Source organism: Columba livia, chromosome 8 (genome assembly GCF_036013475.1).
Source record: "Columba livia isolate bColLiv1 breed racing homer chromosome 8, bColLiv1.pat.W.v2, whole genome shotgun sequence".
Classification (NCBI taxonomy): Eukaryota; Metazoa; Chordata; class Aves; order Columbiformes; family Columbidae; genus Columba; species Columba livia.
In genome coordinates this window covers 3008871-3147636 of record NC_088609.1, presented here as the reverse complement: position 1 = coordinate 3147636, position 138766 = coordinate 3008871, and the positions used below count along the sequence as shown (strand labels likewise).

At 48.3% G+C, this 138766-nt stretch overlaps 8 protein-coding genes across 9 annotated transcripts in view; 3 read left to right on the top strand and 5 right to left on the bottom strand.

Annotated features, from left to right (window-relative positions):
* Positions 1-24078: 24078 nt before the first annotated feature.
* RAD54L (RAD54 like) lies at positions 24079-43632 on the top strand. The gene is made up of 18 exons (XM_065071467.1): positions 24079-24202; positions 24291-24368; positions 25361-25480; positions 26226-26286; positions 27999-28134; positions 28891-28960; positions 31331-31619; positions 32085-32209; positions 34029-34179; positions 36029-36155; positions 38241-38315; positions 38747-38877; positions 38972-39082; positions 39217-39340; positions 39656-39734; positions 39842-40021; positions 41436-41599; positions 42754-43632. The coding sequence occupies exons 1-18, from the start codon at positions 24200-24202 to the stop codon at positions 42953-42955; spliced, it is 2226 nt and encodes a 741-aa protein (XP_064927539.1). The 5' UTR covers positions 24079-24199; the 3' UTR covers positions 42956-43632.
* A 2-nt stretch (positions 43633-43634) lies between these two features.
* Positions 43635-53266, bottom strand: LRRC41 (leucine rich repeat containing 41). Of its 2 annotated transcripts, XM_065071466.1 has the most exons (10): positions 52955-53266; positions 52788-52874; positions 52171-52241; positions 49716-50865; positions 49050-49295; positions 47706-47870; positions 47272-47370; positions 46666-46788; positions 45705-45780; positions 43635-44562 (listed from the first exon to the last, which is right to left on the bottom strand). In XM_065071466.1, the coding sequence occupies exons 1-10, from the start codon at positions 53040-53042 to the stop codon at positions 44328-44330; spliced, it is 2340 nt and encodes a 779-aa protein (XP_064927538.1). In that variant the 5' UTR covers positions 53043-53266; the 3' UTR covers positions 43635-44327. The 2 variants fall into 2 exon arrangements, with proteins under 2 accessions (XP_064927538.1, XP_064927537.1); XM_065071465.1 differs by lacking the exon at positions 52788-52874 and having other exon boundaries at positions 52955-53150.
* Positions 53267-53340: 74 nt separating this feature from the next.
* LOC102083535 (cytochrome b-c1 complex subunit 6, mitochondrial) lies at positions 53341-55498 on the top strand. The gene is made up of 4 exons (XM_065071471.1): positions 53341-53497; positions 53600-53626; positions 53881-54042; positions 55235-55498. Exons 1-4 carry the CDS (start codon positions 53456-53458, stop codon positions 55265-55267), a joined length of 264 nt encoding a protein of 87 aa, XP_064927543.1. The 5' UTR covers positions 53341-53455; the 3' UTR covers positions 55268-55498.
* A 1063-nt stretch (positions 55499-56561) lies between these two features.
* On the top strand, positions 56562-60399 carry NSUN4 (NOP2/Sun RNA methyltransferase 4). Its single transcript, XM_065071470.1, has 6 exons — positions 56562-56690; positions 57368-57771; positions 57933-58087; positions 58247-58401; positions 59063-59187; positions 59961-60399. The coding sequence occupies exons 1-6, from the start codon at positions 56589-56591 to the stop codon at positions 60232-60234; spliced, it is 1215 nt and encodes a 404-aa protein (XP_064927542.1). The 5' UTR covers positions 56562-56588; the 3' UTR covers positions 60235-60399.
* A 528-nt stretch (positions 60400-60927) lies between these two features.
* On the bottom strand, positions 60928-71581 carry LOC102098879 (vitamin D3 hydroxylase-associated protein). Its single transcript, XM_065071468.1, has 15 exons — positions 71150-71581; positions 69693-69806; positions 69235-69378; positions 68182-68315; positions 67591-67797; positions 67311-67351; positions 66960-67084; positions 66194-66319; positions 65055-65149; positions 64781-64880; positions 63669-63712; positions 63212-63251; positions 62632-62740; positions 62137-62282; positions 60928-61540 (listed from the first exon to the last, which is right to left on the bottom strand). Exons 1-15 carry the CDS (start codon positions 71357-71359, stop codon positions 61415-61417), a joined length of 1761 nt encoding a protein of 586 aa, XP_064927540.1. The 5' UTR covers positions 71360-71581; the 3' UTR covers positions 60928-61414.
* Positions 71582-76305: 4724 nt separating this feature from the next.
* On the bottom strand, positions 76306-87891 carry LOC102098698 (vitamin D3 hydroxylase-associated protein). The gene is made up of 15 exons (XM_005501003.4): positions 87481-87891; positions 86409-86522; positions 85939-86082; positions 85484-85617; positions 84952-85158; positions 84375-84415; positions 83822-83946; positions 82928-83053; positions 82087-82184; positions 81367-81466; positions 80753-80796; positions 80088-80127; positions 77901-78009; positions 76892-77037; positions 76306-76601 (listed from the first exon to the last, which is right to left on the bottom strand). Exons 1-15 carry the CDS (start codon positions 87688-87690, stop codon positions 76473-76475), a joined length of 1767 nt encoding a protein of 588 aa, XP_005501060.2. The 5' UTR covers positions 87691-87891; the 3' UTR covers positions 76306-76472.
* A 2353-nt stretch (positions 87892-90244) lies between these two features.
* Positions 90245-100264, bottom strand: LOC135575250 (fatty-acid amide hydrolase 1-like). The gene is made up of 15 exons (XM_065071469.1): positions 100005-100264; positions 98662-98775; positions 97797-97940; positions 97349-97482; positions 96086-96292; positions 95624-95664; positions 94929-95053; positions 94570-94695; positions 93315-93412; positions 92838-92937; positions 92504-92544; positions 91812-91851; positions 91134-91242; positions 90674-90819; positions 90245-90583 (listed from the first exon to the last, which is right to left on the bottom strand). Exons 1-15 carry the CDS (start codon positions 100170-100172, stop codon positions 90455-90457), a joined length of 1722 nt encoding a protein of 573 aa, XP_064927541.1. The 5' UTR covers positions 100173-100264; the 3' UTR covers positions 90245-90454.
* Positions 100265-130645: 30381 nt separating this feature from the next.
* DMBX1 (diencephalon/mesencephalon homeobox 1) overlaps positions 130646-138766 on the bottom strand; it is a 21413-nt gene continuing 13292 nt past the window's right edge. The window contains 4 exon segments of the mRNA XM_065071464.1: positions 130646-131991; positions 132464-132818; positions 134012-134190; positions 138074-138239. Coding sequence (XP_064927536.1) covers positions 131591-131991; positions 132464-132818; positions 134012-134190; positions 138074-138239 — 1101 coding nt within the window. The 3' untranslated portion in view covers positions 130646-131590.

Here is a 138766-nt window from a genome sequence, read left to right as displayed (position 1 = left end):
GCTATAAAGAGGTGTTAATGTAACTCCAGACATTCACCGCAGAGTTTGGCCTTATGGACCCAGAGTGGGGAAAAAGAAAATAAATCCAAGATTGCGAATATCGCTTTCTCCTTTGGTTGGAAGAGAGCAACTCCTCTCAAGGCAACCAGAGCCTTTCTCCTGCCAAAAGACTCACAGCAGTGTGTGGGTCTTGCAGGTTGTCTTCTGATCCTTCTGGTCCTGACGTCTAAGCAAATGTTTGGAGAGTGAAAATTAAGGCGAGGCCAAGAGCACCAAACCATAGAGGTGAGGTGTGTGGAAAGGGACTGTTGTGCTGACTCCCAAACCCTGACATCTCATGAGCCTGCCAAGATTTCTGATAGCCTGACAACAGATCGCGCCCAGGAATATTGCTAATGAGACACCTTTGAGAAGTGTGGAAGGATGGGAGCTGCTGCGTCTTCCCTGGGGGCTTCTGGAGGTTACAGAAGCTGTGGGGAGATGGTCCTGAAACACAAAGTGACTTCTGCTGAAGTTAGGCCTGTGAGCTTGGAACTGCATCTCAACCCTGCTCTGTGGCCATGGGGAGTTGCACATGTTTGCAAAGCACTCTTGTGACCTCTCCTGTTGCTGCATGAAGATATTAGGAAAGGGCAAAAGAACACAGCAGGGAATGTCTCTGAGCCTGTATAAACCCATGCACATGAATCTACATGATTGTGTTTCAAAGTCCTTCATCTCCAAAGGCATGGCAGAACTGGGAGAGGCAGCAAGGATGGCCACTGGTGTGCAATGTGTGTGTACAAAGAGCAAGGGGGACAGGACTGTGTTTGGCTTTGAAGAGTGTTTGGTGCATGCTGTGGTTGCACCTTGGCTGACCCCGTGTCCGCTGTTCTCAACAGATGGGCAGAGTCCGTAGTGTTAGAACCGCAGATGGGCAGAAGATTCTCATCGCAGAGCTGGCAAGGGCAGAAATGGCCACCAGGCAACCAAAACTGGCAGGTGAGATGTTATCATGGATCCTATTTGAGAGAACAAAAATTCCAGCTGGGGAGGAGAAGAAGTCCAAGCATGGCAGTCTTGCGAACATGTGCTTCTCTGTGAGCTTTGACACATGCCATGTTCAACCTGAGACCTTTTCTCTTTTCAGTGAGGAAATAAATCTCTCTGACACCTTCCTAATCTGAAATCAAATGTGTCTTGATTGAGCATAACAAGGAGAAAATGGAAAGTGCATGGCACAGGACTGATGATAGGAAATCTCTCTCTTGTGCTGTCTCAGGGACTTATTTCCTCAAGTTTGCCAGGTACTGAGCTCCTCTGGAGAGGTGGTAGGTGGTCTCTGCACCAGTCAGACAGGAAGACCTTAATCCCAGGCACACAGGTGCCACGGTGTCTCTGAGTTTGTCCCACTCAGGAGATGATGTCTGCTTCCCTAATCTGCAGCCAGAGCGTTTCAGGCAATGGAGGCCAATTACCGTACACGTTGAGCAATTTGGAAGTGATTTCACGCTTCTTGGGCGTACCAAAGCCATGCCCGGAGAACCCGTGAGTGCGGATACTAAACATCAAACAGGACTTGAAGTTTCCGGCATTTAATTTCCCACTTAGCCAAGGCAATTAAAAGCATTGCCATGTAACACAGCTGATTTTCCCCTGCATTTTTATTTGCCTGTGTCCTCAAAAAGAGCGGCTCAGAAGCAATAACATCCATCCCACAGCAGTGTCCTACTGCAGCATGGACAAGCCCGGCTGCTTGCTCGGTCAAGGGTGTCTGAATGTCTTCTCCATGACCACACAGCCCTGAAAGCCTGAGTTCTAAGACGATGCCCTAACTCACCTGCAGAACCACTGTGCTAGCACATCTCCATATGAGATGCCTTTTCTGATGTTGGTGTAGGCAGCAAGGGACAGAGGATGAAAATGAACTTTGAGGAGAGGGCCACTGATTCAGGTGGGAGAATCCTGAGAAATGGAGCCAGGCTCTTCTTGGAGATGCCAAGAGAAAGGATGGATGCAAGTTGTGACCAGTGGAATTCCAATTGGGCATTAGAAAAGAAATTCACTGTCAGGATGGTCACTGGCCCAAGGGCCCAAGAAGTGGAGGGATCTCATTCCTTAGAGACATCCAAGATTTGGCTGGGTGAAGCCCTGGACAACCTCATCTACATTTGCTCTGCTTTAAGGGGTGTTGGACCAGAAACATCCAGAAAGGTTCCTTTCAACCTAAATTATTCTGTGACCCAATGAACAAGACATGTCTGGGCATGACACCAGCAAGACCGAGGGACACAGTCCTGGTATTAATGGTCAAGGATGTCCACAACTGGAGGACATCTGGGAATATTTGCCTCAGCGTCCTGCTGGTGGATACATCCCACTAGACAGAGGGTCGGAGTCCTCCCGTGCCTCTCTGGAGCTCGTGTGGAGTACCAGATTTCAGAGGACAGAGCTGTCACTGAATCTGCTTGGTGGAGGCCATGGGATGCTCATTGCCTCCCTAGCTGGTACAGAGACGTGATGGGTGCTGGCTGGTCACCTTCCAGCTTTGCTGCCTGGGCTTGGGCAACGCCGCCTGTTGTCTTGTCTGGAGAGGGAGTGGGTTCAACCGCAGCACCAAGCAGGGTGATAGCGTTACAGGGACAAATGCCTGAAGATGCTGGTACTCCTGTTTCAGGCCAGACAAAGCAGGAGTGTCTCAAGGCACCATCTTCTCTCTAAAAAATGGAGTACAGCACAGATAACTAAAACATGTGACAGGTATCTGAATGGGATGGTAAAACTATTCCTGAAAGCAGGATGCAAATAACCCAGCTCTAAACCAGTGTGTGAAGTTTGCTCCCAGTGATGGTCATACCTCCAGTTGGCCATTCCCCAGTCCCTGAGCATTCCTTGGGCCATGTCCAGGTATTTACTGTCAGTGCTGGCTCTTGGGTGACTTGGAAGTGTGTTACCTTCCATTCAATTATCTCTGAGAGCTGTGAAGTACAGCAGCAGAGGTGGCTGTATCATTCCATTTGTTCTCTGGCAGCCAACAGGTTTTTAACCAAGTAATTAAGGGTTGGTTTCCCTTGTACCTGAGAATCAACCAGTGAGGCAGAAATAAGGTAATAGCAACGCAGCAGGTCCTCTGCTATTATTTCTGGCTATGAATTAATCACAGACACTACAGCTCTGTGAATAAGTGCATTGATCATTTGCTACAATAAGGATTTCAGCCAGTTATGCTCTTTTCCTCTCTATAAATACTTTGGAGACTGCAGACTTAATGAGTCCAGGCTCTTCCCAGAGCACTAATAGCACCCATTAAAAAAAATATCCCCCAAAACTCAGCCCTTTATTTAGTGCTTGCTGAAAATCCTGTCACTGTTAATGCCCAAGTCCAGGGTCTGCCGAGGGAGACTGAACTCTCCAATCCACAGGAGGATCCACAGTGTTCCATGAGAAAGCCTGGAAAAGGTAAAAAGCAGGTGAAAGCAAACCACGGCGGCGTGATGAAGGGTGTTTGGATGCTGTCGTGTTGTGGCTGCTGGCGCTTTCCTCCTTGAGAGCTGTCGCATGGGTCTCATGAAACCTGCTGCTTGGGGTGAAGCCTCAGGGAGTCATGGGCTGCACTGAGAATTCCCATCTTGTCTTCTACTTTGTTTTTTACAGCTCCACAGTGATGGGAGAAGAAGACTGAAACTGGGAAATTAGGTCAGATAGCCTCAAAAGGATCAGAGGAAAAAGAAATATTGAAGCAAACTGGATTATTAGCTTTTGAAGGCACAAAATACGCAGGCTAGTGTATTTTAAACCCTTGACATTCACTCTCTGGGGTAAAGAAAAGGAGGAAACTCAAGATAGGTTGTTCCTTTGCCCAGAGCAGGACAAGCCTGTATCTTGGAGGCTTTAACGCCATGTATTGTTTAATTAATCATCCTGTTGCTGGTACAGGGATGGTCAACACAGCGTGAACGCCGTGGGGACAGGATGACAAGTTATTTTGCCTCTTGTAGGAAGGATGATCTACTCAAAGGTAGAAACGGACTCAGAAAATCAAAGCTAAGTTCTGTATGGACTCTCTAGCTCTTACTGAAATAAATTCCAATTTTTAAGGCTTTGGGTTTTATTAAAAACTTGGTGAGATGGGATTAACAGTTTTTGGTCTGTGTATACACACCATAAACTCCTCAACACTGAGACTTCATCCGGCTGGGAATTGGTGGTCTAATTTTCAGATGGAAACTCAGCATACGCTGTTTTGAAACAAACAGTAAAGAAAATGGCCATATATCTCTATATGACTCGAATAGGCAGGACTATTCACTGCAGTTTCCCCCCCAAACAAACAGAGGAAACAGCTGTCACAACTGACATACCTTTCAAGAGCTGAACAATCTTTCTGAGCATGGGCTGGATTGGAAAGTTCAACATTGACTTTCATTGCACTCCCAAACTGCCTAATTCTCAGCATGGGTTGAGTAGCAAGTTTCCTTTAGATAATCTGATAGGTTTTATTTTAACCTTCATTTGAACTTCTATTTTATAAATTAAATTGATTAAATTTAAAATCATTCTAAAAAACTGCTGCTGTATGAAACAGGTTTTTTTTTAGAGCCATATTAAAAAAGAAGCAATGTGGACTGAATCAAAGTGCTTTTTCTTGTTTTTGTTCATTTCAGACAAAATAACTGCCTTCAGCAGGCCTTGGCAAACATTTGGCAGGGTGACCCACTTTTCGCCCACTTTTCCCACCTGCAGATGGACCCTCATTACTACAGCTCATGGAGTTAAGGAGAATGAAGGTGAGTCTGGTCCTGGTGGGATTTACTGCCTCACATTACTGGTATGAAGTTATCTCCTAGACTTAACCAGAACTTCAACTTGATGCTGAATAAGCTGCCTTATTTGCCAGACAACACAACCCAGCAAATTCCTTCACATCCAAGTGGTAAATATTTAAATACTGGTTTCACTATCAAATAGCCCCTGCACCAAAAAGGGATTCCTTGGTTTCTTTAGTAGATGTTTTCTTTTATTGAACACAGCTGTAAGAGAAAAAGGAGAGAACATGGCAATAGTAAAGAGGTAGCTGCCCAAACATCCCTGGATGATCCAGACTTAGAAACTCTCTATTATCATCAAACAGGAGGGATTCAGATAGGAAGCGCAGGCCCCCAAGATGCGGTTTCGACTTAGAAACTGTGAACACAGAGCCGAGCTCTTCCTGGTGACCGAACCAAGTTTTGCCCAAAGCCTGTATTCCAACACTTTTCTGTCCCCAGAAGAGCAACGAACTTGGATTTTCTTGCTAATAAGAGACAAAGAAGCATCAGATCACTTTATATCCATGTACCACAGGCTCCTAAATGCCACCTTGAACCAACCCAACTGCTCTCTGGCTTAAGCCTGCTATCCAGCTCCCAGTTGAAGGCACCCAGAGATATCGAATGCCGTTCTCCTTGAGATTGCTCTTCCCATTTATCTCCCTCACTGCTAAAGATATGCTCCCCATGTCTTATTTGCATTTGTCTGGATTCATCTCTCAGTCACTGGCTCTTGTGCCGGCTTTCTCTGATAGATTAAAAAGACGGTGTTTTCTTCCGCTGACAGTACTTACGCACTGTAATCAAATCACCTCTTGACCTCCTTTCTGATAAGCCAAATGGACTCTTTCAAAGTCTCATTGAAATTTTTTCTCTTGCTCTCAGATTATTTGCAAGCTCTCTCCTGCAGCACTCGGTCTGGATCCAGCCCTCCCGGCCTCCTCCTGCCTTGGGGAGGGGAGAAAATGGGTGTTTTAAAGAAATGGGAAAAGCTGTCTTGTAGATGAGACTTTGGCTTAGGGTCTGGCTTCATCGCAAGGGCATCTACCTGGTCCACAGTCTACCTGGTACCCATGGCATGGTCACCCTTCATCTCCACATGCCCAAGCTCACCCTTCATCAAATCAATGATGCTTTTCCCTCCTAGTTAGGTTCACAAATGGTCTCAGCACACAGCAGCCCTGACTGCCAGGTGGGAATGTTTCTCTTCAGAAAATGCACAAAGACCCGTGTACACCCACCAAACAGAAGTGACCTGCTGAAGTGTCTCTTGTGGACTTGGGATGGAGCACTTCTCCAACACACCTGGTGCTTGCTGCTCCTCTTTGGCTGTCCCCTTCAAGAGCACAACTTCTTCCTCGCTTCTTCTCTACCCTTCACTACTCCACCCCCTTTATGGATGTGCAGCACTTTTTGGGACAGAACAGCACCATCCTCATCTTGCATATATCCCCTGCGAGGTGTCTCCCCTCCCTCAGAGCCCTTCCTTTGCCACAGGATGGCCAAGCATCTTCTCTGCAGTATTACAAGAACTGTCAGGATGTGGACGATCCTCCTTTCCACAGCCAGAGGTTATCGGCCTCTAATTTCTAGCTCTGTTGTTATTAGAGACCATCCACTGCTCCCACAGCATCTGTATGTTTTTGGCAATGAAGTGAGGAGCCCCAGATTTGAAGCCGTCCCTCTGTGTGTCAGACTTGGAATGACTCCACCATCTTTTCTGATGGCTCAAAGGCATTCAAAAGGTATTTAATTAAACCCACATCAGAGAGCTATTAGCAAGTTTTCTCCAATTAGCAAGGTGGAGGGTACTACATGTCATGGGGGAAATGAGCAGACATGAAATGGTTTTGTTGCCTGTGCCTTCCTCAATGCTGGATTAATTGGCACTTTTCTTCCAGTTTAATGCAGAGCTCTGGGCACAGACAGGTCACAGCATCGCGGTGCAATCCCATCCCATTTTCTAGTTTCCTCTCCCTCTCTTTCTCTCTTTAAATATGATTGAAAATTTCCTTAGATACCTGAATCATGTTGGGCTCTGTCTGCCAGGGCAAAGAAAGAAGGAAAATTAGTGGCACTCAAATTGCTCATAGCTGTATGGTTCATTAAGGATTTCCACTCCTTTTCCTTACATGTTCTGTGCACATGGGAAACAATGGAAGAGTTGCAGGTTTCAGACTTGTCTGCTTCTACAACTAAGGCTAGAAATGTGTATTTTCAATAAGCTCAGTTCTTGTGGTGTGTTTTATCATGGGTCATTGGCACACTGCTGGTTTAACTCTCCTCTAGAAACCTGGACTGTGATTATACACAAAGACAGGCTTGAAAGGTACAGGAGCCTTTCCAGACCTACGTGGCTTGCTGTGTAGCCAGCATGACATGGAGCAAATTTAAGGAGCGAACAAGCTGGAGTGTGATCGGGACAGCATTACGTGACATCGCGTGATGTGACATCACACCCCACAGCCTTGCATCCCACTCAGGACCCAGCTCGTGATGCCGGTGCCAGGATGACTGGTGATCAGCACAGGCGCAGAGCATGGTACGGACCCATCGCTCAGGGGCTGGAGAGATTTATTTGGTTAAATAACCCAAATCCTGCTCCTTGGGTCGTGCTACATGAGTAATGACAAAGAACTGCCAAAGAGGATGCATCCTTTGGAAGGAGAGGGAACCGATTCTCACTCCAGAGGATATAGAAACAAATTTAACAGCTCTTTCCTTTGACTCATAAAATCAAATTCAGACCCAGTCTGCATTTTCATCCTTGGAAATCCTTACAGAGGTGTCCTAAGGGTGTTGACAATCAGCTCCATTTTTCCTCCCACACTTAAATACAGTTACAATTGCACCAGCACAGCAAATCCTCTTCTATCAAAGCAGGGCACCGGGTTTTGTTTATTATTTGCAAATTGCAAACCAGCACGTACAAAAGAGCCCTACCTCAGTGTGTGAGCCCGTGATGGGGACATGGGGACGTGCTGCTATGACAACAACATGAGGCTGAATCATCCAGACAGACAAGACCCACATAATTGCGTGATCACCTGTTCCCGCTTGTTCAAAGGAAATTTTATTAGTGCTGCTGAAAGTACATTAGAGAAAAAAGCATAAAGCATCCACACATCAGTCAGGGCTCAGCTAATCAATGCAAGCAACTGCCCAAGCCCAGTGCCGTACTGTTCGGCCATTCAGCGTTTCACAGGCTTCAGGACAGCACTTAGAGAAACTTGTCTACCTGTGAAATATTAAGAGAAGCTCGATTTCTACTGAAATGAAACATTTCTGGCTTTGGGGTCTTGCTGAGAACAGCAGAGTTTTGACTGTAGCATGTTTGTGGTCTGTGGAGGGACAATCTGGATCCAGGAGGGTGGTTTGAGAATGAACGTGACTGATGGAAAACATGCCTTTTATTTTATTGTTGTGTTTTTGGTTTTGTTTTTTTTAAATAATCCAATAATTAATAACAGCAGGTGGGAGAGGAGAACTGGTCTGTTGTGTTACAGACAAACTGGAATACACAGGCTCAGAACTCAGCCACACATATATATCCATAAGTGTTTCTGCTGTGTAGGTGTATGAGCATCCACTTCCAGCTGCTGAGAGAGCAGTTCCACTTGTTTCCTTGCTCCCTCCTTTCTCCTAACATGAGGGTGCCAAATCATGACTCTAATCATAGAAGTGCTTTGAATGTCCTTTTTCAGCCTTATAACCCCTGGGCAGAACAAAAATGGCTTAATGCCAATTCCAGAATATCCCCAAATGTGAGTGTCCTGCACTCCTGTTTATGCTCTGTCCTTTCTGAATCTACTGGTGGTTTTGCTTCCTGAAGTCTTTCATACCTTAATGTCATTCACCCAGAAGACTCCAGCAGGTAGAAAGGGCTACTTAAGTGGAAAGAAGTCCTTTGTATTTATTAATTGCACTCAAGCAATTTCAATAGGGTATTTACAGCACTTGAAGGTTTTCTACCAGAGCATCAATGGCATTTTTATGCAACTTGGGGAGTTTTCCGCCAATGCACCTTTCTGATACTGCCCAAATAAATATCAGTTGAGTTCACCCAGAAGCTGACGGGTGGCATTGTTGGCAGCAGCAATAAGAGCTGAGGTGTTTTCCTCTGTAGGTATTGCATATGCGTGCGTGCCTCACTGAGGATATTTCCATCTGCCCCGTGGTGAACGGAAGATGTGGCTGTTCCACAATAGCCATGCTGAGTCCACTCAATCAACCACTAATAAAACCAGACCCGGAGTGATCTGAAAACAAGAGGTTCAGATGCACAGACATGAAACGCTGCTGAACGAGCCTGCGCTACAAGCCGGGGCTATTCCCTTCAGTAACACAGCAAATCATGGAAAGCAGCATCTCTCCCCACGTTCCTCTGGCAGTGGCACCAGGGTTCAGCCAGGTGCCAGCAGGGATTGTTTGAAAGCCAGCTTCAAAACGCAGTGAGGAAGAAACAAACATTCCAAGAGGGAATGATAGTGAAGCGTGACAACAGATTTGCTGACAAAAGCAAGACCTCCCTGTTGCTGGAGGAGCAGACAGTGAGGTTCATTGCAAACTGGCTGAATGGCCATGCCCAAAGGGTGGTGATTAGCAGCATGAAGTCTAGTTGGAGGCCAGTAGTTAGCAGCTGTACCCCAGGACTCAATATTCAGCCCAATCTTGCTCAACATCTTTATGAATGACCTGGATGTTGGGGCACAGCATACTCTCAGCAAGTTTGCTGGTGATACAAAGCTGGGAGGAGTGGCTGATACACCAGAGGGTCATGCGGCCATCCAAAGGGACCTTGACATGCTGGAGAAATGGCCCAACAGGAACCTTGTGAAGAACCTTGAACCTTCAACAAGACATGCAAAGTTGTGCACCTGAGAAGGAACTACCCCAGGCACCACCAGTAAATCGTGGTAACAGAGCACTGGAACAGGTTGCCCAGAGTGGTTGTAGAGTCTCTGTCCTTGCAGATATTAAAAAACTGACTGGACATGGTCCTGGGCAACCAGCTCTAGGTGGCCCTGCTTGAACCACCTGGACAAGATGACCTCCAGAGGTCCCCACCAACCTCAACCATTCTGTGATTCTGTGGATGTTTTAAAGGGCAGGTTAAGTGAATATCTTTTCAGGCACTTTCAGGAGGATGGACCAACCTTGTGAAGGTTCCTCCAGCCCTGTCTAGATCCTGGCTGGAGCTGAGAGGACTAACTTCACACCAGGTCTGCACCAGCTGGCAGTGTCTCAAACTGCCGCTGGACCAGACCTGGCAGCTCTGTTTGCTGAATGACTCTGGGATGTTAACAGGAATCTTCAAGATCAGATGGCGCTGTAAGATTTCTGCTTAAGAATGGGAGAAATCTTGATTACTCTGTTAATAATTAAACCAAAAGAGATATGGAAAAACCAACAACAAACAAACAAAAAACCCAATAATCTGCCCTCTTTCTGATTTTGGATTCCCATGCAACTTCATTTCCAGTCAGGAGATGATAATCTTGCCACACAGGTGCGGAAGAGCTGGGGGACCCTTGGGCATGGCTGTCACCTCTTTGCATGTCCTTAGCACTACAAGTTCCAGTTAGAGAGACAATTTCTAAAGCAGGAATCTGAAAAAACAACAACAAAAAAGCAATCCTATGACCTTTCACTGCTCAGAAATCTGGGGGTGCCTTTGGTGGTGTCCGCTTGCCGCAGGTGAGGAACCCTTTTTCATTAGCCTTTAAGCTCAGTTTCCTTCCACGGCTTGGCAGATGGATTTAGTGATTTGGAAAGGGCTGACTGAGCTGTAGATGACGGATCTGCCTCAGGTCTCTTCTTTGAGCCCTTCCCCTGGCAAACCAAGCTGGTGAGGGTGCAGGTGATGGACACAGGACAATGTGTGGGGTGGTTGTTGTTCTGCTACATCATGTTATCAGGTCACCTCCTGCCCTCCACCACCCTGACTTCAGAGAGCTGGGCTCCTTTCTACCAGCCTCAGTGAACAGAGACACACAAATACAGCAGAGAACAAAAACAACCTAACCTGGCAGAAGGCAGACACACTGTCACACCTCCGAGGGGAAAATTGATACAGCCTCTTGCTTCTGTTTCAAAATCAATTTTGAGCCGGTTCCATGAAAGAAATGGCATAAAGGGCATTAGGTCTGGCAACAGAGCCTGCTGTTCCTGGGATGACGGATGGGAGATGAGTACAATTACCTGGACGCCTAGAGCTGGTACACAGCCTTTTCTGTTCAGCAGGCTCTGGCTGTCCTACTCCATCAGCAGAAAGATCAAAACAAACTCTGCAGAGCCTCTTATGGGGCTGGGCTTGTCTCTGCTCTCTGTTTGGAGAACACAACAAGGAGCAGCAGTGGCAGCTGCTCAGAAAGGACCATCTGCTATGTTGTATTGAAGACAATCTGCTGCACCATCCCCTCGCAGAAAATGCAAGAGCAATTCCTACACGCACTCTCTTGCAGGTACCACTTTATTTCCTTTGGATGCTCACCTGGAGTTGGTGTGGACAGTGGGGCCATCGCGAGTTTGTGGGGAAAGAGATGCTGAGGTCTTGGCATCACCCACGCTCCCTGCGTTCAGTGGGCCATCCTCGGGATCACAGAATGGAGACACTTGCTTGGGGGTTGTGTGATGCTCACAGAATTGGCCATACAGCAGGGAGAACCAGGTGCCCTGGAAGAGTCCGACGTGATAGCAACAAGACTGGTGAAGGGACTTGAACACAAGCCCTATGGGGAGAGGCTGAGGGAGCTGGGCTTGTTTAGTCTGGAGAAGAGGAGGCTTAGAGGTGAGCTCAGCACTCTCTAGAACTACCTGAAGGGAAGTTCTAGCCAGGTGGGGATTGAGCTCTTCCCCCAGGCAGTCAGCAATAGGACAAGGGGGCATGGGCTTCAACTCTGCCAGGGGAAATTGAGGCTGGAGATTAGAAAGCAATTATTTGCAGAGAGAGTGGTCAGGCATTGGAATGGCTGCCCAGGGAGGTGCTGGACTCACCGGCCCTGGAGGTTTTTAAACTGAGACTGGACATGGCATTCAGTGCCATGATCTAGTCAATGGACTGAAGTTGGTCCAAGGGTTGGACTGGATGATCTCTGAGGTCTTTTCCAACCCAGTCGATTCTGTGATTCTGTAGTAAAACAGCTGAACACCTTCAGTCCCTGGGTTTCGCTTCTGTGGAAGAAGGAGACACGAAGGGGCACAGGAGGCAAGGGGTGATGACCGCAGCTTTCCCCCCCCGATTAGCAAGGGCCTTCCACTGGCTCCTTAGCTCTGCTTTTGTTTGGAGGTCAACTGCAAAAGGAAATTCCAGAAAGCAGTGGCTCAGAAGTTGTTACCAACCGCTGGCCGTGGTTTCTCTCAGGCCGACAAAACAGCAGGGATCTGTAGCCAGCTTTAGGAGAGATGGGGACCACGGCATCTCCTATTATTTGATAAAACTAATGAAGTCTAGTCTTTTTTTTTTTTCTTTTTCACTTGAAAATTGAAATGCTTTGGGAAAACTGTATCCTCTGTCTCGTGGCTGCAGGCAGCTCTCCTGAATAAGCTATTGTCAGGCCTCAGAGCTGTGAGTCAGAGCATCTTTAATCTCTGGGCGGGAGCATTCTCCATGGCTTTCATGCTTTGGAATAAATCTTCAGAGACGTTCCCAAATTAAGCACGATTCCTTTCTAATCTCCTTGCACTTCTTCCACCCCCCATTTTATCAGCCAGGCTTAACCACATTCAGCATGGCCTACTTCGAAGCAAAGTGATTAATGCAATTGCTTCAGGTTCTAGGATGGATCAGTGCTTACGGCAGGGGAAAGGGCTCCTACTGTTGCCAGCAGCCCCAGCTCCACAGCGGCTTGGGAGGCTTAGAGAGATCTGTCCATGAGCAGAGCTGACAGCAGAGGGTGGCAGCGGGGATCACACACACACACAGGCATCTTTCAAACTCCAGCAGGAGCCTGCTCAGTGTCCCAGAGATTCTCCAAGCCCTTGAGAAGAGTCACACACTGCACAATGTGGATGGTGCCTTCTGGGCTTGGAGGAGAAGGAGCAAGGAGCTGTTGGTCTGCAGAAGGGACACGCTGTGCTGCTCAGCAGCATCTCTTCCCCTCCGCAGCAGTTGGGTACCACAACCTCCTCCTGCTCCTGCAGCCAGAGGCAGCTGAGTGAGGGATCACAGCTCGTGCTGCTCAGCTGCAGCTGGCACACATCTGGCGTAGGACAGAGGTTCGGGGTTTGCACCACTGTCAGATGGGATTCAGGCCTAGTGCAGGATGTGCAAAGCCTGAGCTGGGGAGCAGCTGTCTGGATGCCACGCTGCTGCAGGACAGGGGTAGAGAGGGATGTTGAAATGGGGGCTGTGAAATGCTGTGGGAAAGAAAAACTAGCTCTGGATCCATGTGTGTATTTATGTTGCTTGCTGGAGAGAAAGCCGCTTCTCTTGGCTTTTGTGAATCAATTTTTCTCATAAAAGATGCCATCTCTCACTGCCAGCCTTGACTGGATTCAGCTCAGACAAGTCACCTTCTGTTTGTCTGATAGAGGGGCTTCTCACACCCGGTGTCCTTAGGGAGCCCCCAAGAGCTCACAGCCTCAACAGACAAAAGCTGCACAACGATTAGCTGCGCTTTACAGGCAAGAACCTAAAATGCTGAACTAAGAAGTCAGTACGTTTTGGGTGGGTAACACCAAAATGGGACATTGCCTACGGAAAGGTGAAGCTCATGGAGCTTCATGGAGCTCATGAAGAACAGTGGATGGTGATGGTGGAGGGTGCAGGAGGGGCACAACTAAACCAAAAAAAGAGCCTTGCCAGGCATGGGCCTCCTGAAGCTGCCTCACCTGCAGAGTCTCTGCCTTCACCTCCTCAAGTGGGTGGCTGGAGCTCTACCAGCTCCTTCCTTTGCAGTCTGGCCCATGTGTCTACAGTCTTGTATTTTTTTCCTTGATTGTCAAGAGTGGAGGAGCCTCGTGCTTTAGCGACTGTATAATGGCTGCCTTGATGTCATTTATTGAAGCTTTGGAATAGCTATGCTTTCTAATTACTTCTTCCCGCCTGCCTGAAGAGCACTTTTTGCTTTCAGATTAACTTCTTGCTGTCTCTTTGAAGTTGTGTCTCTGTATTCCAGCCACCCTGGGTTTCGTGAGATCAAGGCAAGCCTGGTTAAGGTAAAAGGCAAGTAGTGTTTTTCCCTTTTCTGCACATGAACGTGCCAGGCTTGCTGATTAGACTGTGTGTGGCACAATCAGCTGACGTGGGGTCCTTGTGCCTTTGAAAGAGCCTCTCCAAGCAGAACAAGTTATTAGGCTGCCTTTGGAGGGGAAAAGCCTTTTTCCCCATGTTCGGAGGGGCACTGGTGGTGTCCAGCACGTGCCTCTACATGCACTGCACATCTATTTTGGACACGTGCAGTGACCTCTTTGCTCTGGCAAGCAGATTTTCGGTCAGTGTGATAGGTGCTGCCTATGGGTGTGCAGTTTGACCATTCAAGTTGAAAGTGCTGATTTACTTCAGACAGTCAAATGTCCTGGAGAGAAATGGCAAAGTCCGGATCTAGACTGAAGTTCTCCACTATATAGTGGGATAGTGGTTTGGCCGAGTTTAAACTAGCAACAGTCACATTGTTCTTACTGAATACAGATTCAGCAGAGTTTTTTAAAATGCTAATTCACTGGAGGAAAGCCCCAAGGTTTTCCTGAATACAGATAGGAAATTTAAGCAGGAATGATAATGAAAACATAGAATTTGCGGCATCCTTATTGTCCAGAGCAATGGGGCAGGAGTTGTCCCTGGGCTTTGTGCAGCACCAAGCACACCGGGCAAGCTGACAAATCATCATCCTCCCATCTAAGGTTTGTCTCCTGCCCATCTATCTCAGGTAGTGCATTAAGCTGCCAATGGTCTCCTCGGTGATGGTGACTTCTTTATGGAAAACTAGAAACTAGGTCAGCAGGGAGGTCACCTCCACCCGAAGCTGAAGGGTATATTGCTTGCTCTTAAAAACTGCAAAGGTGGAACGCCATCCCTGTTCAGCCAGGATTATTTTTCCTCTTGGCAAGATTTTCCTTAATTTCTAATCCATATCCTCTTGGACTGCAACTGAGTCCTACAGCTTCCTTTCCTACCTGTTGTGATCACGGAAAGACTCCCTTCTCCACAAGAAATTCTAGTGAATTAGCACATTGCCCTCATCTTTCCCTTTTGTGAGACTAAAACCACCTCAGCCTTTTCAGTCTCCTCCTGCACTTCTTATTGTCAGGGGCTCTGATAATGCTGGTCACTCTTCTCGCCTCCTGCCACATTGCAGCTGGGTACCCAAAACTGGGCACGGTATTGCAGCTGTGTAGAGAAGAAGGATGCTTTGATGCCTTGATGCATTTGATGACTTATGGTGATGCACCCCAGGGCACAGCAGAGCTCTTCAGCACATGGGGTGGCTCCAGCAGCTCAGCACTAAAGAAGCCCTGAGCACAACCTCCTCCCGTGCCGGAAATCAACTCCTAATCGCCGCTTGTACACGAGCATTGCTCAGAGCAAACTGCAAAACCCCACCGTGAAGCAGGACAACATACCTGGGAGACAAATGGGCTGGACCAGCGCAGCCCATTTCCCACAGAGTTATTCCTGGGGGCTGAGCTCTGCTGGGGCTCCACAGTGCCCAGTAAATGGGATGTTTCGTGCTCCGGTGTGACTGTCGGCAAGAAGCATTTTGCTCTAGCAGAGTTCCTCTCTCCCCAGCTGCCTGTTTATTCCAGACTCGTCAGAACTACATCTGGTCCCTTTGAGAAAAATTTGGTGCAAGCAGACGAAGGATTTAAAAGTTATTAAGAAAAAAAAAAAAAGAGAGAGAACAGCGGCATAATTCTGCTTCCTTCAGAAATAAAGCTTAAAAAAGATGAAAGGCATTTGCCTCAACTCTCTGCAGGCTCTACCAGCTGGGGACACTTTGGGAAAGCAATTCCAGGAGCCCGGAGCTCTCAGCATCAGTAAAAGCTGCCGCTGGGATAGCCAAGTTGTCTCACTGCAGTCCGCTCTCCTCTGCTTCCTGACAGCTTCAGGTTTTATTGAGTGGGTTTCAGAGCTGAAAGTCCCCCAGTAGCTCGATCCACTTCCCGTGCAGGGTGGCAAATTGATTGCTCACAAATGGCGAGCAAATTCCTTGACTGGCAGTCCAGTTGTGTCATTGAGGTTCTTCCTTTGTGTTTTATTGCTGCAGAGACTCACAAATGAGCGCCGTGCCCCCCGAAATGCAATTGGGAGCAGAATGAAAGGGGGAGGAAACAAACAAGGGTGACAAACCAGGTTCCCCAGCTTTGGAGTCCAGCTTGGAGGCTGTGTTGGAGGTGAGTGTCTGCAGCACGGCTGGTTTGGACGAGGTTGGTTTGAAGAGCGCCCAGACTCGATCACTTATCTCCCTACCGAAGGCTTTAGATGGAGCCTGAAGGTTTCAAAAAGCTCTGGTCCACATCTCTTCCTCTTCTAGGCTCTTTTCCCCGTGGCTGTAGACACCACTGCAAATGCCAACCCTCCTGGATTTTTTCCATGACAATCCCAATGCAGTGAGAGGCTTTAGGACATTTTTTCATCAGGGCACTGAACCTGGATGCTAAAAACTTGGGTGCAGATTCTCTCTGACTGGCATGAAGGTGCTGGAGTGCCCAGCTCAGAGATCTTCAAAGCTCAACCAGACAAAGCCCAGAGCAAATTGCTTTGATCTTTGAAGCTGGCCCTGCTTGGAGCATGGAGTCGGACCCGAGACCTCCAGACATCCCTCCTCACCTAAGTGAGTCTGTGATTGCTGGCACGGTTTGGAGCCCAACTCATCCTTCTGGTCCTCAGGTCTCCATCTCTGGAGGAAGGGTCATCTTCCTAATTCTGCATCAGCCAGCCAGTCAAAATCAGAAAGCAGAAAGTGAAAAGTAAAATACCCAATCCCTTTTTTTCAAGGCTGGGAAGATTGTTGTGCTTGTCAGATGTTTCATTTTTTATGACATTTTCAGTGATTTTGTTGTTTTTTCTTGAAAATGTAGCTTTTGAGCTTGACTGAAAAGCCTGCTTTCAGACAGGAGAAATTCTAATAGCCATCCTCATAATGCCGTTTTTTAAAAAGAAGAAGCTATTAAAAGCCCTCGTTACAAATGCTGAGAATCCCTTGCAGTCTGCCTGTTTGGAACCCTGCAAAATGAGAACAACAGATATCTCTGTATTTTTCACAAGATAGTTTTCCTCCTTTATTTCCTAAGTCCTTCCATTCAGGCCGTAAGCTTTTCAGGGTAAAAATTGCCTCTTTAACAATGTCATTTTCCGGCTCCCACTTCACCCAGTTTTTCAATTTGGATGGGAGCTCTAAGTCAGATAATCACTGAAGACCACAACGTCTCTGGCTCGAAGCAACGCTGCCCATTTTGGGTCAAAACTCCAAATGAAGACTTTCAGTTTACTAAAGAGCTTGTTTTGTAAACTATTATAAAAAGTAATCGTTTTTTTCAGGCAAATGTTGTAAATTCTCTGCTTTTCATGAATTGTAGCTATCAGAAATCATTATCTCAGTGCCTAAGAAATTCGTCATGTCTGCCCCTTCCCTTAACACTTACAAACATGTATCACGTTGATGAATTTAGATGGTCATTTAAAGGCAAATTGCTTGTCCTACTTTTTGCTTCTTATTGATTGTCATGTAATTAACTGATTCATTTTGTTAATATAATCCAGAGTGTCTGCAACCCACTTAATCAGCTGAGCCTGATCGGAAGACTAGGGTTTAATTAGACTGTGCTAATTGCCCCAATGAAATGATGCTTCCTCTGTCCTGAGCCGTTGCTTATAGGAGCCAGATTTGTTTTTTCTATTGAGATTTAATCAGGGGCAGAGAAAATAAAGGAAGGGCTTCTCTAAGCAAAGGCAAAGTGGTTGGGAAGAGCGGTCACACGCGGGTAGGGGTGACACATCCCTTATCAGCTGAGCAATGTGATGGGCTGCCTGCCCCATCAGGCCAGGGGTGTTTAAGGTTGAATGGTCCATGCTGTGACCTCCCAAGTTGCCCATTGGAGCCATACAGGTCCTGGGGTCACTTAGTGCTGTGGTGGGAAGGTCTAGGAAAGATTGTGTGCTGCCATAAAAGTAATTTGAAAACCCTGTTGGCTGTATGGGATGCTCAATCAGCCCTTTCCACCCTACTTTAAATAGAGGAGCTGAAGTGTGTGGGGACCACGCACATGTCAGAGGTGTATTGTAAGAGATGGACCTCCACCACCCATCAAGCTGCTTTCCTCAAACCCAGGTCTCAGTGTAGAAAGCACCTCTGCTGCCAGCCAGCCTTGCTCCTGCCCTCATGGGTCATATGAATCACAGAAATCACATGCGGGGGCCAAACTCTTCTCCCAAAGGCATCAGCACTTGGTCCTCGTGGAGCTTGGACAGCAGGGAGGTGATTCCTCCTGCCCTGGAGAAAAACCCATTCGCAGGTAAATCTTTCTTGATCATGCAAGCTGATAAGTAAATATTTTTAAATGTGGTGGAGGGTGCTCTGTGGATTAACTGCTTCGAAGGTGTGTGTATATATTTTATACATTCATACATATTCTGTCTTTTAACTTCCATACCGAATGATTATGGTGAGTGTCTCTGTGTACATCACAAAAGTGATGTGGTGGAGGTAGATGTTTGGGAAGATGGTTGCAATCCTATTTATTTCAGACCTGGTCCTCCAACTGGTCTTGCATAAAGGTGTACTAGGTGTACTTACACCCAAGAGCAGCATCCCTGAATGCAGTCCCTAATAATTCTGGTGGTGGTGCTGGGTGGTTGGTGAGGACTCAAGGGGATGGGGGCTGTCTCTGCTCCGTAAGGCCGAGATCTGCCCTTGGCTTTGTTCTGCGGCTCTCTGAGTGCTCTGTAAATGTCTGAGCTTGGCAAGGAAAATTGCAACTGATTGTAAATTTCTCGCAAAAATGGACCTTCAGCAGGGCCAAACCAATTTGCAAAATCAAGCTGAACTTGGGAAGTAATTTCAGCCTCCTCTCCTCCCCTTATGAAACTGCGGATGTGTTTTTGGAAGTGCCGACACAGCTTGACTCTGACATTTCCTAAACCCAGGCTTTTAAATGTTTGCAGGTTGTATTGCTGGCTTGCCTGTGCTTATAAAGGTGAGGGAGACAAGACTAGCTAATTAGCTTGCAAACAAAACAGAACATTTTGCTTTGCATCAAAAGAAATATTTTGGGTTGCTGAGTCAGACTCATGCATGTTTAAAAACATTTTGGGGAAAAAAAAAGAGAAATTATAAGCAAATGTGGTGCAGGGCAGAAGTACCCCATGGGGACAGCCTTCCTCTTGAATGAAGGGCTGGCTATAGAAAGCGGCCCCATGGAGTGGGGAACAGCTGGAGCACTCAAGCTGATGATGGTTTTTCGGAGCGGGGGGGCAATGCCAAACCCAGGCTGGTGGGTGAGCCTCTGCTCTTCAGTGCCATGAGCCTGAAGAGGAATCAGCTGCTTAATGTCACATTAGTGCCAGAGACTGTGACTAGTGCTGGATGCAACAAGCCTGATGGTGAAAGCTTTGTCTTTGGAGGAGGTTGTTGCATCACCTGGAGGTCACCCCTCCTGTTTCCCTGCTCACCCCACGCCCTCCTCCTGTCTCTGGACCCTCTGGACCTGGCTCTGGTCCCTTCTCCACCTCATGGCTCACAAGCCGCGGCGTGTGGCTCAGCACGGTGCGGAGGTCTCTGCCCTCGTGGGGAGGGCATCTCAATTTCCAGCACAGGGGCAAGGAGGGATTTGGAGAGGGATGCACCAAACCCATGAGGAGGGATGCAGGTGTGCAGCTTTGCTGGGGCTTGGAGCTCACTGGAGTACCAGCTGTGGAGATTTATTTCCCTGCTCCTTTTGCCTTTGCTGCTTTAAGGAAATAGGATTTTGTGTGTTTTTTTTTTTTTTTTGTAAATAAACAAGATTAACAAAGATTGATCTTTTCTCTTCTAACAGTAATAAGGATGAGGTACCACTGGGGCCAAAGGGACAGCAGTCATAAAGGAATCAAAACAACCTGTGAAATATAGTCTAATGTGTGATAGTGAAGGGCTCTGAGACCAGAGCGGGCAGTGGCCACCCCGCTGTGCCAGCCCCTGCGGGACACCAGAGCTGTGTCCTCAGGTGGGCTCGGGTGCTCCATGGCTGCAATGGGGGGTTCTGCAGGGGTGGCTGGATGGGCTGTGGGTCAGCACCACAGCCCTTTGCCACTGGACACAGCTGAAAGGGCTCGAGCCTCAGCCTGGGCTCATGAGTCAAGTTTTCTTTTGGGTGATATTCACACAAACGTGCCAAAAGCAGCGGCACAGCCGGGATCCTGGCTGCTGAACCTCTGCCTCCATCCAGTGCCCAGCCCGGCTGCATGTTGAATGGCACCTGACCTCCAGAAAGGAAGATTTTTCTTCCCAAAGTTAATATTTTTAAAGCACTTAATGTTTCCTCTCTCAATGAGCGGCTTTGATGGAAGGGCAGTTGAGCTGTCTCTGGCGGTGATGAGACCTCAACTCCAGCTGACAGCAACTTGGTCTGATCATACTCAGTTTCCCTCTCGTGGTTTGCAAAGGAATTAACTGGAAGGATATTCAACTAATTGCTTCCCCAGCTGAATATGGCCAAGCTATGCAGGTCTGCAGGGGTCTCCATCCTGCAGTCCTGGTCCCTTCAGAACTTCACCTGAGAAGATCCAGGTGGCGCTGCCGAATTTTGTTAAAGCTGTAGCTCTGCCCTTGGCACAATTACAGATTTTCACCTCCACTTTTCATTACAGAATGGGTGAAGCTGTTAGGCAAAGTCTGAGGTGTCCTTCCATCAGGAGACATTTTCTCATGTTCTCTCTCTCTCGTTCTGTCTTCTGCCCGCCACAAAAGATCACAAGCTCTCTTGGGCAGGACCTGTCCTTTTTCCTGCCTGCAAAGAGCTGGATACGAGGCCCCAGTTCCTGCAATGCAGTTCTTAAAAGCTTGTGTGGGGAGCTGGGGAGGGTCTGTGCTCCCCAGCAAAAGAAGGGACCCTCAATAAAAACAAAAGGGGGTGTGAAAGAAGATGTGGTGTTGACACCAAGGGAATGCCATGAGTTCATACCGTGGTGGTGACTGGAAGGCAGGCTCTGTTTGATGATTTTCTTTTTACTGTTTTGGGGTTTTTTTTTTTGTTGTTTTTTTTGGCCTCATCCTGTAGAGTCCCTGAGGAAGATGTTTTGCGTCCTCAGCTTGCTGGTGCTGGAGGGACTCAGCACCCTGAAGAGCCAGCAAGGGAAATCACAGCATTATTCCTCATGGTGATTATCCTGTGATCTCTCAGGGCTGCATAAATGGGAGCTGATTACAGCTAGAAAAGGAGTAAAATGTGTAATTTAGAAAGGGGGAAGAGAGAAGGACTTAACCTGTGCCTGAAGGTGCCAGTTTGGAGAGAAAAGTGGAACAGAGAGCACCAAGCAGTGTCTGCGCAGGGACCCACAGCACCCAACAGGGACATTGCTGACCTCGTCCCCAGCTGCTCCTCCCACCTCGGGCAACCCCTTTGGTCTTCTCAGCTGGAGAAAGAATGAAATATTACTTTCTGCTGGATCTCTTCGCCAGTTTCTTTGGGACGAAAAGGGATCTTCATGCATGCCCACCATGCCCCAGGATTGCAACGTGGTTGGCTTATGCTCAGGCATTAGCATCACCCTGAATTTCTCTTTGGGACTTGTCACCAATGGCTTGAAGAGAAAAGCTGTCGCAGAATGGAGTTCTCAGTGGCTCTGTGTTGGGTGCGAGATGACTGAGACCCATCTTGTTGCTGTAGCATTTTGCCTCCCCTTCCTGTTATTATTAAACCCAGCCTGGCCTGGGCCAGAAAATGTGTCTGTTCCCATTGCAGGCAAAATGCCCGCAGCAGAATTGCTCTCAAAGCCATGGTGAGGGAGACCATTAATGTGAATATTATTCTTGCCAGGAAAAATAGCCAATTACCTTCCTATAGAACCACTCTCTGCCCAGTGAGCCAGTAATTGCAAGATCTAACATTCGTCACTGAACTCTGAAAGCACTTTGGGAATAAAATACTGACAAATGGATTTGGACTGTAAAAACAGGGGAAAAAGTAAAGTTCAGGTACTAGATATTCAGGAGGTATAAATGGCTGGAGGAAATCCATGCCCACTTACACCTCACATCCTAAAGATGTAAGAATTTGGCTTTGTCTTATATCCACTCTGGTTTATGGTCCAGGTTTTAAAGATGCGTAACTGTATTAACATAGATGTTTAATAAACCAAGCAGAGAAATAGTATGTAACCTGAGGTGGGGATACTGCCAAGGGGGCTGTTTGTGTTTCTTGATGTTTAAGAAGGTCAGCTGTGCAACTGCAAGTGACCGAAGTGTTTTTGTATTTAATTTATCTCCCAAGTTTACCAGTGAAACAACCAGCAAAGCGGAAATCCATTCTTGCCCTTCTTTGCTTCCTTGGAGGAGGAAGGAAAGGCAAAGTCCTTTTAAGAGCTGCAGTGTGGTACATGTCGACCTGTTTGCTCCGCTGGACTGCACTGAGGGCCACGTTTCACTCCCTGCCTGCCCCCATGTGCTCCATGGACACATCTGGAGATTTGAGAAGTTCCCCAAGATCTATTAAGGCTGCCAGCTGCTGAGGCCCCTGGGAACCCACAGGCTCCATGGGACGTGCTCCAAGTCCCACCAGAGGCACATCTCATACCACGGGCTGTTTGGGAATCTCATCCTCAGGGCGCCCTCCCTGCCTGCCGCTGGGTGAATTACTGCACAGGTCAGAGGACTTGACGTATTTCAAGGAGTTGTTTAGGGTTTCCTCTGTGTAGCCAGAATGAGAATTTATCTGGGTCCCTCCAAAATGCTGTGGTTTTGCAATTTGTAAAAAGACTGTCCTTTAAATGGCTTGGTGAGCACCAGTCCCCATTTATCATGTCAGTTGTGATCTGTGGAACAGGAACAGCCTTGTTCTTTTCCGAGGACTAGCCTGCCCTTCTCTTTCAAGAAAAACAAATCTATGCTCAAATTGCTGCTGCTCTGAGTTTGCTTTTCACCCTGAACCCCCTCAAATGCCATTTAGGATGTACCAAAGGGAATGGCCTTTTGTTCTGTGTGTGCACAAACTGATGCTGGTCCATAATCAAGGCTTTAGGGTCAGCCATACTCTGAACAGGTAAGTATAGAAAATAACATAAAATTGTGCAAAGTGTCAGTGTATTTTGAAACATGATTGTGAGGGGAATTCACCTCCCTCTCCACAACTCTCTTTACTCCATGTGAGTGGTGACCCGGCTGCTTTTGTCACAACACACAGTAACTTCATTCCTGCTGCCAAGAGTCACTGCAGCCACAGGGCTCTGCCTCCAAACGTGGTGCTTAGCTTGGAATCATAGAACCATTTAGGTTGGAAAAGACCCTTAAGAACATTGAGTCCAACCATTAACCTAGCACTGCCAACTCCACCACTAAACCATGTCCCTAAGTGCCACATCTACATGTGTTTTAAGCACCTCCAGGGATGGTGGCTCAACCACTTCCCTGGGCAGCCTGTTCTAATGCCCAACAACCTTTTCAGAGAAGACGTTTTTCCTAATATTCAACTTAAACCTCCCCTGGTGCAACTTGAAGCTATTTCCTCTTGTCCTATCACTTGCTGCTTGGGAGAAGAGACCAACCCCCTCCATGCTCCAACCTCCTTTCAGGCAGTTGCAGACAGTGATAAGGTCTCCCCTCAGGCTCCTTTTCTCCAGGATAAACAGCCTCAGTTCTCTCAGCTGCTCCTCATCAGACTTGTGCTCCAGATCCCTCACCAGCTTCATTGTCCTTCTCTGAACTCTCTCCAGCACCTCAAGGTCTTTCCTGTGGTGAGGGACCCAAAACTGAACATGGGATTCGAGGTGCAGCCTCACCAGTGCCCAGTACAGGGGAACAATCACCGCCCTGGTCCTGCTGGCCACACTGTTCCTGATACAAGCCAGGATGCTGGTGGTCTTTTCGACCACCTGGGCACACGCTGGCTCATGTTCAGCCACTGTCACCAACACCCCCAGATCCTTTTCCCCCAGGCACTTTCCAGATACTCTCCCCCAGCCTGTAGCGCTGCCTGGGGTTGTTGTCATCCAAGTGCAGCACCCAGCACTTCGCCTTGTTAAACCTCATACAATTGGCCTCAGCCCATCGATCCAGCCTGTCCTCTGTCCATCAGTTAGTCCGTCTGCCGTGCCACCGCCCCCCCGCCAGCCGCGCCCCGAGCGGGTCGATACGGCTCGGCGCTCGCTTGGCCGCGCCTGTTGCCTTGGAGAAGGGGCGGGGCAGCGAGGGTGAGGGGCGGAGCCTACCCCACGCCTTTCCCGCCACCGGCGCGGCGCGCGCGGGCCGTTAACCGCTCCCGCTCTTCCCCGGGTGGCGATGGTGGGTACGGGGCTGTGGGGACTGTGGGGCTGTGGGCATCACCGGCCCTGCCGCCCCCTCAGCGTGCGTGTGCTGTGCCTTCTTCCAGAGGAGGAGCCTGGCCCCCAGCCAGCTGGCCAAAAGGAAGGCGGGCGATGAGGAGGAGGAGGAGCGGCATCCCCCGACGGTGAGCGAGGGGTCCCGGGACGTGGTGGGCCGGGTGGGGATCGCCCGTGTGCCCCTCGGCGCCGAGGGCTGGGGCGGGCTGGGCCTGGGGGGACACCCGTTGCCTCCGCAGCCGTGGGGCGGGGGGCGCGGAGCTGCCGCGGCCCCGGCCAGCGCCCGGTCGGAGGGTGTTACCGCCGCCGCCTTCCGGGGATCGGGGATCAGGGCCTAGATTTACACTGTTTTCATCATTTTTGGAGGGGAAATTTGTGTCTGGACACGTAGTTGGTAAAACAACATGGTTGTGTGTAGATGATGCTTCGTGGTTATGGAGAAAACTGTCCGTTGGAGAGCTTGTGGGGGGCTGGTAACCAGGACTAGGTAGGGGTTTAAAACAAAACAGAATGATATGATCTTAGGCTCTGTCCTACAGGTCAAAGAGTCTCACCTAGTGCTTTACCTGTCAAATTCCTTTTTCTGAGCCAGCAGGTGGTTACAGCCTGAAGAGGGAGGAGTTAAATCAGGAAACAGATCAATGACTTATTTATCTTCATGCCTTCCTAAGTACCTGAAATGTAGTTTTCAGTGTCAGGCATTTCACCTGCTTAACAGCAGATGCTGTAGGAGCCTCTGGGGACTTTGATGTAGTTTGTTCCATGCTACTGATCCTTCCTTTTTTTTTCCCCTTCTGCTTTTTTTGGGGTGGGGAGGCAGCCACAAGCAGACTAGCCTGCTTCATTGCAGGTTGGAAGGTGGTAGCTGTTTTTTTAATTAGGAGAGTATTATTATTAGCCCTCATGCAGATTAAACATTAGGGCCTGGGGACCTCGGTGTTGTTGCTGGCTCTGCCCTTTGGCAGTGGCGGTGAGTGATGGTTGTGTGTGTTCAGAGATGCTCAGCTGGCCGGGTGGGTTGTCTGCGTGGTTTGGTGCTCACCGAGTGTGACAGCGATGCAGCTGCCCTCTGGGCTCACCAGGTGCCCCTGAGCTGTTTTGCCCGGATTGTGTTTTTCAGACTCGGAAGAGGCAGAAGCCCGTCAGCGAGACAGAGAGCGGAGAATGCTACAGGTCTCCTTTCCGGAAACCCTTGGCTCAGTTGACCAACAGGCCTCACTGCCTGGATAGCAGTCAGCATGTAAGTGGGTGTTTCCACTAGCGCACCAGAGCAGGTGGGTTGTATGTGGAGCTCATTCATCAAGGGAGTCCCAGCAGGGCAAAATGTCCCTAAATTTCCATGGACCTGTTTAGCCAGAGGTGTGAAAGTGCCACACACACAGTCTTTAGGAGAGGTCTTTTGCTAGCTCCAACCATTTAATGTTGCACAGGTGGTTGGGGTGCTTTCTATAGTGGAAATCCTGAGTAAGAGAGCTCTGTTCTTCATGAAGGACAGTGCCAAGGGACATGGGAAGCTTTTCACACAGATGGATCAAGTGTTGTCTGCCTGTTTCTCTCTGGGCTTCCACTGCAGGAGACCAGGCGCTGGACTGGCTGGTCCCGCCTGGGTGCTGATAACCCAGCTCATTTACAGGGAACTGATTGCCCGACTATTACCAAGGCGGGGGAAGCAATAGCATTTAAAAAAGTGAATAATGCCCGTGGACTTAAGAAGACGGGAGTTATGAAATATCAATTTCACACATTAGAAAGCACAAAGGAAAATAGTTTTGAAAAGCAGAGTTGGTGGGGGGAATTGTGGTGGTTTGTTACTTTCTTCCCTTTGGCTATTTTTGAAAATAGTTGGGGTTGAAGCTTAAGTAGATTGAATAGAGGGACTCTGAGTGTTTGACACAATTGAATTATCAAAATATGTCCTGGACTTGCCTTCTTGAGGAGTCTCTGATCTCAGTCTTCTTAAGTGTGTTTTCTCTCTGAATTCCTAGGAGGCTTTTATCCGCAGCATTTTGTCCAAACCCTTCAAAGTCCCCATTCCAAATTATAAAGGTAAGATGAGGAGGTTTAAGGATTGTCTGTGTTGAGTGACTCAAGTAAAACAGATGATGCTCAGGCCTGTCAAATATATCTGTGAGGATTATTGTTATTTTTTGCACTGATGCATGTGTTCTGTAAATCCTGACTTAATTCCCAAAGAAAAATACTGGCACATTAGCGAAGCCTTCATATTTCTTTCTAGTGTTTAGTTTGGATAATCCTACACTTCAGAATTGGATTTTGTATTCTTACTGCTATGTATTTGATGTAGTGCCAGGAGATTGTACACCGTGTCGCAAATACACGTGATGAAGGTTTACCATCTAAATAATACCCGTGATACTAACAAGCAGAAGGCTGTAGGTGAAACAGACAGTATGTGCCAGTTTTCTTTCTACTTGGTTTGGTGTGTTGAGTCTCAAGGTGATCTTCAAAGCAAGACAGTTTTGAAGTTCAAAGCCTCAGCTGGTTTGAATCACTGAAACACAAGATCTCCAAACCAAATATGCTTGTGCTTGTCCCCTTTTTCCCCTTCAGCTGAAAAATTAAAATGCAGATCAACCATTTTCACTCAAACTTTAGTTATAGGAATATGTCTGTAGGCAGACACTGGCTGTGAAATGTCAGGCCTTAAAAGAGCTTGACAAAATCAGCTTGTGGAAAAGCAGATTTGTCAGGAGGCTGAAACAGAACTGTAATGGGGAAGCTGCTTTTTGTGGCTGTTATATTCCTCCCTTAATTGGGAGATGAGGCTGTTTCAAGTGCTCTTTTCTTGGTGTGCATGCACTGTTGCCTCAGCTTAAGATACACTCTTGTTTTGCAAGGATCCTTAGCAAGCAGCAGGCAAACTGACCTTGCTTGAATGTTTCTCAAGCAAAATCAAACCTGGGAACACAGTTGCCTGAGTGCTGATGGGAAAAAGGATTTCTGTGCATGTTCTTTTTATGTTCATCTCCATTCCAAAACTGTGACAAAAATATAATACTGGGAAAAGAAACTCATCCTTGGTTTCTGCCTTTCACAGAAAATGGCTCCAAGGCCAAACATCTGTTGCTCAGCAGAGAGAAAATAATAGAGTAGATAATGGCAATATGGTGCTGACAGTGATACTGTAAAACTTCGTAACTTCTAAAGATCAATTCCCCACCTTAAATAAAAGATCCAGCTCTGGTTAAGTCTGTGTTAGCTGATTCAAACTGAGAATTTCACCCAGCATATGCTATGTATATGGGAATGTATTTATTGAGCTGCTGAGACATATATTCTAGAATCCTGCTTGTCTTTCAAAATGCTAGAACAGCCACCTTTGGGTGCTGGGAGTAGCTCCAATGGCCAAGAGCTGGCTGGGGCAGACATTGTGCCCGTTTATGGCTGGATACCTGCTGAAGCCATCGGTTACCTCGCAAGACACATTGTACTGTTGTGTGCCAACATTTCTGGTATCTGCCATGCACAGTCATGCCTGTTTTGGTGCAGCCAATGCAGTGGGCATTGCCATTGCTCCATCTGTGCCCCTGCTCCTTCATTCTATATTCTCCTGGTGCAGAGCTACCTGCCGTGTGCTGGCAGAGTGATGCCAAACCACTGCGTGGGTTTGCTGTCTGCACCTCCACTCCAGCACCCAATTAATTCATTGTTCCTAAATGTAATCAGACTCTTCTGCAAGGCTCTGCTGTCTTCCAGGAGGAAGTTGCTCTTTGAGTTGTGCCTTCGTTTGCTTTCAGGGCCACTGGGCTTACGCGCGCTGGGCATCAAACGGGCAGGACTGAGGAGCCCTCTCCATGACCCTTTTGAAGAAGGAGCTCTGGTTCTGTACGAGCCCCCGCTGCTGAGCGCCCATGACCAGCTGAAAATAGACAAGTGAGTCATCACCCGTCGCAAATGCTTCGGCTCTGACCTCCCTGTACGTGTAGGTTTGTGTGTTTTCTTCCCAAATGTGTCTGAGCTGGGGTCTGAACATCAAGGGAAGTTTGGTTCCAAGGATTCTGCCTCTGAATTGATTCGGGTATGGTAACAATCAAAGAAGGAATATACCGATGCTGAATTGTTTGCATTCTTCCACAGGCTGTTTCATCTCCTGCTCATCAAAAATTTAAACCTGTAGCAGGGAATGAAGGTGCACATGTTTAGAAGCTGCTTAGAAAATCTTATGGCTTATTTGTTAGTCAGGAACAATCAGCATCTGGGACAAGCAAAAGGAGATGACTGCGAGTCAGATGTTAGGCTGCCTAATGGTTTTTATTCTGAAGTAGTTCCTTTTGTGCTGTTATAGCTTAAAAGGACCGTCAGCTGGATCTTCATTGACAGAGGAAGGGGCTCCTCTCTCCAGTAATGCAGTTACAATATTATTATTGAAACAGGAAAAACAATAATTACTTTTTAACTATCTCTCTGAACCACAGCCCAAATACACATTTTCACTGATGTTTTAGATTGCAGTTCGGGCCCCTGTGACTTCATTCTCAAAACTGAATTAATCCATTTTTCGCTTCCTTGTTGGCAGTTGCTTCCCTCATGCCGCTGGGGAGTCCTCAGTGAGATTTTAAAGAAAACCTAAACATATGCTGTGCAGAGTTCATTAACCACACTGTTTTCTTCCTTGGCTGCCTCCTGCAGGGACAAAGCACCTGTCCATGTTGTGGTGGATCCTGTCCTCAGCCGTGTCTTACGGCCCCATCAGAGAGAAGTAAGTTTTCAATTGGGACCTGAGGGTATGGCTGGAGGACTTGATGTGTTTCAAAAAGCTCCAGTTCCTCTGCTGGAATGGTCACCCACCAGCTGTGAGGTCTACATAGACCTCACAGACGGACAGGCTGACAGACTCTAGTCTGGTGCAAATGCAAAGTGAAATGTTTGTTTTGACCATCCTCTTAAAATCCTGGATGCTGCAAATATTCTCTGTCCTGTGTTAAGCACGAGGACATGGTGGGAGTATTACAACAGTCCTGTTTGTCCTTAAAAATGTGGAAATTTACTGCTTTCTTGTGGATAAGAACTTTCTCTTCTCTTGCCTCTGATCTAGCAGGGTCAGAGCACTCCCAGCCTAAACAGGTGCTGCCTGATGCTCAGGTGTGTTCCGTCTTTGTAGGTCAGGTCAGCTGATGGTGGAAACTGGGGAGTTTCTGTGACCGTGTCTGTTTGTGCAGGTCTAGGAAAGCACGTTGGCTGACTTCTGTGTCACCAGTGGTACCTTAGAAAACAACCACAGATTCCGTGGGGAGATGCGATCTTAGAGTCAGGGCTGAAAGTCCAGCCTTATTGTGAAGTAACTGCTGAGTGGAACTCAGTGTGGAAGGTGATGAGATATAGTTGAAATAAATGATGTTGCAGTCCAGTCTTGAGTTGGGCAGGGCAGACTGTCCACCGCTGTGTTCTGTTGGTCAGGAGAACTAATCTGACCTGCAGTTTCTGAGCTGGGAAACACTGGAGCCCTTCTTTCTGCTACCATGGTTCCCAACACAGTGTGGAGTAGATTGTACTTCATTGTGGTTTTTTTGGAAGCTACCCTTTGTAGGTGTGAGCTGTCTGACCTCCATAGACTTGGAATTCACCAGTGGAGCGTGCTGAAAAACACTTTACGTCGTAAATATGTGCAACATCAAAATATGAACGCAGTGGGTACTAATCTCCAAATATCTACCATAGGTATCTGGACAGTTTGAAGTTCATCGCAGATGTGGCATATTATCAGTTAAGCCTAGAGGCAGCACAGATGGAAGCTGTGATTGCTGATGTTGCAGGCTGAGCAGGTCAAGCTGGATCTGTCCCTGCATGGGAGATCTTCAGATGGCTCTGAGAGCGCTGCAGGCTGCTCCTAGCTTGTACTTTTATCTCAGAATTGGTACTGAACCTCTGACCCAGTGCTGCATAGCCAGAGGCACTCTGGTTTTGGGTAAGATACTGCCTGCTGGTGCTTTTGTCAAGTAATGCTGTCTGGTTTTTGACAGCTAGATATCTCTGATAAAGCAGTTGTATGTTCTAGTCTGACTAATAAGTCTTTGCATGCTAAGATTCCTGTGCTGCTTTATTCAGGTGATGCTCCCGGAGTGTTGTACAGCTTCGCTCTGTCTTTGTTGTGTCTTTTGCCCACTTAGTGGGAAGTCGCTCAACTGGATCCCCAGCCAAATACGCTCTTTAAGTCAGTAATGTATTTCATAATTGTTCAGCTGGCTTAAATAAGCTTAATTAACCTGTTGTTAAAGGCCCAAGAAAGAAAGAAAAGGACTTGAAAGCGCAAGTGAAGGCGTTCTATCTTCCAGTCCTGAGCACAGAGGATTGAATCTGTCCAGGTGTGTTTAGGTGTGTCCCTCACTCCCTGCTCTGTTGGCACAATGCAAGGAGCTTGTACATCCCCAGGACAATGCCCCAGTTTTCTCTGACTCCCTGTCCTCACATGATGGAGGAACGTTTTGCAGAGTCTTTTTTTTTTAAAACTTTCTTCTTTTATCTGTCTTGGTGATGTGTCAGAGCCTAATGCAGGGCTGAGCTCTTCTCCCACGGTGTGACGTGGGTTATAACCTCAGCCCTGGGTCTTCTCTGAAGCTAAATCTGCTTTAAGCTTTGAGTCCCCAGGTGAGTCATTGCGCTTCTAGGCAGAAGCCATGGGGCTGCTGAGGCTATTCTGGCAGTTAATCAGGCAGCAGAAGCAATTCTGCTCATTCTGTGATTCTGTGTTTTTCAAACTACCTAACTGGGTGGTGTGAAGATGATTAACCTGTTTGCAGTGATTGGCACAGGTTAGCTGATGGCCTAATGCAGCCAAGGGTAGAAACTTCTGGGAATTCACGTCAGGAAGCTGGTTGCAATTGTACAGTTAAAATGTAGTAAGATACTGTGCGTGTTATGAGGTATGTGTTGGCACCAGTGATGTTGTTCCAAACCAGATGTGGCTGCATTTTAGCTGCGTCTCGGGTGATTTCCCTCTGTCTCATTAGACCGCTGCATGTCCCTAGGGATGTGCCACACAGATTTGCTCTTGGTTGTGTGCGTTGTGGTAATGAAGTTGTCATTCTGCTGATGTCCCCGTCCTGCTCTGAGAGAACAATCTCTTTGGCAGGGAGTGAAGTTCCTCTGGGACTGTGTGACAAGCCGGCGGATCCCTGGGAGTCATGGCTGTATCATGGCGGACGAAATGGGGCTGGGCAAAACCCTGCAGTGCATCACGCTCATGTGGACGCTCCTCCGGCAAAGTCCAGACTGCAAGCCCGAAATTGAGAAAGCCATGGTGGTGTCTCCCTCCAGCCTGGTGCGAAACTGGTACAACGAAGTGGAGAAATGGCTGGGGGGGAGGATCCAGCCGCTGGCCATTGATGGAGGCTCCAAAGAAGAGATTGACCGTAAACTAGGTACGGAAATGTTCGCAAACGGTGCCTTTGGGTTAAAATCTTGCATTGGAAGAAGCCACAGCAGCTGATGTGAACATCTCTGAGCTGTCACCAGAGCTCTGGAGACTGATTAAAGTCTCTCCACTTAGATGTTTAGATCAGGCCCTTGCATGTTTGGTAATAGTTGATCTTTTGGAATAATCCAAGTCCAGTCATGTTCTCAAGTTAGGGCAGTCCCACTGCCTCTCTTTTGCTCCAGCCAGAATCCAGGAAAGGAGTGGGCAGAGATGGGAGCGGGATGGAAATGGGGTCAGTTTTGAGGAAAGGAACACGGGTATACATGGGTGGAAGGGATGCTACAGAATAATTGAAACTGACAGGTTTTCCTAGATTCTTAAGGCAAAAGTTTTGACTACAGAGTTTGAACCCTTTTCTATTAGTTTTTCTCATCCCCCTGTTTTTCCTATTCCCTTGTTCCATCCACAGTTGGCTTTATGAACCAGCGTGGCCTGAGAGTGCCTTCACCCATCCTGATCATCTCCTATGAGACCTTCCGACTCCACGCCGAGGCCTTACAGAAGGGCAGCGTTGGGCTTGTCATATGTGATGAGGTACAGGGGAACCTTTAAGGAGAATCTGTTCCTGATATTTTCTTGAGATCTGGGCAAAACCGGCTCTGCTTTCTTAAAAAGGGAGTGGGCAGGGGGAAACAAGATTTAGCTGTAGACAGCACGGTTCTTGTGCTTGAGAGTTCTGGTGCTTGAGAGGTTCAGGATGACTTGCTCATCCATCCTGGGTGAGTCTGAGGGTGTTTTACAGAGCTGAGATATGCAGAAAATCCAGGTGGTGGCAGCTGTGGCCACTTTGTAGATCCCTGGCAGGGTGGAGGCACCTATGAGGGTCTTCTCAGTGTGAAATACGTAGTGGGAAGAAGGTCCATTGCCTGTCTCTGCCTTACTCTGGGATGGTAGTGCCCTGTCTCACCGATCTGTTTCTCATTTGGTTGTGTCTGTCTTTGCTAAAGTGAGAAGTACTTTCTGTTTGGCCTGGCCTCGTGTTCTGCTCAGGAGTTTTTAACTTGGCTCTCTTCTGAGGAAGGGGAGTGGAGATTCCCGAGGCTTCTCCCAACTTAAGTGATTCTGCAGTTTGACGTGTTCTTGTGTGTTGTGTGGGCTGCTGTCAGCCACCTGATCTGACCATCTCTTTCTGTGCTTGGGGGACAGTTTGAAGGGCACTCCCATGGCAGGATCCTCTTCCCTTCTCTGTAACCTCCTGCTTGGGGCAGGCCTAGGAGAGCTGGCTGAGGGGTTGCCTCGTGTATTCCTTGTTTAATAAGAGACAGACCTGGCTTGATTCTCTGCTCACTGATGGCTGGATCTAGCTTTGCCAAGCCTGTGTCGTCAAGCTCTGCTTTCACGTGGCTGAAATTAAGTTATTTTTTCATTTATTGTTCTCTACTTGTGGTTGTAGTTAGTGGGAGCCAGAGATGCTCTGAAGGATGAAATAAAACAAGTGCCTTCTGCCTCCTTGAAACATCAAAACAGGGGCCTGAGCCACTGTTGGGGTGTCCTCTGCTGCCACTTAGAGGAGATTCGTTAAATAACTATGCCATCCAGTGGTTTGGGTTTGTGTTTGCTCAAACAGTGCTGAGAAAAGCTTAAAAAGAACGAACATCCTCACAAGTGTAACTCCCACACCTCCCAGTGCCCCTGGGATGGGGCCAGTAGCTGGGGATACTGGGAATGCAGGTTCTTGCCCCAGTGTTTTCCATATATTCCCCATAAATACTCAGCTCTGCAATGGTCTGGCACTTGTAAAGAGTGTCTCATCATATCCTACAGCATAGCACTTGGGTGCTAATGGATTTGCTTTTCCCAGGCATGGGAAACAGGGCCTGTATTCAGGTTACCCCTCTAAGAGGTGCAGAACCTCTTGTTATTAGTGTGCAAAGGCCTGGCAGTCCGGGATGTAGGCGGCCTGACTGGGTTGTGATCTTGACCTTGGGTGATGCAGTGTGTCCAGAGTTCAGTGCCCAGTGTTGGCAACCAAAACCAGCCCTGTCTTTGAACAGGAAACTTCTTATAGTTGGACCATGTGGTGGTTGTTATTTTTGTGGTGGTTATTTTCATGGTAGGCCCTCTTACCTGGGTGTGACTCAGATGTTCCTAGTCTGACATGCTTGTAATGACATGTTTCCACACATAATAGCTTCGGGTTTGCCACCAAATTCTTGCCTTTGTAAGAAGTCTGTCCCGACAATTGAACACGTACACATTTAATCCACTACCACAAATGGGAAAAGTGGTGAGATGCCTTGTGGGAGATGCAGCATGTCGGTGTTGATGAGGATCTCCAAGCTGCTTCCTGTCAGGGCCACTGGATTTATCAGCTTCATTCCTTTTTTTTTTCCCCTTTTTTTCTTTTTCAAAGGGCCATAGACTGAAGAACTCTGAAAACCAAACATACCAGGCTCTCAACAGCTTAAATACACCTCGACGAGTCCTTATCTCAGGCACCCCTATTCAGAATGACCTGCTTGAATATTTCAGCCTGGTGCACTTCGTCAATTCAGGCATCCTCGGTAAGACGTGAGCGTGTGAGAGTTGTGAGGGATGGGGGAGTTGCTGGCAAGGCCTCCCCAGTTGCCAGCAGCAATATTAGTGAGAGGAAAGGTCAGGTACAGGTTGGAGACTTATTCTCCTTCAGTTCATATCCAGAAATTCTAGATTGGGGTCTGCTCTGTTTCAAGAAGATTGTAATTTAAAGCACACCGGTGTAACAAGTGTTCTGAAAGGGGAATTAATCAAGGTAAAATGAATCTATGACCTTGACTACTATGTGGCTGATGTTGTGTAGCTATGCTGGTCAACCAAAATGTCCAGCTGGTCTGTGAGTTCCTCTGGCAATAAGCCCTTGGAGATACTGCAGGAGTTGCTGGGCAGGAAGAGCCAGCAGGTAATGGTACTTCCCACAACACTCTCAGGCTATAGAAAATCCAGAAGTCTAAGCCAGAAATGATGTGCTTGTAGGAGAGGCTTCGTGGAGAGGAGAGTTCGATGTGACATGCTCTGCGTTGAGCACAGAAGCTGCGTTGAGCTCAGAAGAGTCGGCTTTTCCCTGCTCTCTCTTGTGTATCCATCTGGAACCAGAGGTTGCGGTGACTGGTGCAAGATGGAATGATGGACCTTGTGGCAGAGGCAGGCAACAAAGCCTGAATTTCTGGCAGTCTGCCTTCCCACTTTCACATAATCTGAGAGAAAGCCGAGGGTGATGTCTAACAGAGTTAAGACTGCTCTTGTTTTTAAGGAAAATGAGGCCTGTGAACACAGAGTTAACTTCATCTGGGATAGAAAGAAAAGAGTCTGGAGGAGAGATACTGATTAGTGTGTCTTCAGAATCAAACACCTTCTACAGTTGCTGGTGGCAGACTGAACTATTCTGTCTCTGACTCCTATGCTCTGCAAGCTCCGTTTTCATTTTAAAAGCAAAGTAGCCTTTGCATCCTCTGCTGCATCACTGGGTTAGGAGCAGCTCTTCTGTGTTGCAGGGTGAGACAGCTTGGCTTTGTCAAGAGACGTCATTTTTTTCTGTCGAGGAATGAAAATAAACCAATCTGTAAATAATTTCCTTGTTGCTATAACTTGTCACCTATGTTTGTCTCAGATGGCTTGGTATCCAGTCCAAGAGGCTTCTCATTAATTTTAGTGCATGCACAACTAGTTAAACACCATTCATCAGATTCTTAGTCTTACAAACAGCATTTGGGTTGTATCTTCTGTATGTTCTGCTCCCGGAATTTCTAAAGGAAAGGATAGGATGGGCTGGTAGATGTTCTACATCTACTTTTTCCATGTGCTTCCATTTTGGATAGTTATTACAGGGAGCTAATGCGATTTCCCTTTCCCCCCTGGATTTGTGCTTCAGGCAAGACCAGACTCCCTGTACTTGCAGTTTGTTCTCTCAGAGGTGAGGTTAATGCTGTAACTACCGCCAGCAAAGCTGCATGCTTGCTGTCATCATTTTGCCCTTTTTCAGCCTGTGACCAGTAATAAGCAACTGATTACAGGTAATTTTGGAACAGGCACACCTAATGTCTGTGCTGTTGTTTGCAAGGACAAAATCTGGGAGTAAAAGCGTAGCTGGAATGTGAGCAAAACCAGTACATGCCTGACAGGACTCAGATTTAACTAAAATTGTATGACCTTTGGCAGTACATTGTTGTTAGAGTACAAAATGATTTGCTGTTGTACAGATTTGCCTGCCTTGTTTGTATCTTTCCTGGCTAGAAAGGAAAACAAATCATACAGATGGGGTGAGAATTTGTTTTATCTGCTAGGCCACATTATTGTAGGATGATAACTGGGGCTGTGGGGTGCTGATCAAAGTTTATTTGGTAGTAATTGCCACCTTTTCACTTCTGTTTTGTACAGGGACTGCACAGGAATTTAAAAGACATTTTGAGATTCCCATCTTGAAAGGCAGAGATGCGGATGCAAGTGAAGCTGAGCGCCACAAAGGAGAAGAGAGGCTTAAGGAGCTGATCAGCATTGTGAACAGGTGAACTTCATCCCCTTCTCATTGCAGAGCTTTTGCATAAACCCTTGGTGTGCGCTGGTATCTTTCCAAATTACAGTTGTAGCTGGAATGAGTGCTCTTGCCAGCTATATCTATTCAGCAAGTGATTGTGCAAGTATTTATTGCCTAAGAAATCCATGTAGCGTGCAGCTTTAGACTGAAAAATTAGCACATTGAAACAGCACAGTTATCTGCAGTCACCCCCAGCAAATGCACTCGGATATTGTGGATCATGATTTGACTCTTAAGTTTGTTTTCTCCGGGAATCTGACTAGTCAGGCAGCATCCTTTTATTTGTGTTAAGGTGACTACAGCATAGACTGGGTCGACTTGAGATCCATCCAGCCCAGATGTTGAGTGGTGGGCAGACAGAGCATACAGAACATCGCTCAGTTGTGCTGTTGATTGCTCAAGTCACAAGAGTCCAGCTCATGCTTTGATACCTGTGTTGGCTCTGTAGAGCTAATGGGATTAGACCCCTAGTGTCAGAGATGTGACTTTTGACTCCCAAGTAGCGCCTCTGTGATGTAAAATGTCATCTTGTTTCCCTTCGGTTGATTTTTTTGGTATTTGTTTAAACCCGGTTCCTATTCTTGAATACAACCTATTTATCCACATCTGCTGGCAACCACTTGTCTCTCTGTAAGAACTCCTTCTAGACACTCTTTTGAATTCTCAGTGTTGCTGCTGTCTTCGGTTCTTTTATCTGAACTTTTGCAACTATCATGAATACAATCTGGCAGCTTATAGACGTGGTAAATTGAATTTTACACCAAGCACAGCCTTTCTATAGAGACAGCCCTGACCTTGACTCAGGTCAGCTTGCAGAAGCCTAAGAGAAAGGAAAGGTTGGGAGGAGAAGAGCTTATTCCTTCTTGAGGTGCATTTATTTCTTTTAATAGTTGATGGAAAAGGGGTGTAAAAGTGTGTTCTGAATGCTTGTGCCTGGCTGTGTCAGGGTCTGTGTCCTTTATCGTGCAAGTCACCATACAAAAATAGGGAAGATGAAGCATATAAGTAATATCAGATGAATCAGTTGAATTTGGTAGGAATTAAAAATGATAGAGCGATGCAAAGATAAGTGGAATCATAGGCATAAGGCTGGAAGGACCCTGGAGAAGGTGTCTAATCCATCTTGCTGTCCCAAGGTAGAAGGTGTTAGACCTAAACCATCCCTTACTTAACCCCCACCCAGCATCAAAAACCTTACAAATTCCCAGGACACCTTTTCCAGGGCATCGCTGTCTTTGCAGTTACAAAATGCTCTTAATGTGTAACATAAATCTTCCTTCCTGCAGTTTAAGCCTGTTACTTTTCATCCTACTGCTTATGGGTTTGGAGACCAGATTATTCCTTCCTTTGACAGATTTCAGGGCTGTTGTATATCTCTGCTGTCGTTCTTCTGTACGTTTCATAACATCATATTTTCGATGTTTCCTGGCAGAACTGGGTTTCTGCACCTCTTTCTTATTTTGGTTACTCAGTTCACTGTTCTTTCTAGTCCATCTCACCTTTCCTAAAGTGTGACAGAACTGCTCCATGGGGCATTTCTAGAGCCCCAAAGGATTTTTGTCTTTTGCTGAAATCTTGGGCCAGACAATAACCCCATCCTGGCTGAGGATGGCTGCTGAGTTATTACATGGGGAGCAGCCTGCTTGTACTTTGGGTTATGTCCATAGTATGTGGTGGTTAAATCCTACCCTTGTTTGCTGTCTGTGCCACTGGTGTGTTGTAGCTCAAGCTGAGAACGCTGTTGGCAGGCTGAGGAAGAGCTGAGTTTCTCCTGTAAGGGACTGGGCTGTCTTAGGTGGAATCATGCCCGATTCCTCCCAATCTCATGAACAACATTTGGAAGCCTCACAAAGACAGTGGGTTATACTGGACTATATAGCATGGGCTGGCGGAGCCACTTAGCATGGGTGGTGGGTGTCTGGCCTTTGTGTGTTGGGCTGTCACAGACTTTTGTAGCTATCAAAAAGGCTTTGTGTTGAGCTCGCAAGGAATAATAGTGATAAAACAAGGTTTTGATGGCATCCTAGCATTTGTTCTTCATTTGCCTCTCTGCAGGTGTTTAATCCGAAGAACTTCGGACATCCTGTCCAAATACCTGCCGGTGAAGATTGAGCAGGTGGTCTGCTGCAGGTACCACAACGCCTGTACTCTGCCTGGGAAATGGGAGCAACAGCAGGAAGGGCTAAAAAGTTGCAAAAAGCTCTTAAATGCTTGTGGCAACTGTTTCCCTCTAGGAATGAGGCTATAGCCAATAGTAATTTGTTGCTTTTCCCCCTGAAGCAGGGGTGAAGAACCCTCAACCAGGGGTTCTGCCAGCCAGCTGTGTGCTCTGTGCAGCTGTGTACACCTGAGCCCTGGGCTGTGCAGGGTATCTGCAGGCTTCTCTTCCAGCTCTGGGCTGAGATATCACTGCTCTACCACCAGCCTTGGAGGCATTTCTAGGTTGTCTCTGCTGGAGCTAAAAACATTGAGCTAATAGGAACCCACTGTGTAGATGGAGGAGGAAGGTTGGGGTTGATATGAGGACAGGCTGAGGCTTCTGAGCTCTTGTTCTGTTTCAGACTGACACCTCTGCAGGCTGAGCTGTACAAGAACTTCCTGAAGCAAGCCAAGCCGGTGGAGGAGCTCAAGGAGGGCAAAATCAGTGTGTCATCCCTCTCTTCCATCACTTCCTTGAAGAAGCTTTGCAATCGTGAGTTGTTCCACTCATGCAGTTCCCCCATTGGTGGGGGTTTTTGGGCCTCCTTTGTGCACTCTGCAGTGTCTGAGCTCTTTTCGTTCTCCAGATCCTGCTCTTATCCATGATAAGTGTGTGGAAGAGGAAGAAGGTTTTATGGGAGCCCTGGACTTGTTCCCTGCTGGCTACAGCACCAAATCTGTGGAGCCCCAGCTTTCAGGTGCTGTGGAACTCAACAGTACAAATATGTTGCCTAACGCAGGCAACTGTGAGACTGTAATTAGCATCTTATCAAGAGCCCTGGAATTTGGGAATTTCTGCTCTAGCTTTCTTCTTTATTTCCTTTCTATCCAGGAAAGATGCTGGTTTTGGACTACATCCTTGCTGTTACAAAAAGCACCAGTAATGACAAGGTGGTTTTAGTGTCTAACTACACTCAGACACTGGACCTTTTTGAAAAGCTCTGCAGGAACAGGAGGTTAGTCTTTGGGCTTAGTTTGTTTAATCCCTCCAGACTGTACTTGCGGCCTACACTGTAAAAGAAACTGGCTATTTTTAAAGTTTCTATCAGCAGGAGCTCGTGAGATCTGTTTCTTACTTCAGATGTTCCTGAATTGGAACTAATGTGACTCGTGCTTTGGCTTCCGGGGTCACTCAGAAAAGCTCTGGTCCTCTGCAAAGGCTCCTAAAGCCCAGACCCTTTCACTTACTTGTGAAAGACTTTTTTTCTCTTTCAAATAGGATGTTCTAAAGGTCGCAGCAATCTGATTGTAGCAAATACTGTATGTTCTAGGTATTTATATGTCCGGCTGGATGGCACCATGTCCATTAAAAAGAGAGCGAAGATTGTGGAGCGATTCAACAGCCCCTCAGTAAGTAGCACCTGCCAGATGCAACCAGCTCTCCTGCTGGTTTGGAATGTTGTGAGTAGAAGTATGGCTGCTGCGTGTTTTTAATCCAAACCTCCCTTTTTCCACAGAGCCCCGAGTTTATCTTCATGTTAAGCAGCAAAGCAGGCGGCTGTGGTTTGAATTTGATCGGGGCTAACAGGCTGGTTATGTTCGACCCAGACTGGAATCCAGCTAACGATGAGCAGGCCATGGCTCGCGTGTGGCGGGATGGCCAGAAGAAGACGTGCTACATCTACCGGCTGCTTTCCGTGAGTGTCACTCCTCTCACCGCCTCAACTCAGAGTTCTCGCTGCCAGCCGAGGCTGCAGCTGCTGTGACTGGGACCAGAAGGGGAAGAACCCTTTTGTGTTGGTGACCAGAATTGATTGGAACTTAATTGCTTCCTACCCTCAGATGTGTTGCTGTAGAAAACCATGAAGGTTCAAGCCGGAGGGTCATTACTGCGGGCCTTGGTTTCTAATGGTGACTGGCTTCTGAGAATAAACAGCTGCAGCTTTCTAGATAAGATGCTGCTTTGAAGTCATTTAGGCATCTGACTTCTTTAATTTCATGGGGTGTCTGATGCCGAAGTTGCTGTTTTTCAGTCTGGCTGCAGTCTGGTTTGGTTGGGTGTACGTGTACTTAATAAACGGCAAGTACATTCCCAGAATTACAGCAGCTTTTGGAACAGGGCTACCAGTTAGCAGGTGGAGTAGCTGCTCTGTAAAGGAAAAGCACAGGGGAGACTGGTCTTTTCAGGCTGCTGTAACACATTATCCAGCAGCAGTTGCTGCTCAGAAGTGTCCTCTCTGCCCTTGTTCACCTTCACCTCTCGATACTTCAGACTGTGGGCTTTTTGTTTTGGTTTGATTTTTGGTAGTGTGTGGGGTTTTTTTTTTTTCTTTTGTAAGCTTGTCTTCCTTGAGCAATTATTATTTTACTTTGACAAAGCCGATGTTATTTGTCCATCTCTTCCTTATGGTGTTCCACTTTTTCTCTGACCTGGCTGCACCTGGAAGCATGGAGGTCTTTTGCTTTTAGAGCTAGAAAACTGATCTGCAAACCATGACTGATCACCCCCCTCCTTTCTATTACATGTTTACTAAACAGACATTTTGCTCTTCAGTTTTTTTGCGTTACAAACGTAGCATACTGGGCTTTCTGCACTTTAGTTCTAGAAGCAGTCATCTCCCTCCAGACAGTGGATGTGATTGATCTGTGTGTGGGTGAACCAGCAGATACTGTTGATGGTTCTTTTGCTGTTTGGTGTGTTATGTGGGTTTTGGAGGGTTTTTTTTGTTTCGTTGTTGGGTTTTGTTTGGTTTTTTGCTGGGGAGTGGCTGTAGCTGCTCAGCTCTTTCCCCTTCTTTCCCATCAACCCAACCTGGTGCGGTGTATGAGCTCCAGCCACAGGTGGCAGCTCCACCTCCTTCTCCGTATCTCCATTGGATCCACTTCTGTAGCCACAGTGAAAGACAAGAGAAGCAATGTTGGGTTAGATCAGCAACCAAACAGGACGTGGTTGGAGCCCAGTAAAACCTGCCTGGTGTGTGTACTGGTCTGGCAAGGCGCTGCACGGTCCTGACATTTTACTGCCATTTGATCTGTGACACTTTCCCAACACGGTGCTCCTTTAACACTCATGTCCCAGCTGTGCTTCAGCTCTGACTCTCTCTCCTCTAGACGGGGACGATAGAGGAGAAGATATTCCAGCGCCAGACCCACAAGAAGGCCCTCAGCAGCTGCGTGGTGGATGAAGAGCAGGATGTAGAAAGGCACTTCTCACTTGGGGAGCTGAAGGAGCTCTTCACATTGAATGAGACCACCACCAGTGACACCCATGACAAGTGAGTATACTCAATGAGTGGAATCAGGAAAGAAAAACACACCCTCCGCAGTTTGGTCTATTGGTTCAGGGGTTCCTCAGGTAGCAGGAGGCGGCTCAGAGAGGAGGGCCCTCAGCTGTCTCTTCTGAAGCTGTTAATCATCTGGAGATGAGCACTTCTTGTTGTCCTCCCTTTCTGTTGTCTTAGAAAAGCTGTACTCACTGCACCAGTGAGCAAACTGTCTCGTTGCTGCCCGTGTTTGGAAATGAAGAGATCCATTATCAGAGCCTTTCAGGCTGTTGGAGCCCAACTTGGTCCTTCCTTGCCACTGGTGGTTTGATCTCCAAATGCTGAGCTGCTTCCACTGCCAGGGCTACTCCATCTGCTAAGAATTCATGAGGCCAACCCAAGTGCTCTTCTGGGGACTAAAAGAAACTGGTTCTCCATTGTCTACCCTTTTCCTCCAGCCCTGAGACCTGTGGTATTGTAGCCATCAGAAAGAAGGCAGGGAGTGCAGGAAAATGCCTCACACTGAAAGTTAAGACTCTTAGTTCAGGCAAGAAATGAAGAGGATTAGTTTTAAGCTGACTCAAAGCTTAGCTCTGTGTAGGTATCTTGTCTGCATGGTAATAAGCCTTGCTGGCCAGACTGCTGCTGCTTTTTAAAAAGCTCCTGGTGTGGCAGCTCAGGAGGACATCTCCAAATCAGCCTGAGCACAACCTGGTTGCTGTGGTAGGAGCAGGATGGAGCGGTTTGGAGCGTGCTGTGCCCTCTTGAACTTGGGAAACCTGATGCAGTGCTGAGAATGTGTTAGTGGTAGGGGTGTTCACTCAAGATCTGCTCGAAGCAACATTGCTCACCTGTCAGAGAAACTCGTCCTGATCTTCCTCTGTGTCCTGCTGGACCATTCCCACATGGCTGCACATGGAGGGGCAATGCCATTAGAAACAGCCCCGGGGTTCCCAGAACTTGTGGGAGTCGTTCCTTACCTGTCGCACATGCCAGAAGGTGGTTGTGTGTTTAAATGAAATGTGGTAGCAATCAATCCTGACTGAAAGTCCACTTGCCACCATTGCAGTGGAGTTAATCCACATTACTGGTCTGCACTTTCAAACCACCTGTATGCTCGAGCAGTGGAGGAGCCTCACACTCATCTTGTGCTGACTCTGTTCCAGGATCAAGTGTCGTCGCTGTGTGAACGGCCACCAGGTGCGGCCGCCTCCCGAAGGCTCCGACTGCACCTCTGACCTCTCCCAGTGGAACCACTGTGCTGACAAGCGGGGGCTGCAGGACTCGGTGCTGAAGGCTGCCTGGGACGCCGCTGTCACCTTCGCTTTTCACCATCACTCCCACGAGGAGCAGCGAGGGATTCCCTAACAGGTTACTGTCCCCTGTGGGGGCAAGTACTATCTATCCACTTCTAGCCCTTTCAAGGAAAGGGGCGGTAGATATCAACACGCTGGGTGGTTGTGTGGCTGTGGAATAGCAGAACCCCTGGTTTTCGAGAGGCTGGAAGGCCCTTGGTGCTGTTCAGTCTGCTGCAACAGAAAGGAGTCTGTGGCTTTTTCTCTGCTGTTGTATTTATTGTGTGCCTGAAAAGCAGCCTTTTTGCAACTGAGAATAACTGGAACTTGTGCACTTGATCAGATTCAGCACTGGTTCTTGTGCTGTTGGTGTCTGTGCCTTCTACTCAGCCAAGTTTTGTCTTCAGGTTTAAGTTAAGCCTGTGGTTTTATAGCCCTTGATGTGCATAGTCATGTTGTTTTCCTTGACAGCTGTGGCTTGCAGCTGCTGAGCAGGAACTTGCAGGATCCATTTCTGTTGTGAAATGTGAACCTTGCTGATTACTCAGGAACAAGAGGATTTGTACAAGGGAACAGAATTTGTGCATTTCTTGAACATCTGGCTTGAAAAATCACGCATGCAGTAAGAAATCAGGCTCTATTAAGGTAGCTCCATTTCTAAACTCGCTTTGCTATGGGCAGGATCCCCTGGTCCAGTAGAGTGTTTTAATTCGATCATATTACAAGACAGTAATAAAATTCACACTGGTACATTATGGGTCTTAATTCTATTTTTATTATAAAAAGTGTTACTAAAAGAATAAACTATTCAAAACCTCTGTAAAATTACTGGAGATAGGGGAGGGGGCAACATGATTGCAAATAAACAACAGGTTCCTTGGGACATAATTTAAAAAGTCAAATTTTTCCAAATGCAAAAGGTCAAGGCTGGGGATTTTTTTAGCTTGTTTTCTACTCCCTTTAAGTGGCAGGAGGAGTTCTGATTTCACAGATCACAGAACGGTTGAAGTTTGGAAGGGACCTCAAGGTTGTATTGTCCAGTGCCCCTGCTCAAAAGCAAGGTAACCTAGAGCTGGTTTTTGAGTCTCTCCACCAATGAAGATAATTATTGATATTGGCTGAAACAACATGGAATTTCTAACACCCCCAGTGAAATAAATAACTGCTTGCCTTAGATCCGCAGGAAGTTATAGAAGCTCATTTGATATCTGTCCTATTTTACCATCTTCTTTCTTTGAATATTTTGAGTTAAATCACCTGGAAATACAGCTGTTGACTCACATGGTCCTGCGTGTCACTTCACTTTGGGACCTCTTCATAGGAATAGCAAAGTGACAAGAACAGCTGTACCCTGCTTGAACCAGGTGCTATGAACTAAATCTTACTGGCCAGGGACTGAACTGCTGAGGTTTAAGCCGATGGGTTTTCTCCCACTCCCGCATCCATCACATGACACTGACATAGTCAGCAAAGGCCTGGGACGAGTCCCACGAGTCGCTCACCACAGTGCACACGGCTTTGAGACGCCGAAGAGCTTCTTGAGCTGTTTCAGCATCCTGGTCCAGCCAATTTTGGAAGAGACAGAGGTGTGTGAATTGAATCTGTCCCCCTCTCTGCTGGATATGATCTTCTAGCTTCTTTGTGAACTCCAGGAGCCCATCGGGTTTGATGCAATTTGAGCTTTCAAAGGAGGAAAAACAAAACCAAAAAAAGTCATTAAGTTGAGGCTATAATTTGAGCAGTTTAAATTACTGTTCCTTGAGAAAGTTCCAATGCAAAGTACAACTTTCTTCAGCAGTACAAAGTAGGAATAGTCTTTTAACTTCAATGAAAAACCAAACTGAAGCACAGGAATAGGAAGGGCTGGAAGCTTCTTAAACCTAAGGTGGTAACTACTGATACATTAAACTCATTATCCTGGCCTCCTTACTGCTGACTTAAGTAAACTGAGCTGTGGCCTTAGAGTGGCAGGAGCACTTTGGTCTCCCAGCAGCTCTCAGCTGCCTTGACCAAGGGGCCTGGCCCAACCTACAGGTCCCAGCACAAGCCTGAGCAGTAAGTGATCATTTATCTCTTCCTTCTGAGAAGATCTGGAGAGCACATGTCAGGTCCTGGTGTTTCTAGGAGATTAAAAGGTCATTTCCCTTGCATAAATGTGTAAATAAATACAAAGTTGTAAGAGTTACATAACAATCAGGATTCCAAGTTCCTGGAGGAGTGGCCATGGATAAATAAATTGTCAAGCCTGTGTCCTCTCAGCAACCTGAGCCATTAAGATGTAAAGTGAGGTGGGAATCAAGCAAAACAGGCACTAGTGCTGCAGAAATGCCACCCCCCACATGCTTTGTGAAGGTCACTGCCTATCTTTATGGCCATTCGGGTTCATGAGGAGAACAACAGTTCAGGCTGGAGACCAAAGGTGATTAAAGGATTGCAGGGGCATCTACTGGACTCGACAGGGGAATTGTCCTGTTCTCTCCTTAGGCAGGGGCAGTGGGAACAGCTATTCATGCTGATATCAAAGAAAAAAAGGACCTAGGGATCTTAATTCTAACCTATAGCCCAGGAAGGGCTTGGAGCAGCCTCCCAAGGGAGCACTAAACCCAAGCTGCTTTTAAGACGGAGCTTGACTCATTGACAAAAGGGACCATGAGGTCCCTGAGGTTGCATGTGCCCGTTGTAGCATTCTCTAAGCTTTCCCTGGGCACACATTCCCTTCAGGAAGGGACAAAACCATGCTCAGGCTTCTCCTGCTGTCATCCCAGATCAGCTCTGGCCCTCCCAAAACAGAGAAATCCCATGTGTTTAGAGCAGCAGAGTACCTGACATCCAGCCGGCAAAGGGAAGAGGAGGAATCTTCAGAGAAAATGCCTGCGAGGGCAACCAGCCTGTCATTCCCTAAGAGGGGAGAAATGGAGGTGTTAGAAGCAAACTGGGAACTGTCACAAATATTTAAATGGCCACACGGCTGGGATAACAGCACAGAAAGCAGGCTGCGAGCATGCATGCAGCACAATGGGCTCATCTCTGCACCCGCAGTTCATCCCCCTCGGTGGCCTAAAGTGAGTTCACGCCCCTAAGTAGAGTATTCAGGGCACTGGAAACATTTGCTGATAGGGCAGCTCGTTTCACTGGAAAAATCCTGGTTTTGTTTGGGAAGTCAATATGCAGCTTTGTTTTAAAAATGGCTAAAAACACCACCTTAGAAATCAAATGTATTTCAGGTGATCCCAAGCTTTCCCTTTTAAATTCATTAAAATAACAAAATAATATTCTGGATTTACCTGAAATTTATTTCTCAGGCATTTCTAATTGGCCTGTGATCCAAAAAGCCTGTCATTTCTGTAAATTCAGTTCTTCCCTTTACTTGTTCCCATCCCTCCAGTGGCTGCCAACAGCTTTTAAGGCACAAAATCCCCAAACAGGCAAAATCTGTGCTTCTGGATGAGAGGCAGCGCATCTGCTGCAGGATGTGTTACTGTTAAAGAGTCTGAAGCGGGTCCGTGTTCAAATCCGGAGTCACGCTGACAGTCATTTGCTGCAGAGAAAAACAACTGTAATGCCCCCACAGCAACCGAGCTCTTGGTACATTGCTGAATGCAACTGAAATTGTGCCTTTGAAAAATGAGCTCGGTGCTCCTTATTTTGTGAGCTGAATGTGCTCTGTTCGTGCATGTGTTAAATTCAGCACCAACTAGCACTGGTCCTAACTCCAACCCTGAAGAGATCTCCAAGAGAGCTGGTGCAAGGTCAAAGCCCCGCAGCAACGCCCACAATACGCACCAAGGCGGTTCCCAGGCAGTCTGAGGCTCTTCAAAGATGAATTTCTTTTCACTGCATTGATTATTTCTGACAAAAACTCAGCAGTAGAGCTTTCAAAGAGCCGGCAGAAAGAAAATGTGATTTCTACAGAAGAAATGGATTGACAGTACGTTAGTACTCCCTGTGCGCTTCATTATTCCGTAATTACATCCTGCAGACAGCTCCAGCCCCTAACCCATGTGCAAGAACAAAGCTTCCCCAGCAGTGAATTGCGTACAACAGCACCGCTGCTCTGTCACAGGGAGAGGGCAGAGATCCCACCCAGGGAAGTGGCTTTGTCAGCTGACCCACGGAAAGGCTGATGTGCTCTGCAGGTTAAAAACCTTTGTTTTATAGCCAAGAATACAGACTTCTCGGCAGCACATGCCAGCTTTGCAGCTGCTCCTCTCTCTGCCCTCCCGACACAAAGAACCAGACGTGTTCCCACTCTGCCAGTGGCTACAGATCTGCCCCCATGACATCTGACTAAACCTTGTACATCCAAAGATCATCGCTTAAACGTCAGCCGGCCAAAAGCAGCCACCTGCAGCCCCCTTCCAGGCACCAGCACCCACGAGTCTGCTGTACCTTGCAGGACAGGATCCTGAAGCAAAAGCAGAACTTCTTTCTGGTGTTGAGCCAGGTTCACATCATAAAAGCCCATTTTCTTCAAACGTGGATTACACTCTAAAAGCAAAACAAATTCTCAGATAACATACCATATGTCCTTCAGGTAAAAAGACCCTGAACCAGCTACCACCCACAAAACAAGTTGGACTAGATAATTTGTGCTGGATTGTTGGTAGCTAAAAAGGAACCATCCTGCAGTGCAGGATCATTCACATGCTCAGAACAGAAAGTGGGTTGGCTGACACCCATCTCCTTTTCTCAGGAGACTTTGAGGGTGTCCACACTGAAAAAATGGACCTACACAACCTGGCATCATGCTCAAGGATGGAAGATGACAGCAAAGAAGCTGCTCTGTGTGTCACAGCAATGCTACCTACAGGTCAGCAGAGTACCTCTGAGAGCCTCCAAAAGGAGCCCAAGCTCCTGAGGACCAGGCAACGTGGCGCTCTCGAGGGACAGCTGCTGGAGAGACTTGGACGCCTTGAGCACTGGCAGCAGGAACGTGGTGTGCAGAGGTTCCCTGGGGAATCTGATCTCCAGCTGCTCCAGACAGCTCTCTACAGGAAAAGAAAGAAACAACAATGAAAGAGTTTGGTCTGGAGTGCCTATCTTCAATGTAGCAGGCCCTAGAGCAGCAAGAAGTGTGTGTCTGTGATGTGATTCACTCAGGTTGGTAGGAGGTGCTTGTGTGACGTGCCCACCTCCCAGAGCTCTGTGACAACTCAGACCTGTGGTCATGTAAATCACTTCAGGCTCATTTCAGGACTCCTGCCGGACCACAGGACCCCCAATTTCTCCTGTGGTGAAACAGTGCTTGAGAAAAGGTCACCAGTCGGTGTCTTCCCGGAGTACAGCTCTTCAGTGACCACACTCAGGTTTTGTTTACTGCTTTTCTGGTCATTCAAGGGCTAATAAGTGCAACAGGAGACCTGTGAGCAGAGAACATGCTGCCGTAGCTTCCAGACTCTAATCCAGCGGCTCAGGCAGTGCTTTGCCATCACCTGTGGTATTGTGATGATCAGGAGATGCTTTCCCTCTGCTTAAGGGTCCAAGAATTAGAGCCTCACAGGCAACAGAGTCATAGAATCATTTTTGTTGGAAGAGACTCTCAGGATCGAGTCCAACCATAACCTCACTCTGGCACTAAACCATGTCCCTAAGCACCACATCTACATGCCTTTTAAACGCCTCCAGGGATGGTGACTCAACCACCACCCTGGGCATCCCGTTCCAATGCCTGACAACCCTTTCCATGAAGAAATTTTTCCTGATATCCAATCTGAACCTCCCCTGGTGCAACTTGAGGCCGTTTCCTCTCGTCCTGTTGCTTGGGAGAAAAGACCAACACCCTCCATACCACAACCTCCTTTCAGGTAGTTACACCAAGCAATAGGATGGACAGAGCAGAAACTCACAACCAGTTTACAGATCTGGTAGGATATGGTCTCTGTGGGTTGTGGGACAGTCGCTGCTGGCAGGTTATGACTGTTCCTCCACAAAGCTGACGTTGCAGCAGGTTGGCATCCAACAATAAAAAGCTTTGCCCATGACTCAGGCTCCACAGAGCACATCATAGACTGGAAATGACAAACTGCAACACCATCTAAATCAGAGAGGTGAGGCTGTAATTGCTAAATCACACACCACTGTAAGAGCGTAGAGTTCAAATCTGCGTGCCAAGCTTTTATGGCTTTGCCTGCTGTGTTCCCGGTCATCGCTCAGAATCTGTTTCCTACCTGGGATTTCTGCCTCGCTGCAGCTTGGATTCCCCTCTGGCCTCTTCCCCTCCAGCTGGGTTTTGAGGTCGAAGCTGACTGAGAGCGTGTGGAGCCGGGGAAAGGCGCTCAGGATGCAGCGAACAAGTTCCACGCAGGGCAGGTGGGAGGACACGTCGCTGAGGCACAGCACGCGGAGCTGGCAGTCCGAGTGGCGGGAGAGGGCCCGGAGCGCGGAGAGGATGCAGGAGATGTTTGCATCCAGGCCTGGAACAGCATTTGTACAGAAACGTATTAGCTATGCCCCTACGAACACCCACCACAGGCAGCTGGAGCTGCATCAACAGCCCAGCAACCTAAGTCAAAGCCCAAACTCACAGACTGATTTATCCACACATTCTTAAGTTAGGCTGTGTATTTGGGAGATGAAGATCTGGCTCTTCCCTTCACCCTCTCTGGGTGGCATTTAAGCACAAGGCCAGGGCTGTTCTGGGGCAGAACGGCCTCATTCTCTCCCTCGAACAAGTCTCACACTCGTAATACATCTCTAACAATGCCATACTCGGAATCGGGTACCAAAACCCTTACAATGCCCATTCCAGTAAAAATAAAATTAGGGTAAACCTGAGCAATAAGCCAGATCATGAGACCAAGGCTGGAGGGAAGCAACCTGTTCACATCACTAACCGTTGTAACACAGAACCAGGTTTTCCAGAGACACCCAGGAGCTCAGGAGGTTACTCAGAGTCCGCCATGTCTCCCCTGTCAAAGGAATGGAGAACAATTCCAGCGTGGACACGCTTCGGAAGCACTTAGCAGCTTTCAGAGAAAAGATCCCAGCAGATCCTCCTCTTTTCTTACAGCCAGCATGGCCAGCGCACAGAGATCCTGTGGACAAACTAGTCCAGCTCTCAGTGTTTTCTCCCTCTGTGGTGCTGTTTTTGTCAAATAACCCTGAATTATCCTCTCTAGCAACAGTAAAAACAAAATCATACAGGTCTTCTGGGTCAGCTTGTGGTCCCCTGCTTTGCCTGAGGCAGCGACGTTTCTTCCCTACTGCAGGTTTCAGCCGTCTACGTTTCTTTCGAAGAACACGCTGACAGGACAGCTGGTCCAAAATGCAAAGAGAAGACCCTCCCTGAACGCTGGTGGGGTCACAGGGCACCTTGCTGCTTGACTCCTCGCTCACTGGGTTCTGCAGAGGACTTGTTGGTCCGGAGAGGACAGAGTTGAGGCCACCGTCAGCCTGGCATCCATTCACCTCCGTGTCAGCCTCCGCCGGGGCCTCCTTGTTCTTGCCATCACTCCTCTCCCCCTCATCGCAACAGCCCCGCTCTGCTCGCTCGTGTGGTGACTCCTGGCTTCGGGCTTTCTCCTCCTCTCTGCAAAGGCCACACGGGCTGCTGCGATAGGTGATGGCATTTCCCAGGCGGCAAAACCCAGCGCTCATGCTCAAAATGAGGACGAGAAGAACCGTGTCAGGAACAGGCCACGAATACATGGACACCTGGTTGACAGAGCCGTGGTGAATCAGCCGGTGGAGAAGCAAAACCAGCGAACGCCTGACCGACTGGTCGGAGGAGAGGAGGTGCTGGAACTTGAGGGTCCGCAGGGAGACGGCCAGGTTTTCCAGCACTTTCTGGTTGTGCTCAGCAGCGAGCTCCAGCGCACCCTGCAGCGTGTTGCAGAGGGTCAGCTGGGAAACGTGCGGGGAGCTGTGGAGCAGCGGTGAAAAGTGAGGGTCGCTGAGACGCCGGTCAGAGGAAACATCCAAGACACCGTGAAGAACATTCGAGAAGAATGTTTCAAGGAACTTCTTCCTCCAACAGGTTATATTCTGCAATTAAAGTACCTTAGAGTCAATCATGGTTAAACCTACTCAAACAGGACCACGTTAACAAAAAGTCAGCCACAACTTTTCTCATTCTTTTGAAGTTAAATTATTGCTACCTGCTAAACTAGTACACGTGGTGTCCAGAAAAACCTACTGCTAGCACAACTGAGACTACCTGCCTCGTTCTTAACATCCTTCCCTGTGGTACCCGTTGAAAAACTGAGTTACTCTCATCTCTTCATCCTGCTTTTGGCCTCATTAAAACATATTCAGTGGTCTGAAGCTCAGCTGACTTTTTGCCTGTCAAAAACGACATCAGGAGTTTTCTTCCCAAGTGTCTATTTATAGGCTGTAATTAAGTTGGCTGTTAACTATTCCTTTGGGATGCTCTATCAATGGAGCTGCTTCAGTTTTCCTGTGTAAGACCAGTCTTCCAAACTCACAGTTTTCTGTATTTTTCTAGCACTTTTTAAGCACTTTTTCTTTTGCCAACATAGGTGTAAGCAAGATACCTAACACTGTTTTTATCCTCCTAAGCGCCACACCTCTACAGTCAGGATTTATTCTTTTGGCAAACTTGCTGTTGTGAGATGAAGGATGCGGCTGTACATTCCAGTTCCCTTTACAAACCCCATTTCCCAAAATGTTTGTCATTCCAGGGTCATGCCTTGGTCCTGAGCTCTATGAATACTTATAATCAAGCACCAGCAACCACTCAAATACTAGTTTTTGTATTTTAATCCTGCTTTTAGAGGGGGATTTTCTTCCAGCTCACAGACAGTGGTTTTTGCTTAATTGTAGTTCTGTACCTCAACTCTGAAAGAGGAAAAACAATCAGCCATAAGAACTGCCTCTTAGTTTTCCATATTTAATTATTTATCCTTTAATATTTTTCTTTCATGTCATACTAATCAAGATTCTTTTTTGAAGTTGATAGAAGTCCAGAGTTTCAAAGCAAAAGAAGCAGTAGTGTTTTCTAGTAAGCAGACTGGTACCTTTTGCTAATGTAGAGTAAGGTATGACATTAAGTTGACCAACATATGCAGAAACTAGGAAATTAGTTTAGCATGGAAGTATAGAGAATGACAGGGAAGTGCAGAGAATGCTTTGCAGACTCTAAGTTTTAATTACAGCTTTAACTGAGGCAAGTGCATTGCGACATTTTGTTACCTTAGACAAAAGCGCTGTTTATGACATATAGGTGCGACTTAAACGTATTCTTTCCGTGAAGCACCATCGGGCTTCCAGACAAAGCCTGGCAGAAGAGACCCGTGTCGTCCCCTTCTCCCGCTGCCAGCATCCGCTCACCTTTGCGTTGGGCGGCCTGGTCTTCATCACATCGTCCCACAGCTGGCGCCACACGGGCTGTGTTGAGAGGCCTGGGGAGGGAAGATCATCAACCGGGTACGTTCAGCCCAACTCCCCGTCTGCTGCCTGGCCCCGCAGTGCTCCCCACGGAGCTCCTGGGCAGGCGAGGAGCAGCCCTGGGGGACAAGGGGCAGCCCGGGGGGCACAGACCCAGAGGCAAACGGATGGTGCTTTGTGGCGAGGGGCTGACCCCCACCTCTCAAGGGATGTGACTTAAAAACCAGCACGTTTTGCTGGTTCTCAAAAGGATGAGAGTTTCGGCCGGGCGTGCACTGCTGTGTGAACCTTCCTGGGTTTGGGAGAGGGCTGGAGGGTTTGGGGGCAGGGCGGTACCCCCCCCCGCTGTGGGGGTCTCACCCCTTTGGCCCGGCGTCCCCAGGAGAGGCTCATTCCCCGTGCTCAGGCTCCTCTCTCCATCTGGGTCCCCCCGGTGTCACCCCCCCAGGCCGGCGCATCCCCCCGGTGTGTGTGGGGGTTTGTCCACCCGCATTTTGGCGGCTCGTCCCTCCCGCCCGGGGGCACCCCCAAAGCTTTGTCGCCGTTCCCGCCGGTGTCACCTGCTCTACGGGCGGCGGCCTCGGCCCGCTCCAGGTGGAAGACGCTCAGGAGCGGCAAGAGCCCCCGCAGGAGGTGCCCGGGCAGCGCTGCGGAGAGCCAGAGGGAGACATGGCGGCGGGTGCGGGCACAGCCCCGGCCCCTCCGCCCCGCGCCGCCCGCGCCTTACCCCAGACGTCCCGCTCCAGGGCGCCCATGCTGCGGCTCACCGCGGCCGCGCTCAGCGCGAACAGGCTGCGCGGCTCCTCCGCCGCCATCGCCCCCTCGGCGCCGCCGCCACCTTGGGAAGGGACACGCCCCGCCTGCGCGCCGCCGCCATCGCGGGAGGCGGAAAGAGAGGGCGGCCATGTTGGGGAGGTCGCGTCGTTCCCCTTCCTAGGCGGCGCACGAAGAGCTGGTAGCGGCAGCCACACCGTGCCGGCTCCAAGGATACGATCCCCGGTGAGAGGAGAAAATAAAAAGCCGAGAACGGGGCGGCAGCCAGCTTGAGACGGTCACGGCCGAGGCCGCCGCTGGCCGCCATGTTTGGAAGGGAAGCGCCCGGACCTGAAACACTGCCCTCTAGGGGGCGATCCCAGCGCGCTGCGTGCGCGCTTCCGCTTCCTGGGCGCGCAGCCGCGCTTCCGGCGGGTGACCCTGGCGAGTCCTTCTGTGCGGCGGCAGCGGAGCGATGGGGCTGCGGGACCGCGTTGTGCACGCCGGGGAGCCCGAGGTGACAGGGCCGGGCCGGGCCGGGCCGGGCTGGGCCGGGCTGGGCTGGGGGGGCCGCCGGGCGGTCAGTAACGGCTGTGCTTTCTTTCCTGTCTTTCCCCAGGAGGAGGAGGAGGAGGAAGAGCTGGTGGTAAGAAGCGGGGTGGCGGGCCCGGGCCGGCCCTGCCCGGGGAGCTGGTGGGGCCGCGGCGGGGCTCGGGGATTCGGCACTGACAGGTTGTCGGGGCCGGGGCCGCCGTTGCCGCTCTGTGCTGCGACCGCAGCTCAGCGGCGAGGTGCCGCAGCCCGGGCCCCGCTGCGGGTGTGCGGCCGTTAAAACTGGTGCCTCGGGGGGAGGCGGCGTGTCGGCGTGTCCCCGTTCTCACGGCAGCCCCGTCCCCGCAGGACCCCTTAACCACGGTGCGGGAGCACTGCGAGCAGCTGGAGGAATGCGTGAAGGCGCGGCAGCGGCTGGAGGAGTGCGACGCGCGCGTGTCCTCCCGGTCCCAGACAGAAGAGCAGTGCACGGAGGAGCTTTTTGACTTCCTGCACGCCAGGGACCACTGCGTAAGTGCAGCACCCGTGGGTGCAGCATCCTGCTGGCGCTGGGGCAGGGCTGCCTTTAGCCACGCTTCTGAGCACAGACAGCTCAAGTCCGAGATGTGGTATCACAGTATCACAGTATGTTTGGGATTGGAAGGGACCTCAAAAGATCACCCAGTGCAATCCCCCCATGGAGCAGGAACACCCAGATGAGGTTACACAGGAAGGTGTCCAGGCGGGTTGGAATGTCTGCAGAGAAGGAGACTCCACAACCCCCTGGGCAGCCTGGGTCAGGCTCTGGCACCCTCACTGAGAAGAAGTTTCTTCTCAAATTTAAGCGGAACCTCTTGTGTTCCAGCTTGATCCCGTTACCCCTTGTCCTATCATTGTTTGCCACCAAGAAGAGCCTGGCTCCATCCTCATGGCACTCACCCTTTATATATTTGTAAACATTGATAAGGTCCCCCCTCAGTCTCCTCTTCTACAAACTAAAGAGACCCAGCTCCCTCAGCCTTTCTTCATAAGGGAGATGCTCCACTCCCTTAATCATCTTCGTTGCCCTACGCTGGACCCTCTCCAGCAGTTCCCTGTCCTTCTGGAACTGAGGGGCCCAGAACTGGACACAATATTCCAGGTGTGGTCTCCCCAGGGCGGAGTAGAGGGGCAGGAGAACCTCTCTGACCTACTGACCACCCCCCTTGTAATACACCCCAGGATGCCATTGGCTTCCTGGCCACAAGGGCCCAGTGCTGGCTCATGGTCATCCTGTTGTCCACCAGGACCCCCAGGTCCCTTTCCCCTACACTGCTCTCTAATATGTAATTTCCCAACCTATACTGGAACCTGGTAGCTGCTCAGTCACAGTAAACTGAGGAACTGTGAGCCTTGGTGCTTTTTCTTGTTAAATATTTGATTCCTCTGTATTACAACGGTTCCAGCTGGGATTTGGTAGGTCATTAGACAATGAAACAAGTCAAATGTTGTTTCTGCCCTGCAAATGGCACTTTGCTGTTTCAGTGCTGGTTTTGCCATTTTAAAGTCAAATCTTGTGAAATGTTGTAAGAAATCTCAGCCTGTTAGTTTTCTTGAATTACGTGTTGCAAAACAATGAGAAGAGTGGAGGCTGCACGGCCCAGAAAACCAAGCAATGGGTGGTAACACCCAGCTGATGTCCAGCCCTAAACTATGAGTTACCAAATGCTTTGCTTGTTCTCAGGTTGCTCACACACTCTTCAAGAAGCTGAAGTGAAGGCGGGTGTGATCGCCCACCAGCTCCCGCAGCCCGTGTCCGTGGTTCCTGGGCTCACCTACCGCTCCGTGCCCGTTCCTCGCCCAAGTATAAATGAAATGGTCTCTTCGCAGTGACCGAGTGTCAGCGCGTTGCTGTGTCTGTGCTCATGGAAGATGCGCGTTCACGCAAAAAACATGTTGTTGTTCTGTAATTTTCCATATTAAACATTTTAGAGTTATCATGAAAATACCTCCTGCATATGTGCTAGCTCTTGCTTCTGACTTGTACTGGGTTAAGGTGAAATAAGTGGATATCAGGGCCCGGTCTGTGGGGGGAGGCTTTTCCTCACTTATGGGAATGTCCTTTTTGTGCAGCTGTGATGTGCAGCAGCTGGAGTCCCATCCCACAGGGAAGAATTTGTCTGTTGGAGCCACAAAGATTATTTCTAAGCCCTACATGACCAATATTGTTCACACACTAAGTTCTGATTAAATTTAAATTAAAGGGAGTGACCCTTTTCTAGGAGAGACAAGTCAGCTGTCTCTCACTGTCACCTGCTGCTGCAGGAAGAGTCTTCTGGCCGGGGTTGGCTTCATGTTCTTGTCTAGATGGGAACAGTGGTGGTTCCACCTCCTCAAACCCCAAACAGGGTGAGTGGTCACCTGGGGGAGTGGAAGCCCCTTCTGCTGAGCTGGCACTGTCCGCCAGAAGGGTCAAGTTCACGCTCTGAATGTTTTGCTTCAGGGAGGATGTTCAGTAGCAGGAAAAACAGGATGTCTCACAGGGTAGCAAATACTCTTTTGGCTGTTATTCAAATGTCATAGAACCGTAGAATAGTTTGGATTTGGAAAGGGCCTCCAAAGGTCATTTAGTCCAACCCCTCTGCCATGAGCAGGGACATCTTCAATTAGATCAGGTTGCTCAGAGCCCCGTCCAGAATGTCTCCGGTGATAAATTTGGCTGTTCTGTATAACCGGAGCAGTCTGTAATCCTTTTGCTTTCAAGGTGTTTTTTTATCTTAAATTTTGTTTGTTTTTGTTTTGTTTATTTCTTGTTTCCCCTCCCCAAGTTTATCCCTAGAGGTTTGTAACGGAGCTCTATTAGGGACAGTGTGACATGTTCCTTTCACCGGGGGCGGGTCCAGCTGCGCGATGATTCTCCCGCTGCGAAGCCCCTTTTGTCGCCGGATCCGCATCAGCAGCCGATGCCCGAACCGGCTGCCCCTGCCCCGCTGCCGGTGCATTCTCTCGGGGTGCAGGGCCGGGCGGTGCCGGGGGGCGGTGCCGGGGGGCGGTCCCGGTGCCGGTGCCGCCCCGGAAGGCGGCGGGCGGTGCGGGCCATGGCGGCGCTGGGCGGGCGGGCCGGGGCCGCGCTGCTCCGGCGGCGGCCGCTGCCGGGGCTGGGAGCGGGGCCGCGGCGGTACCGGTACAAGGAGAAGTGGGTGAGCGGGTCCCCGCCGCGGGGGCGGCTCTGCCCTCCCCTCCCGCACCCCGTCCCGACCCCCCGTACTGCCCTGCACCCGCTTTTCTCCCGCTCCCCCTCCTGCAGCCCGTTGCAGCCCTTGTCTCCCCCGGCCCTCCTGTGCTCTTCTTTCCATCGTTCTCCTGCTGTCCCCTCCTCTCTGTCTCCCATTTCCCCACCACACTCGGGTTACGCCTCTGCTGCACCCTGTCCCATCTCTCTCCTCCCACTTATACCTCTTCTGTCCCTGTTCCACACCTCGTTGCACCCCCTCTACCTCCCCATTTCACCCCAGCCGCTTTGCAATTGCACCCTTCTAATTGCTTCATTTGCATGTCTCATTGCACCCTATAGCACCCCCTCACCCGTTGCACCCGTTACACCGCTCCGTATGCAGACATTCCCCTCCTTGCATGCCCACCCTGTGTCTCCAGCTCCATTCAGCCATTCCTAGTCCTGGACCATCCCCAGGGGACCACGAGCCCATGGGTGTCGGGTGCACAGTCACCTTTGGGGGCTGCAGAAAGGTCCCAGAGGCTTTTGGCAGCGCAGAACCTGGCGTTAGATTCTCCCAGAAACCTTTTGAGGCTGGTGGGGGTTCATTGGGATGTTGAGGTATTTTGGCTTTTAATATCTCTGATATTATGTTCCCCCAAGGCTGCCACGGCCCCCCGCATCCCCCCCACGCGCCTGGCCCTGCACCACTTCGACATCAACTACAGCCTGCAGCTGAAGGAGCTGTGGCCGTCTGTCCGCGCTGGCCTGCTCTGCGAGCAGAAGTATGGCGCCCTCCTCAACAACTTCTCTCTCCCTGACCACGTCACCCAAGAGCTGGAACTGCTGAACGCCACCGATTTTGTTTCCGAAGCCACCAAAAAGGCGCGGAGTGTTGCAGCTGCGGAGGAAGCGGGGAGAGGGAAAAGCAGCGAGGGCAGAATGGTGATGCAGGTGGAGACAATGACACAGGCAGAGATGTCACCGCCACTTCGTGCCTCCATCAGCTCCAACATCAAGTGCTACACCTTCCCCAGGGGCGACATCACGCGCTTTCGTCCTGCACGGTGAGACATCCCTGGGATGGGCGTCCCGCTGTCACTGCCGGCCTTGGGGGCTGGACATGCGTGAGCACCCGCTGCTCTGCACGTCCCCACCCTCGCTTCCACCTGCTGTTTTCTTTTCCCCTCGCACATTTGCTTTTTTTACCCAAACTGGTGATTTCCAGGCCAAACACTCTGGGTATCCTCGACTATTATCTGATGGATGCAGCATCTCTCCTGCCCGTCCTGGCGCTCAACGTGCAGCCCGGTGACTTTGTCCTCGACCTCTGCGCGGCTCCAGGTGGCAAGACTCTAGCTCTGCTGCAGACTGGGGCTTGTGGTAAGTGGGTGTTCCTTGTCTCTGGGTGTGAAACAGGGCTGGAAAGGTCTGCCGTGCCCATGAATGTCTGACCATTAATCATTTCTGGTTATAAGAGCTGGGAATCAGGTGTATTTTTGCAAGAGTGACGTTCCCATTGTGCCTGTTTTGTCCTCTCAGGGCGTCTGGCAGCCAATGACATCTCCATTTCCCGGACAAAAAGGCTGCACCAGATTCTCCATAGCTACGTGCCCAAAGAAATCAGGGAAACTGTGAGCGTCACGTCCTGCGATGGAAGGGACTGGGAGCGGCTGGAAGGTGGCACTTTCCATAAGGTAGGTGATTGGAGATAAACCCATCTAGTTCACTTTCCTTCTGTTTCAAATAACTGTATAGTTTTCCATAATTTTAAATGCAGAGAAAGAGAGAAGACTGAGCCACATATGGAGTAATATTTGCTCCTGCTGTACCCTTCCTGCAGGATCTGGTGTATATGGGTATCGAGAATTGTACCTTGATTTAATAATACCCTGTAAAAATCCTGTTCTAATCCATCACCCGGAAGGGGTTAAATGTGAAGATAAGATAGTTTGTGTTTCTGAGCACTTGCAGCTGTGTGACCTGGGTTTGTTGCTCCGGGAGGTGTCACTGCTGGAGCTCTGCCCGTGCGTGGTTGCACCCATGGGTGCTGCAGTAACTCCTGCCAGGAAGATGCAGAGAGTAGAAATGTTAAACGAGGACACGTGTGAGAATGTGTTGTTATCTGCACCATTTCTGTCCGTGTGCATGTTCCCAAAATGCAGATGGCACATTCCCAGCAGTTAGAGTTCACTGTGGGTGCACAGCGATGCTCTGGCAGCATCACCTAGGGAAGGTACTGAGAGATGGTGGGTGGGTGGCGGGGGCAGAGGAGTTGGGCAAGGGGCAGTTTGCACTGGGAGACTCGCTGAGCTTGACCTGGGCCCAGGACTGATGCAGGAACTTCTGCTGCTGCAGGTACTGGTGGACGTGCCCTGTACGACGGACAGACACTCCGTCATGGAGGACGACAACAACATCTTCCACAAGAGACGGACCAAGGAGCGCCAAATGTTGCCCATGCTGCAGCTGCAGCTACTGATGTGAGTGAGCTCCGTGCTGTGTTTTGGTTCTGTTGGTGTTATGGTAGCAGCTCTCCATGGCTGGCACTGAAACTTCGTCTTACTTTGTGTCCCCAGCTGGGAACAGGGGAAACCTGGCGCAGTTTTATAGTGTGATGGTAGTTGAACGTACCAAATAATAATAAGTGTAAGAAGTTGCAAATGTTCTTGGTCAGATCAGTTGTCTTTCCTGTCCCCAGCTGTAGCCATAGGAGGCAGGGAGGAGGGTCTGAGGAGCAGGATGGATATAATGTTGTCCTTTTGTGTGATGGTCTCCAAGGTCCCAGCAGGTGCTCATGGAGGATTCCTGAGTGTCCACATCTCCCAGCATGCAGGAGGACATGGGGATGCTTCATCACCCCATTTTGCTGGGAAGGCTATATGGACTGACTGCGAGCTGGGGCGATAAAGACACAGATTAGAGTCCCATGGCAGTGCTTGAACTGAGGAGCCTCTTCCCCTGTCCATACTCTTGTCCCGTTCCCTTGGGGGTGGGTGCAGGATTACGCCTTCCAGCTGCTCTCCAGTAGTGTCTCTCCCACATTAAGTCCTTTATCAATCTGAGCATCTGTTTGACTCATATTCCCCTGGCCTAATACAGTCCTCACATTGCAGTGACACTGTGGGACTGCCGAGCCTCTGGAGCACAAGGAGACTTGTCTCTCTCCTCCTATGAGTTACTGTGGGTGGGAATGCTGGTGTCCCCCAGAGTCCTCTTCTTCCCATAACAGTGCGTGCGTTCATCTTGCCTGCAGGGCTGGGATCCTCGCCACGAGGCCGGGAGGAGAGGTGGTGTACTCTACGTGCTCCCTCTCCCCGCTGCAGAACGAGCATGTGATCGAGAGAGCGATAGAAATCGCAGAAACCCAGTTTAACGTCGCTCTCCGCGTTGAGGACTTGAGCCGCTTTCGGACGCTCTTCCAGGACACGTTTTCCTTCTTCTCAGATTGCCGGCTGGGGGAGCTGGTTCTGCCTCACCTCACAGCCAACTTTGGACCTATGTATTTCTGCAAATTATGTCGGATGTAGGAGGAGTGACAGACTATGCTGGCTATCAGGAAATACCCCAAATGTCCAGGGAAAGCAAAACTGCTTTATATTTATTTTTCTTTTTAAAATGTCCCGAAGGAAATCTGCTTTTTTACTGCAGACATAGAGAATAAATTAGAAAGACTCACTATGGAGTCTCCTAAATATTTATCTGTTTAATACTGAGGTGTTTAATCTTGGAAAGAGAGAGAGGTCTTATTGGAAGGAGTGATGTATCCACCTGTCTTGGCATGGGGTAAACAGCCTTGTGTGGATGCTGCTTTCTCCCTCCTGCCTGACTGCTTTGATCCTACGTGAGCAGCTTTAGGTTAACAGACACCATCTGGGGATCTCCGCCTTTCCGTCCCGGATCTCGCCATCTATATAATTGAGTTGTGTCAGTCTCTGCTTCTCTCCTCCCTTCAGAGCAGCCTGAGGTCCTGAAACAGGAGGTTCCTAAGACTGTCCCTGCTGTGAGGTTGGAAATGTGCATGGGGTGCTTGAGATCTGGTGGTGGAAAGAGTTTGGTGCTGGGGAGAGGCTGGTGAGTGTTGCCATCCCTCATGGAGAGGAAAGCTGTGGTGAAGAGGGAAGGTGTGAACACTCCTGTGCTGCATGCCATTTAATGTCCAGGGGGAAGGTGTTTGCTTGTTTTGACTAATAACTCTGCATTCCTATAATCACAGTGAAGGATTACTGGAGGTGCTTAATAGCTACATTTTTATTTTTATGAGCAAAATACAGCAATGGGGAGGGTAGATGTGGCTGTATTCCTTGCAGGGCAGCCCATAGTTACATCCATATGAAGTTACTCCAATGCCAGCAAGAAAATACCATTGAGCTGCTGTAATTCTTTTCTCTCAGCATCACTCTGCTGCCGCAAGAGGCAGCATAGACGAAAATGAAAGTGAACCCCCCCTAGTCCATATGTCCATCCTTACAGGAAGGTGCAGTTCATAGATTTATCAGCATTTGAACCGAACTGAAGCCGGTTGTGCTGTCTTCATGGCATCTCGATTCTGTACAGGATCTGTGCTCATTGGCGAGGAGCGTGGGCAAGAAATGGCTTTTCCTTCCTCCTTCTCTCCTCGCCATCATCTTTGTGCTTCCGATTGCAAAAGAGAAATCCTGCAGCGCTGTCCCTTTCTCCCCCAGCCCTGCAGGCGTGGGACCGTGGACGCTACGTGGCTCTCCTCCGACGGCTGAGGGTCTCCACCTCCTTCATGAAGCGGAGGCACAGCTCCTCCTGCCACGGCAAGGCCACGCACTGCACGGCCACGGGCAGCCCCACGGCTCCTGTCACAGCCTGCAGCGGGGACACATGTGGTGAGAGGGGACCTGGGGGGCTCAGACCTCCAGCAGCTTCTGGAAACTTGGCTTAGGCAGGTGGCTCATCCTGGGGAGTGGGAGGTTGGAGGCTGAGCCCTGCCCTTCAAGCAGCACCAGCACGCTGGGGCAGAGGGAAGGCTCTTGCTGTTCTCATGATGGAAATAGTTTCCAAATCTTGGGTAGATTGTTTCAGACACCCCAAACCCGTCCCAGCCAGCTCTGCTTGGAGCTGTCTGGCAGCCAGATCCCTTTTCCTTCAGCATCCTCATTGCTGTTCCATGCTCCATGGAGCAGGAGGAAAGTGCAGTGTGGTGCTGTGGACCTACTCAAAGCAGCCTTGCTGTGTGGCTCCTTTCTGGTGTCAGCCTATAATCCAGCCTGGGGGTGCTTCCCTAGCCCCCCAAAACTTAATGACTTATAGTTTTTGAGGCTTGGGAGAAAAGGGATTTGTGAAGGGTATATAAAGAAGAGTTGTGGGGTTTTTTGATGGACACATGTAGGAGCCCCTGATTTCAATGAAACTATTGAACATCCATCAGCAGTCTCTGCTCCACCACTTTCTGTGTCACATACCTGTTTCAGTGTCTGGTCCCAAGGGTCATTGCAGCACCCTCGGTAAAGCTTTAGCTCTTCCTCATCAGCTTCTGTCACCGTGCTGACGGGTACAACCCCAGCGGGGAAGTTCAAGAAGTTGTACAGCATCGTGGAGGAGACGGCATCTGGGAGAAGCAGAAGAGAGAACGTAGGTAGTCACAGTGTCACATCTTCCTTCAAATTTACACCTTATGCATTCACCGAAGCCCCTGAGAACCAGTGGCTGCTGGGAGGAGAGATTGCACAGGGCTGGTCCTCTGCAGGTCCAAGTTCTACTGCAAAAAGCAACTGTCATCAGGTCACTTCATCCATGGGTCTGTCTCCATCTTCTCAGGTAGCTTGATGGTAGTTATTTTTCCTTCCCTAGTGCCCATAAAATACTTAGGTGGGTGGTGAAGCTCCACAGTAGTGGATGTTCCTGTCCAGTCTCAACCACTGTGGTCCTCTACCCTCCCGGGAAGGTCCCAGACTCACTCAAGAGTTTCCCAGCATATCCTGGGTTGAAGGCAGGTCCCAGGACAGGGCACAGCACAACGTCCAGCTGGAGTTCCATCCACCGGGCGATGAACTCAGCACGGTACACCTTGGGGAGGAGAGGGCAAGTAACATGGAGGCCACGTCCATGCCTGGAGCATCTTGGCTTCTCCATGGTATGCACCAGGCTCTGGCATGGCCAAGGAGGCAGCGGCAGGCAGCTGTGCTCAAGATAAGAAGCAGGGAAGCGTGTGTCTACCTCCACAGCATGTGGCCAGGAATTGGAAAGGTCCCTCTTTGGCCATCCCCACTCCCACGACAATTTTTGTTGTGTTGGGACCATCAAATGTGGGCATTTGGGCATGAGAACTGTGGGCAACCAATAAAGTCCTGGCTGGGTTGGCCTAAGAGCCCATTTACCCCGCTCCCATCACTCTTTAGTGCCTTTCCCCGCATCTTGTCTCCTCCCCAGCAGCCCCCTGCACAATCCCTGTCCGAACTGATAACCCTCTGACCCCCCACTTGCCATAAAGCCTCAACTTGTATCATGACACCAGCGAGAAAAGTCCTCAGAACATACCTGTATTTCATGGTTATGATTCCACATCTCCTTCACTGACCTGCAAGTGGAAATCATAGCAACATTTTTAATCTTTAAGAGGAGGAATTGCTTGAATAATCCTCCAGGTTGATAAGCCCCAGTGATTTTAGCAGTTATTTAAAACAATACATCTTTCACTATTTGTTTAAAGTTTCCTTTGGCATTTGGTCAAGCGACTAAGCAACAAGTGTCTGGAAGTGGTAGAGAGGTTCCTTTTGTGAGCCTGGATTTAGTGCCAAAGGCTTCCTGTACAACCTTAGGACATCACTAGGGCCGTGCAACACTGGGGAGATGTGTTCCTAAAGGCTGAAGCAGTGTCCAGGATGGAGGAACAGCCCCTGCAGAGGTCAGGTAAGAGCCTGTCGTGACTCCAGTTCCCCCCACAACAGACACTTAGAGAAGGTACCATTCATCTCCATGGATGATGCCAACTTACCTCATTCCACACAAGCTGCTCAGGTAGTCAGCCAGGCAGGGAAACTAGAAAGGCGAGAGGCTCCTGTTAAGGACATGACTTGGGGGTGCAGTAACTTGTGCCATCCCAGGAAACCCCCCCACCCTGTCCTGTCTGTATCCCTCGGGATGCTGCACTGAGGGTGAATGATGATGGTTAAAAATGCTCCTCATGGTTCTAAATTTACTTTCAACTTCTGGGTTTTGGTGCTCAATTTGTTTCTTACAGCACAGTATTCCCTGCTCATAGAGGAACGTATTGACCTGAACCAAGTCACCTTTCGTTATTTTTGATAAATCAAACATTTCTTAGCTTGTTATCTCCCAAAAACAAGACCTCTACAAGCACTTGGTTTGCCTCTCGCTCGCTGCTACCTTTCTCATCATGTCAGCTGAGAACAACCCACACAAATCCCATGGTAGAGAGAAGGTATCTCATGTGAGCCTGGATTTCATGCTCATCTCCCAGACCTGTACTGGTGCTTGCACCTCGTGCTTTAAACGTCATCTTCAGACTTAAAACATTTCTACTCAGTCTTCTGAACTACAGTGGAGATATACTACGTTTGGACTCCATGATCCTGAGGGTCTCTTCCAAATGAAATGATTCTATGATGCTATAATTCTATGAACTGGACAGAGAGGCAGAGAAAGTGGAGGATGGAGGAGAGAAGCCCTGCAAAAGGATGCTCAGGTGGTGAAAAGGCTACACTGGGGGCCAGCCCTTGCTAATCACCAGGAGACCCCATGGAGGTGTGATCTTTGAGAGGCCTCCAACACTGAGACAGAGCTTCAACTTCAAGTCTCTCTGCCACAGTGATCCCGATGGTGAATCTGTAGGAAGCTGGGCACTGCTAGGTCTAGTATTTGAAGAACCACTTGCTGTGGGTTCTGCATTAATCTTCTGCAGCTCTTGGCTTGTCCTGCTTTTATTTCCCTTTAGCACTAGATAAATCCCTGCAGGGGTCTAGAAAAGACCTTCCAAAGAAATCCCATTGTCTCTAGTTAAAGGTGTCTCCCAGTAACGTCACACTTTTGGACATCTCAAGGTCTTTCTGTCACCACTCTGCTTTGAGCCTGAGGCCAGGGACTCACCAGAGGTTTAAGAATTAGAGCCAGCAGCTTCTTCCCCAGCCTTGGGATCTTGCAGGAATTCACCTGTGATTTCAAAGTGGGATCTACAATATTTCCTGTGCTGAGAGACAACAAGAGGAGGAGATAATGCCAGAGAAGCTGTTTGCCCTTTCTCAGAAACCCAAGTATGTCCTGTTGTAGTGGGAGACACGAGCTCATTTTGCCCATGCATTGTGCTCATGGGTGCGGGGATGGAGGTATTTTACAGCTCTGCTGCCAAAGGTCTCCTACTTACAACACATCCAACCAAGCATGGCCTCCATCAGCAAAAAAGGTCTTCATAAACAGTTTCATGACATAATGGATCCGAGGTGGAGAAAATGGTACCAGCTGCACCAAAACACAAGATTACGTGGCAGCCTGGGGATGTGAATAGTTTCCAAGGCATGACTGTGGACATATTTCAAAGGCAGAGCAGCACCTCCCTGGGCTTCACATGCTAACAGAGGCCCCAGTTCAACCCTTTACTAGCCCAGGCATCTCCCGATGGGATTATTCCTCCCTGACAGCCATTTGGCTCAACTCTGAGAACTCCCCAGAGCTGTTGCCTCCTTCATTCTGCTCCAGGCAGTCACTGACCCAGAAACTGCACCAGCTTCCCTCCTGTCCCAGCAGAATTGACATATCTCAGACGTGAACTCACTTTGCTATGAAAAACACCACTAGCATGTTTCCACAGGTAGATCTAGATGGAGGGAACAGCATTTCCCATCTCATGTCCCACGGTCCTTTTCCCTCAGTAGTCCAGGAAAGACAGAGGTCTCCATGGACATTAGGGAGGAAAGAGAACACCACCTCTCAGAGCCTGGCTGGGAAGGACAGACCTAGAAAACACTGGGGCAACCTTCCAGGGTCAAATATGGTACTTGGTGGATGCTGCTGTCTGTTGTGGACCACAGCCACCAGGAGAGCAAAACCAGATTTTACACAATGAGGGTGGTAAAACACTGGCACAGGTTGCCTAGAGAGGTGGCAGATGCCCCATCCCTGGAGACACTCAAGGCCAGGCTGAATGGGGCTCTGAGCAACCTGATCTCGTTGAAGATGTCCCTGGTCATTGCAGGGGGTTGGACAAGATGACCTTCGAAGGTCCCTTCCTACCCAAACTATTCTATGATATGTTCCACCCCTGGCTCCTTGCAGGTACAAGTCTACTGATTGCTGGTGCTGTTTCCCGATGACCTGCTCTGCTACCCCTTGTAGACACGTCTGCATTGCATAGGTGGCTGTAATAACTTAATCCCATACCTCTGTGAGGTCATTTATCCCATAACTTGGCTGGGGACTATGTCTGATTTCTAAAGCATGATTTCAGCAGCGAGGAGCAAAGCTGGGGCCACCTTGGGGAGAAGACCATGGGGTGGTTATGCTCACCTGGTGCCCGGCCGCCTGCAGAGCCTCCCGGGTCTCCTGCACCGCCCGTCGCATGCAGGGGGGCAGCGGGAAGTAGCCGTCCGTGTCGAAGTACCCGACCCGCAGGGGAGCAGAGCTGGAGTACACCTGGAGCAAAGAGCCGCCAGCTGAGCATCATCAACCCTGCTGGGGTGGGACTGCCCCACGCTGAAGCCCACTGCAGAAGGGGATAAAAGCTCCAGATGTTAGGGAGGAACTAATTTTCTGGCTTGCTGCTTATAATTTCCATAGGTTACCCCTTCTGAATGTCCACTCCCACCTCCAGTGTCCCCTTCATCCCTCCCTTCTGATAGACCACAGTCACTCAAGACCAGCAGATTCAACCATTGCTACAAAGGATGGAGATGGAAAAAACTCCTGAACTTCAGTTGCTGCAGAGAGAAAGGAAATGCCCTCACTCTAGAGATTTGCTGCAGGGGTTTCTGATCCTGTCTCATCTTCCCCTTTAAAATCTCCAGCATTTTGCTCCCAGTGTTGCCTTCCTCCTCTCTCTTTTCTAGGGTGTCTCGATCTGATGAGCTACATGCTAACAGGAAAGTCAGAAAGGGTAACTCTTATTAACCGTTTTGTTTTTTTCCTAATAACTACGAATCGTGCCCTCAAAAAGAGCTATCAAGTTATTATACTAGAAACTAGTACTGTAAAGATAACCAGACCCTTAAAGAATGCATACGTTGAGTGTGTAGAACCCTCAAAAGAACCATGGTTTGCTGATTAAAGGATTCACCTCCTCATTGAAGGGGATGGGGGGCACGGTGGGGTCCAGGCGGAACATCTCCTGGCAGAGCAGAGCCTTCATGCACAGGGCCAGGCTGTCCACGTCCCTTGCCATCGGCCCCAGCGCACAAGGAACTGGTGTGGGACAAGAGCAAACATCCATGTCAAATGAATGGGTGCACCAAGCACTGGTCCATCCTCTGCATGGCCGTGTTGGCTGCACGGAGCAATCAGGCAATGAGGTGGTGTGTTTCAGATGGACTCTGGACAGATCTTGGTTGTCTCAGGCTTTTGTCAGGCCTAGAGAAAGACATGAGACTCTTCACAGCACATAGAGAAAAGCAATTAAAAATCCACGTACTTGCTGTGATCCCACTGACTGGGCCAGTCATTCCGGTCAGGCTGCAAGAAAACAAAAAGCAATACATCGTCATTTCAGTAACGGTGAGGTATTACTGATACGTTTGAATAGCATAGTGGAGTCTTCAAGTCAGCATCTGAACCAGAAGGAAGTTATTAAAAGTATTTAAGTCACGTGAAATGGAAAATTTTGGTCAAAATGAAAATAAAACCCAAAACACTAAACCCCAACAAATCTTAGTTTTGGTTTAACAAAAAATGCTGCAGACCGCAGGACCTACCTGAGCCTGTCAGCTGTGGGTTTGAGCCCACACAACCCGCAGAAGCTGGAGGGCAGGCGGATGCTGCCACCAAGGTCCGAGCCGATGCCCAGGATGGAGCCTCCACCTGCGATCAGAGCTCCCTCCCCTCCCGAGGAGCCCCCGGGGCTCTTCTGGTGGTTGAGGGGGTTCAGGGTCTGGCCAAAGATGGGATTGCTGCAGTCGTAGCTGAGGAGAAGAAAAACAGCAATCGGTCTATCAGGAACAGCCTAATGCCTTGAGTTTGTTGTCTCTCTCTTGCAGTGATCCTGTGTGGCATCACTAACCCCATTCCTCCATCCCGTAAATCCCTCGGGCTCATTCCCATGAGACTCTGCTCTCCCTCCCATGCACAAGCACACTTGATTTCTCTTATGCCACGGTAGGTGTTTTTCCTCTTAATCTTATCTGAAGGCTATTCTCAGTTGAAATGAAGTTATTGGCAGCAGATGGAAGAGGGATTCATCCAGACAACTTCTCAGGAGACAGGGAGGAGCCTGTCCTGGGACCTACAGACTGCGTTTCAGCTTCAAGGACAAAACTAGAGAAAAGATTTCTAATGATGGGTGTTACCTGAAGAGGGATTGTGGCACATTGGTCATTGCGAACGGGATGGCCCCCTGTCTCTTCAAAACTTTGACTAGGACACTATCTTCCTGCATCGGGGTGCCCAGACATTGAACAAGCCCACAGGTTGCGAGATGTCCCTGCAGAGAGAAGAAGTGACAACACACACAGTCAGCACAGTTAACTGGTGTTTTTGGAAGGATGTCTGGTGTCCCTTTTGGGGTGGGGGTACTAAACCACTCCCGTGCAAGCCCTCGCATGAAGGGACAAGGATTCTCCTTCCACCCTTGGCAGAGGTTCAGGCTTCTGAAGCTGTCCTTGCTCTTTTCCACGTTGTTTCTCTCCCCTGACCCAGACGCAACTCTACAGGGGCTGTAGCTCAGGATCAAACCCGGTACCCTGCTGTCCAAGTGAAGCCACCAGTGGATGTTCAGGGAGGGAATATATATCCCTGGCAAACACAGTGTGATCATTTTTCAGTTAGCCTTGGTGTTTGAGACTTGCTTTGGGCTTAGAGCCCTCTTAACTGTGTTGCTGAGTCAACACAGAGGAGACTGCCTAACAAATTCAGCTCAGGAGTGTGTGGTCAGTCCTCATTGGGGCTTGTCTGTGAGGGGGTCCCTGGTGCATCTCATGCACAGGGTCTTTGCTAAGGGGTTCAGTGGCCAAGCTACAGCACAACAGGGACTCAGGGTTAATGGTTCCTGCTACTAATGACTTTCTAGAAGCTGAGTCACATTCTTATCCCTGATACAGCAAACCTCTGAGTAAAAACCTGAATTATGGCCCAAACAACCATGTAGCCCAGCCTGTGCTGTCTCACGTATCAGAGAGGAAATAATTTGGGGGTGTAACTATTCACATATTTTTGCTGATAGAGGCTTCTGACTGCCAGGGCTGCAGCTGCCATGAGATGTGGAGTCACAGCCTCAGACCCAGCCAGGCTTCCCATGGTGTACACAGGGAGAGATGGGGCCCCTTCCCCATTCTCTGTGTCCCACCTCTTCACCACCCAGCCCAGCTCACACAGGAACACTTCACGGGCACAAAGGGAATCACCTTATGGCCGATGTGATCCTTGATGCTGACAGGGATGCCGTAGAGCAGCCCTTTCTCCCCCCGCCGTTGTATTTCCTGGAGCTGCTCCTCACACTCTGGGATAAAATGTCGCAAGCAGTTTGTCTGCTGGGTCACTTCCAGGGCCTTTGTGGGAAGTTAGTTGAGCACATCATTACACATTTGGTAGCTACCTAGATCTTTAAAACAAGGGCTAGTGGCCTGGCATGAATAGTGACCCCCCTCCCCAGAGCATCCCAGCTCAAACCATCTCACAGGACTGTCCAGTGATGGATCTGACCCAGGAGACAGAGATCCCAGCCTGTTAATATCTTTTGATATCTGCTATATTAAAGACTCATCCTAATCACCAGCTCAAATAAGTTCTCAGCCACTGGCCCCCACACCACAGCATGGAGAATATAAATGATTTGCCCATCACACTGTGGACAGGCACTCACCTTCTCTAAGTAGGTGTAGAGGACTGTCTTGGGGGACAGAGACCCTTCCTGCAGTTTCTTGCTGAGTTCCAGCAGAGGCAGGGACAGAATGGCATCTGTCTGGGCACTGGGGACCTGCAAGGGGAAGATGAAGGGGATGCCAGGGCAGGATCAGAGGGGATAAGTCTCTTAATTTTTGCTGACATTATCAACAGAGCTTGCTGGAAAGGCAGATCCTTCACGTGGAGGTTCAGACCCTGAGCTGCTGAGTGTTTTATCCTGAGTTTCCACTGTTCTGTGCACTCCATGGGTCTCATGAACATGATGCAAACACAGGAGCCCAGCTGTCTCTGAAGACATAGGAGGGCTTCACCCATCCACTGCAGCAACTACACATACAATGCGTCACATTGAAGTCTTCCTTCTGGCACTGTGGGACTCACGCAGTGACCACTCTCAGCTGAGCAAACACCAGCCTGGGCAGAAGGTACTAAAGTCCTTGCACACAAGCCTTAGGCTGGCCCTTCACCCCTCAGAATGGGCACAGGCACTGTGGGTTGGCCTGGTCTGATGACAAACATCTCATAGCTCAAGCCCAGCAAAGAAGTCAGTAGTGACTCATGGGTAGGTAAGGTCTACTCAGGCAAAGACAACTGGCAGTTCTCAGTGCCACCAGCTTTGTTTAAGGTGGTGGCATTAAGAAAAAAAATGTTGTAAAGCTATGCATCACTAGTAGCTTGTATGCTTTACCTCCAGGTATGTTACCTGTGTAAACATGAGCTGGTTTAACAAGTACCTACTCAGAAAAAAATGGAGCAGGGAGGAAACGCAGTTAGAAAACACTGTTGCAGTAGGAATTCAGGGCCAAATCCATGCTGGTTGGGTGCCTGCCTCATTTGTCCCCATAGCATGCCCTGTTTGCTCCCAGGGGACACCGAATGCCTTGGTCTTCATTAGTGCTAAGTTAGGCCGAGCATCTTCTGTACAGCCTGCTGGTCTGGGAGCTCTCACTTGTTGGGAATCCTAGTGACAGCTCTTTTGAAGACTCTCCCCGAACTGTCCAGAAGCTAGGTTTCAGGGACAAAGATATAGGGGTGTGGACAAATGTGTAAACTTAGAGTTAGGAAGAGAAAAAGCTTTCTTGCTTCTGTCCATAGAGGCAAGAGACATTTCTAGATCACTAATTTGGATCAATAAAGGTCCACGGTTTCATCAACTGTTGTTGCCCAAAACCTCTTCCCAGTGAGTAATTCACATCTCTCTGGCTGTAGCCTCCCACCACATCTCATCCAGCTTGAGGAGAGCCATGATCTCCCTTCCTCCCAAGCCAGCCTTTCCTCTGGTTGAGGATTGCTGGCACATCTCCCCTGGGGTCCTCATTATAAAAGCTATGGAGGCACAAGCTGGAAGGAGAAGCTGAAGAACAGCATCAGGAGACAACCTGGTAGGACTCAGACCCTGCCATGAGGAAAGGTTACCTGCTCCCTGAACTGCTGGACAGCCTCTGCCATTTTCTTCAAACCCTCATCCCGGGTCCTCCGAGCCTCTTCCATTTTCTTCTGGATCTGCCTCTTGCCCAGCCATTTCCAGACCACCACGGCCGCCACCGAGCCACCGAGCAGGGCGAGGGCAGCTGAAGGGTTCACCTCCCTCTCTGGTAGCAGCTGTCTCAGTTGTTGCTGGATCATAATGTGGTCCTTGGGTCTCTGGGGACAGAGGCAGAAAGAAAAGCAAAGCAGGAGACCTTTCCTGCCTCCCCAGAGCGGTTTCTCTTCCCAGCACCACCCCTTTGGGTCAGCAAACAGTTTGTAAGTCCAAAGATAACCCTTGCAAAGCTGCTGTCAGTAGAGTGCGCAGTGGTGAATGATTGACCAGGAAATAGAGAAGTTTGGCCAGTGACGCATAGGGTGATGGGTTTATAGAGGCTTCTTGATATACGGGAAGTTCTGTGCTGGAGAGGAAGGGCTGCAGGATCAGCTGAACAAAAGCAGCAAGGAAATGGCTTCTATTTCCTGCATAGCTTGAGAGGACAATGGGGGAAGGGGAAGAAACATCTTGAAATCACAAGACTTCCCTGCACGAGGATGGGGAACAAGAGGACACATAGCTGTGGGGCACACACTCACCAAATCCATTAGCCCACGCTGGTCTCCTGGGGGTCAGAGGCTGTTTCAGGAAGCCCATGAGATGGTGCTCTGCACTGCCACCATGTCTGAATGCACCAGAAGGAAAGGCTGGTCCACTCCATGACAGAGCATGCCGGTGTTGCCTTAGGAGCGGAAAATCCCACAGGGTTGCAGCCCAGAAGCAAGCTATTTCCAACAGACATGGGGACAACTGGTGCCTGAGGTCTTTCCAGCACAGATGCTTCTCACTACAAGCACACTGAGCTGAAAGCAACAACCCAGCCTCAAAACAAATGGCGTGGTCTGTCTACGATCTTCTCTGCTGGTTTTGGATGGTAGGTCCTCCTATGTGTCCCACCTTGAAAACAGCTGTTGGGCAGCTGGATTGTGCATTGCAAGACTTTGCAAGGTTGCATTTGATGGCCAGAAGCCCAGAACCTGATCCTACAGAGTGTAGAACTGGCTATGGAAAGGAGGGTGAAGAGCCTTCTCCCATCAGGCGAGACAGTCTTCTAATGCTTGACTTTCTATGTCGTAACAAATTAAGCTGGCCTTTTACTGTGTTCTCTTTCAGTGGCATCCCTGCTCAGAGGCTGCCTCTTCAGCCAAGGCTCTGCTGGCTTTACAACAGCAGCAACATGGGCACAATTCCTGCAGCCCAACAGCTTCTGCCCCGTGGTGCTGGCCACAGCAGGTGCCTCCAGAAGGTCCATGTGAACACAGTCTAGCATGCAGCAACACCCAGCCCTCTCCCAGCCTCCAGGAATCCACGGAAGGGCTTCCCAAGGCAGAGATGGGCTCTTTACCTATGTGACAGCAACACAACCTCTACGATGGGCTGAGCAGACCTGGGAAGGTTTTTTCCCCATGTTGGGAAGCGTCAGAGCATTGGCTTCCCACATTTGCGTGTGCATGGGGACCTGCGCTCCCATCCTGCCCTTTAGACACTCAGCAAATGTTTATTGGAGATGGAGCCAGAGCCAGCTGTGTCCGGCCTGACCTGGCGTTTCAAAGGGCAGATCTATCAGCAGGCACAGCTGTTTTCACAGCTGGCTAGACCCAAAGGAAGGAGGATTGAATCCACCTTCAGGACTGGGATGGTTTCAAAATCCAAGCCAGTTTTGCACCCTCCAGGTAGACCTGCTGAGGCACTCCAAGAGCCATATGAAATTAAAGAGTCTCTGCCATGGAGGTGAACAGCTACGTGGATGCAGATGGTCACAGTGGGTGGGTTTGTGTGGACCCACATCTAGGCAACGGGGAGCAAGTGATGCTTGGGAGAAAAGTCTGCTGAGAAAGAGACCACATGGGGAAACCGAGTCAGGAAAGCAAAGGGATGTCCTAAGTCAAACCTCAAGTCCATAATAGAAGTGGGCCTGCCCAACTCACAGATCAGTGTTCACTCCTCCACGTTGCACCAGGGTGTACTAAATAACCAAGGCCAAGTGCAAAGTTTTTGCCATGTTTTTCTCACCTGACTTCATTTACAAAATGAAGTATGTTAACCACGCTGCTCTGAAAGAATTTTACAGACGTTTTATAGAATGCTGAAATCACAGTGAAATGAGCTGGTCCCCTCTAAAGAAGTTGTTCCAGTTGGCTCAGAGGACTGAATAAGAGCTTTCTGGGAATTCTCCAGTTTCTGACTCATTTCAGCCTGGAATATGTATTGGAAGCATGAGACTTTCCTCAGTTCCAGTCCAGCTCCACCAACACTCAAAGCTGGTAAGAAACTACTTAATCTGCACATTTCCAACAACCAACAATATCAGCTGAGAGATGAGAGTCTGTTTCTATCAATGCTTTTTTTGCATTGCTCACCCTGTTGAGGCAAAGATGTGCAGAGAGCTGTTAGTTCTTCACCACTTGTGTATACACACACAAGTATATGATTAAAAGCCTAAGTACAAATCTATCAACACACACATACACACTTTAATCCATGGGTACTTGAATATTTGTGGAGGTACACCTATGCCAAAATTTCTCACTTTGGATTAGCAAATTACTCACTTTTAATGCATCATCACTTCTCAATGGGAAATTGTTGAGTCTTGAGAAATCTGTCTTTGCCCATGGCTTTGTGGCATCAGTGTGTCACGAGGTGACCCTGGGGACATCCCAGCCAGAGGGAGATGCAAAGTGGCAGACCATAGAGTTTGACAGGTCTCACTTTAGGATCGCTGTTTATAGGGTTGTGAGATCTATTGAGTTTAGTCCCACTCTGGGGATGAGGTAATTTCTAGTGCTTTCCACCATTTATCTACGTCCAGAACTTTTCAGGCTGTATAGTTCTGTACTGTCCTGCTCAGGCTACGATTCAGTAGCAGGTTTCCAGGAGTAATTGGTCATTGCTACCTTTCTCAGGCAGGAGGAGGGTCTTTTCCCATACAACCGGAATTTTGAGAGCATGGAGGGGGGGCTCAGTGCTTTGTCTCACAGCACTTACATAATGGGAATTGTTTTCCACAACATGCCATGTTTGTCTGGGAATCCAGGTGCTCAAATAGCTAGGGGCGGGTTGCAACCACCACACCTTTCCTTGCAAAACAAGGTCTGTGCATGCTCAGTTCTAGCCAGGAATACTACCTGGGCGGGTTACCTGCTTACCAATGAGGTCCCAGCTCAAAATCCTTTGCTCCTGGCCTGAGACAGCCCTGGTTGCTTGGCAGAATTCCATCAGATGGGAGCTCTGTGGCTTGTGGCACCAGCAGCATCCTGCAGAGATGGGGCATCTTCTGGGAGCAGGGCTGTGCCACGGACCTGCTCCCTGCTCTGTGCTGAGCAGAAGATGGTAAGTCAGGCTCAGGAGCCAGGACTTCGTGTGATTCAGACTTGCTTGTGACCTTGCAGGGCTGCTGGATAATGGCAGCATCTCTGCACAGCCCCAGGGAGGCAGGTAAATGACAAGAACGGTGTCACCCTTTGGGTAGCGGCTTTCTCCTCCTGTTGGGGAAATACCGACTCCAGCCCCGGTGCATGGAGAGATAAAAAGGCTTGAAGAAGACATGGATCATCGCTAATGCTGATGCCTTGTTTCAGGGCAGGCTTGCTTATTTAAAGCATTTTGGTCTCCGCCATCACTCCCACCTTCTCTTCCAGCCTCTTCCTCCACCTTGAGAGTGAAGGATGGGTTGAGAAACAGCACACAATTGTCATAATTGGAAGCACCAAACAGTGCAAACAGTCTAAATGCAGCCACAGAAATGCTTAAACTCAGTTTTCCCTCAAGTGCTCATAGGCAATAAAAAGAATCCCCAGTCTTCTTTTCCCATTCCTTAGCTGGAAGAAACAATGAGGAACAAGAGTGAAGACAGACCACTTACCACACTTACCACTTCTCATAGCTTATGCTTAAACAAAGACAACTAAGTTTTCCACTATTCACTGCACAATTAAACTGCAGAGCCTGCTGCCACCGGACCGTGTGGAGATCAAGAGAGTAAATGAGTTCAGGAAGGGGCCCAACAAGTTCACGAAGGAGAGCTTTCTGGGCAGCTATTAAAAATGATGCGCTGACTGCAAGTTTTTGCCAAAAAAGCCTCTTAGCAAAACCATGGTGCAGCCAGAGAGGGAATCTTACACTTACCAGTTTATGTTTTCCCATAAACATCTGCTCCTGTTTGGTGTTGGAAGTAAAATATTGGGGTAAACAGCTCCTCAGCCCCCTGCAGCGCTCCAGGCTGGGCGCAGAGTGGCTGGAGAACAGTCAGACAGAAAGGGACCTGGGGGTACTAATTGACAGGAAGCTCAACATGAGCCAACAGTGTGCCCAGGTGGCCAAGAAGACCAACGGTATCCTGTCCTGTATCAAAAACAGTGTGGTCAGCAGGACAAGGGCAGTGATCCTTCCCCTGTACTCTGCACTGGGGAGGCCACACCTGGAGTATTGTGTTCAGTTCTGGGCCCTCAGTTCAGGAAAGAGATTGAAGTGCTGGAGCGGGTCCAGAGAAGAGCAACAAGACTGGGGAAGGGACTTGAACACAAGCCCTATGGGGAGAGGCTGAGGGAGCTGGGGTTGTTTAGTCTGGAGAAGAGGAGGCTTAGAGCTGAGCTCAGCACTCTCTAGAACTACCTGAAGGGCAGTTCTAGCCAGGTGGGGATTGGTCTCTTCTCCCAGGCAGTCAGCAATAGGACAAGGGGCCATGGGCTTCAACTCTGCCAGGGGAAATTTAGGCTGGATATTAGAAAGCAATTCTTTGCAGAGAGAGTGGTCAGGCATTGGAATGGCTGCCCAGGGAGGTGCTGGACTCACCGGCCCTGGAGGTTTTTAAACTGAGATTGGACATGGCACTTAGTGCCATGATCTAGTCAATGGACTGGAGTTGGACCAAGGGTTGGACTCAATGATCTCTGGGGTCTTTTCCAACCCAGGTGATTCTGTGATATCATGCAACAGATATTGTTATACTATAGTTATTAGATTCCTTTGGTCCAGCATCAACTCTATTCCTTTTTTTATTTTTACACAGTTTAACTCTAACAAAGAAGGACAATTTGGACAGAGATGAGATTTTTGCTAACTATTTTTAAACAGTATTTATTGCCAATTTATCAAAATGGTGATTCAGAGTCTGCAAATCACAATCTACTTTGCTTTGTGCATCAGGTGGCTGGAGGGAAGGGCAGGGAGTGAAAAATGAAGTGAATCATAGCAAAGGCAGGCTCCCAAAAATCACACATTTCTCTTTGTGCCATGGGTAAGCGTCTCCACCTCCTTCATGAAGCGAAGGCACAGCTCCTCCTGCCATGGCAAAGCCACGCACTGGACGGCCACCGGCAGCCCCACGGCTCCTTCCACAGCCTGAAAAATCAAGCATGGGGCCAGGTCAGAGACACAAGAGAGAACGCTGTCTTTTGACATCATAGAAAGAGAAGATGAAGGAAGACATGCAAGGGGACTGATGTACAAGGCTGATGTACACCAGCCTAGCTGTACCACATGCAGGGCAGTAACATGGTGTATGCAAACCGCATTACTAAAACGCTTCCATTCTGATCAGGACGTGTAGACAAGCCTTGGGACAATGTGCCAGAGGTGCCACTGTGCCAGTCATAACCTTCTGCTAAGGCTTAAGCTCTTTCCCCACTGACCTCTTTCAGTCTCTTATCCCAAGGGTCTCTGTAGTGCCCTTGGTAATGCTTCAGTTCTTCTTCATCAGCTCTCGTGACCGTGCTGACCGGCACCACCCCAGCAGGAAAGTTTAAGACATTGTATAAATTGGTATAAGAGGTCGCAGCTGGAAAAGATCACACAGAGCAAAATGGTAAAATTTAGTGTGCTGAGCCAGCAATGACTTTTGGATGACAATTTGGGTTGCAGGATCTCACGCTGGAGCTGCTGGACCTGAAGAGACCACCAAAACATGCTGTTTTTAAAGGGGCTTTTGATGGAGAACATATACTTATGTATAAGGCCACATGGCTGATGAGATGTGAGAGAGACCCACGCCTTCAGCTGTCAGTCAGGTGCAGGTTAGATCTGCTCTGTGGAGAGATACCAGGATGGGATCTAATTCAGAGTCTGCATCTATGTCTCCCATACCCCAGGGAAAAATCCCAGCTATCTTTTCAAGATAATCCATATGCTCAGTTTTGAAACACTGTCTTGGGGATTTTGGAAGCCAAAGTGCCATTGCTAGAGATGGAGGACCCTGACTGTTTGCTGGAAGCTATTAAAAAAATGTCTTTTTTCTGCAAATCACAGGCAATGAGTCTTTCTGCTCTCTGTAAAGTCTTGGGAAATGTACGATGGCCACATTCAGAAGAGCTTGGCCTTGTACCAAGGTCTACCAGCTCTCTGACAACTATCCTCACAGCTGCAAGAGTAGCTCTTGGACTGTTTACAGGACAGATGGTGTGGGGGAAACTCACCCATGAATGAGTGGACATACGTGCCACTATTTGCTGCCCCATAATTATCCAAACATCTGCAGCTCGCATGAGGTGGGGACATGAGAAGACCCACCCAGAGGAGACCTGTCCTTTGCTTTCTTCCCCAGAAGGAAGACCAAGCAATGCACATGGTTTAGGGAATGTCCAAAAGATCTTGCTCCAGCTCTGCCCACAAGCACCACCACAGATACAACTCAATGGAGATTACCGAACAGCTTCCCAGCGTAGCCATGGTTAAAGGCTGGACCCAGCATGGGACAAAGAATCACATCCAGTCTCAGCTTCCTCCATTTAGCAATGAATTCAGTGCGGTAAGCCTAGAAGGAAAGACGGAGGATACAACAATGTCTGTTGGACAGCAGTGGCAGATCAATGCCTACAGCATAGGAAAAGGAGGAAAAAACCTTCCTGGATGCAACTGAAAAAGTCAAATAAAACCCAAGATGTGCTTTGAAAGAGCTGATGGATTTTATTCTTTCACCCTCAGGTTTCCTGTCAGAAAACCATGTGCTGCCACGACCTGGACATAAATGCTAGATGGATGTTTCAGAGTTGATTTCTTCCCACTAACAGTTTTGTCTTTGAGTTTTATTGAACAGAGATCAACGATAGTTTGAAGAATTACATCTAGCTGACTAAAAAGTCAAATTTCCTAAAAGCTTTGGTTGTTTTGGTACACGAATCTAGAAGACATGAAGTCAAGTGTTTTCAGAAAACCTTCTTTCATTCTGCATCAGGACACAGGTAAGAAAAAGCAGCAGCAAGAGGCAGCTACACAAGCCCAAGATCTGCCCCCCCCACAATGTAGGAGGCAGCTTTAGGCCTGCCCTGTAGATCTAAGAGAGACCTAGATTTGTAGTTTGGTTTACCACAGCTTTCCTGAACATCAGACAATGAATGAATCAATCCATCCTCAAAGAGATGTTCCACTTTGTCTTAGTAAATAGATGTAGATGGACCACAGCACAGCTGCTTCTGCAGCCACATTCTGGTCACAGGGACACATTTGTTCACCAGTTCAGCCCCTGTTCCACACAACTCTCTCACTCCAGGTTTTCTGTACATTGTCCACATCTCTCACGAAGGACCCAGCTATGAGGCTGCTTTTCAGTCTGACCTCAATTTCCGTCTGCAGTCTGACATCCTTCCTCCAAAAAGTGTAACAAATGAGATGTGTTTCCAGGAAAAACAGTCAGTGTAGCTAACCTCATTTTTTTTCTGAGAGGAAATCTGGTCGCTAGCCAGAAGTTTTGAATCAGCTCTTGTTTGCAGGAGCTGAAAAAAATGTGAATATGGTTTCACTGGAGAAAAACAATTCAAAAGTTTTCTTTTCATTTGGGTGTTTTTTGCAGGGGGGAGAGGAACCTGTTTTCAAGGGGAAAAAAAGCCAAACAAGCCCATTTCCTTCCAAACACTCCAATCAAGCCAGTGACCAGGCAGGTTGGTCCATCGAGCGACTGGCACTGATGGAGGCTGCGTGGTGTGGGCTGGGGACACGTTTCTCCTCAGGGAGGGTCGCGGGGGTGTCCCAGTGTCAGAGTTTAAGGACAAAAAGACCAGGACACCCAGGGAACACCGATCCTGCCCTATGGGAGGACACCAAAACAGCTCAGCTTCTCCAGCCTTGCGAAACACCAGCTGAAAGGGGATACAACTGCTCTCTATAAATAGATCAAGGACAAGGGAGGCAGTGGGAATATCAGAGAGGAGAGGTGCTTTTTAAAGCTCAAGGGCAGGAATAAAATGAGGAGACGCTGGAAGTGAATAAACAGCACGGGAAATATGAAGGTTTCCAACCATCAGAGCAGGGAGGAGAGGAACTGGCCAATAAAAACAGATACGAGCATAAAACTCAACTGGTTTTAAAGAGGAACCTGATCAGTTTGGGGGCAGCACACAGTTGTCCAGAATAACGCTTCCTGCCTTATGTTCCTGATCCCAAATGAGTTCAGACAAAATCCACAGAAGCCAAGGAGCTCACAACTACAATTTTTGACTCCTAAGGACTCTGCTTGATAGTTCAAGCGTGTGACAATAGTGCCTAATGTCTGAAATGAAGGATTTGAACCAAGAGACAGAAGGAAGTTAAAATTAAGCCTCATCTTTAGAGGCTGTTCATATGCTATTTATGCTTAGCAAATATAGGGCAAAGGATAATCTTTCTTCCCCATCCTTCATTAAGTAGAGACCTCCACATAAACATATATTGCCTTAAGCTCTTACTACTTCTTGCAAAGCTTGACTTTCAAAGAAAAGCCTAGCTGCTTTATTTCCATATGATCCATTTCCAACCCTGAATCCATCACAGAGCTCAAAGCAATTGCTTAGAAACTTTAGGGATCTCTCACTATATTTGTTTTTTTTTTAAAAAAAAAAAAAAAAAAAATCACATTACCGCTGCTGCTCCGTGCTGATCCCAGAGGTTTTTGGCAGACCTGGAAAGGTGGCAGAATTAATCAGCTTTGGGACTGTGGCAACAGAAAGCAATTAACAGAATACACAGAGAGCCCCTTGTTCTGGAAACCACACAACCCTTCTGGGAACAAGCTCTAGTTTCACCCAGCTGATTATGCTGGGTTCACATGTGCCTACAGGTACAGCAAAAAAGCTTACAGTAAAAGCATGCCAACAGCTCTAGGTGCTCTGGCACCTAGACAAGGATCACGAGACTTTTAAATTCACTTGTTCCCAGCTTGGTGTGTGTCTGTCTGTCTTGGGGGGGCAGGTACTTCACCCCATGCTGCACCTCTGCATTAACAGGACGTGATGATCTGGGTACCAGAATCCACCTGATGGGGAAGGTAGTCTGTATCTCTCTGTGCTGATTCCCATAGAGACAGCCCTGCTGTGATGAGCATCCTTGAGCTCTTAAAATAATCTGTGGCTGCACAGCCCTGGATAACACTGTGCTAAGCCCAGGTGGTGCTAAGCCCATATTCGTCTGGCCCAGCCTGTGCCCCGTGACATGGCTTTGCACAGTGAGCTGGCATCTACCTGCATGACCTGGTGCACACATCTGTGCGCATCCCCTTTCTCTAGAGCTACTTTGGCGCATCTTACCCCACTCCACAGAGAGCGCTGAGATCCCGAGCGATTCGTGGGTACTTTTGGAAGAAAGAGGAAAAATTTGGATTAGTCAACAACAATGCAGCTGAAATAGCTGGCTACCAGGTGGTTGCATTTTGGGCACACTTCTTGTCCTGGTAGAAGTGGCTCTGAAGAACAGATGTGGCATCCAGTGACGTAGATTTACTCCCACATGAATTTGTACATTTAATCACAACAACCCATGCAAATAAGGCTCTAGACCACATTGCTAGCCCTGGAGAGCATCTTCTGGATGTGGGGATGCTGTTTAGATCCTTGCTAGCAACACCCAGTCTCTTGGAGCCCATTGCTGGATGAGCAGTGCGGCTCATGGGTTCCTGAGAATGGATCATATTTTGACCTTCCCAGGCAACACACCCACAAAAGGCTGTCAGACTCACTTAATAAGTTCAGCCTGGGTTTAGGGACTAAGGGTATTGAAGTGTATGTCACTATGAAGCCCATCAGGCACTTAACATGAAGCAACAAAGCACTGCCAGAGAGGAGCAGCTTCCCTCCCTGCATGTGGGAATCTCCCCACCTTGCAGATTTCCTACAACACAGAGAAGACGCATCCACACACTTACTATGGGTTTCAAGAGGATAGCAAAGATCCTTTTCACCAAAGCAGGAAGCTTGTAAGTGTTGAACTGGGATTTCAGGTTGGGATCCACGATGTCTCCTTTGCTGGAAGGGCAGAGCGTGAAGGAGAAGTCAGGACAAGCCATCTATGCTGTTTCCAAAGCAGGGCTTGTCTTAGGGAGGAGCTGCTAGAAGACAAAATCTGCCTGTTTCAATCCAAAATGCTGAATAAGAGATGCTCATGTGGAGTTTAGATGCTCAGGTGTAAACGCTCACTGCAGAAATTATAGAGAAAAAAGTACTTTACTGCCAATGTTGACAGTGCCATAAAGGCTCTGGTGGGGCCACATACAACTCTGGCCATGGTTCACCTTGAAGTGAGTGAGCGGCTGCGTGGCCACCAGCCAGGGCTAAACCACCGCCCCTCCACGGGGAGTTCTAGAATGTGTGCTGTTTCCCAGGGGCCGTGGACTAATCACACACACAAAACCAGTTGCCACAGCACTGCTGACACATGGTAGCTTATTACCCTTCCGCATTATCCATGTGTGTGAACTGCTCTTGTGAATTAGCTGCTGCTCACGCTAAATTCATCCTTCCAAAAATTGCTCCTCTGCTGCTCATAATTCAGTTTGCACTCACAAGGATATAAACACTCCGGATGTGCCCACTGGCTATAGAATGTCAAGTCTCATGGCCCACACTGCAATGAGGGTTTTACTCACAAACAGTCCACCACATGAGCAGCACCATCCGAGAAAATCCCTCTGGTGAACAGCTCGTCTACCATGTAGTCAATCTTGGGCGGTGCAAAGGGAACAAGCTGCAAGAAAAGCATCCTGTTCAACAGGCAACAGAGATGAATGATTCTGCAAACCTCCGTGACCCGCTAGTGAGATGTGTGGGAAATGGTGGGAAGCTCAGCCCCTCCTTGCTGCTGTAGGACAGCAAGATCTCATTTTCACAGGGACCTGGGTCAGCAGCATCTGCCCACTGTCCTTTCCCATCTCCAAGGCATTAATGTATATTGTGACCTGGCACAGACTCCAATCCTCCACAGGTTAGAGAAGAATTTTTAGAGGTTTCAACACACCAAGTATTTTTAATTCATTTGCATCATTGGAACAGCTCCCATATAGAAATCCCCACTGGTGGAACCACAGAATAATTTAGTCTAGAAGAGGTTCCTGAGGGTCAGCTGCTCCAACTCCCTTCCCCTTTACTCACTGAGAAATTTGTAAACTGTTTTTAACAGTTGAGGGATCATGGAAACTGTTGTGAGCTTGATGTTTATGGGAACACAAAACATGATAGAAAAAAAAGGTGCTTTAGAAAAGAGGTGACTTGGAGATATCTGAAGGCGATTCTCCTATCTGCCAGGCCAAGCACATAAGCAAGATCGGTTTGGGAAACAAACTGTTGTATTTCCCTTCCTCTTGGTGATCCTTGTAGTAGGGAGGGGTGGTCCCTGCTTTATAAGCAGCAAAAGTGGAGATGGGAGGTGACTTTTCAAACTCTGAAGGAGCAGGATAACAGCTCCAGGCAACCACAGGCATGAAAACCCACCGTGTGCCCTGCATCCTGGAGGAGCTTTCTTGTCTGCTGGACGGCTCGTTTCATGCTGGGTGAGGGCTGGAAGTAGCCATCTCCTTCATAATACCCAATCCGAAGTGGCTTTGAACTGGTGTAAACCTGTGAGAAGAGGAGTCATCACTTGCACACATAAGACATACAAGACTGGACTGTTTCCAGGACTCAGGGAGGCAGCAGCTGAGGTCTCCTGGGCTGGAGGAATGATGGGAGCAATAAGGCTGGTGGAAAGCAGTGTTGTCCAGAGCACAGGTCTGCAGAAGTGGTCCTTGGTCTGGTCTTTCTGACCTCCTGCCATGGGAACATGTGCCAACACTGGGACAGCAGGTGTGATGACACCTGCACAGACCACATGCCTGGGGTGCCTGGCTAAGGACCAAGTTCAGGGGCCTGTTCCTCCAGATAAGTGACTGGTTTGTATTGTCTGCATGTCAGGGACAACTGATAGACCCTAGGACCTGAGCCAGAAAGACACAATCGGACGGCAGCAGCAGATAGCTAATGACAAAGGGCAAAGATTTCTTGGGTCAGTGACTGTTAAATCAGGCTTTCTGACTAAAGGTGTGAATTCCTCTGGTCAGCAGAAATCAGCTCCTTTAGGGACTGGGCCAGGATGGGGACAACAAGGTTGTTTTGGACGTCATCACGAAGGGAAGGGGTCAGTGTCTGACAGGTCTTATCGGGGGAACCCAACAAGGACCTGTCAACTCTGCTGTGTGGCTGCTTCTTGTGGTTGCTGATGCTGAGCGTCCTCTGTTCAGAAGGACACTTGCTTCCTTGGGTCATTTGAGACATGAAAACAGATAGGAATCTCCCAAGGTCTCACTTTGTTGCTGGGCAAATGGAGACAGGGGTTTGCCTGAGCCTTACCTCCTCATCAAAGGGGATGGGGGGCACAGTGGGGTCCAGCCGGAACATCTCCTCGCAGAGCAGAGCCTTCATACAGAGGGCCAGGCTGTCCACATCTCTCGCCATTGGCCCCAGTGTCCCCGTCACTGCAAGAATGAAGGTCTTATCACTGCAGGCAGATGGGATGGTGCTGGCTCAGTCACTGGTAGGGGTTCAGCATGGAAGAGTTTCCATCAGGCCAGGAAATTGCCGACAGCTGAAACCAGCAGAGTCTCCTGAAAGCATCTCCAGTTAAATATCCCAGGCCTTTGGGATGCACAACTCTCGTTTCTCACAGCTACACATTGCATCACCTGAACACATAGGTCTTCAATTCCACTTGGATTCAGGTAACATCTACCACCATCCAGAACAGAATCAATGGTGCAAAAATATAACAGCACAAGGCGGACTCTGGTCTAATAGATCACTAGTTTTAACTGGCCAGGAGACACATAATTGAGCAAGCACATTTGCTGGCACTTCAGCAGGAGAAGGAGATGCAAGAAGCGAGGGTTTGACAGGATGGACTTACCTGAAGTCATTCCTACCAGAGGAGAAATCACACCCAGTTTGCTAGGAACAGAATGGGAAAAACGGATTAGCAGCAGCACTCGCTGTAAGGCAGGTCACCATGCTGAGCTGCAGACTCCCCATTTGGCCCAAGTCAACATCTAGGAGAGCAAAAGGTCCTTGACACTTTCTAGGCCAGGAGGACTTCCATGGTCTGTAAGCTGCTACAGGCTAAAGACAGTTTTTATTATCTCCTTTCCCTGGTCTTTTCCTCATCCGTGAACAAACCATCTCTGATAAACTGAAGACTCTTACAAGCAAAGCATCTGAAAAGGAGATTACCCTGTAGCATTTGCTTTCAACTTCCTGGGCCAGGATATTAAAAATTGAGTAAGTCTTTGCTGCGTTAACAGATGGAGGTCATCACATGTCATTAATAGAGCCCTTAGGCTGGCTGACACAAGGAAACAGGCAGGTTAGGGGGATAACTTAAACCTGGAGGAAACCACAGACACTACTGCAAAGTCTTGATGCACTTGTGGGGGACACTTTGCAGTATCTGTGGTGGGTGGAAAGAGGAAACAGACGTTGGAATGTACCTGATCCTGTTGCCTGTGGGTTTGAGCCCGCACAACCCGCAGAAGCTGGAGGGCAGGCGGATGCTGCCAGCTACATCCGAGCCGATGCCCAGGATGGAGCCTCCACCTGCGATCAGAGCTCCCTCCCCTCCCGAGGAGCCCCCGGGGCTCTTCTGGTGGTTGAGAGGGTTCAGAGTCTGGCCAAAGATGAGGTTGCTGCAGTCATAGCTGGGGAGAAAAGGAACAGCAGGTGAGTGAGGTACTTCGGTCTCTGCAAACCATAAATACAGGGCACAGAGCATCCGTGCAGGGATGTGCGTGGAATTAATCCCAGCAGGTAGAATCAGCATGAAGTAGATTTGTTGGGACAGCTGAATTTAAGAAGAAAGAGGCATCAAATGTAAGACAAATAATTTCAGATTGAAACAAGGAGGCAATTAACTCAACATGCATGATTGAACTAGGGTTGGAGCTTGTGAATGTGGGTCAGCCCTTTCTCAGATACCAAGAGTCACACATCCCAGTGTTTTCATGAAGGTGAACACGTTATTACTTTATCATCGTCTGTGGGATGTTGGTTTTCACGAAGGGAATTGCCCCCTGGCTCTTTAGAACCTGGACGATGACGCTGTCTTCTTCCTTCACTTGGCCCAGAAACTTGACCATCCCTCCAGAGGAGATGTGGCCCTTGGGAATGGGAAGCAAAAGTCTTTAGATAGCAGGAGAGCTGTGACAATAACAGACAATGTTCTGATGCCTCCTGTGGCAAAGTTCCCACCTAACTTTTCTCACAGGCAGAAAAGGACCCGACTACCTCAGGGAAAACTAGATCCAAGCAGGTCAGAAATTTCTGCAGGAAACAAAATTTTCAGCAGAAGAAAAGGCAGGTTTGCTAGTTTGGTCCAGAACACCCTAGTCTGAGGAAACTCTTGGCCAGTCCTCGTGAGAATGGGACATCTTGGCCTGTTCCCAGCCCCAGGCCAAGAGGCAGGGGAATTTGGGATGTACCTTGCAGTCGATATGGTCCTTGATGCTGACGGGAATGCCATAGAGCAGCCCCTTCTCCTTCTGCTTCTTCAGCTTCTGGAGCTGGTCCTCACAGCCATGAATGAAGTCTGTCACGCAGTTCACCTCCTGAGTCACCTCCAAAGCCTCTCCAGAACAGAGAAGAGCAGCAAGACAGACGAATGGATGGAAGGAAGGAAGGAAACAGTATTTAAACTGAGTATTCAAGCTGAAAATTCAATCTCCTCAAACCTCCGGCATTCATTATTCAGACCTTACTATAAAGTTCTTGCTGGAATAATTTTCTGCCCTGGATCTCTGTCCTACTTATTTGCCCACAAGCCACCCTTCATACTGACAAATTATAATCCCCAGCATCGCCAGTTCTCAGCAAATGAGCTGGTATTGAAGTTGAAAGCCCTCACTGCAGAAGAGCCCCACAGCATCTCTCCCATGCTGGAGGTATCACTCACTTTCCCCATGTAGGAGTAGAGGACTCTTTCTGGGGATAGGGACCCCTCCTTCAGCTTCTCCACCAGCTCCAACATTGTCAGCGAGAGGACATGTGCAGTCTGGGTGCCTGGATTCTGCAAAGGGTTGGAAATTGGGTACAGAGGGGAGAAAATGACAGAAAAGGCTGCAAATACTCAGTTCGAACAGCTGCACAGAAATGACCTTGAATGGAGAATTTTAAGAGACATTCCCTGTAGAAATGCAGGCAACCCACATGACACTTGCATGTGTTGGAGTGGGGAATTTGCTGACGGGGAATTTGCTGAGCCTTAGTTAATAAAAACAGAACAAAACCAGGCAGAAAACTGCTCATTGAGTGGAGACTTGCCTGAACATGTAAAAGAGGTTCGACGTGTCTCCATTTACTCTCCTGCAAGCCTTCACCCCCCTTCTAACTCATAGACAATGTGTTGAGTAGCAGTTCAACCAGCTGAAGTTTTACGAGATTTATCATTAACATGGGGAAAATAAAAATGTGTGCTGTTTGCAATCTTCCCACACAAGAAAAAACATAGCAGTAGATATTTATTATGTGTTTAAAACAAATCCCAAATCCAAGGACCTGACCTTCTAAAATCCAGGCACTTCTTCACTTGGGCATGTGCAGGAGGAAATGGGTTTTGGTCACTGATGCTGGAGGGATGTGAAGCCCCCCTGTGCTTTGAGGAAGATGAGGCAGACAGGGTCCTATGGAGGGGCAGAAGTCAGGAGGATGGGAAAGGCTTGGTGGCAGGGACAGAAGAGGAGAAAAGGGGACAGAGAGGTCTGGGTTGATCTGATTTGGAGGGTCTCAAACTCCAATCTTTAGAATTCCCTCAACAGATACGTCGTAAGAAATGCTTTCTTTATGCTGTCTTTACGGGAGGTTTTTTGTGACAATGGAGGGTGGTGACCCTCAGAAAAACTGGTAATGATCCACAACGTGCATATGCCCTAACCACTATTTTAAGGGGGATTGATCAGCGCTCCCCGACTTCTTTGGTTACCCAAAATACAAACCCTACCTCCCCAAAACACTGTCCCCCAAATTACCTCTTGCTTAAACCTGTGAACTGCCTTCTCCATTCGCCCCAGGGCCAGGTCCCGCTCCCTCCTTGCCTCCTCCATCTTCTGCTGGATCTGCCGACGTTCCAGCCATTTCAGTAGCACAACAGCTGCAGCTGAACCACAGAGCAGAGCTGAGAGGGCGCGAGGGTCTCCCCACAATGGATCTAGGACCTGCCAAAGTTGCTCTTGGGTCATGTTTTCTCTCCCAGTCCTTTACGTTCTGGTCCAGCTGCAGACAGGACCCGAGTCTCCCAGCTTCTCCTGAGGAGCGCTGTTGAATTCAGGCTGTGCGATCGCCCGCTGTGCAAGATCAGCTCCGAAGCAGATTTGCATTAACAAAGTCCGGAAAAGGAGTTTTTAGACCATGGACTTTGAAAGGGTCTGTCTGCCGGAGAAGCACTGTGGGTCGGGCTGCAAAGCAGCGTGCTCAGCTCACACTGGGTTTGGGGGGTGTCCCCACACAGCTGTGGCTACTTTACTTGGCTACACACAGGGGACAGAGATGATTAACAAAGCTGAATGTCTGCAAAACCCAGGTCTGGATTACCCCTACTATGTCTAATAATTAATTTAACCCATCAACGGAAGGTACTCAGCCATCACCTCTGTCCCCCAGCAGCAGCACATGCAGCCCTTTGAGCCTGGGACATTTCCCTGCTTGTCCTGGAAAACCTGGTGCAGGGGGTGAAATTGCACCTATTGAAGCTCAGGAGAACCAAGAGTATGAAGGTGCAAGCAGGACACGGTGGCTCTGGAAAGGCAGTGTGCAAGGAGATCTCTGAAGATGCCTTCAAGGATTACAGCTGCCCCTGTAATTTTCAAACCAAGCCCCTTTGAAAAGCATTTTGGCAACTCAGATCAGGGGTGAGCACTTTTGGGAAATCCCCTCTGATGGTGTCCAGCATCCTGTCTCTTCTGTTTCTAAGCCATCTTCCAGCCAGCACAATGCAAAAGGAGCTGGACCGTGCAGCCTTGCCAGACCCAGAAGCTGCCCCTGGCCACGTTGCTCCCCACCCACAGGACTGTGCCCAGGAGTATAAGAAGGGGATGAAAAAAAACCAACCAAATTTCTCTCAACCCTCCAGGGTCTACAAGCCTAGGGGGAAGCAACAGATGTCTCTGAAAATTCATTGCCAAGATGCAAGGCAGTGTCGCCATATCTGGAGAGATGCTGGCTCTGCTCCAATTAGAGTAGCAGAGCTTGTAAGGAGGCTGCATCCAGGGTGATCTTTGCTCTCTGATGGAGGCTACAATTGTTTGGGGCTGAAAGCCAGTGCTCATGCTGCAATCATGTTACCTTGCAGATGTGTTACCTACCCGTGGGATTATTCCTGGGAAGAAGCAACACCTCGTTGAGAAATTTGTTGCGCCTGGCAAGGAGAATCCTCCCTGTTCAGCCAGGATGGCGACCAAAGAGAGTGAAACAACGCCGATGTCACCAACCTCTCCCTGCTGACTCTGGGGACTGATCTTCATTGCCCTGTCCCGGCTTTTCACACTGACATCCCTCTGCCCAGGCTGGGCTGGGAGCAGATTGCAGCTGCCCCTTTTTGGCAGCCTTATGTCCCCAAAGCTACACAGCAGCTTTGGCCATGCCCGGTGCACTGTCCCGTGCGTCCCATGGTCTTCACTCAGGTTTTCCAGTGAGGAGCATTTACTGGTTCAGGTCCAGCGGTGTCTCCATGGTTTTGACTCCTGGACCCCACTCTCCTCCGTGCCAGGGAGAGGGAGGTTAAAACAGTGACGCAGTGGGCACGGGTGGCATTGCCTTGCCTGGGAAAAGCTCCTCCATGCTTTGATTTTTAAATGCAAGCAGATAAACCCTGTCCAACATTTTGTGTGTGGGCAGGGAGCACTTGCAGCTGGTGAAAAGCCCCACCCAAGCTCTTCCGGAGCTCAACTTTACATAGCATTCAGTCCTGGGATGCCTGGAACAATCTCCCTCCTTCTTTCCAAGCCTGCTGATAAAGAATGAGGCTGGTGGGGGTGGCTTTCTCCTCAGCTGGGACAAACTTCTCTGCCCAGCCCTTGAAAAGACCTCATGCTTTTGAATGACTTTGGCTTAAACAAAAAACAATACATTAAAATAAACCCAAACAAATCTTGCCAGAGCTTTGTTGCAATCCGCTTGTGACATCGCTGCATTGGGAAAACACTTCTGCATAGCGGAATCCCTTTCTGTAGAACCTTTGGAAAGATGCCAGGAGCAGCCGGTGCTGCTGCCAATCCTGGTGTCAGCGTCTGGAAAATCCTGCTGGAAAACCTGATGTGGCCCCTGCGCCAAACAGGAGGGTGTGCAGGGCCCTGACATGCTGCTTTACACACGCAAGACCGTCAGCTGAAGCACTTTGTATCTCTGCTCTGGGGAAAGCAGGTGCCTACAGAGACAGGAGTCAATGATCACTTCAGATCTCCCCTCCATGTGTGCCGGGTGCCAGCAGCCCTGCGCCATGGGAAGCCATCCAGCTCCTGCCCTGCTTGCTGCAGCCCGCAGGCAGGCACAGCTTTGACCTCAGGTTGCTGCTCCGCAGCAGGGAAAACACCACATTTTGTTCTCAGGAAGCTGAGAATGGAGGGGAAAATCCCTTTTCCTAGAGCACTCCAAGTAGGAGGCTGAATGACTCAGACAAAACCAGTCCCGTGCCTCAGTTTCCCCATTTATAAGTTCTTGCACTTCCTGGAGGGTGTTGAGAGGGCTATTAAAATCCACCCCTATCCCTCACACAAACACAGACCTGAAATAACAGACTTTCCAATAACAAAAAATACTGTATTAGGACAATGAGTGGAAGTGCTCCACCACTGCGGAGCTCGCCCCGCTTTCCCCTCGCACCCCAGAGCCAGCCCAGGCATCACCGTGTCCCTGCGGAGGGCAGCACAAGTCCTGTGGGTGAGGCAGACCAAAAGGTGACCTGCGCTGATGTTGGCTTGGATCCCATTCTGGGCGAGTGTGCAGGACTCAGACGATCATGTTTTTCTTCAGGCTGAGGGTCTCCACCTCCTTCATGAAGCGGAGGCACAGCTCCTCCTGCCATGGCAAGGCCACGCACTGCACGGCCACGGGCATCCCCACGCTGCCGCGAAAAGCCTGTGGCACAAAGAGAGGGCAGAGGGCAGGGGGACGTCCATGGGAAGGGATGGGGATGCTCGTGCCGCTGGGGAACCTGGCGCCACTCACCTTTGCCAAGGTCCTGTCCCACCAGTCCCGAAAGTACCCCTGGTAGCCCTTCAGCTCCTCCTCATCCTCATCCGTCACCAGTGTGACGGGGACCACGCCAGCAGGGAAGTCCAAGGCATTGTAGAGCATGGTGTAGCTGACTGCCACTGCGGGACAGGGGGAGCTTGCATCACCATCCTGATGCAGGGAAAGCCTTCACCCCCCTCTGCCTAAATGACCTCCCAGCTACCTGGGTGTTTGTACTGGGAATTCAAGGGCTGCAGGATGTAAACCTGCCCCTTGGCTCCCAAATGTCCCAGGTGGGTTCTCCTGGGTGTACCCCATGGGCTGGGGCTGCCTTGGGGTGCAGCTGGCCAGTGCCCTGGGGATGCAAGGGGAGGAGGAACATTTCTCATCAATACTGGTGGAGTGCCACAGCAGGTTCACACTGCAGGCAAAGGCTCCCCATCGGCGGTCCTACCTGAGAGCTTTCCAGGGTAGCCGATGCCAAGAGCCGGGCCCAGCATGGGACAAAGCATGACGTCCAGATTCAACTTTTTCCACTGGGCGATGAACTGGTGGCAAAACTCCTGAGGAAACACGCTGGTGGTCAGTGGGCTGGATGTTCTGTCCCACGGCTGCTGGCTGAGGCTCTCCTTGGGTGCCCAGCTGGGCTCTCAGCCCTTCTCCAGGAGCAGCCATCAGGCTACATCAGGACAGATCCTGCTAAAATCCAGCAATCCTTTGCTGCTTGGCCAACAGCCCTCCCAGCTTAGAAAGCACCCTCCCCTTTGCTAAAGCTGGAGGTGGGGATTGAATGTGGGGGCACATAGCAACCTGGGGCACGGGCATGGGTCTTGAGGAAACCAGAATGGAAATAAAGGCAAGTCTGCTGCAGCTGATGGCCAGTGTTTTCAAGTGTAGGACTAAAAAATTCAGGTCTGATTTGGGATCATGAATATGTCTATGTGTCATCCTGATCTCTAAATGCGCTGAGAACTTACACATCTAAGGGAGATCCGCTGAGGAATGATGTTATGGTTCCTACCTCTCATCATCAGTGACTTGATAATCTCCTCACCTTGGTGGGTACTGAATCTGCCTCTTCCCAAAGAGAAATAAACCAAAAACTATCAAACCCCGAATTGCAATACTTTACCTCAATTTCACAGTGAAGACTCCAGACTTCATCCACTGTGCTGAAAAACAAACAAACAAACAATGAAAGACAAATGAAAGCTGCAAAGAGCAGCTTTAGGGGCAGGGAAGAGCATCAAAAAGCAGATGGGCACAGGCTGGCTCTGCTCCTGGAGCTGCAGCCAAGGGAAGAGAGGACTGTGGCAAAGTCCTGGTTTTCCTCTGACACATTGGAGGTCTTACATCTGCTTCTGCCCATGATGGAGGGCTGAAGACTGAAGGCAGATCAGTGCAGGGATTTGAGTCCTTTCTCACCACTAAATGCCCAACAGCATCAGGGAGAAGCAAACCTTCCCTTGGCATTTACCTTTCCTCTCTCTTACGGGGCCCCCACCTCATGGCATGACAGATGCATTAACCAGTGCTGAAGTTGACACCCTATTTCATTTCCCCAAGCTTCATCCAGTTCCTAAGCAAGACGCTGTGAGTCCCCACCCTCCTTCCCACCCTCAGCACTAGAACAGTTTGCCAAACCCTACAGGGTTATGGTGTTGACATAAACCGCTTTCAGTTTGCTCCCACCCTTGTGTTTTCTGCCTTACATTATCGCAGATGCATGCAGATGGGGCAGTGTCCCTAACACAGCAAACACTGCTGCTCTCCAAAAGAGAAACCCAAATATTCACACATTTGCTCAGGCTCAGATCTACTCACTTTGCTCTCATACTTTTTAGGATATCTGAAAATCGAGGCGCCTGAGAAGAAGAAAGAAAGAAAGAAATATTACATTACTACCAGCCCTGTCCTCTGAGACAACTGTCACAAATACAAGGTGTTGGCTCTGTGATCAGACAGGGCTCATGGATTTTACCCAAAGCGGGGAAGGGAGGAACAGAAATAGCATCACTCCTGTTCGGAGATGTGTCTAAGCACAGCCAGGCAGCAACAGCTAGAGACTTCTCTATGAGAAAGCCTTATTGCCATGGGAGATAAGTTGTGCTTCACCTATTGCTTAACTTAAACTACGCTAGAAAGAAATGGATCTTACAAAGGGTTTGGCAATCCAGGAGAGGGCAGTTTTTAGCCAGCCTGGTGACCTCAACAACCAGAAAAACAGGCCCATGCTGCTGTTCTCCAGCTCTCCTTTGCTGAAAGAGAAAAGGGTGTTTAGCTAAGCAGTGTTAGGAAGCAATCACAGTAGATCATCTTTCACAAGGCCAACCCCTCTAAACAGCACATCTAAGCGACAAAGTTTTGCTCCATTCCTCTGGGCTCCTCTGATGCTCACAGTATCCAGAAGGTACCAGTGCCCAGGTTCCTTTGTCTGTCAAGGCTGGTAACAATCCCAAAGAGACCCAAGGTTCATCTCAATCATTTGATGGTAAGTTCCCCAGTAAATCCCAGTACATATCAACCACTATCTACATCCAGCAGATCCGCTACCTGTATCTGGGTGCTAGCCAGACCCTAGGCAGGATTTTCACAAAGGCACCGATCACACCCAAGTGTTGCAGGCTATACTTACAATTTCCTGAGAAAGGAGGAGCCCCCATCAGCAAACATCCCCCTGATGCAGAAATTAAAGATCACACGGTCCACACTGGTGAGTTCGAAAGGCACCAGCTGGAAGGACAGTGGAAGAGGAGTTAGCGGCACAAGCACGAGCAGGCTGTGTGGGATAAGCCATCAAGGGCTGGCAACAGGCTGAGCTGGGCTGAGGATTTCCTGACAAGCCCTCAGAAAAGCCTCCAGCATCTGAGGGCACCAGGTCTTCCCCATCCTGTCCATCCTTCCCTGAAAAAGCTGTTTTCCCTTCGAGCAACAACTGGTGAGTTGAAACACAGAGGATGGGCTTGGCCTCCTGACCTCCAAGCAGACCCAAGGCACAAATGTCCCTCCAAACCTGGCAATAGGTGACAAAAGTGGGGAGTCTGTGCTCCCCACTTCACTTGTGCAGGGGTAAGGGGGATGCTGCAGCCACGACCATGCCTCATGCACAGGAGGTGACTTGCTGAAATGGCAGAGAGGAGGAAGGAGACCACCTCTGCTCTGCACCCCAAAAACTGAGACCCTAGAAACAGGTCTAGTTCAATATGGGGCTCCTTTGCTATGAAAGATTTGCCATCTGCAACTGCCCTTTTACTTTCTCCTCAGACCTTTGTTTCCAGATACAAAAAATAGGAGGTGGCTTTCCATGCAGCATGCAGTAGGTCTGTGGAACTGCTTGCCAAAGGCTATGATGCAGAAGAAACGAAATTGGCTTGAGAATAGACTAAAAAAATACTTGGACACAAGCTCGTCGCAGCCACTGAAGAGAAGTGGCCCATCGGGCCCAGGAAACAGGCTGAGCTGGCAGTAATCACACAGCACCAGGACTGTAAGCTGCACACGGGCACTGCCTCAGGACCTGGGTTGTACAGCACCAAACACAATGTGGATCTCAGCCATGGTGTGAGTAAATGCACCCCCACCACAGACGAGTCATACAGCAGTGTATCTGCTCCCCAGCGTGTGTTATGTGTTGGGGTGGGCTCCCTTTTGTGTTCACCAGCACCTAAAGAGCACCGAGATCCTGCTGAGAGGAGAAATCAAGTTGCAATATGAAGAATTTCTCACTTCCAGAAGCAGCTGTCTACTTTCATTAAAGCTGTGGGAAGCTGAGTGGATTCCAGGCCCACTTTCCTTTCCAAATTTGCTTGGTGTTTACCCATGGATCCCAAAGACATGGTAGGAAGGAAGAATAGATGCAGTACGATTACTGGTTTCACGCAACAGCCTACCGTGTGACCAGCATCCTCCAACAGCTCCTTCACCTCCCGAACGGCACGTCTCATGGCAGGGCTTGGCATGGTGAAGAAATCGGTTTCATAGTAGCCTATGCGGAGCGGCTGTGTGCTGGAATACACCTGCAGAAAAGGGCAAAGTGCCAGCTGGAAGGACATCAGTGGCGTCGGGAGCCAAGAGCACACCCATGCTGCAGGGTGAGTCTGGAAAGCGGCGCTTCTTGTGCCCACGTGTCCACCCGCAGCATTTGGCAGGTTGGAATGGGTTGTGGAAGGCTCTCAGGAGCCACTGGTGTTCTCAGCCTGAGCAATGGCAGCTCTTCTCAGAGCCCTTTGTCCCCTTTGAGGTCCTTTACCTCTTCATTGAAGGGAAGGGGGGGCACTGTGCTGTCCAGGTGGAACATGTCCTCGCACAGGAGCGCCCGCATGCACAGCGCCAGGCTCTCCACGTCTTTTGCCATCGGCCCCACTGCAGCAACCACTGGAAGAGACCAGAAGAAAGCATTCATGGTGGAGGGTCTCTCAAGGGTATGTCCTGCAAAAGCAGGACTTCTCAGCATCGTTTTGACTTAATCTAGTGTCAACAACAGATCCTCTTTGAGAATTGAGCTGTGGATGCCTACAGGTGCTTTCCCACCAGCAGGCCCCTTGCTATGGACCCAGAGTTTTTAATCCATCAATATGTGCCCTGATGTCTCCATTTCATGATCGACAAAATTAAACAAAAAAACTTTGTCGATTACGACACAAGGACAACAAAACACACCACTTTTGACTGCTAACCTCTCCTCCCATGAAGCAGTGACAGACAGTGCAGCAACCTGGGGCTTACAGGGTGTGTTGAGGTTTATATGTTACACAACATGCTCCTCCTCAGCTCATGCATGTTCCAGTTTCTCAGGAGTCATATGTGGGAATGGCTCTCTGAAAGAGACCCTGAAAGGGAACCTGCTTTTCTCTCTGAACATGTTGGGGATCTCCCACAACCAGCTGAGGGTCTTTCTCAGCCCTGCCCCACTGCTCTCCCTGGAGGACAACCATAAATTCCTACCTGCCTTCTGCCCAAGGACACCAGCAACGACTCCTTTTTTACTGTGAAGAAAAGAGACACATGAAATACATCAGCTAAGTAGTTTTCACTGAAGGGAAATGATTTAAGCAGTAGCAAGGGGTAATGAAAACGCTGCCCTCCCTTTGCAGTGCAGTGGTTGGCAGGAGGAAGGGCCAAGGGGAAGCCCAAGAGGGACCCAACTTAGGCCAGAATGATTTATGTCCTGTCAGTCAGGAACAATCACCCCCTTAGCATGCAGATGGAGAAGGTTCCCTGTCTCTGTTCTGGGGGAACTGATGCTTCCCTCCATACAGGCTCCAAAAAAGGCTGGGCAGGAGAGAGAAACAAGCCCTTCCCAGTTCCTCCAAAGTCTCCCCTTGTCCACAGGAGCATCTCAGCACAGCAGCTGGTAGGCTGGTGGCTGGGTCTCACCCAGAGACATCCCTGCATTAATCACAGTACCTGAGTCTGTTCCCAGTAGGTTTGAGTCCACAGATCCCACAGAAGGCAGCGGGGAAACGCAGGCTCCCTCCTACATCTGTTCCTAAGCCCAGGATGGACCCACCTCCTCCTATAAGTGCCCCTTCTCCACCAGAGGAGCCTCCAGGGCTTCTGGTGTAGAGCAGAGGGTTGAAGGTCTGGCCAAAGATCAAGTTCTTGCAGTCATAGCTAGGGAGAGAGAGAGAGGGAGATATACTGAAAATGAGATGAATGTAGGTATCTGTTGGTGTGGGCCCCAGCCTCTACAAAAAGACTTTCAGAAGGTAATTAAGTAATTCACTAGTTGTTACATTCACATCACTTAGTCTGTGGGAGCTTCCCAAAGCTCCCATGAAGACCACCAGCCTTTTCATGGTGGCCCTAGGACCTGGATTCACTGCCAGCTAAGTTCAGTGTCACCAAGCCTTCCCCAGACAGACTCTCTGACAGCACAGGTACATCAAGCCTCCTGGGAAGGCTGCCCGTTCACATGGTCCTGAGTGCCACAGGACATCCAAACCAGCCCACCTGGAACAGGTCCAGGTTCCCCCACCCCAAGAGGGAATAGCTGAGCCTCTGCTTGGGAACAGCCCAAATGCCAGCTGCAGTGATATGCAAACACCAGATGCTCTCAAGAACTGGTGCAAAATCTGATAAAGCCTGGAACAACCCTTTAGTATGGCTTTTTTAAAACCTGGTCAGTTATTGCCATGTCACCTTACAGATGCATTTCACACACCCACGGAAGAGCTTTGCCAGAGTTTACTTGTCAGAACACAGGGACACCTGCTGCCAGCAGAGCACACCTGACCCCACTCTGTACCAATGACGTCAAGAGTGGTCTTGACAGATACAGAAGGAGGTTTCAGAGCTGGATAATTTAAGGTTGTTATCTTAGCTAACTAGCTTCACCTTCCATTAATATGTCTTTGCACTGTATAGTTAGCAGGACCAACCCGAAGGGTAAATTAAAATAAAGTGATTTTAAAACATCCAGCACAGGAAAGAAGGGCGGTGATTTCTCTCTTCTTCTCCTCCTCTTTTGCTCCTTTATTTCATTTGGAACTAGAGTTAATTTTCATCCTTAGTGTAAATGTGTTTATTTTTTTAAGTAAAACTTACAGACGCTAAGAATGGGCACTGGGTGTTGTTATTTAAGAAGTGGGAACTGAGAATTAGACTTGGTAGAAAACCTCACCTGAGATGAGGGAGGGAGGACTGCCACCGCACCGAGCGCCCACCTACCTGATGAGGGACTGGGGAACGTTGGTTTTGACAAACGGAATCGCCCCCTGTCTCCTGAGCACCTGCACCACCACGCTGTCCTCTGCTGCAGGCTTATTGAGGTTTTTTATAAACCCTAACGTGGAATCATGGCCCTGAGAACACACAAAAATGAGTTTCCAAACAGAGGATTGCAATTCCCCCTGCCCCCCTATTTTTATCTATATATATAAGGATGTACGTGCATATCCAACAACACATCCATCACGCACACATTACTGGTAGTAAATCTGACCAGTTTTCTATTGGCTCATATGGGAGACAGGCAGCAAACCCCATCACTTACCAGGGCAGGCCATCTCACATCAGCTATGACAAGGTTCACTAGAGCTGAGGTCAAACCTCCTCCCGCTGCTGAACTTCAGCCCACATTAATCTCAGGGTACACACATTATCGTGCTGGTGGTACCTGGCAGTTGATGGAGTCTTTGATGCTGACAGGCACCCCATAGAGCAAACCCAGCTTCTCCGTCAGCTTCGCTTTCTGGATCTGGGTCTCACTTTCCTGCAGATACTCCGTGATGCAGTTGGTTTCTGTAGCCATTTGGAGGGCCTTGGGGAAAGCAGGTAAGCACGCAGGTGAGACACAGCCTGCAGCGTTGCACAACAGCTTTCTGCTTTGCAAAGAACACCTGCCTCTTCGCCTTTTCCACCTCCCCATCTGGGCAGTCAGTATCAGGGCAGCTCTTCCTGTTCCTTTCCAAGACATTTTCATATCAAACTCCAAAACACTGTCTGGACACAGGGAGGCCATAGCACCGGCTGGTCCATGATGGAGTGAGGCACTGAGCCCAGTAGAATAGCAGAACCTGTTCTCTTGACTGAGCTTCTGGGGTGGCATAAAATGATAATTCTAAAACATGAAGCCAGGAGGCCATCAGGGCACTTTAGCAGCAGTAGAGAATGGAAGTGGACACTGAGTCTTCAAGGTTTACCAACCCATTTGGAGATGGAGGGGAGACAACAGCAGCACTCGGCAACTTCCCTATAGTTATACTTGCCCCGGGAAGGTATAGGCTCCCCTAAAAAAATATGGGCTCTCCAGATGCTGAGCTTGCTGCTCCCCTCTGTTCCAAACCAATCCAAGAGCCATGGCAGCCAGGCAACCAGCTCTCTTTTTGCTCACAGAAATGCACAGAAAGGCCCAGCCCTAACCAGCGAGCAGTGACAGCTCAGCAACATTTGAACCAGCATTTAAACCTTGTATTGAGCTTCTCCCCAGAAAGCCAGTCCCACCATTGATGAGATGCTGCCCCACCACCCTCAGTCCTCACCTTGCCCACGTAGGCGTAGAAGACGTGGTCCGGAGGGAGGGAGCCATCCCGGAGTTTCTTGGAGAGCTCCGGCAAAGGCAGAGAGAGAATGGGGACCATTTTCACGGAAGGATGCTAAGGGAAAGGTTGAACAGGCAATGAGACACCTCTACCTCAGCTGGTGGGCAATTCCTCTCCCTTTGGCACCCAGCCTAAAAATACCTGACATTTGGTGACCAAATGCAAGATCTGCCTCAAGACCGCAGTTCTGCTCATACCCTGATACCAGTGAGCATGGGGTAAAACCTGCAGGGCCAGTAGTAACCCAGGCTTTCTAAAGTCTTGCCTTCTTGGCCAGACTGATTTCACCAAGCACCTGCTGTTTTGCCCAGCCTAGTTCAGACAGGTCTTGGCCAGGCCTGGGGCAACTGCTTGGTGTAATGCTCTTAGCTGAATTACAGTGAGAATTGGCAACATCGCCATAGGCATTGCTTCAGCAAGAAACTAAACTGGACCTGGCACCAGGTCTTCTCCTGGCATCACCAAGGCATCCTGCAGAGAAGCACACAAAACAGGGAGACCCTTGGCTGACAGAAGACAGGTCATTCTTTTTGGCCAGCAGAGATCTCCCCATCACTTGCCAAATATAATGAAAAAAGCTTCAAACCTCATCCCCCAAGCTGGACTCTGACCCCAGCGAGTCCACCCCAGCCACAGGTCGAGCAGCCTGACAAATATCGCAGGGAGTTCCACACGGTTGGCACATGCGGCATCGCACCCCACCCCCGGGGACACCGTCCTCGGATCGGGCGGCTGCACTTTGGCCTCGGCTGATGGCACGTTGTCTCTTGCCTTTTCCTAGCGCCTCCTCAGCAGCCAGGCTGAGCCTCCAGCCATGGCAAAAGAGGCCGGGAAGCTTCGGGACGGGGAGACGCGATTTTTCCTCCCCTCCCTGCCGGTTACTGTTGGCTGGCGCCTGCGCCGCTGCCCGTTCTGCCCCGCCGCACCGGAGGCGTTTCCTATTTCCTCCCCATCCCCGCTACAGAGGGGATGGCAGCATTGCTGGGGGGGGTGGGGGGCGAGGTGTGTGTGCATGCATATATAGATTTAGAAAGGAAAACAAACCAACAAACCCAAACCAAACTAAATCCCTATAACTCCATATTAGGAGCTGGGATGCCGCCTGGCAGCCCAGCAGCTGCCCCTTGCAGGCAGACACCCCCCCGCCCGCAGGAGCTGCACGGCCGATCTCCCCGGGGCTACGCTAAGGGAAGGGGCCGGGGTGAGTGAGGCCATGACCGGGCGGAGCCGGCTCCCCCATCCCCGGGGGGATGGAAGGGAGCAGCGCGGCTTATCGCACCCACCTGCTCCCGAAAGCGCTGCACGGCCATCTGCATCTGCACCAAGCTCCGCTCCTGCCTCTGCTGAGCCTGCTTCACCTTCTTCCAGAGCCCCCTCCGCCGCCGCCATCGCAGCAGCAGCAGCAGGCTGGCGGCCGAGCAGCACAGCAGGGCGGGCAGCGGGACCCGCATGGCCGGGCTGGCTGCGACCAGCCGCCCCGCTCCTCCCGCGTCCGCTCCCGGCCGGGTTCAAGGGCAACCGCTCGCTGAGGGGAGGCAAAACCTGGGGAGGATTCCTGGGCGGGAGAGGGCTGGGCTCTCTGGAAACAGATTTAACCCTTTTGCTGCTTTACGAGCAGCAGCGCGGGTGGGGAGGAGGAGAGTTGAGAGCAGGAAAAGCTCTTGGATGAAAGCTCAGCTCTCTCCGTGCTGGGTGGTCCCTCTTTGATAAGGTTTGTTTATGTTGCTGTGCTGTTCTCTAATTGAGGCTTTGATCTCCCCGTAATTTTTCAGTGTCTCTGGGAGTAGGCTTGGCTAGGAGCATCAAAGAGGCAGCGGGGGGACCCCCAGAGATACCCGGCTCCTTTGCATTTCCTGAGGCTGAGCAGCTGCGTGGGAAAAAGAAACATTAAATGCCCCAGTCTGTGCCCAGCAGAGTCCAGTTCATCACTGGCAGAGCATGGCTGTGCCTGTGCTTTGCGATGTGCTGCAGCTTCCAGCAGTGGAAATCTGGCATCCCTGCTCAGGCAGAGGAGTGCTTGCTGGGCCCCTGCACGCAGTCGTGAGGGAAACTCCAAGATAACTTGTCACCAGCTCCACATGGGGTCTGTCCTTAAAAACTGTTCACCGCTTGCAAAAGTTCATGAGCAAATATTTCAAGATTGCCAGCTTCGATGCTGCCCCTAAGGTTGTGGAAAACCTGTTGGGAATGATTTAGGATGTCTTCTGCCTCTCCTTACCTCCCAGCAGGACAAGCTGTGCCCGAGTTGTCCCTGGCAGATGCTGAGCTAGAAAATGCGATGAAGAGTTACATGCTCCAAGACCTGATTTTCCTGGTGTTTTCACTGAGGCCACTGACTTTACTTCAACCTCCAGGCCATCAGGGCTCCTCTGGCAGGACCAGAGCGGCTTGTGCCAGAGCCCGGCTTTCCCAGGGCACTGTTCATGGGACTGTCTTTGCTGAAGGGTTTTGAAGCCCTGGAAATATCCAGCCCTCACTTAACTTGTGCCTTATGGCTTCTTGCTCTCTAAGATCAAGGTTCGTGAAAGGAGATGGTGTCATCCCTGATCTCCTCCTTCCTTCTTTCTCTTGCTGTAGCCTTCACACTCTCCTCACCCGCACTGGTCTCACCCCACGGCAGCACAATGTCAAAACAGGGGTGTTTCTCTGCAGGCAGTAAAACCAGGGACACCTCAAGTCTCTTAACAAGAGAACAAGAAAGGTGGTGAACTGTGGAGAAACAGAAGTTAAAAACTAGTTCTGGTGGAAGAGAAAATTACTTCTTCAACTCTCTTCCCCCTAGTTTAAACCCTGCTTAAGACGTCTCATGCAGAAACAATTTTCAACTTCTGCAGTTCAGCTTGTCAAAGGGAAGAAACCAAAATATGCGCTTTGTGCCTGGAGCACCTGCACCTCCAGGAGCTGCTGCTGCAGACCCCAACTATCCCCTCTCCTGGGGGAGAATAAATGAGGTTGAGGCATCAGGCAGGGTCTCTGCAGGGGCCAGCCAGCACCGGGAGGTTAACCCAGCACATGGGAACCCCCAAAATGAAGTAGGTCTCTGCTGTGACCCAGCTGCCGGCAGAGATGGGACAGGGGGTCTCCAGCACAGGCTTTGGGACACTGGCTTGTCCTTGCCAGATGAGCAAGTGGAGATTTTCTGCTGTTATGTCTACACGGCTGCCCACACATTGCAGCAAAGCGGGCTCGATTCTTGGGGTGCTGGAAATGAGGGGGGATCCTGCCCCTGCACTGCCTGGCAGGACTGGAGCCTGCGGCTGAGGGCAAGTGAAAGGATCAGCTGGATTTGTTAATATTCCTTTCCCATTGCTCACACCCCTGTGTGTCCACAGAGCTGCGGCTGGGTGGGTACCACCACACCCCAGAGATGCTGTAACCCTGTGATTAGCAGAGGCAGAAAGCCATAATCTTCTTCCAGCCATGATACGTCACACAGAATGAGCCGGACTGGCTTGGGTTGAAGGACTGACTAGCCCATGTTCTTCTGACACCAGAGCAGATGCCAAGAGCATGGCAAACACACAGCAACGTTTTCCTTAATGCTGTCTCCTGGCATCCTGAGAGCTGCGGCTTCTCAAGGCAGAGATTAGGTTTCAGTGACTAATAGTTGTGTGCTCACACAAATATTTTTGGTGTGAAGCAATCCAATTCTGGCACTCACAATGTCCTGCAGCAAGGAGATCTACAGTTTATCCATGTTCTACAGGGAAGTGACATCTCCTGTTTGCTGCCCTCAGCTGATTTCATTTGCTGCCCCTTATTTCAGAAGAGGCAATAAGCAATTGTTCGCTGTTCACCTGGGAATTTCTACACTTCTGTTTCTCCATTTCACCCTACTGCTTTAGGTTGTTTCCTGGAGGTTAACAACTTGTCCCTGTCACCAGCTGCCACTCACCCCGCCTCCCAGGATCTGGCCCTCTGGAAGAGGATCCAAGCTTCATTTGCAGCATCTTGCTCCACTTCTCCTCTCCTTGCAGGTTCCTGGCTCCTGAGTGGGATTCTTCAACGTGATCTGCAAGAAGGGGAGGCAGCTCCTCTCAGAGCTGGACTTTAACCCCTGCTCTGTCTCCATCCTGGTGTGCAGCTCCACAGCAGCCCTACTACTGCTCACCTGGGCCACGAAGGACCCGATGAAGAGAAAATTTGTCCAAGCTGAGCGCTATATAGAGACTGTGGAGGTGGTTGTCCAGCAGCTCAGTTAAGAGGTAGTGCATGTTGGAGTGATTCCTTTTGGCCCTGCAAGAAGATGGCATGTTTCAGCCAAGTTGTTCACTTGGTGACAGCTTTGTTGTTCCCTTTGTAGTCACGCCTGCTTGTAGAAGGTGCTTGTTTTCCTCACTGATTATGCTCCAGAGCTCTACCAGTGGGAGGGCTGGTCGGTCCCAAATCTGCTTTAAGCTGGAGTATCTGAGTTACTGCAAGCAGATTGAACATATAGTTTGTGCCAGCTTTGTGGCCTCTGCTCTGAGCATATTAAGGAGTGTTCACGTATTTCCTACACCAGCAGAGTGGACGAGGAGATGACCTGGAAGGGGACCATGTGCAACTAACACTTGTACAAGCTCTTTTTGCTCCTTGTGCACCTGGCAGATATTGTGTGGTATCTTGATGGAGAGTAAGGAAAAGTTGAAGAGGTCACAGCAGTGGGGTCCCCAGGGTGTGGAGGACCTTTGGCAGACCCCCTAAGATTGCTGAAGACCCCTTAAATGAATAGTGCACCTTGTAAGCACTGGGATCAGGCTTGAAAACCTCCTCTCTATACAAATGGGGGTATGGGAACTCATCTCTAGTAATGCCTGTGTTACAGCAACCAAAGTCTAAACAGCTTTGCATTTCATGTGAACATTAAAAAATAAGGAGACAGAAAAAAAAAAAGGAGAGAAAGAAAATTTAAGTGGCTAAAATTACTTCTGTAGTTGTTTTACACAGCTGAATGAAGATAATTGTATTGGCAATTGTGAGTGATTACAGTATTATCTGCCATCAAAAAAGTTATTTTTTTTGAATGCTAAAGGAATTAATGATACATAAAACTGTGCTTAGATTGAGTGCATTCATCAGCAGAAATGCCTCATGCTGGCACTGCTGCACTGTAATTACTCCAGCCTCTCAGAGAAGGAGAGCAGGAGGTGTGGGGGCTATTGTGGGTAGTGCCAAAGATTTACATACATTTACACACTGAGCAGCTCTGGGGCTTGGGGAGCCAGGGCAGCAAAGCTGGTGAGGGGGGGACAAGTTTGGTGCCCTATTTTTCTTTATTGTGCATTACAGAGCAAAGAATAGGGGGTAATCTCTGTGTTTAGATCTTTACAGCATGAAGCCAGCGTGGAGAAGATGTTTAAATGTTCCTCAGAGTAGCAAGGGACAAGCCCAGGCTTTACAGGATGCTGCCTCATGGTGTGTTGAATTGATAAAACATTCCTGGTGTCACAGGCACTGGTTGCCCAGCCCTGGGACACCACTGGTGGTGGTGGGAATGACAGAGGAGGTGTCCTCAAGGGACATCTGCTGCGCCCTGTGCTTTAAGTGAGCCTGCCATTCTGGGGTTGGGACACTGGGTACATCTCATTGGGGACAAGGTGAGGAAATCTAGAAGAGACTCACTGGCTGCTCCACATCTTGTGGGCCTTTAGCAGAGAGATGTGATATTGGGGGGATGTTTACAGACTGGGGCAGCCCAGGAAAAGCTGTGGCAGGGGTTGTGAGCACCCTGTGCAGAGCAGCAGGATGTTTCCCACAATGCAAAGAACTTAGAGGGGCTTTTAAAAGAGGGGAGGTGGGTTGCAGCCCCTTTATGGAGCCCACGGTCCCCCTCTACCAATGAACCCATGCTCTGCTCAAGCAGAGAATCTTAAAACTTTTCACGGTCTCCACCTTCTTGAGCACAGCTGCTTTCTGAGCTCTATTTAGAGCTCAATTAATTAAGAAAGAGGAGCACAAACCCTTTCCAGCCCATGAGGGAACACGGGGCAAGGCATGGTGGAGATCTCAGTGCTCTGAGAAGGTAACTCTGCTGGATGCGTTTGGCCTTTCAGGTATGAGCCACCAGAGAGCAGGATTGAGCTGCTCGCCTCGCAGAAATCTCACGCTCAGAGGCTTTTGCACCCTAAAACCCTGCGATATGTACTCTGAACTTTCAAGGAATGTTGAATGAAGCAGAAAGCCTTCTTCTGGCTCTTTGGGTCGTGGTAGTACCTGAGATTTTGTGGGGAGCAGTGCTTAGATTTCAGGCGGTTTTTAATGGCTCTTACAAACTGATGAGAGTTTTGCTGTTGGTCCATCTGGCCTGGGTTGGTTTTGCTCAGGAGGACGTCCCAGCTGGGCTTGATCCTGGAAACCATCAGTGTTTAGGAGACCTGCAGCTCTTCTGCTGCCAGGGGTGGTTGTGGTGCCCAGGACCATGCCTCAAACCTGGCAGGCTGCCTGTGCTTTCCAATGCTCAAGGGCATCTCTACTCTATCTACATGTTGCAGAGACAGGAAAACAATTTGTATTATTTGGGTTTGAAGCCCAACAGGCCAGGTTTTGAGGCTAATAGGGGCAGCCCCAGGTTTAATCCTGACTGTCTTCCCCCAAAGCAATGTTATTGCCTGGTTAGGGGTCACAATTTAAGTGGGATCTTGAGTCGCAGCAGGGTCCTGAGCCCTTGTGCATCTCTGAGTGTGACTGGGCTGAATCTGACCTCTTTGGCCACTGGTACTGTGGTTTGTCTTGCCTGTAAAAAAACACATAGATCCTGAGTTTTGAGAGTGAGCTTTGCTTTCTCAACAAGCCAGGAGAGGGAGACAGACAGTTACTGCACAGCCCAGGTTTCACACTCTCCCTGTTTGCAGTGGGGTGGGAGCAAACACACTTAAATACACACTTCGGTTTTCCCAGAGGGAAGGTTTGAACTGTGCAGGCCCCTGGCTGACCTGCAATTTACATTTACACAAGCAGGATGGGCATCACGCAGGAGGGGAAACTGAGGCACAGAGCCAGCCCATGCCTTGTGGGAGTTGGTTGCTGGCATCCTTCTTCTTGAAGACCTCCTGGGCCCTACTGCAGGTTGTGTTTGCTGTGTTGATCAGTGTAAACCTCCCTGTGGTCTGGGGTGGGTCCACCAGGTGGGCTATGAGGGGTCTGTTTTAACATCACTGCAGATGTCACCCCTATAGGGACACACAACTTGTGCATCACCGATGCACCTGCTACCCTGTCCATGCCAAGTGTCTGTGCAGCATCCTGCACACCCAATAGTTTGTCCATGCTTCAAACCCCCCGATGTAGAAGCGGTGGGGACCCCTCACCTGTAGGCAAGCTGTTGCTGGTGGGGTCACCCCAACACTGCGGAGGTGCGAGGGGTGTGAATGCACAGGCAGTGTTGGGGATCCCTGTCTGTCATCCTCCCAGGATGATCAGAAAGCTGCAAAGCACCACGGCCCATCCTCACAGCAAACAAGTCGATGGATCAATCGGTCCCTCCTGTCACCCACGATTTCACACCCCCTCTTGTCTCTCCCAGGCTGGCACCACTGGAGGACTGGTGAGATCACCCCTGCGTTGAAGAGAAATAAATAAATAACCAAATAAAAATGCTGACGTGGAGAAGTCAATCAGCTTTGTGTGGCCTTGTAATATCTCATTTTATCCGCGCCACGCTTTATTAAATTCTCATAAACCTGTCAATGAGGACAGATACCATTTCAGTTTACCCCATTAGTTCTACACAATGACATCGGGGGAGAGGAAGATGGGGAGGTTGGAGGGAGTCACTTGGCATGGAGAAAAGAAGAATGAATCTAAAAGAAGAAAAAAAAAGAGAAAACCAGAGCCAAACTCGGCTTCGTGACAATAATGTAATAACATCAGCGCCCAGGGAAAGTAATTGAATTAAGTGGCTTTTGTTAATGGTTTTAAGATTTAGAAGTGTAAATAATAGTTAGGACTCTTTAATGGGACTCTGGTTTTAGGTAACTGCAGCCCTGAGAATAAATGCTTTGCTGTTTAATATGATGTCAGATAGTTTTGTTACTCCTCCGGTTTCATGCCTGCAAAGCATATTTTGCAGTTTTAAAGCCGGGTGTGTTTATCATCTTTCCTTTCTAACTTCAGACGGAGCTTAATTCGGGAGTATTTGCATGAACCCTTCTTAGCCAGTCCCTATCACTTATTTGCACCGCCAGGAATAAAGTATTATTTCTCCCGAGCTGCTTTGGAGAACTTTCTGACTGCAGGGCTACTCTGCTCCGAAGCCTCCCGTCTATTTACATGTTCATTAAAGGCAGGAGACAGCGGGTGCTCTCTGTGGTGGGGCCAGACTCAGCTCCTGGGAGTAAAGCCACTGGAACCAGTGATGTTACACCAGGCTTAGGCCAGTGGGGATGGAGAATCCAGCCGACAGGTAGGATCAGCCAGGCGATTTAGAAATGACTTTCATGGGAACTCGTTCTGCTTAAAATGTTATTGGATTTTCATTTAAGGAACCTATCAAAGTGCAAGAATAAAGCCTGAGCTGCCTAACCCACACAGGTCTAAACAAACAGTCCTCCCTTCTGCTCCAGGATCTGTCAGCTCGCGGATTGGAAAGGGTCTGTCCTTAAAGCATGGGCCGAATCTCAGGGAAACCCACTGTGCTAGGCAGAAGAGGGCTTTGCGTTTATTCAGGCTGAAAATCTTCCCCTTTGCGGGAGGAAGGAGCTGCCAGGGCTGTGCCACAGGGATGCTGCCTTCCCACCTTGTCCCCCGAACACTGCCCATCGCTGCCTGGGCAGCAGCCGCACAGGGACCTGCAGCTCCACTCCTGCCATGCAGGAAGGTGGAAGCTCTCTGATGGCTTTTGCTCCAGTCCTACAGCAAATGAGCAGCTCTGCACCCACCAAGTCACTCTAACACGTCCTTGGTGGAGCTGCCTTTCTGGTTTGCTTCACCCATAACCTGCAGCTATCTCTGCTGTTGATGGCTTTAGCTCAGCTACCATGCCTGGAGAGCCTGGCCCAGGGCTGCAAGCTGTGCTTCCCAACCAGCGTATGCACGGCCCAGGTTGCCAGGACCTTAAACAGGTTGTTTGGAGAAAAAAAACACAGAATAGTTGTTTCTCCTGGACAATTTGAGCAGAGGTTTCTAATTGCTGTCCATTTGCCATATTGCTGTACCTGAAGTGAAGCTGGGGTAGAACAGAGTGGTTTGTTTCTTCCCTTATGGAAAGATAAAATAAGAGAAGAATAATATTGCAATTAAAACAACAAATCCTTCCCTATTCTCCCTGCATTAGAAAAGAAAACCCAACCACCCTATTAATGATCAAACTCTTAAAAACAGCTCCTGACTTAGCAATTCCCCTGTGGCAGGTCCCTTTTTTCTGAGTGTGACACTGTGACACTGACTGAGGCAGCTGCAAAGGGGATCAGGGCTTTTCCTCCTCTGCAAACAACAGGGAGCCAGACGCCCTGAGGTTTGGGGGCTTGGTGTTTTCTGTGCTTCACCGTTTCCCAGCAGAGGTGGGCTGCAGGCTCAGCTCCTGCCTCTGTCCTGGAATCTCGCTGCGATGCTGCTGTGTCCTCAAGCAGGACTTCTCTCCCTAAGCCAGAATCCTGCTGTACTGCATCCTCCCAGGGGACAGGTGATCTGCGCTGGTGGAGAAGAGCTGGAGACATGGGAGTGGGCTTGTGACACCCTCTGCCTCCAGCGCTGTGAGGGGCCACGCTGAATCCCTGCTTGGAGGGATGGGACAGCTACGGCTGTAGCTTGTGGCTCTGCTTTGCGAGTCGGGGTGTTCACCAACACGACAGAATAGCAGCTGGAAAGAGATTTATACAGCCTTATAGACAGGTAAAGAGTATTTAATGCTTGGGGAGCCATTAAATAATTTGCCATGGTAAGACCCAGGCGATGCTATTTTCTGCAGATAAAAAGCAGGTTATTTTTCATTAGCTGTAAAAAGGCTGTTGGTGGCATCGAAACATGCCACTGGGTCTGTAGCTCTGCAGAACATGAGCAGATATGAGAAATATCCTAAAAATAATTGAAATCCACCGAGGGCTGTGTTGAACTGCTTTTTTTAAGCGTATCGGGTGAAGCAACAAAGGGATGGGACAATCTCGATTCAGGAAACGGTACCGTTGGACAGGGAGGTGCATACTCACTGAATGGGAGATGGGGGCCTGCTGGAGCTGCTCCCAATCTGCCGAAACTGCATGTGAATGGGAGCCTGGCCCTGGCTGCAGCATTTTGTCCAATCAAGACTGAATTGCAACTGGTTTTGTGGGACTTTCCTGGGACTCTCTTCACCGATTTGCTCCCTGCTTAGCCAGGAGCCTGTTAGAAGCAGATGAGGGAAGAACAGCCCTGCAAGCCAAAGAAAATGAACTTCAGATGATTTACATGGAGCATGAGGGGCACCAGAGGGGCAGCCAGCCCAGAAAATGAGATTATAGACTATCATCCCCTGGTACATGCTGGGACATGGTTACAGGGTGGCCCTCTGGCATCATTCGGAGAGGCAGACATGGTCTAGTGGTGAAAGCAGAAGGCTTTTGTCTCCTCAGATTGGAAAATCCCCCATTGTGAGGAGCATCGGAGAACATATTTGGGTTTCTGCCTTCTCTCTTGCAGCCCCTCCCTGACCTGTGTGCAGTGCCTGACACCTGTAGAGGCTACAGGAACATCCTAATCGGTCACGGCCGCATCTTGCTGTCCCCATGGCGTGGTCTGGAGGTGTGTGGAGTCAGTGCAGGAGTCTGGTGGATTGAGAAGGTAGAAGGCAAGAAGCCCTTCCTCCAGTTTGCCAGGTCCTGCCCACAAGGTGGACCCACTCCTGCAGCTGAGCTAGCAGCTCTGGGGCTGGTGGTACCTTCAGGGTATCACTCTGAAGGAGCTTCATGTCACCTCTTTTGGGGGAAGGAAAGGAGAGAAGAATGCGGAGAGGGGATACAGAAGCCTTAATGTGGATGCACCAAGCTGTTTAAACTGAAGTAGGGTTCAAGCAAGGCCAGTGTTGCCCTTGAGCTAAGAAAATGCAAAATAGCCCATCTGCTCACATAAGTGTGGGACCTGCTGGTAAAGGGTTCAGGTTTGAATGTTCCTCACCTCTGTAATGTGAACTGATGGGAGGGGGAAAGAAACATTAAAAAAAGTCCTCGGAAGAGGCAGAGCCCAGTGTTTAATCTGTCCTGGCATGGAGGTAGTTAATAAGATAATCTCTGGGCCCTCTAACACAAAGAGAAAGTGAATTTTCTGATCCATAAAGGATCAGTCTGCAGGAAGCCCCATCAGACTCCTCAGCGTGAAATTACACCACAGCGGGGGGGTACAGTCCTGCTACTGTACAACATTAAAGAGATGAATTAGGACTTAACATTCATGTGCTTAATATGCCTATTCCTGGCATTATCCCACAAGGACCAGTCACCGCCAAGGACTTACGGTCACCAGGTCTAGGAAGGTATTTAGGGTTGCTCATTTGCTGGCTGCCAGAGCCAGGCTATCTGGCTTCCCCATCTAATCTCTCAGCATTAGGAGCAGGGGGGAGCACAGCCCAGTTCTTCTGTCTTGCAGCAATCTGGTTGGGTGAATAAACACCGGGTGCGCCCTTGTTGCTGAAATAAATCACAGTGATCCTCTGGACTAGTGAGTGTCAAATGAGGGAAAAAACATGATGCACATAAAATCATGACTTGATCCTCCAGAAGCTGAGAAAGGGGGAAAGAACCAACCCTGAAAATATGTCTCTCGGTAGCTGTCGCTAACAAAAAATAGTTATTTACTACAAAGGAAAACCTCAGCAGATCTATATTAGGAATCATTTGAACTGGGTTAGCCTCCTGTCGCAAGGGGCGTCGAGTGCATTGGTTGCACCTCCCCAGCGCTAAACTAGTTGGAGATGTGCCTTGGACAAACGTGGGCACTCTGAACTGCTTTACTGAACAGGCTTTGCCAAGAAGCCAGAGCCTTTCCAAGCCCCAGGTCTGGGCTGTGTGAAAATTCCCGCCTGTTTGAACTCTGAGCCAGGGCAGAGTGCTTTTGGTTTGCTTTTTATCCATGAAATACTTTGTTGAGAACAAAATTTTAGGGGGAGGGAATCTACTCCAAATTCTGGAAGAAATAAAAAGGAAACTGTTGGCTACAAGGCTGAATAGTTCTGGTTTTGAACTGATCATTTTCCAAGAGAAAATCCAAATTTATTTTCGGGAAGTAGCTGTCCTGCAGGAAATTCCTGATTTCATGGGTGTGCTGCACTTCTGGCAAGAGCACTTGCCATCGAACTGATTGAAAAGCCATTTAATTGGGATTTTTCAAAAAATGAACTAAAATTTTGCAAGATGCATAGGGAGGAAGCGTGGACAGGCCCAGGAGAAATAAATGAGAAGCAGAGTCCCCCGGAAGCCAATTTTACAATGATCTCTTTCTACAGCACTTTGAATACAGACGTGTTCTTGCTTTTGCCCCGCTTGAGAAGGGGTATATTGGAGAGGTCACTAGGCAAACACATGGAAGAAAAGCGAATTGGGCCTCTAAAACACAAAGCTGTGGTGTCAATTCAGGGACTGTACCATGTTACACCTTTTCTGGTTTCTCCTCCTGTCTGTTGAGCTCATGGGAGTGAATGTGAGGGTTTCTACAAGGTATTTTTTACTTTAGGCACAGACTTTGGTGGCATATTTTTCTACTTATATGTAAACCAGAGCTAACATTGCCATGGATGAAAAATATAACAAATTATAACCAAATATCTTTACTCTTTTCCATGTGGTAGAAGTTTTAGTGCTGGGCTTGTTCATCCTGACATCAAGCCAGGCATGGAGGTGCTTCTAGGACATATAGAACAGTCACTGGTGAACGCAGTTGCCATTAGATATTAGATATATCTATATTAGATATATCAACACATAGAGCTGATGGTTGAGGTGGCTGAATACCCCATCTCTCTGGATAGAATGTGCTCCCCTCGGATATTTTCTCTGCCTAGTGACACCATCTAGGTGAGTGCCCCATCTCCCAAATCTTCAACAAACTAGTCCTCAAATCCAAATAAACACTTTCAGAAAAGTCCCCAGGAAAGGAGCCTTGGATGCTGAAAACCGCTCAACATTTTGGTTGTTCCATTGTCCAGACATGTCAGACACAAGCTGCTCCCAAACCCATTCTGCTGATTTAAAATAAATCCTAAGAAAAACATCCCTAAGTAAACCAATGTGTAGAGGCTGATGGAGCGCTTCGCACCTGAATGATAAATCCCCATTCTCCAAGAGAGTGACAATTTTTTTCAGTGTGCTTGGCTTTTGTCTCCTATGAAATTAGAAGTCTCCTGCTGAGGGTTGGGTTTCATGTCTGGGTCACAGTTTCTGCAGAAAGGAATTTTCATTATGGTCTTGGAAACACTTAAGCCTCCCTGTGCAACTGATCTAGCTGAGCTTTTCATAACCAGCAGGACTATGGATGCCATCAGCAATCAGGGGTGAAATCTCAAGCAACCTGAGAAGGAGGTAGGAGCCTTAGGATCTCATAGTGAGATTAACATGGACTGTGAGGGTAATTAACCACAGTAACTGCTTGCTGAAGGTGAGCTGGGGGGTACCTCCTTGTTGGCAGACTTTGCACCAGTAGATGGTTTCCTGGTTTCAAGGGGGAGTTAATTCACCAAAATCCTCTGGTTTGTGTTGTGCAGGGTGACAAACTAGGTTATGAAGCTGGAATGGAGGTTTGGGGACCAGTCTAGCAATCACTGAGTCCCCAGGCCACACAGAGTGTGAGAAGTAGATAACTATTCCCAACATATCAAATGGCGTGGGAGAGAGCATGTATCCCAAAGAGATACGAGACCGAGGAACTTCTCATAGGATATAAAACCTCAGATATACTCTGATCAGCAAAATTCAAAAAACATATATTTTGAAGCCTTGGGCTTGCCCTGTTTTCTGACAACACAGTGAAGGGACTTGTTCCTGCTCTATAACAGCCCTTTCTGTAGTTAAAGCAGATATATATCTGAAGCTCCCTTTGCTTTTCTCTCTCCAGGTTACACACCATCAGTAGTCTTAATTTTTCTTTATGGATGCTGTATTTCAGTTTTTCTCATTGTTTTTCTCTGGGCTCTCTCCGGCTAACACACATATTTCTTGAAGTGGTGCTCAAAACAAGACACAATTTTCCATCTCAGGTCTAACCAGAGATGAGCAGAGAGAAGGTGCATCCCCATGTCCTATGGGCTCTATCGGAGTTTTCCATGGTTGTAGAAGTACCTCATGACTATCATATGGCTTAAATCAAGCAGCTACACTGAAAATCTGTGACAGCAGTTGTGTAGGCAGAAAATGGCACACTCGTTGGTGATTTTTGCCTGTTGTTGAGTGTTATGAAAATGTGGAATGTGTCTCCTCCCTCCACGCAGCTTTCTCTGCAGTGGTGAGATGCTAAAACCACAAAATGAGTTAAAAGAAAGCAAAATAACCAATATAACATGGCCGTCTTCATCAGTGTGATATATCCGAAGGTTTTTCTGCATTGACTAAAACATTTTTTGACATGTAAGTGCAAGAGGGGAGAACTGTAAAGACTCTACTATAGCTCATACTCTCGTGATCCATTGCGATCCAGCTGGGTTCTTGAGGTTTGGCTTCAATCTGAAGAGCTGTGAATCTAGAGCATCAATGAACGTACAATGATGTGCAGCCTCCTTTGACAAACCAAGAATGTGAAGCCTTTTCTCCAAACCACACATAATAGGGCAGTGGAGACAGCAGTGAGACAGGCATCTTTGACTTGCTCAAGGTCAAGTCTGCTCTGTTTCTTAAATGAAATTAATCCTTTAGTGTGGGTGGTGGGAGCTCTATTTTTAGGTCTCTCTATTCTTGTATAGATGATCAGATTTTTACTCGCAGTAGTGCTCTTGCAACAACTTCTTTTTTTTTTTTTTTTCAGAATAAAACTGCTTTTTAAACATCTGGCCCACAGGCAACTGAGGAACTTGCTTGGATGGTCCTGGAGCATCTCTGGGCTCTTCAGACCAACTTCCTACCCAGAGCAAGGCCGTAGCCAACACTAGATCAGGTTGACCACGGCTGTGTCTAGCCAAGTTTTGAAGTCATCCAAGCACGGAGATCCCCCACCTCTGGTGTCCTGTCTCAGGGCTGTACAACTGTCAGAGCCAGGAATTCCTAATGTTCACTCCTAACCTACCAAGCTGCATCTGGTGGCTTTTGTCCCTTGTCATACCATCGTCTTATACAAGAAAAGTTTGACTCCATCACCTTTGTGCACTTCTTGGAGCAGCTGTCAACTGCAGGTGCTAGCAAAGGCTTGGAAGAAGGTGTTGATGGAGCTAGGGTGAACATAACTGGGAACCAGAGCCAGCGTGGAAGATGGTGATCCTGGAAGAGTTAGTTAAGGGTTGCTTCTGCAGTGCTGGGGATAACTTAGCTCTCCCAATTATATGAAGTCTCTTTAATGATCCAAATTTTCTGAGTCTTCTTGTCCTCTTGAATCATAATATGTAGAGCAATAATTTGGATTGGGGCGGGTCTTTGGAGCACATCTGGTCCATACCTCACCTTGGTGATGCTAGACAGCATCTGAAGTTGGGGTTGGTAGGAACTCATCCTTCTTCATTAACTGTACAGTAAGCAGAAAGCCAGTTCCTGGTTTCTAGAGGACGGAAGTGAGACAGGATGGAGACACCAACATTGTCCTCAGAATCCTACCTTTTCCTTATCCCTGGAGATGCAGTACCTGGCGCTGTTTTAGGGCAGGCCATGGGACTTACATGTCTCTGAGTTCTGAAGGCTTCTGCTTCTGATGGGAATTACTGGGAGCTCCCAAATCTTGTTCACTCATTTAATTTCTACAGCAGACTGCTTGTGTGCTGCTGGGAAAGAGAGAGCAGTATAGGGGAAAGGGACCTGGGGGTCCTGGGGACAGCAGGATGACCATGAGCCAGCACTGGGCCCTTGTGGCCAGGAAGGCCAATGGTACCTGGAGTGGGTTAGAAGGGGGTGGTCAGTAGGCCAGAGAGGTTCTCCTGCCCCTCTGCTCTGCCCTGGGGAGACCACACCTGCAATATTGTGTCCAGTTGTGGCCCCTCAGTTCCAGCAGGACAGGGAACTGCTGGAGAGAGTCCAGCGCAGGGCAACAAAGGTGCTGAAGGGAGTGGAGCATCTCCCGTGTGAGGAAAGGCTGAGGGAACTGGGGCTCTGCAGCTGGACAAGAGGAGACTGAGGGGGGACTCATTAATGTTTACAGATATACAAAGGGTGAGTGTCAGGAGGATGGAGCCAGGCTCTTCTTGGTGACAACCAATGGTAGGACAAGGGGTAATGGGTTCAAACTGGAACACAAGAGGTTCCACTTAAATCTGAGAAGAGACTTCTTCCTGGTGAGGGTGCCAGAGCCTGGCCCAGGCTGCCCAGGGGGTTGTGGAGTCTCCTTCTCTGCAGACATTCCAACCCGCCTGGACACCTTCCTGTGTAACCTCATCCGGGTGTTCCTGCTCCATGGGGGGATTGGACTGGATGAGCTTTCCAGGTCCCTTCCAATCCCGAACATTCTGTGATTCTGTGAAAGTCCCTCGGTGTCTCCCTGTTTCTGCTTCCTACCAGGAAAATGTCCTCTCCTTCTCCTACCTCCATCTTCTCCAGTTAGGTGATGCACGTCTCTGAGGAAAGGCTTATTTTCACACACAAGAGCTACGTACAATGCTTTGTACCACCAGGCTCTCATCCTCCCAAGAAAAGAAAAGCCTCAAGCAGGATAAAAACTAAATACTAAAAAACCCCAGGCTGCTGAGCAGGTTTGTGGGACCGCTCTGCAGAGAGCCAGCTCTTAGGAATGCCACCAGAAAAGGACACAGGGCAAGGGGAGAGCCAGCCCTTGTCACCGGCCCCCACCTGCCCCTCTTTCCCCTCCTGTGTGAACCCACTGTAGATTTCTTGAATTTCCCTTTGATGTTCATCTCCCCCATAGTAATTCTATTTGGAGGATTTGCTAAAGCGACTGGTAGAAGAATACAGCCTGGAATAGGGCGGCCGAAGGGCGAAAGAATGTTAGAAACAGGATTAAGATCATATTCTACAAGGGGTTGTCAACTGCTGAATAGGGCTAAAGTTTCTTATCGGGCCGGGGTGCCAGAATGCCTTTGGATTCTTCTCTCCTCCTTCCCTCCCCTCCGCACGGGCCTTTCAGCCGGCCAGGGAGAGGACAATCGTGGTCCTGAATGGGGAGGTGGGTTCTCGCAAGCCCCGTTGCTTGGGAAAAATAATAATAATAATAAAAAAGGCGATGGTGGTTAATGCTGAAGTGTCTGGAGGATTTTAAGGTGCAAACCTCTACATTAGGGGGAGACGATTATCTTTTGAAAGTCCCAAGCTCATTTTCTTGATTTGTTTTGTTGTTTTTTTTTTCCATGGGATTTCATGGCTTTCACTGGACATTCTTGTTGTTGTTATTGTTTTTAATTTTTCTCCCTTTTTTTAAATGGGATTTGCATTCTGGTGGGAACTTAATTGGAAATATTTGGGGTTTGCTTCTGAATGTTCCAGATGATAGGAAACAGAAGTTCGAGAAAAGCAGAAGAATTTGGAAATAAGGAGGTAGGGGGAAAAAAAAGGGTGTATTTTGAAAGCCAAGAGAGGCAAAAGTGCTTCTGAAAGAGAAGAAATTTTGAAAACTTTTGAAGCTACTTTTGTATAAACAGAACCACAAACACACTGAGCTTGCCTGGGCAATGTAATCAAATAGTATTAAATTCCCCTGGGAAATAGTTTTGTGCTCATTTCTGAAAGCTAAGGGCTTATAGGCTTTTGGTGTTTCCACCTGTAAGATGCTTGTGTCTTGTTTTTTTACAGTTTAGGACCTTATAATAGTGAAGATTTTGAAGGGGCCGGTGTCCTCACCTTTCCCAACATGGGACGCACCAGATGCACCCATGTATCTATTTCATCAGAAAGAATTGTTTCTGGTGAGATACTCAGATTCATTAAAGGAAATTTGGGTTTTCTTTGACTAATGCATTTGGACTATGTGGGCATGGAATGTTTTTCACACAAAGCAAACCTTGCCATCATTTCTGTTTAGTGTTGGAAAAGGAAGCCTTGCAGGTAATATGGTTTCTGGGCTAATCAAAATAGCTGGGGAAAGGAACAAATCAGCTTTCTGGATCATGACTACATGCAGCTATTCTATAATGAGGGTTTGCATATTTCCATAGCCCTTCACTGTTTTAAAGTATCAGGAATAAATTGTCAGGAGACCTGTTGACTAACAAGCGCTCAGCAGAAGCAACAGCAATTCAGCAAGACAAACTGTTTCCCCAGAGTTTGCAATATTTGGAGAGTGAGGGGCATGAAACCAAAGGGGTTAAACCCCAGATCCTGATAACCTGTGAATACGAAAGCATCTCAGCTTTTAGATACATTTCTCTCTTGTGGTTTACAGAAATTTGACAGCCAAATGCTGAGGTCAAGGAGTCCTCTATCCACATGACAAAATCTCAGAAATTATTTTAGGGACCCACAAGTAACTTTCTTGATGCTTGTGATTTGCAATACTGTGGAACTTGCGTGAAACAGGGAGTGAATGACATTACCATGTCCAAAAGCGATAAGGTTTAGGAAAGTTAAATAGCCCACAAAAAAATGATGTAAAATAGATTAGATATTTTAAACCACTCTGTTTTTCACAGTCCTTACAAATAATGCTTTCAAGTCAAACTACGAGGTTACATCTTGTAGTTCTTATTGATTTCAATCGGAACTTTGCCTAAATAAAATGTGCCCTTTTTTTGGCTCTTTGAATCCATCATTCCTGCCCTTACTCCTGGACTTGGTCATGTTGCTCCCCACTGCCATCGACCCTTGTTGTGTGAGGACCATCTAATTGCACCCCACAAGAGCTCCTGCCCCAAGGAACTGACAAACTGCTGTATTTTTGCAATGAAAACTCATGTTTCCAATAAACCTCAATCAGTTTAAGTACCAGGATATGAACAGTTGCTCCTCATTCAAGGCAAGCACAAAGAGACAGAGTTATGAGAACAGAATGGAGGATCGTGAGGGCTTGTTTAGGCAAAAGATGCTTGGTGGTCAATGCCCAGCTGTATCACTCACATATTCCTCCTCCCATTCTGGTCTTGGGTCAGTGTTTTTTACATAACTCAAGGGTTTTTACAAGTGGAAACAGGATGAGTAGATGATGCTGGTTAAAAGCAGTATCATCACCTTCCTTTCACAGCCAAGGAATTTAGAGCGCCTTCAAAGCCATGTCAAAGCAATGCTAAGTGTTTATTCTAGAACACTTAATAATCTATATAATCTGTTTAGCCTTTTTAATCACTTTTTTAAACCAAGGTTAAAACATCACACAACGATGGATGGTACCTTTGAAAGAGGAGAAACCTTTTCAAGAATTTATGGGAGATGGGCTGTTATGCCAGATTCATAAAAGAAAAGATTAGTGAGAAATATTCTTCTACCTCATAAATTTACGATGCAACCATCTGCCATTGGCTCCTGGTTGCTTTGGCACTGCCACTATGGTGCAAAGTGCTCTTTGTTGTGTCACTCCAAGTCACCGCTAGACTCATCCAAATAAAACCCAAATACTGAATTTCTTTGCCCATAATGCTGGCCTGTCCTGTGGTCATCTAGGCTAAGGCAGATGAGCTTAGCAGTGTCTAGTGGTGGCAGCAAACAGCTTGGTGGCACTGGGTGACAGTCAGGGTGACAGCTGGGAATGCACGATGGGGACAGGCGACTCTAAACACATGCTTAAACATGGTGCTTTTTGCCCAATAATCAGTAACAGCGAGAGGGTGACATTAAACAAAATAATAAATTTTGCGCTGGGCTTTAAATTAGGTCCCTTTTTTTATTTTATTTTGGTAGGATTTATTCCATTTGACAAACCATGCTGTTTAGAATACAATAGCAGCATAATCACAGCCCGGGGCCCTCATTCTTCAAGATAATGGGATACTTATTCATCTAAGGCAGGTACAAGTCTGTCCTTGGCTTTCATTTTACAAGATTACTTGTATTTCTGTCTTGTTTGCAATAGGTGATATCTGTCAGAAAGCAATTTTCACCCAATTTGGAGTTCTTAATATTTTGTCTTTAAACTCCTTTGGTGTTGATTTTTCCTTCCCACCACCACTTGACAAGCATTTGGCAAGCAACCCGCAGACAAGCCGCTTTCTCCCCGCACCCCCCCTTTTAAACAAATAAATAAATAGCATCTCTGGCCCTGTTTACATAGCTGGACGATTTATTAGTTAAGCGTGACAGCACAGGAATTTTTCAATGTACAAGACGTCCTGGCTGGTGTGTGTTCTACTTCATCCTCAAGAAAAAGAGCCGTGCTCGCTTTTGTTCAGCCTGACAGCCTGAAAGTTCAGCAGATCGGAGCCCCTCATTCCCCCCGAGATGTGCCAAAGAGCGGGGTTTTAAAGGCCAACCAGAGGGGCTGCACTGAAGTCCCAATTCAGGCTTTGAGGGCTTAACTTCAACATTTTTTTCAAGTAAAGGTGAATGAAAACAACGGTTTGCTTTTTTGTTTTTGTTTTTCTGGGATTATTTTTTTGGTTTTTGGCCGGACTGCAGTGATTTCTTCAGGTATTGTTGGGAAAAGAAATAAGAAATGGTCCTCTAGCAAGATTTTCTTAGTGATAAAAGAAACTTCTTATTTTCTTTTTTTTTTCAGTTAAAAATTAAGTGAAATGAGGAAAAATATGTGATAATCTGTTTGGACCTAACAATCATTTAGATAAAATTCTGGTTACTTGGGATTTCAGCCCTTCCAGATTCCCTGTGTGAAAGTTCTTCTCCTTTCCCTGCTTTCCCATTCCCCCTTGCTTACCCCTGCATCCCACTCTGCCACTTTTGGGTACCCTAGGTTAATTTGTCCTTAAATTTCCAGTTCTGAAAATGCGAGAGCTCCATCTTGGTTGACACTCTTATTTCCTTTCCCCTCTCATCCTCGCTAAAAGCTGCAGGAACATGGGCAGACGTGGACACCCCCCCAGCCCTGACTCTTGTGCTGAGACCTGATGGAGACGTGACACATTCCTGCAGGTAACAGAGCCCTGAAAACGTCCTGGGAGGTGGAGGGACTTGAAAACGCAGGTGGAAGCAAAGCAAACAAACAAAATTGGGGAAACAGGGCTGAAATCAAAAGCACATCTCTCATCTCTCTTTGTTTAAGCCGGTTAGAGGAGCTCCATGCAAAGAGGAATTACTCTGAGACAGTTAAGACACCTTTCTTTTCTCTGTGGGTGTCTCCAAAGGCAAAACTAATTCACTTCTTCTGCTCCATCAGGTCTCCCCTCCATTGTTCCCCACTAATGTAATATTTTTTGTCTTAATTCAGAAACATTCCTGCCTGAGTAATTGTCTCCAGCACAGAGAGCACGAGAGGAAATTAAGATGTTATTGAGGGTTTGCGAGATATCTCATGTTTCAGATTGGATCTCTGGGGGTTTTTTTGGTCCTGTAAGGTACCTGTTATGGGGAGGTGAAGCAAATACATTGCGGGGAGAGGGCTGGTCTTCAGGAAGCTATGAGGCTTCTCCTCTTCACACAGCAATAAATACGTCCTTAATTCCACATGTGGGTCTCTCTAGGGCTGATAATCTCTCGGGGGAAGAGTTTCATCTTTGGTGGTCTCCACAGGGCAATCACAAGGAGCTTTTACTTCATGGTTCCCAGTTTTACTTGGGGAAGGGAGGAGGCTGGACTACAGGAGGTGTCAGAAGAGATTTTTTAGTTAACATGAAGCAAAACTAAAGCTGATGCATAATTTTAGAGTAGTTGGGTTTAGCTGTTGGTTTTGGTGTGGTGGGGTTCTTCTGATTTTATTTGTTTGTTTGTTTTCCCTTCAACGAACACAAGCTGAAGGGAGCTGAGCTGCTTCTACCAGGCAACTGGTTTGTCTTGTTATAGGAAAGTTCATTTTTCAACTGAAAAACGAGACCGTACACATGAAAATCCATCGGCAAAAGTTTTTCCCGGGTAGCTGTGGAAACCTGCATGGAGATTTTAAGCCAGCTTCAGAACTGCTTTGTTTTTTTCTGCTCCTTTTTATGGCATCCTTGGAGAGATGTTCTCCTGTCCACGACAGCCACCCTGGCCATGGCCACCAAACCACTGAGATGGACCGGTTGGTTTAACTCACATAACCTTTGTGGTACTCATGACCTATTAATTGATGCCATAAGAAAGAAATAGTGGGGAAATTAGCATAAATATTGTACTTGGGATTAAACTGTGCTTCAGCTGCCTTTGCAGTAAGTGATGATGTCAAGTTTAACTGTGAAAAAATGAGAGCTCCACAGTCAGTCTGGGAATAGCAGGGACCTCACTTGAGCTTCCTGATGTTGGTGTGAATCCTATGGGCCACCCCATCGGCATTTTTTCATATGGAAGAACTCCAGTCAGATCCAATCCCCATGTCCAATACCATGTAACCTTTAGCTCCAAGTGTCCTGTGGGAAGGAGTCCCACAGTTAATGATTCACTCTGTAAATGGGACCTCCTCAGTTTGCTCTGCAGGTGATGCAGTGACCTTGCTTTGTTCATTCAGTGTCCTGGTTCTCCCCTGTGCAAGAACAACCCCATAGTCTGGGGGGCTTTGCAGACTGTACTGGGAGCTTGACAGTGGTGGAGTGGAAACCAGTGCTGTCCAGACAGTGTCACCAACACGGAGCACCTTATGTCAGTTTAAATCAGTTTATGCTGGCTGTTATGAACCTACCCAGATTTCTCAGTTATGTCCCAGAGCGGACCGCTCATAGTGTGATATATTTTTCTACTACAATACCTATGAAAAACAGGAGGAGGAAGTTTGATCTCCAAGGAGATGAAAAATGCTACCAACATAATCCTTTATTGGACTTTTTGTTATGTTTATTGAAATAACCTCACACTCTTTATCAGTTTGCCCATGTGTTTTCTTGTGGATATTGTGCGGTCCAGCACTCTGATATTTTGCTTTACTAATGCAAAGAGAACGTGGTTGAGAAAGCAAGCCAAGCTGAGGGAAAACTGTACCTTGCTGATTTACTGGATGTGCTTTTTTGGCTCTGTGTGTGAGTGAATTAACTTTGCTTTAGGTCTCTGCACTCCCTGCTCAGCCCTTGTCAGGAGGGTGATTTGCAGAACACTGCAGAGTGGATGCTGCTTAAAGCTCAAAGGTCTGAGAACACCGTCTCAGGTCAGGTGGCTTCCAGAAAAAGCAAAGTTGAGGAACACACTTGGCTTGTCCCAGCACTGCCCTGCGTCTGCCAGGAAAGCAACTCAGGGTGCAGGTTTGTGAAAAAGAAGCAGTATTAGTGCTGCAAGGGTGCAATACAGACATCCTGCTCCCAGTCCTGCAGCAAGGAGCTGAGACTGTCACCAATCACAGGTCTTGGCTGAACTGCCCAGATGGGTGAATTGGGGCTTGGAGAAAACTGTTTTGCTGACATCTGTTGACTTCTCTCAGTTCCAGAAGGACAGGGAACTGCTGGAGAGAGTCCAGCGCAGCCACCAAGATGCTGAAGGGAGTGGAGCATCTCCCGTGTGAGGAAAGGCTGAGGGAGCTGGGGCTCTGGAGCTGGACAAGAGGAGACTGAGGGGTGACTCATTCATGGGGATCAATATGGAAAGGGGGAGTGTCAGGAGGATGGAGCCAGGCTCTTCTCAGTGACAACCAGTGGTAGGACAAGGGGTAATGGGTTCAAACTGGAACATGAGAGATTCCACTTAAATTTGAGAAGAAACTTGTTCCCAGTGAGGGTGGCAGAGCCTGGCCCAGGCTGCCCAGGGGGTTGTGGAGTCTCCTTCTGTGCAGACATTCCAGCCCGCCTGGACACCTTCCTGTGTAACCCCATCTGGGTGTTCCTGCTCCATGGGGGGATTGCACTGGATGAGCTTTCCAGATCCCTTCCAATTCCTGACGTTCTGTGATTCTGTGGAAGTCAGACAGCTAAACACCTGCCAGGCTCTGGGTCTGATCTGAGAAACCTCGCGTAGGTGAGATGCAGCCCTACCCCTTCTGCACTTGGACACTACCCTGCCACTACAGGAACGAACAGATTTGCCTCAGCAGCTGCAAAAGGCAAAGGATGGGCTGCAGTCTGATGGCAGAAAGGCTGAGCTTCATCCCACCAGGGAGTCACTCTTGCCTGGGGATGCTGAGCTGACCATATCTGGCAGTGGGGGTGACCAGAGGGATGGAGCTGAAAAATTTCCCAGGGCTGAGCAAAAAGCCAGAGTTCATAAAAAAAAATGGGGCTACAAATCCTGAAGACACTGAGTGAAATGTGTGCAAGTGATGCACGCACAAAAGTTGCAGGTATTTAAGTCACTTAGACATTATTAATATTTGCTTTGTCAAAGGCCAGATGGGGTTCTCTGACATGTGCCTTGCAGCAGGTTAAAAATAAAAGACCAGCGTGGTCCCTTCTGGACTCGCAGCTCCTGAAAACTGCGCCAGCCCCAGTGTGTAATAGGATCTTCACCACTATTCCGGGGCTTGAATAACATTATGGTGACTTTGCATAGATTTTTGCCCTTAATGCAAATAAGGAAATGATTTTCTAATCAGGTAAGATAAGGCTGAAATGTGATAGATAGAGTTGGGCTTGCTAATGAAATACAAAGAGGTAGCCTGTAGTTCCACAAACTATTCTTAAAATAATTCAACATTTAAAAAAATGAGTTTCTTTGGCTAACAGTGGTGTGAGAGAGCCTTGATGCAAATCTTTGTAATGAGTGCATTTCGATGAGCATTTGAAAAATATATATGTATTTATTTGCATTGATGTGTTTATATGGCTTTACATATCAACTTAGTCAGGAAAAATTGAATAAAATGTCTCAGGTCTGGGAAATGAGAAGAGATTATGAAAAGCAGATTTAATATAGCACCATTTTTTGATGTTTGTGGCACATTTCATCATATTGCCAGAGACACCCAATTACACAGCTTGCAGAGTAATCAGCAAATGGGGGATCCGCAAGAGAATATTAACTGTGGTCTTTTTTTTCCCCCTTCCTCCTCCTCCTTCTTTAGCAAATATTATGTTATGCTTTATGGAAATGGATCAAAATGCCACATGTGCAGTTAATACTGAGCTCTGGAGCTCTTTCAAATCTTATTTTTCCCCTCACATTGTATTTTTCTGGAACAAACCTCCCCATAACTTTAGGACATGGTCTTTAAGGCCAAAACACCACCTTAAACTTCCTGCAAGTTTGGGTTCCAGTTTTAGCAGGTTGTTGACTTCACATCATCGACCTTGTGTGTGAGGAAAAATCAGGTCTTATTATAAATTGCAGACAACCACGTGCAAGAATGTGATCATGGCTCATCAATTCACTTCCCTCTTGGCTGAGGCAAGAATTTACTAGAACTACTTGGTGGCCTTGAAGGTCACAGCCTCTCCTCAGCCACAGGGTTTGTGATATTCAAAGCAAACCTGTAACTGCAGTGAAAAAGGAGGTCTAGGGATTCATATTTCCCTTATTGTGGAAGGAAACAGCAAGGGTTGCAGACTAGGACAATTATGGCTGGCTGACATTTTGGGTGCATGTGATCAAACGGTCCTCAAAGGCACTGATGGAACTGGGTCCAAAAAATTAGAACTAAAAATATTTCAGGCAGGGATCTTTCTGCCCACGTTCCCACTGTTCCTGGTTCTCTGCCTGGTTTAAGACAAAGTCACTTTTCTTGAGAATGTCAGAGAAATTATTAATCATTCTTACAAATGCACTTGCTTTTCCTTCCTGATGACTTTTTCCCTACTGTGGTTATTTCGTCTACAATAATTCTACAGTTGGAAAAAGAAACTAAGAAATCATATTGGTCAAGTTTGGTGAGGGACAATCTTCTGAAATGGAATAATCTGATTCAAGAGTTTCATTGTCAGTTGACTTTTCCATCAGCTTCATCACACATCAAATGAGGTCTGTAGCCAAGGTGGAAAGCCCTTGACACCACTAGCAACTTCTTGCCCAAACAGAAGTTTCTTCATCTAGGCAATGTTCAAACTAACCCTGAAAGAGCCACCTTGTAGAGAAACAAGCTTTGTAGAAGCTTCTCTGCCATCTTCTTGAGCATGGCCCCACCACGGCTAGACCTGGAAAAGGTGACGGGTCTTCCATCAAAAGAACAGAAACATCCCCAAAGTTGCAGGAAAGCCCCAGTCATTTGAAAATGGTCAAATTTATCCTGCACTGCTGTCCTTAAAGACAAGCTCTCTGATCAATTCTTTCCCATCACCACCTCATCAGGCAAGAATTTGTCTCCTGGCTTCTGCTGGAAGATAGATGCACAAAGTGCTGGAGCAATTGCTTCAGTGTCTTACAGCCTAAGGGGCTTTTCACCTGCCACCCCAGCTGGAGACAATGACCCCAACAGCAAGAGGTTGATTATTTTGCACCTTCTTGTGCAGACCTTTCTGTGTGGTCCCAGCCTCTCCAGGCTGAGAGGTGACGGCACTTGTCACCGTGGGCTGGGACGTGGTGGTGCTGTGAGGCCAGGCAGGGGAGCACCATGTGGGCACCGTGACCTGACCCACACCCTATATCCGGGTTTTCTGCCCTAAAAGACACCTCATAGCCCACCAGTGACACGACTCAGGTACAAAACAGGTCAGGCTGATTGCATTGACACCTCTGCCATCGTCAGCTTGAGAAGTTGTTAATGAAGGATTCGTAAAATAAATTTTCCTTGATTTTTTTTTCTTTTTTATTAGTGGAGTATGAAAACAGGCAATAATTTTACAGAAAGCAGGACCGGCACGATTGGTACATAGCATCATGCTGCAGCTTTTTGGAAATGAATATAAACTCTTTTTTTTTTGTCTTCTTCTTTTACCTACCAGAATAAATAAATATGATACACATTTGAGTTCCTCAATAGTGAATTCTAAAGCACAAGTTCTTACACTACAGCTCAGTTTTACAGCGATCTGTACAGTATATTACTCTGATTTCCTTTTCGTTCTCCTTTGCAAGATAGGACACACAAACACAGTTACACTTTGGAACGGACTGGATGCCTTGGGTCTGAAGCTGGGAAAAAATACAGTGATTGCCTCCTGGCACAGGAAAATAAACCAAAAAGTTATTTTCCATTGCACAGACACATCTAAACTTGTCTGGCATGAGCTCAGTTGCTAGAGCAGTTAGAAAAGGCTTTGGCCGTTTTCAGGGCATCAGATACACAATTTAACTTGCTATGGGTTTAATCTGTGTCTTTCTTAGACAGCTTTTGCAAAGGGCTTTTAGCTTGGAGGCCAGATTGTTAAAACCAATAATTATATGTCTTTGCTTGTATATGACAAATCTTATATTCATAACAAATTAATTTGGAGGCTGGATTTTGTGCTTTAGCTGTGGCATTGCTCCACTAAATCGGTGCACTTATTCCACTGTGGCATCACAGCAGTGATGAAGGTGTTACCTTAAGTCGTGTCTGCATCTTACAAGTCCCAGCAGGTTCCTCTGAAACCAGTAAGATTGCATGACCTGGGATGTATCCTGAGCATTGTACGGGGTCATGAGGACACACTTAGTGACATTAATGAGAGTCTTCATTAATGAGAGGTGCCCGTATACAGAAGAGATGACATGAGCATCTTGGCTTTTGCATCTCTTCTCCAGGCAGCTGTTAATCATTACTGGGCTGTTTGGTAATGTGGTGGGAAAGTCATACACACACATCAGAGCAGGGGCTTTTGGTTGGTTGGTCTTGCTTTGCTGGACATTCATTTGTTTGCTTTTTTGCTTGTTTATTTATTGCACCAACCTTTTGTTATCACTCCGCTGTGGATTTGGATTGAGGGCAGACCTACGCAGAGAAATAGCTTGTTTGCACTTGATTGGAAACACAGGAGATGAATTGTGTTGCTCTGAAACAGATCATAAAAAATCAGCAAGGGGCACATGGAGGGATAAGGGGGGAGGAAAAAAAATCAACACAGCTTGTAAAAACCAGCAGGAAAGTTCTGTAATTGACTTTTTTCAAGCTTAATTGAGTTATGTTTCATAGCTACTGTAATTAAACTAATAGAATGCGTTGGATTTGAATTTGCATTTCCTTTTTGCAGAGGTTTATTCAATCCTTTATGTATGAGCTCTTCAGAAGTGTCTTGAAGTTGCTCAAAATTGTTGTGTCAATGGAAGTGCCACACATGGCACACGGGGACAGAAATAGTTCCAGTTCTCTCCTCTGTGTCCACTCACTTTGGTGTTTCTTCAGCAAAGAAGAGTATCTCTGGCTGGCTGCAATGGCAACAGAAGCCCAGAGCTGGTTACAATTACTCACATGGCAATGAGAAATGAGATGTGATGGGATCTGCTTATTGATGGTTATTTTTGTGTTTGGGAGTGGTTCTGTGCTTCCTACAGCAAATTATGATTTTTGGTGGAGGAACTACAGGCGAAACTTCTCTCTCTTTTTACTGCCCTATTCACCATCAAGAAAATTTCCACTAGTTTGCCAAAAAATAAAAAATAATAAAAGAGAAAAAAAGAGGTTCTCTTTCTGCCTCCCAGCATCATTACTGGATCTTTTCTCACTGGTAGTAAGTATTTAGTATTTCTTCTGCACTGTTTAAATACTTCCTTTATTTTATGAGTAGCTATCAGGCTTCTCTTGCAGAGTAGAAGAAATTTAACTGCAAACTCTTACCATGAATATTGTGACCTGTTTTCTCCTGGGCCCTGATCCTGCAAGAAGTGTAACTAAAACCTTTAAAAACTCAGTAAGTAGGGTTTGGCGCTGTAGCTGCTTCACCAAGGAGAGGCAATATAAGCAAAGCCATAGGAAAGGGGAAAGACCAGCAGAGAAAATCTCCCTATACATAACCTGATTCAAAATAGGAATTAGGGAGATTTTTTTTTTCCCCATTCTCTTCATCATTGTTTTTAAGGGTCTGGGCATATCCTTTTCCCAGCCTCCGTGTCATGCTGTGCATTATTTGCCATCCATTTAATGTATTAAATAATCAGTTCGATCATTATAAAACACAAACTGTTGCTTCTCTTTTTACATTTACCTCCCTGCAGCTGAAACTGCACCAGGGATGCCTTGCCCTGCAGCACCCCAAGAACATAGATAGATTTCTTTTCCTCATAATAGTTTGTCTGTCTGATGAAGTGGGATCTCTCGGTTACACTCCAGGTATTTGATGCCCATGATGGAAGAAACTGTGTTATATCCGGCTGCAATGTTTGTTAAAATGCATCAAACCTCTGCCTGGACAGTGAGGAGAGAGGAACCTCATTCCATTTTGTTTCTGAGACTTTGTCAACAACCTCATTTTCCGAAAGAGCTGGGGTGGATAGAAGGAACGGGAGCAAAGCATCATGAATCAGGGGAGATTTGAAGGAGTTCTTTCCACCTGGTAAAAATCTTCACATTGTTCAAATAGGAATGATGCACTATTGCTCCCTTCAGCCTTCCCACTATGTACACAGGCTTGAATTGGATGGGGAGTATCTCCCTGTATTTTGTTGGGGTTTTTTTGTCAGCAAAACCACCAAAAGCCCAGAGGCGTTAAGACAACATGCAGGAAAGAGTCAGTTCTGACAGATAATTTGTTATTAAACTTTTGCAAGCCAGGGGCCTAAATTCTTGGTTTTTTACATTCCCAAATCAATTTTGTCTTTACATATCACCCTACCCCCATCGTGGATGTTTGATTTTGGCTGTAAGATGACAAAACTCAAACTTGGCATCAAATACTTCAGGAGTTCATACGTATTTCAGGCAATGTATTATTTTCATTTGTTGCTTTTTAAATTTTAGATATTTTCATCCTGATTCAGAAAAGAAGAAATAATTTCTACATGAGAAATATTCATATGCCCTGGTGCAGGAGCAGCTGCACCTCGGTCAGCTGCTGCGTCATGCAGTGGTACATGAGGGTGACATTGAGCAGATATCCCTAGGGACTGATGGAGATCCAGATGTCTTCTCAGTTCACTTGCGAAGCTGTGCTGGTCTCATCCTGATGTCCATGGTTTTAATGATGTGCCAGGTGCCCTGCGTGGGAAGTTCCCAGTAGCTGCTCCAAGCCTGCTGTGAGGATGCCAGTGATACCACGGGGGATGAAAGGTGACGGGTACCAAGGTAGGTCAAGATGTGTGAAGACAGGGAGGAGTTTCCCTCTGTGGCTCCATGAGGAGGATCTCATCTCCCTTCAGAGGATCATGGCAAACCTAGCGCTGGATCAAGAGAACTTATCTCCTGCACTCCCTTATCCCCATAGAATCACAGAATCGACTGGGTTGTAAAAGACCTCAGAGATCATCAAGTCCAACCACCCTGTAGCAGCAGAGCATAAATCCATGTGTTTCGACCTTCCTGTGGTGGATGCTGTGGCACCTACGGGAAGGCTGTATCTGCCCTGATCCAAGCTGGTGTTGCCCTTTCCAGCCCCATGGTACCCAAGCAGAGAAGAGATGCCCTCCTCACCTGGGATGCTACAAGAGTGATTACGACCCTGTTCTCTGCCTGAACACCCACTGACACAAGGTGAAGTTTCGTGGGCCTCTTTATCAATTAAAAAAGAGCTGAAGTCCAGATCTGGTCTCACTGCCAATTACCACCCTGGTTTGCTTCATCAGCTCAGTCTAGACTGAGGGCATTAATTAAATTTGCAGTTACTCTGCTCTGGCAAAGCAACTCCGTGGCCTACAAATGTGCTGAGGTTAGCAGGAGGCAGAAAAAGAACAAAGGTGAATATAACTTTGCAAGGAAGCAGGAGGAGAAAAATTAAAGCTTTGTTTTCACATCCTTGGTTTGGGTGACAGGCTACAAAAAATGAAAGCTGTGACTTTCAAAGGGTCTTTTTGGAGACAGTAAATGAACTGTCATGGTTTTAATTTAATCAGACTCCTTTGAAAGCTGCCGCCAAAAATCTACTTCCTATGAATACATTTGGTTTTGAAAAAGTGGAGAACTCTGCCAGTCACAAGGGTTGATTTGACGAAGTCAGGAAAACTAAAGCAGAAGAGAAAACCCCCGGACTGAAGTGTTTGGCAGAATGGGAATATTTGAGGAAGATGCTCCATTTTCCTTGGAAGCTGGTGCAGTTGATGAACTTGCTCTCTTCAGAGCTCTGCTCTTTATAAAACTTTATGAGGGATAAAACATCATTTCCCACCAAAATTGGCTATTCTTAGGTGTCTATTTGCAGGCATTAGATGGCTTTTCAAGAGGCATTAGTGGAGTTGAAAACACTTTCACACCTGTTTTAAGAGGGAATTTGACCCCTGGCTTCTGCCCTGTTGTGAAGCAAGGTAGGAGCCAGAAGGGCCATGGGCTGCAGATCTGGTCAAATATGGACCAGCTGATCTTCAGCAAATTCACACAGCTCTGCCCAGTGTGTTTATGGCAGACCTGGTTGACACACTTGGGATTCAAACCTAGCACCTGCCAGAGTCAGTCGGGGCTGTTTTTGGTCTTAAGTAACATTAGAGCCTAGATCTAGATATTATCGCTTCTTAATTCTCAGGATGGCAGCAGCGGGTTCAAAGGATTTATTTGGCTTGGCAAAAGAAAACGTCATTTGAGTCGGCAGAAATGTTGCTTCTCAACAAGGAAAACCACCCCAGGTTGAACGAAGGGTTTGTCGTTCCAATAAAACGAGGCTGAATATGTTCACTGAAATTATTTTGAAGCTGGTGAATTTTGGTTACTTGCAAAACCTGTATTTTTGGCAAGTTTATCTACTCCCTTTCAGCTCCAGAGACTATGGAGAGAATATAAAGCCCCTGCTTATCACCTGCTTTGCCCCCAGCATTGCAGCATTTTTCACTTGTTACATTTTCACTTGCTAACCAGTTTCTGAAGCTGCAGAGCTTGAGGGTAGAATTTGGTGATCAGAGCGTTTTTCTAAACACAGCTTGCATTAATCAAGTTTTTGTTAAAGAACCATGTAATTCATGGTGTATGAACACACCAGGAATTCATACAAAGTTTTTATTATTCTCTATAGTCAAAGTTGAACCAAAATGCTCTCCAAAAAGAAAACCCTGTAATTTGTAAACAGAGGAATTTACACTTCACTGAAGATCAAAGAGGAAACAATCTAGATCAAAAATAATCCTATGAATTTGGCTTTCCTTTTTCTCCCCAGACAGCAGCATTTGGCCATTGTTTTGTCCTCTCTCTTTGTACAAGTGCTATTAAAAAATAAACAAAAAATGCTTGCCTTATCTGAAGTGCTTAAACAGGAAATTCACCTTCACATCATTTCCCAGCTATTATAAAATTGGCTTTAGCAGAGAAGGGAGAAGTGGAGCGGTGAAGTTCACAATTGTTTCTCTTGGTCATAAACACCTTTAGGACACTGACCCAAGAAGAGCTGAGGTTGGGAGGATGGCTGATTTGTATCTTTGATACTAGCTACTAAAACTGAGAAGGAAGGGGAAATAAAAGCAAAAAGAGGTCACAGTTCGGTAACACTGACAGTAACACACAGGTGATGGGTGCTGTCAACATTGTAAATTATATACAAGACAAAGCAGGACTCTTTCTTTTCCCAAAGAACGCAACTACAACAACAAGAAAGGTGTATATAACACAGCTGGCACATTGTTGCGGGGAGGAGGAAACGGGGGCTTCTCCTGAACGTTACAGGCTTAACTCACGGCAGTCCAGAGGTCAGTTCGTCTGTCTAAACATCCATCCTCTCCCCCTTCCTCCTTAAATAGTTAACAAAGACCAGGCCAGTACCAATGTCTGATGCAACCGTGGTGCTAAGAAGACGTTAATAAATGCAAAGTTTTCCCTGAAAGGGAGCACCTTACTCCAGGAAGAGATGAGATGGTGGTTGCAGGTTCAAGGAGTGACATGGCTAGTGCCAACCTCTGGTGCATCTTCTGGTGGGCAATGGTAGCTCATCGGGCAGTCAGTTGGGTAGGGTGTCAAGCCCAAGGGATGCCGCATGCTGCTTTGCCCGGAGCCTTAGGTTCTCAATACTTGTCGTTTTACTGTTCAGGCTTGGAAGGGAGCTGGAGGCCTGCAGGATGGGTGAGGACCAGACCTGCTGAGCATGGGATAGTGACTGGTAGTAGGACTGACAGTGCAGGGAGCTCAGTGGCGCCATGTTGACATTCATGCCCAAGTAGGGCATGGCGGACGGTGTCCCCATTTCAAAGGAGGAGTAATGGACCAAGTTGTTGGTGGCTGCCATGTGCTGGCGGAATTGCTCCTGCAGGCGGAAGAGGCTCAGAGGGGAGGAGGAGTAGGAGTGAGTCTGAGCCAGGCCACTGCTGGATGAAGGTGTCACTGTCGCGCTGATTGGGGACTCTGTAGCAGGAGACAGAGGGGATGTGGATTATTTCTACAGGCTGGAGGCAGGTGCTGATCTGCACCACAGTAGGGTTCAACCTGCAGCATGGACTTCTATTTTGCATCAGGAGAGGAAATGAGAGGGCCTATGTTAGCCCAGGAGAGCTAAATGTGTCTGTCCCATACTTACACATCTTACAGCATAGAAATGGGGCTGACCTCTTTGCTAGGGCTTTCCTGCTGCTGCTGGGCACTGGTGAGCCCAAAATCTAATCTGAGCAGGTCATCTTTTGTCTTTCTCTGCTCTTGCTACAACAGACATCATGCCCTCTGAGGGTCCCGTTTAGTGCTGGGGACAAGACGACAAGTCTGGGCAGCCTACCTACAAGCGCCCACGCCGCAGGGAATATGTGACTATAGCCAACCACCAACAACCCCCTTGGAAACTCCAGGTCCTGACACCAACCCCCATCAAGATGCTGCTCCTCACCTGCTTTTGGGCTTGCCCTCTTGCAGTTCAAAGCCTTGCTGTCCACACCAGGGCTCTTGTCCACTTTAGATTCATCCAAGGTGCTTTTAAACTCCTCCTCTCTGTCAGTCTGGTCCTCAGGGGCTGACTCGCTGGCTGACTGCTCCGACAGGGTTAGGTTGAGGTCCGTGCCTACCTCACTTGGGAGGCTCTGGACCTTCTCGGTGTCTGGGGTGGTGACCTGGGTCTCCAGCATGGGTGGCTCCGTCTTTCCCTCACTGTGGTTCCCTTCACAGTCCTTCTGCTTCTGCAGCTGCTCCTTCTGCAGGCTACGCTGCTTCTTCCGGAATTTGGCTCTCCGGTTCTTGAACCAAACCTGCAATGCCACAAACAGCAAGGGGGAAAAATGGTGAGAATCCTGCTTAGTGCCGAACTCAGCATCATTCATCCAGGGAACTCCAGGGGAACCTGAAGCAATGAGGTACTGCAAGCCCACTGTGACCAAACATCATTCCACTTCAGTGGATCTTAGAGCTCGACCTGTTTCCAGTGCTTCTACAAACAGTACAACAAATATATTGTTAAAAATGTTCAGCCTTTGTGTTGATTCTTTAAGCCACTGCACCGGTGGTGTGGGTTTGTTTGCTTGTTTGTTTTCTTTTATTTGTTTTCTTATTTTTTTTCTGAATTGGTTGAGCAGTTGCTCCCAACCAGAATGTTTTATGGCTGAGTCTGATGACATTACATTGGCCTACAGGACAATGCTCTGTTAGTTTCTAAACTAAAAACCTATGTCGGCAACACTCAAAACACTCAAAACAAGTCATTACAGGCGTTAGCTGTTATCTTAGAGCCAAATTCAAGGAAGGAGGAGAGAATCCATATTTTTTAACCTAAATCAGTTGACATGGCTTGGAAGGAATATGTTTGCAAATCTTGTTAGTGTTTTTCGGTTAGTTAGATAACGAAACAAAAATTTTGAAAATCAAAATGTCTTGACATTTATATAAAAGAGCTATTTTTTTTTCGACTATTTATCCACTTCACACTAAAGAACTTCATATTTAGTCTTTTATAGCTCAGTAATGCAAGAATTTCCCCACCAGCAGGTTATGAAGCATGTTGTGCTAGTTGAAACAAAAACCAAAACAAAAACCAACCTTGGCGTGAGATGTTACAAATATTGACACTGGTGGAAAAGAGCAGCTGGGATTACTTGGGTTTCTGCTCTTCTGAGAAAGCCAGAAAAGCCTCACAAATAAATAAATAATGGACTTCTGTTGATGTTTCTAAAATTTCCCCCAAAGAAACTTGAAGGAACAAATGAAAAACAGGGTGCACTTCAGTCAGTCCTAAATTTAAAAAATGTGTGTGTGGATTAAAAGTTTCTTTAGCAGATGTGTGACTTCAGATGATTTTATTCCCCTCCACCCCTGCCTTTGACAACTCACTGCCCCCAAATCTCTGATTATACAGGAAGACTGTGAAAGGCCAAGGAAACTGTCAGCTCTCTGGGAATGCCATTCTATTCTAAACATCCTCACTCACAAACCCACAAAATCTCAGTACCTGGACTCTGGCTTCAGGTAGGTTTGTGCACATAGCCAGCCGCTCCCGCATCACCACATCTGGGTAGTGAGTCTTCTGGAAGGTCTTCTCCAGTGCTTCCAGCTGTTGGGCGGTGAAGGCCGTGCGACTTCGCCTTTGTTTGCGGTGCTGGGATCCATAACGTGCCTCCAAAATGATGTCTTGAAATGTACAGCCGTTGGAAGACAAGAAAAGTGGCCAATTTAATTATTGGAATTTGTATGCTGACAGTCGAACGGAGCACTCGCTAACACCAGATAAACCTACAAAACTCTTTTTCTTTTTTCATTATTCTAGATCTAATAAAACACAAACACACGTTTTGGTGGTTCACTGAGGTGCATGAGGAGATAAAATCTCTGATTAGGAATCCTGTTCTGGAGCGGGAGCCTCTTCCTATGACAGCTGTGGAAACTATTGAGATTCCAATGCTAAATTTGTTTGAAATAAGCCAATCTGCTGCAATATCAGTAGGAGAGGACGTGCAGATGCCCAGACCCCACTGTGGCAATAAACCTCTTTCATTAAGAAACACAATTAAAAACAATGTGGGCAGATTAAGCATTGTAATCAAGAGAAGGGCTCGACACTGTGTGTCATGTTCTCCTTGAAAAGAGCTTTGGTTGGCTTCAATGCTGCCATGATACGCTGATCTGCAGGAAGAGTCCATGCAGCTCAAATGCAGCAGCCTCTAGCTCATTTTGTTGGCTGCCACTACATTAGAAGACATCTAATCAGATGCATCTTCCCAGAAACCAGGCTGAGCTGGTGAGACCACACCTGGAATATTGTGTCCAGTTGTGGCCCCTCAGTTCCAGCAGGACAGGGAACTGCTGCAGAGAGTCCAGCGCAGCCACCAAGATGCTGAAGGGAGTGGAGCATCTCCTGTGTGAGGAAAGGCTGAGGGAACTGGGGCTCTGGAGCTGGACAAGAGGAGACTGAGGGGTGACCTCATTAATGTTTACAGATATATAAAGGGTGAGTGTCAGGAGGATGGAGCCAGGCTCTTCTCAGTGACAACCAATGATAGGACAAGGGGTAATGGGTTCAAACTGGAACACAAGAGGTTCCACTTAAATTGGAGAAGAGACTTCTTCCTGGTGAGGGTGCCAGAGCCTGGCCCAGGCTGCCCAGGGGGTTGTGGAGTCTCCTTCTGTGCAGACATTCCAACCCGCCTGGACACCTTCCTGTGTAACCTCATCTGGGTGTTCCTGCTCCATGGGGGGATTGCACTGGGTGAGTTTTCCAGGTCCCTTCCAATCCCTGACATTCTGGGATTCTGTGATTCTTTTTTAGTGTCTTGCATGTAGCTCACTGTAGTCTTCAAGACATGGAGAGCTGTTCTGGGCTGCAGTTCAGGAAAGCACTTAAGCTCATGTGCTGATGTGTGTGTAGCTTGAAAGCACATGCTTTACTGAGCGTGGACACTCTCCAGCGTCTGAGGTGGAAACACCAGCCAGGAATTAAGCCCAGCCCTACTGACTGCAAGCCCAGAGCTCATGTGCTGAGCTCTTTTCAGTAGAGGAGCTACTCGGAAGGTCTCACTTCGCAAGCTGTGCTTGCAAAATTGAGGGCAGAGAAGAAATTCAGACTGGGGAAAATCTGAGGCCAACAGTAAAAGGCTTATTTTTTTACCAGAGGCGCTATTATTGCACAATGGCTATCGGGGGGAGAAAAACTTAAATCAATGAAAATAAGTTACTCCCAAGTGAAAACAACAGCAACAACAACAGAACAACAACAAACCAAACCCACAACAACAAACCTTTATTATGCAAGTTGGGACATGCTGTGCTGCAGCATTGGAACGAAACAGTCTGGTGAGAGGTTTGCTCTCAAAGAGGAAATGCTGAAAGAGCCATGTCTGGTAACATTTTAAATTCAGTTAAGAATGTGAGTTCCAGTAGAAGGAAGGAAAGAACACACTAGAAAACCACCTAACAGGGAGAAAAGTCAGCACCAGCAGCACACGGAGTCAGATGAAGGCTTTTGCTGTTGTTTATTCGTGCTTTTTTCACGAGCATCATGGCATGAATGTAAACTATAAACCCAATCCTGCTGTCAGTCCAGAACCACACAACCAGGTTCCAAGTACACTGGCTGACGAGCAGAACAAATCAGCTTTGCACCGCTGGAGCGTTCCTCTTCCAAACATCCAGCTGTTTCGTTCTATGTCGGCATCCGCAGCGCCTTTCTGGGCGATTGCCAAAGCCACGTGATTTTCACAACCAGGAAAAGAAGTGATCAGGCTAAAGGTCTTGGGCCAAATACAATATATAGTATTGGTTGCATACAAGAGGCTCTCGTGTTCAAGATATTGGGTCCTCAGAGGGTTAAAACGCTGGTAACAGCTGCCACTTTGGGGGCAAAGAGACAGTCCTTGATGCATTCAGACACAGCTCACAGTGCGGCCACGTGAGGAGAAGGGATCTTCCAGAACAAGAAACTGAAGATACCCCGAAATGTTTTACAAAGCTAAATTTGTGGTTCAAGTACAAGAAATCAGAAGAAAGGACACTGGTTAAACACCCTACCTGCAGGCTGGAATATTCCCCAATTTCTAGAGGTCAGACCTACCAGCTCCCCAGAGGTGACAGCTCATGCATTAAGTTGGGCCACTCCAATGAGAGCCAACCAGCAATTATTTTAATGTCTTAACTATGTTTTCGGGCTTTGTGCAAGAAGGAGAATATAAATTGCAGGTAAGGTATTGCAGTTACAATCAGAAACCTCTGTTTTCTGACTTAAGGTCATTTGCTTTTGTGCTGCTTTATTCTGACTGTCCCTGGAAGGCAAATGAGATCTATAACCTGCACCAAAAGATATTCAGAAGTAACAGAATGTGAAGCAACTGCAAAGGAACCAGCTCGTAGGTATATAATGACTACTCTGCCAACGATAAGAAGACAAGGGGACCGTGGAATTTAATTTGAAAAGTCTTCCAGGTGAGTTATTAATTTTAAAGATAAGAGGTCAGAAATCCAATTGAATCTCCCAGTCAAGAATATAAGAATAACTTTATTATTCTTTTTAAAATCTCTCTCTGTTTTTACCTTAGTTAGGCTCAAAGACACTAAGTCCTCCACCCTCTACTCTAAAAGATACAGGAGATTACAAAAATCTTTCAAGAGGTCCTTGCATCTCAGAAAACAGCACCTTGAGACCTAAGGTCTGCAAGGCACCTTGCAAAGTTCAGGACCGTCTGCTCCCCTATGACCATCTACATGGTGAAGGGCAGAGGGGATGGATGACCAGGACAAGGAAAGTGCCCACCTGTCGTCACTCTGCAGCCAAGCAATAGAGCCAGGATTGGAGTCCAGGTCTCCTTGACCCCACATTCCCTGGGTAAAGGCACTTGTGACTTTCTTTGAACCTAAAAAGGCTCTTTTATGGAAGGTAAAAGCAACAGAGAGGGAGCCAGCAGGACCTGCAAGAAATCATCATCCATACCGAGGTCAAGGATTCCCAGGAAGGAATAGGTCAAGGTGAGACCAAAAGAAGATCCAAATGAAGACCATTTTCCAGAGAGGAAAAGTGTTTGGTAGGACATAAAATGGAAAATAGTTGCAAGAATGGGCAACATGGAAGAACAAGCTATGGCCTGGGATCACAGGAGCTGACAGGATACAAGCCATGGGCTCCTTGATGGGGCAATACAACTCACTGTGTGGTTATATTAATTGTACTGTTGTATATTAACAAGAAAGTAAAATTTTCTGCCTTTCTTTTTCTTTCACTTGTTAAAACATATTTTGGTGTCTTTTTAATTCTCTGTTTTCAACCCCATATAGTCCCTTGATGGCTCCCCAGCCTGCAGCAAGATGCAGCGATGCACTGGCAGCAAACACTGGAGGGCATGTGTCAGGGCTCGGCCACATGGCCAGTGTAGGGGACTGCACCATTCCAGTTGGCTACATCATGCTCCAGCTCCCGAGTAAAGAGCAACAAAGGTTGGGGGATTTTTGTTTGGTTTTGGGTTTAGTTTTTTGTTTGGTTGTTTGCTTTCTTTCCCAGGAAGTGGCAAAAGCCATGAGTTGTTCTTACCAGCCAGTCTCTCTGCCAGGGTGAGGGCATGCACCGATGGCCTGTAGTCAGGGGCATGTTGGGCTTGCTGGGCTGCCTGCTGGTGGAGGTTGTACATGGCGCTGAGGGAATTCATGGCGTGGAGGGAGTAGCCGTTCACTCCATAGTGCTGCATGGCGACATAAACCTGAAAAAGCAGTGGGCAGAGGAGAGGGGTGCTTAAGAACGTGTCATATCTCATCTAGACCTAAAGCACCAGTGACACCAGTCTGGCTTTCAAGCTTAGAGATGAGCACCCCACTATAAGCCATTCATGATATGATGAGCAAAGTCAGGAAAGGATTGTATTTTACATACCATAATAAAATATATTACATTATTGCTATTTCTAAGGAACCAACCTAGCTCTATCCCAGAACTAGCTGGGATTTTATCCTTGTCATTGCCTACAGTGGGCTGTTCCGTAATGTCCTTAATATAATATCAAATAATCTTTATTATCTGAACTCACTCAGGCATAATTTATTTCCATTCATTTTTCTTAAGCTTCTCCTTAAAAAACCCACAAATGATACTGAAAATAAACAAACAAAACACCAAAAGCAAACAAACATGTGGTGTTAAAGAAAATACATTTGTAATGTAATAGGACCAAAAATGTTACGGCTAAAGAGGCAATTAAGGTTTGCAATAAATACTGACATTTCATAGCTC

Bases quoted from the DNA above. Each gene is read 5' to 3' on its own strand.
- RAD54L (XM_065071467.1), top strand. The intron at 31,620-32,084 runs GTACGGAAATGT...TTCCATCCACAG, and splicing joins AGAGATTGACCGTAAACTAG to TTGGCTTTATGAACCAGCGT. The intron at 32,210-34,028 runs GTACAGGGGAAC...TCTTTTTCAAAG, and splicing joins GGCTTGTCATATGTGATGAG to GGCCATAGACTGAAGAACTC.
- LOC102098879 (XM_065071468.1), bottom strand. From the start codon at position 71,359: ATGATCCAGCAACAACTGAGACAGCTGCTACCAGAGAGGGAGGTGAAC. The intron at 63,713-64,780 runs GTGAGTCCCTGG...TCGCCTTTCTAG, and splicing joins CTCTAATTCTTAAACCTCTG to TTTCCCTGCCTGGCTGACTA. The intron at 62,283-62,631 runs GTGAGTCTGGGA...TGCTTCTCCCAG, and splicing joins ATATGCTGGGAAACTCTTGA to ATGCCGTCTCCTCCACGATG.
- LOC135575250 (XM_065071469.1), bottom strand. From the start codon at position 100,172: ATGCGGGTCCCGCTGCCCGCCCTGCTGTGCTGCTCGGCCGCCAGCCTG. The intron at 91,852-92,503 runs GTGAGTAGATCT...TTTGTTTTTCAG, and splicing joins CTAAAAAGTATGAGAGCAAA to CACAGTGGATGAAGTCTGGA. The intron at 90,820-91,133 runs GTAGGACCGCCG...CCTGTCCCGCAG, and splicing joins CTACCCTGGAAAGCTCTCAG to TGGCAGTCAGCTACACCATG.
- LRRC41 (XM_065071466.1), bottom strand. From the start codon at position 53,042: ATGGCGGCGGAGGAGCCGCGCAGCCTGTTCGCGCTGAGCGCGGCCGCG. The intron at 47,371-47,705 runs GTACTCTGCTGA...TTTTGCTTTTAG, and splicing joins CCTTTTGGAGGCTCTCAGAG to AGTGTAATCCACGTTTGAAG. The intron at 46,789-47,271 runs GTACAGCAGACT...TTTCTTCTGTAG, and splicing joins TCAGGATCCTGTCCTGCAAG to AAATCACATTTTCTTTCTGC.
- NSUN4 (XM_065071470.1), top strand. From the start codon at position 56,589: ATGGCGGCGCTGGGCGGGCGGGCCGGGGCCGCGCTGCTCCGGCGGCGG. The intron at 58,402-59,062 runs GTAGGTGATTGG...CTGCTGCTGCAG, and splicing joins AAGGTGGCACTTTCCATAAG to GTACTGGTGGACGTGCCCTG. The intron at 59,188-59,960 runs GTGAGTGAGCTC...TCTTGCCTGCAG, and splicing joins CTGCAGCTGCAGCTACTGAT to GGCTGGGATCCTCGCCACGA.
- LOC102098698 (XM_005501003.4), bottom strand. From the start codon at position 87,690: ATGACCCAAGAGCAACTTTGGCAGGTCCTAGATCCATTGTGGGGAGAC. The intron at 82,185-82,927 runs GTGGGTTTTCAT...CTTTTCTTGCAG, and splicing joins TCCAGGATGCAGGGCACACG to CTTGTTCCCTTTGCACCGCC. The intron at 78,010-80,087 runs GTAATGTGATTT...CTTTCCTTCTAG, and splicing joins ATCAGCACGGAGCAGCAGCG to GCTTACCGCACTGAATTCAT.
- LOC102083535 (XM_065071471.1), top strand. From the start codon at position 53,456: ATGGGGCTGCGGGACCGCGTTGTGCACGCCGGGGAGCCCGAG. The intron at 53,627-53,880 runs GTAAGAAGCGGG...CCGTCCCCGCAG, and splicing joins AGGAGGAGGAAGAGCTGGTG to GACCCCTTAACCACGGTGCG. The intron at 54,043-55,234 runs GTAAGTGCAGCA...GCTTGTTCTCAG, and splicing joins TGCACGCCAGGGACCACTGC to GTTGCTCACACACTCTTCAA.